Raw genomic sequence first — 113,982 nt, forward strand, 5'->3', positions numbered from 1 at the left:
TGCAACATTTACAACCTGATTAACTTACAAGTATATACTATTATACAGAGTGAGAGTTTAATACATTCAAAACCTGGATTTACATTCGTGCTGGCTGAACCAGCCTTAATAAACTTCTTTGAACGCTATATATTGTGAAAACCATGTTTTCTACAGCAGTAAATGTAAACCAGGATGTAGTGAAAGATGATTTCATGAAAAATGGGCAGAAATTTCTTTTTCTGTTTTCTTTCTTCCCCAGTATTATCAAAATTTACGATATAAAGTATGGAGTAATGGAACCTCATCTTTCACAGAGGTTGGGAGTGTTGTTCTTTATGGAGAATTATTTCCAGAAAGAGCACTTAACAGGACACAAGCATATTCTACGTGATGATAATGTAGAATTTAATTTAGGATTAGTTATAATGTGACTAAGGTAATTTGTCACCTAATTATCGGATGCATCTCGCCGAGAAAAACGATTTAAAAAAAAGAGGAACCGTTTTTAGGTTTTACCTTAAGGGATTATTCCGTAGCCACAAAATGAAAAATAAATATTTATCACTTACCAGTTACTGGTAATGATTAGTCTTTGACAGCTATCATAGAAAGAACCCTCAAAAAATCGCACGCGAAAAACGCTAGTTTTTTAAGGTACATGTATATGTATATCAGCCCTTTGTTTGGATGCATGAAAAGCTCTGATAATTCAACTAACGAAACGAACAGAGTTCACAATTTGATATGATATTTGATCCTAATCTCCACTGACCGACTCCATATTCTTTTTTTTTTTTTTTTTTTTATCACTCAGATATGGAACTAACAAGCAAACAAGTTGTTGTTTTTGTTTTAGGGTTTTAGGAACATCCGCGAGTAAGGCCATATTGCTCCCTGTATCATGTAAGTATATTGTCAGTAAATTGCGTGTTCCGCGGTCGATTTTCTGTGTGTTGGACGAAAACACCGAGTTTCCGGGAGAAAAAAACCACGCTACCCCCGCCTAAGACCGACTAACTCAGCCAACGTGGCTGAGTTAGTCGGTATGTAAAGCAAACAAGTGAATTTGCATCAGTAATACAGAGATGGCGATTTGTATCAACGAAATTCAGTTGAAATATCAATTTCAGGAATCTGGTAATATGTTACTTCCCCCCCTTTGACTCAATACACCTTTGCTGCTATTAATGAGCATTGCGTTGATTCCAGCTGCGAAGAAAGTTTTCTGTTGAGCCATCAGGAATGCATTCACTGCAGCAATGACGTCACTGTCGGTGAGAAAATGAATTCCAGCCAGGTATTTTTTTTTTTTTTTTAAGTAGATAATAGAGAAAAGTCCGATGGTACTACATCTGGTAAATATGAGTGATGTTCCAGGATTTCAAAGCCGCACTCAAGCAGTGAGTGATGTGAGCAGTCACTTTTCCTGATGGAGTTTTCCTCGGCGTTTGTCTTCGATATTTTCATGCAAACGCCTCACAAGGTCTGCGTAATATGCTCCTGTGGCCATTCTGAAGGTAATATACTAGCAACACTCCATCAGTATCCCAAAAAAAAAAAAAAACGATGCCTTGCCAACAGAAGGAATCGACTTGGCTTTTAGGAGGGGGAAGAGCTGTGTTTCCACTCTTTGGGTTTGTCCTTTGTTTCCGGCTGAAACAGATGGATCCACATGTCATACATGGTAACAAACCTTGCAAGGAAATTGCTTGATCCACTTGAAAACAATGCAAATATTCACTTGACAACTCTTGTGCGTTTTTAATCTATTGTCAGCAATTTTGAGACTATCGTGCTGACACCTTCTTCATAGCGACAATCTCTGTTTTTATGTGTTACACACGTTCAGATGATATGCCCAAGATGATAGCAATGTACCGAACTCCAGACCATGCGTACTATCAACAACTTATGGAGGGACGACCTTGCAGGTCTTCCACAGCATGAATCATCTTCCATGCTCTCCCTTCCTCCCTCGTTTAAATTCTACTGCTAACTTCTTAAGCAAGGTACAGGAAGGGTATCCTCCCCCAATGTTGCAACCATATCCTCATGAGTAGCTTTCGGCGTTATTCCCTTTCTCCAAATATTGGAGTGACTGATTTTGTCCATCATTCCTCAATCACACAACTAATATTTGAAAGGTTATATTTTAAGCACAGACATTTTAAATACCACAACTCTTTCACACTCAGGCCATGAACTTTTCAAATACTCATCGTAAAATAAGCTAGACTTTGGCTGAATAAAATTATAACAGTATTTTACAGGGGTTAATTTATCGTCCACTACACCAAAAAGTGATACGCAGCATAAACTCTAATCAAATACACATCAGTATGATAACAAATCAACGGCTCTTATTCATATATTATCTCTCGGAGAAAGATATCGCATGAGTGTTAAAAATATATTATCATCGTGTACACAAACAGGAAGAGGTACTTCCCCAGTGGTAAGTAGATAGTTCTGATATATAATTCTTACATTACGAAAGAAAAACGTTACTTTTATTATTTAGTAATAATAAATGTAGTCTGCAGTGTGGATAGACATGAACTCTGACACAAAGTCGCATCGCACGCAACATGGTCAGAGGAATTTATGAATTGCGAACAACGGGGCACACTTCGAGCATTGTTCATAAACTATATATCTGATAATAAATTCTATTTTCCCTTTCTCATTTTTAGGGCTACTTGATATTTTATTTTATTTCTTTATTTAACTCACTTTAGATATATAACATCCACTGTATGGCCACAATGGCTAGGAGGGTGAAGATTATATGTTATTTACAATTTATTGTTACAGTAGGTTCCAGGCATTAGCACACAATTTCAAATAAGTACCAGTTAGTAAGCCAATTTCATATTACTTCTTAATGGCCTCTTTATTGAAGAACATATAAGTTAATTAAGTATTATAATATTGTTGTTTTAATGTTGTTTTTATTGTTGTTTTATTCCTAGCTAATTTTCGTTTCCGAAGGTTGTAGAGTTACGATGGTAACTATACAACTTCAGAGCTTCTGTAATAAGACCTGGTGGAAGTCTGAAATTCGATCTTCTTATAGGTTTCTACCATTACCATATTTCTGTACTTCTAATTATTACAGGTTTTCATTTATTTGATACCTGCATCACTTAGGGAATACTTAGTTAAGTATTCATCACTTAGTGAATACTTAACTAAGTATTCACTAAGTGATGCAAGTATCAAGATTCACTAAGTATCAACTAAGTGATGCAAGAACCTTATACAGCATCGCTATCTGAGGGCAAACTTCTGCACATCTATCCTGCAACCATTGTTCCCCAACTTGAATTTATACCCTCTCATGTATGTAGTCTCTGCAAGAGGAAGGATTCCATTTACATTCGGCGTTAAAATGTAAAAATAAATTGATGGAAATAAATAAACACTAGCAAAAATCAAATTTAAATACTAAGAAAAATTACAGTTGCAATGAATATTACAAAGGACAACACAATTCTCTAAAATTAATTTTAAGTTTAACCTTGACAATATCGAGGTGAAAACTTAACAGCTCACACCAAAATTAACCTGGCGGTTTTGACATGAAAAATAAGATACAATACGAGTTTATCGAAAGTTAACTAAGACAGTTCAAAACAGCAGAAATTGAAAATAAATCAGCTTCTCACTGGAAGAAAAAAATCACTACAAATAGAAAGTTGATTTTCAGTAGAACTGATAAAAACCAATGTAGCTCATGACAAATTTTCAGTGCAAAAAATACACATGCACACGCCTGCAACCCAGTAACTACAGAGGCTCACATCTGGTGAGTATGGGCTTGGCACACCCAGGATCCTGAGCTGGATATCATCATTCTTCTCTTTCTTGGTGATTCCTTTCTACTTCTCTCACTGTCTCTCATGGTAATAGGGGATTTTTTTTTTTTTTTTTTTTTTGACCGGTGCAGCATAAGCCTCAGGCTTCATTGTACCATATGGCTAATAATAATAATAATAATAATAACTACATCCGAGAGCCAAATGTGATGTTCTGCAATATATATTTTTGATCATTATAATTCATATTTGTTGTTAATGTATATATAGAATATCCTATGTATTTTTTTATATATATATTTGTCTCCTTTGTACTGAATTTATGCCCCTAGCCTAGTGCTGTGATGGGCTTGCTGTAGTTGCAATAAATGAATATTTATTTATATATTATCTGAGTTGCCAACACAATGTTTGGTAATGCCATCTCTGATTTCTGGCTTTCCGGAGGTGGTCCAAAGCACCATTCAGCTTCAGTTCTTTCTCTTCATCCTTGGTATTCTTGGCTTGAAAAATAGATAGAGAATTACTTCTACAAACATTACACAGATCAGGAGCTCACATCCTTCTCTTTCTTGGTGATTCCCTTCTCTCACTCTCTCTCTCAGGGGTAGGTAACTCAGAATTTTTTTTTTTTTTTTTGGCTGGTGCAACAAAAAATGCTCCCTCAGGTCAGTAATCTGAACAAGAAGAAGAATCCCATTAGAATTGAGCCTGCTCAACCCATTCAAAGCCTTATACACCTCAATCAAATCACCTCGCAGGTACCTAGTCCACAGACGCTGCAATTTGCAGAACTTAAGCCTTTCTTGGTGAGAGGACCATTCGTTCTCCTCACCAATCTTATTGGCTTTCTCTGTATTCGCTCAAGCCAATCTACATCTTTCCTAAAATGATTCCTCCAGACCTGTATGTAGTAGTAGTAGTAGTAGTAGTAGTGGCATGTAATGCAAGAAAGCAAATGTATGAGCTTATGCAGCATCAGCCAAAAAAAAAAAAAAAAAAATGCCTGTCCAGTTCCACCTTAAATTTATTCAACCTATCAACTTCCACAACGACAGATGGAAGTTTGTTCCAGCAATTAACCACCCGCTGGCTAAAGGCAAATTTCCGCACATCTATTATACATCTATCTTTTCTTAATTTGAATTTATGCCCCCTTAGGTTCGTAATCTGAACAAGTGGAAGGATTCCATCAGAATTCAGCGTGCTCAACCCATTCAAGGCCTTATATACTTCAATCAGATCACCGCGCAGGTGCCTAGTCTCCAGCCACTGTAATTTGCAGAACTTAAGCCTCTCTTGGTAAGAGGATCCCTTCATTCCCCTCACCAATCTTGTTGCCCTTCTCTGTACACGCTCAAGTAAATCTACATCCTTCCTAAAATGAGGCCTCCAGACCTGTACGCAGTACTCAAGGCGTGGCCTAACCATTGCCTTATACAGAGGGATAATCACCTCCTTTTCCCTGCTAGCAAAATTCCTATATATCATTGACAAAACCCCATGACCTGCCCTGGCAACCTGTCTACATTGCTCAGAGAACTTCATATCTGACTGCACAATTACTCCCAGGTCTTTTTCATTTTCTACCACCTTAAATGTAGTACCACACAGTTGGTACGTTTCTCTGGGGTTACTTCTACCCATATGCAGTACTTTGCATTTGTCAAGGTTAAACTTCAGTTGCCACTTCTTAGCCCATCTGCCCAAATTATCTAGATCCTGTTGCAGTAGCACACTGCCATTACTGTCATTAACAACCCTGCCAACCTTTGTATCATCTTCAAACTTCGACATTAAGCCTGATATATACCTTCATCAATATCATTGATAAATATACAAAACAACAGTGGACCTAACACCGAACCCTGTGGGACTCCACTAATAACATTAGTCCAAGAAGAGCAGCACCCATTGATTACCACCCTCTGTCTTCTCCCACTTAACCATCCTTTTATCCATTGTAGCAACTTACCCTTAATACCATTCTGCTCCAATTTGTACAATAGTCTTCCATGCGCAACAGTGTCAAAAGCTTTCCTGAAATCCAAATATATGATATCAAAATTATTTTTTGCATCCAGTTGCTTTGTAACCACATCATAATATCCTATCAAATTTGTCAGACAAGACTTTCCCTTAACAAACCCATGCTGTGTCTGAATTATTGCTGCAGTCTTGTCTAGTTGATCCTGCAATGCATCTTTAACCAGCGACTCCATTATTTTACCCGGAACAGAAGTTAAACTAACTGGTCTGTAATTACTCATGTCACCCTTCGATCCCCCTTTGTGAATTGGGGATACATTTGCACATCTCCAGTCCGTGGGAACCTCCCCTGAGTCCAAGGATGCTCTCATAATTGTGGCTAAGGGTTTGCTTAGTTGCTTTGCCGCCTCCTTTAATATAACTGGATAGATCCCATCCACCCCAGGTGCCTTTCCTACGTTTAACTTCAACAGCCTCTCTTCCACTTTGCTCTCAGTTATTACAAAATCATTAAGTATCCTGCTACAATTTGATAACCTTCTGCCATTTTCAAACCTTAATAATTCCTCACGTGTGAATGTAGATGCAAAATACTCATTCAGTTTGTTTGCTAACTGAGCAGGATCATCAACAGTCGAACCATCGATGTCAAGTGGACCAATCAGATTCATCCCCTTCCTTTTAGAGTTTATATAAGTAAAGAAATCCTTGCTGTTTTTCTTAGCATCCCTTGCCAAGGACTTCTCGTAATCTGCCTTCGAATGCCGAACCCCCCTTGTGACCTGATTACAGATTAACTCACATCTGCCATAGGCAGATGTGAGTTAATCTGTAATCTGAGTCGCTTGATAATTTATATGCATCCCATGCATCATTCTGAGTCGCTTGATAATTTATATGCATCCCATGCATTTCTCCTCTCTGTCACGAGTCTCATTAGTTCATTTGACAACCATTTAGGCCTAAACCTTGAACAATATTTCTTAATAGGTATGAAACTTTTATTAGCTTCCACGATTAATTCCTTGAATGCTTCCCACTTAGAATTTACTGTTGGTAACATCGTCAGTTGATCCCACTGTACTACAGTTGATCCCACTGTACTTCAGTGGGATCAACTGTACTTCATTGAAGGATCTACTACATTCTGTGTAGATCCTTCAACTGTACTTCATTGAAGGATCTACTACATTCTGTGTAGATCCTTCAGTACTACACAGAATGTAGTACTGAAGACGTGGCCTGACCATCGCCTTATACATCTCATTTTCCTCACTAGCAAAATTCCTGTATATCATTGACAATACCTCACGACCTGCTCTGGCATCCTGTCTGCACTGCTCAGAAAACTTCATATCTGACTGCACAATTACTCCCAGGTCTTTTCCATTTTCTACCACCACCTGTGTAGTACCACACAGTTGGTACGTTTCTGTGGGGTTTATCCGTTCTTGCGTATCTTGGTACAACCTTCCTTCGTATCTATTGTATTTCCTGAATATTGCAATATAAGTAATTGAATTCTAATATCAACGAGTGAGTATCTTCTGTGTTCTCATCCTACAACTTATATGCACAATATTAAGAAGCATAAGTTTAAAAAATTTCGTGTTTGGGGTTTTTATAAAAAAAATACAGTAATTGTTTCTCATGACAGAGTGACCTGGCGCCTATAAATCCCGTCTTGTCAGGGCCATACAATTAAAAAAAAAAAACAGTAATAAAAAATCAAGTGTTATTTTGTTTATCGATTTTATCTTTGTTTAGTCTCTTAATTTTTATTTCATCCTTTCATGTGTTGCACACATTTCTTAAAAATTAATAAAGTTTTTATTTTAATAATTTTATGATAATTGTAGAATAACAACTCTTTTCTTATTAATATAGTATATATTTTCTTATTAGTATAGCACTCTCCCATCGTTAGAAAGAGGCGTTTTGGATAGATTTCTCCTATCGTGAATAATCCTTTCTTGATTAGAGCAATTTGGTCTAAGTCGCTGTTGTCACACAGTAGTAACTTCTCTGTGGCTGTTGTCCTAAACATCGTATCATCGCCATCATCATTTCCCACGTGTGCTTTTATTTAGCGCCACCTATATAAGACGCCACCTATATCTCCTGGATTTAGCGCCATTTCCACGACAACGTATCCAAGTAGATACTGCGCTTGCGCCTTAGCAAGTTTGATGATTACCATCCACACGTCAGTAGTTTTGGTTTTGATTTCGTGGGAGATCCGGAATGGGTGACTGTGCTCAAAATGGGCTTCAGTTACTATTGGTCTGTTTTTTTTGGTGTAGTTTTGTTGTGCGACTAATAGTATTTAAATTTAGTTGTTTATCGTAATATTATCTCTGGATGATGAAGATTTATAGAAACGATAAATGGAAATGTCCAATGGAAAATAAATTGTTTGTGAGTTCCTTTCTAATTTTCTTGATATTACTGTACTTACTTTCTTGGATTAAAATCGTTTAATGAGAAAGCTGCTAGTGGAGGCCGTGCTTTTCTGATAAAAGTGGTGGGGAGGGGAAAAATTTTACATTTTTTTTTACAAAACTGTAAAAAGTGGGTCATTAATTAACTTGACTTCCCTCTTTGAGTTACAGTACTTAGTAAGCTTTACAGCATTGTTATGTATATTTTAAATACAAATTCACAAGTGGTGGTATTTTCTTGAAATAATGATAAAGTATATATCCAGTAAAAATATCTTTAATTATACTTTGGAGCTTTCGAGGCTAAATGTGCCTCTTTTTAACCCCGGGGGCTCACATCTGGTGAGTATGGGCTTGGCAAACCCAGGGTCCTGAGCTGGATATCATCATTCTTCTCTTTCTTGGTGATTCCTTTATACTTCTCTCTCTCTCTCTCTCTCTCAGGGGGTAACTCGGGGAATTTTTTTTTTTTGGCTGGTGCAGCATAAGCCTCAGGCTTCCTTGTACCATATGGCTAATAATAATAATAATAATAATAATAATAAAAATAGAATGGAAACTTTAGAGGTAAAAGTTATTTTAATGGACACAGGAATTTTAACTTTTTATCTCTAAAGTTTCCATTCTATTAGTTGATAAAGAGGCATATTCAGCTTCGAAAGCTCCAAAGTATAATTAAAGATATTTTTACTGGATATATACGTTATATATCCAGTAAATACATTTGCTTTCTTGCATCACTTGCCACTTCTACTACTACTACTATATACGTTATCATTATTTCATATTACTATGGATTCCGGTACAACAGACCCATTTATCCTCATCATTTTCTTGGTTGGAGGAGGAGGAGGACTGAAATTTTTTCAGCTGCCTTGTTTCCATGCTCTTTGGCATAATATAACACCTTCAATTTGAAGCCAACAGTGTACAAGAAATCTGTTCTACTTTGTATCCATTCCAGCAGGACTACAAATTGATTAAAACTATGCATACTGCACAAAACCCAGAAACATGGAGGAGGTATTCTCTCTCTCTTCTCCCCCACTGGTGACTCATTGATTTATAGAAAAGGTTACTGATTCTGATTCTCAAAGGTCATGTGTTCAATAAAATGATTATTAAAAAGACTTGTCAACTGCTTAATATTGCATTTATAGATTTCAGTAGGAAGAACCCGGGCAGTGAGGGAAATTTTTAGTCTCTTATATATTGAAGGCAAGGCAGAGTTACGTGGTAATTCCCAATAATCCTTTCTAGAAGGAAGAAGGATTTTATTGTTTTTTTTTTTTTTAATGGTAGTAGTAGTAGTAGTGGCATGTGATGCAAGAAAGCAAGTGTATGCAGCATCAGCCAAAAAAAAAAAAAAACACACCATTCCCTACAAATGCCTGACCAGTTCCTCCTTAAATTTATTCAACCCATCAACTTCCACAACGACAGATGGAAGTTTGTTCCAGCAATTAACCACCCGCTGGCTAAAGGTAAATTTCCGCACATCTATTTTACATCTGTCTTTTCTTAATTTGAATTTATGCCCCCTTAGGTTCGTAATCTGAACAAGTGGAAGGATCCCATCAGAATTCAGCGTGCTCAACCCATTCAAGGCCTTATATACCTCAAATAGAAATAAAGGAACCATTCTTTATTTCCACAAAATGTAAGACCTCACTCAGATATTCTGAGTAATAATGAGGGGTATCAACAGTGTGTTACATATGTTGAAAGTGTGTTATATGCCACCTAGCGGCATATCCATATGCCACTATAATCACCATTCCCTCCCCCCTCACTACTGATGTTACACAAACAGTTCTTGCTAGCTGAATTAAGGAATTACTGTATATGCTAAGTGCTTGTAATAAAAATGTAAATTTTATTTATGTTCTCAAGCACCATACATATGTAAAATTATTTCTAAAAAGCAAAAAATATAAATATGAACTGTGGGTTACCTTCACGTTGAAGTCTGGTTTATAGTTTTTGGCAATAAAAGTGGAATTTAAACTTTGTTCATTTCTGCTTTTTAATGTTTTTTTTTTTTTCACATCACTGGATGTACTACTAACAGGAACTGTGTGTGGCAAACATGTCATAATGCCATAACATATTATGGTAAACATATTACCATAATATGTTTAGATCATAAGATGTAAGAAAAATTTCAGGCAAAAAAGTGAATCTTACGGTTAAACAAATACATAATTGATGTGAAGAAGTAATTATCTGGCTGTATGATTTCAATAAAAATACATTTGAGAAAAGGTATGTTGCAAAATAAAACTAAAAAGCAGTATATTATAGGAAGAAATAGTAATATGAAATATAATGGAACTAAATTGAAAATTTTTCAAAATAAAAATCCACAGCTTTTATCAATTTTTCTAGAGAAAGCATCTTTCACATCCAAATAATTGAGAGGTATATTAAATTAAAAAAACAAAAACAAAAGAACACTTACTTTGTACTGATTCAACACAAACTTATGTTCATCTGTCAATAAAAGCATTTAAATTTCATTGAAATAGCAGAAACTTTATAATCCTAACTATGTGAGAATAATAAAGATAAAATAATACAGTTCTACATAAATAGTAGCAGAATTTATTAAAAAAAATTATTAAAACTAAACTAACAAATGTATAAAATGATAAAACTTTTACTGGTAATAAATGATAATACTGGACAATTACATTTCAGCTATTTGCTCAATTTGTTTACCAAACAGTAAACTCAAATACTGGACAGCGTGGTTCAAAATTGGACCCCTGGCAACCCTAGTAATGATCAACATCATAATCAGAACTGTGGGAAAAGAAATACCCTTGTGTAAAAGAGAGTAGCAAAGGTCAATATTATGTGCACTGTTTATTGTGTAGGTGTAATATTGAAGCATCAAAGGGGAAAAAAAAATTATTTTTTTCCCCTTTGTTAAGGGGAAAAAACATGTTAAATTTTTATATATGTTAAAAAGTTATAACTGGAAAAACAAACTGTTTTTGTAATTGAGTTTATTCATTAGCAGTAAATATACTAAACATTCTAAGATACTGTTACATTAGCTTTTTTTTTTTTTTTTTTGAGCCTGGGTTTAGATTCAGTTATATTCTGCATGTTTTGCAATGTTGTTATATATCATTCAAGAAATCAAACAAAAAAAATGCATTAACCGTGTTCCAAGCCTACATTTAGCCCCCAACTTGAAAGTTTTCCCCCCTGAAGAAAACTAATAATTTCCATAATACTCAATTTACAAAATTGAAACTCTCAATATACATAAACAGAATATATTCTTTGATTTCCTACCTTTAGCATTCAGCAAAAATTGTTAAGTATCATAAACTGTTTTGCTATTTGAATCAAATAATCTTTCAAAATTCATTCCATCAAAGGGATGATAAGGTGACTGGACTCAATATATTGTTTAGTAGCGTTTATATAAATGAGTTAACAGTATACATGAGTTGTTTTGAATAAGTAAACAAATGAAAAACATCCTAAAACTTAAACAAGTGTAGGCTAAAAATTTAACTTGTTTTTTAGTATTCACTGTAGGTGAAGTTTAAACTATTTAGTTAAGCATTTTATGAGGGTTGGATTAACCATGATGACATTTAAAAAAATCTTAAAGGCACCTCATCTTTCATGACTTTAACTCATTTGGAGGGATGTGGTTTGGATCCTATTGGAGACTCAGGAATTATTAGTCATCTTCATTTGGCACCCCACTCTAGTTAGCTGATCTCATTTGGAAGGAGTAGGTCTTTTCTACTGGAGTTAGTCCAAAGTTTTCAGTTCACAAACATGCAGATTGGATCATAAACCATGCATACACAGATATATTGTGTAAGGATATTATGTCTCTTTATGCATACAGACAACCCATTCCCACAAGTGGTGATGCTCTGAAAAACCAAAAACAAAGAAAGGGAATCTATTTGGTTTCTTTAAGTCATACAAAGATCTGCTGTATGTTACTCACAGATCCGAACAAAAAGACTTGTCTTTTCTTGGAAGACTTTTGTGTTTCCAGTCCAGCCATATATTTTTCATTAGTAAATCCAAGGTAAATTTGAATTTGCATTTCCATGTGTTTATTACACTATTCAGTGTTCCAAGCCTGTCCAGTTTCTGTGGTGAAATATACTTTTAAAGGTCCTGACAGACCTTTAATGAGACCATTTCACCTTAGAAGGTTATGCCATAGAAATCATTTCAACTTAGAAAATTACAGCATAGAAAAGTACAAACTCAAATATTTGTATTAGTTGAAGGGAGAGATTGTTGTGTTTGGTGGCATAATGGCTACTATAGCCATATTGTGCTATGCAAAGTTTTTGGTACAATAATTTCTAGCTGAAAGTTATATATTAGAATTAACATTAGTAGAAGGCATATGATGCAAGAAAGCAAGCTTATATGGCATTACTCAAAAAAAAAAAAAAAAAACCACCTTCCCATTTTCTCCCATCTATTCCCTCCAAATGTTTGTCTAGTTCTGCGTTGAATTTATTTAAGCTGTCAGCTTCCATAAGGACATATGGAAGTTTGTTCCAGTAATCAATCAACCACCTTCTAGTTAAATGCAAATTTCCATACATCTACTCTATAACTGCCCTTCCTCAATTTCAATTTATGTCCCCTCAGGTGAAAAGAGGGAAGAATCCAATCAGCATTGAGCTTGCTCAAACCATTCAAGGCCTTATACACCTCAGTCAGATTGCCTCACAGGTACCTAGTCTCCAGACACTGCAATTTGCAGAACTTTAGCCTTTCTTTGTAAGAGCAACCATTTGTTCCATTCACCAATCTAGTTCCCCTCCTCGTTCCAGCAGTTCTACATCCTTCCTAAAATGAAGCCTCCAGACATGTATGCAGTACTCAAGGTATGGCCTGACCATACAAAGGTATAATCACCTCCTTATCCCTGCTAGAAAAATTCCTGTATATCATTGACAAGACACCATGAGCTACTCTTGCAGCCTGTCTGCACTGCTCAAAAAACTTCAGATCTGACTGCACAATTACCCCCAAGGTCTTTTTCATTCTCCACTACCATGAGCATAGTACCTCACAGTTGGTACGTTACACCTGGGTTACTCCTACCCATATACATCACTTTACATTTGTTAGTGTTAAACTTCAGTTGCCACCTCTCAGCCCTTCTGCTTAACCTTTCTAGATCCTGTTACAGTCATCATCATCATCATCAACCATTTTCAATCCACTGCAGGATGAAGGCCTCTCCAGCAACTTTCCAGTTCCTTCTGTTTTGAGCACTGGCCATCCATTTACTACCCAAAAACTCATGAATTTCATCTATCCATCTCAGCCTTTGTCTTCCAGGTTTTCTTCTAGCTCCTCTTGGGTACCATTCTGTTATTTTCTTAGTCCATCTGCCATCATGTCTTTGAGCTATGTGTCCTGCCCAAGACCATTTTAGGTCTTTAGTTTTGATAAGAATGTCCTTTACTTGAGTTTGCTGCCTAATCCATGTGTTTCTCTTCTTATCTAACAGTCTAATTCCCAATATAATTCGTTCCGTTCTTCGCTGTGTAGTTCTCAGCTTCTCTTCCATTCTTTTGGTTAATGCCCAAGTTTCACTTCCATAAGTCATGGTGGGGAGTATACATTGATTCATTATTTTACGTTTCAGACAAACTGGGATATTGCTCTTCAGTATGTGACTATATTTCCTGAATGCTATCCATCCAAAATTTATTGTTCTCTTGACTTCCAGCCATTTATCATTATTACAGCTAATAACTTGTCCCAGATAAGTATATGACTCCACCTTTTCAATTACTGCTCCTTCAATCATTATTTCCCTTTCCGTGGCATACTTGTTCATCATTACTTTTGTTTTAGCCATATTCATCTTTAGTCCAAAATCCTTATTAACTGTGCATAACTGATTAAAATTTTCCTCTAATTCTTTGGGATCGTGGCTTATAACCACAATGTCATCTGCAAATCGTAAATGGTTTAGGTACTCTCCTTTCACATTGACTCCTTTCTGTGACCAGTCTAATTTTCTGAAAGCTTCCTCAAGGGCAGCAGTAAACAGCTTCGGATATATTGTGTCTCCTTGTCGAACTCCTTTCTCGATTTTAAATTTGCTACTGTCTTTGTCTAGTCTAATAAAGGAGGTAGCACTCTCATATATTTTCTTCAAAAATCATAATATATGGGGTATCTATGCCTTCTCTTTCCAGTGCCCAAAACATTGCCTTATGCTGTATGGAGTCAAATGCCTTTTCACAGCCTTATAAAATGCACTGTTTGCTTGATGTTTGCAGAGCAATCGGGTACGGGACATGATACTGCCAAGGGGGATGTCTTTGTGTGTGCGCGATGCAAGGAGTGTATCGATATCAGGCAACAACTCGACGTTCTTGTGGGCCTATATGAGAGCTTGAAGGACAGGGTGGATGCCCTCGAAGGAACTAAATTGAGGGGCCCATCAAGCTCTCAGCTGCCCACATCAACGCCAGAGCTTGCACTTGGGCATCGCGTGACACAGAGACAACCCCCAAGGCAGAATGCGCTGGTCCCAAAGGAACTAGTAGTTGTTGGTGACTCTATTGTCAGGGAAACGGGGAACATGCTTTGTAAAAAAGATAGGTGGAACAGGACCAGGGTATGTCTGCCAGGGGCAAAGGTTGAGGACGTTGTAGAGCGAATATCATCTTTTAAGGGCACAAAAGGTGATATAGTTGTACACGTTGGCACTAATAATATTAAGAGTAGGAGACCAGCAGAATTACTTAACAAGTACAGGTCACTGTTGAACAAAAGCCGAGAATTAGGGTTGAATTTGAAAGTGTCTGCAATTCTGCCCAGACACGATAGGAGGGAGTATATGATGAGAGCCTTGTCTATCAATTCGGCCCTGGAAAGATTGTGCAAGGCTCAAGGGGTAGAATTTTTTTCAGCCTGGACTGTACTTGTTAACAGGAGAGATTGCTTCTACAGGGATGGGATACACTTAAATAGAAAGGGTGCAAGAATATTTGCTGATGCTATCGAGGCAGTGTTAGGTGGGTCGGAAAACTGCTAGCTTGGGGGGAGACAAAGACCAATAGATTGACAGTAGCCACTGGCAGAGGTGAAAGAGATTCTTGCACTGCTTCTATTAGAATGAGCAGAAGCCTGAAAAACAAGATGCATGGTATTTCAGAGACTGCTGGGAGCCATTGCGGTACAAGTAAACACATGGGTTGTGTTAGGGTAGCTAAGAATAGAAACAGGTGCAGGTATACTTGCGTGTACACCAATGCTAGGAGTTTAGTAAATAAATTTGATGAATTTGAGGTATTGCTCAAAACATCAAAGGCAGATATTGTTGGGATATCAGAGACGTGGTGTCACACAGATATAAGGGATGCAGAACTGCAATTTGGGGAGTACAACGTCTACAGAAAGGATAGACAGGATAGGAAGGGGGGAGGGGTTATGCTATTAGTTAAGAAACACATAAAAACTAAGGAAGTGAAGCCAGTCGACATCGCTGGACAGTGCAGTGTTGAGTCAGTTTGGTGTGACATAAGCATTGGGAGATCAAAATTGAGAGTAGGAGTGTGCTATAGGCCTAATGACTCTGATGAGTATAATAAGGAACTGTACAGGGAAATAGAGTGGGCCAGTAAATCAGAGAGTCTTATAATGGGAGATTTTAATTTCCCAGATATTGACTGGAATTTGGGGGCTGGTTACTCACACACTAGCAGGGCTTTTGTGGATTTATTGGATGATTGTTTTCTACATCAGCATGTTCGGGAGGCAACTAGAGGGAGTAATACTCTTGATTTGATTATCAGCAGTGATTCTTCATGCATTAAGAATCTGCAGATAAATGAACCACTAGGTGGCAGTGATCACAGTGTGCTGAAGTGGGATTTACTGAAAGAGGTAACTACCATTAGGGGTAAAGGGAAGGGTTATTGCTTCCGTAAAGGCGACTACGATGGACTGAGACAGTATTTAAATTCTATACAGTGGGACCAACTGATGATGTTACCAACAGCAAATTCAAAACGGGAAGCATTCAAAGAACTTATCTTGGAAGCTACTAGGCTTTACATACCAACTAAGAAATATTGTTCAAGGTTTAGGCCAAAATGGATGTCAGATGAACTAATGAGGCATATGGCAGAGAAGAAAAATGCATGGGATACTTACAAATTAACACATGACACAGAAGCCTATGATAGATACAAGTTGATATGCAACCGAGTTACAAAGGAGGTTAGGCAGGCGAAGGCAGATTACGAGAAATCCTTGGCAAGGGATGCAAAGAAAAACAGCAAAGAGTTCTTTACTTATGTAAACTCTAGAAGGAAGGGGATGAATCAGATTGGTCCACTTGATATTGATGGGTCAACTGTTGATGATCCTGCTCAGGTAGCTAACAAACTAAATGAATATTTTGCATCGACATTCACACATGAGGAGTTATTCAGCAAGGGGAATGCCAGAGGTGTATTCAACTCTAGCAGTAAGCTACAGAATCTTGAAATAACTGGGAGTAAAGTGGAGGAGAAACTGTTGAAGATAAACACAAGAAAGGCACCCGGGGTGGATGGGATCTATCCAGTTATATTAAAGGAGGCAGCAAAGGAAGTAAGCAAACCCTTAGCCATAATTATGAGAGCTTCCTTGGACTCAGGGGAGGTACCCATAGACTGGAAATGTGCAAATGTGACCCCAATTCACAAAGGAGGATCAAAGGCTGACACAAGTAATTATAGACCTGTGAGCTTAACTTCTGTTCCAGGAAAATTAATGGAGGCACTGGTTAAAGAAGCACTGCAGGATCATTTAGACAAGACTTCAGTTATAGCTCAGACACAGCATGGTTTTGTTAAGGGGAAGTCTTGCCTGACCAACTTGATTGGATACTATGATGCAGTCACAAAAGAACTGGATGCAGGGAATAACTTTGATATTATATACTTGGATCTTAGAAAGGCTTTTGATACTGTTGCACATGGAAGACTGCTACACAAATTGGAGCAGTGTGACATTGGAGGCAAATTGCTGCTATGGATAAAGGGGTGGTTGAGGGGGAGAAGACAGAGAGTGGTAATCAATGGACACTGCTCATCGTGGACTAATGTTATTAGTGGAGTCCCTCAGGGCTCAGTGTTGGGTCCATTATTGTTTTCTGTATTTATAAATGATATTGATGATGGTATATCAAGCTTAATGTCCAAGTTTGCAGATGATACAAAGGTTGGCAGGGTTGTCAAGGACACTACTGACACTATGCTGCTGCAACAGGATCTGGAAAGGTTGAGCAGATGGGCTGAGAGGTGGCAAATGAAGTTTAACATTGACAAATGTAAAGTACTACACATGGGAAACAGCAACCCCAGAGCAACGTATCAACTCTGTGGTACTACACTGACAGTGGTAGAGAATGAAAGGGACTTGGGGGTGATTGTGCAGGCAGATATGAAGTTCTCTGAGCAGTGCAGACGGGCTGCAAGAGTAGCTCATGGAGTATTGTCAATGATATACAGGAGTTTTTCCAGCAGGGATAAGGAGGTGATTATTCCATTGTATAAGGCAATGGTCAGGCCACACCTAGAGTACTGTATACAGGTCTGGAGGCCTCATTTCAAGAAGGACGTAGAGCTGCTGGAACGAGTACAGAGAAGGGCAACGAGATTAGTGAATGGAACAAAGGGGTGCTCTTACGAAGAAAGGCTTAAGTTTTGCAAATTACAGTGTCTGGAGACTAGGCACCAGCGAGGTGATCTGATAGAGGTGTATAAAGCCTTGAATGGTTTAAGCATGCTCAATGCTGATGGGATTCTTCCTCTAGCTCAGAAAAATCACCTGAGAGGGCATAAATTCAAATTGAGGAAAGACAGATGTAGGATAGACGTGCGGAAATTTGCCTTTAGCCAGCGGGTGGTTGGTTGGTGGAACAGATTGCCATCCCTTGTGGTGGAGGTTGATAGCCTAAATAAGTTTAAGGCTCAGCTGGACAGGTATTTTGAACGAACAGAGGGGTGAAGTGGAAGTGGGTTTTTTTTTTTTTTTTTTTCTCTTTTTTTTGGCTGATGCTGCATAAGCTTGCTTTCTTGCATCAAATGCCTCTACTAATGCTAATGCTAATAATCCACAAATGCCAAGCATAATGGTGTTTTATATTAATTTGCTTTCTCCATTAGCTGTGATATTACGTGAAGGTGATCCATAGATGAGAATCCTATCCTAAAGCCAGCTTGCTCTTTTGGTTGATTCTCATCAAGTATTCTTTCTAATCTGTTAGTAATGACCCTTGTGAACAACTTGTAGATGTGGCATAACGAGCTAATTGGTCTATAATTTACAATTTCTGATTTATCTCCTTTCATGTGCAACAAAACTATGATTGCATTATTCCACTGATCAGGCATCACACCTTTTTTAATGCAATTTGTGAAGAGCCTTGCCAGTTTTTGTGTTATGTCTCTTCCTTCCAATTTTACTGGTGATCCACTGGTGATATTCTGGCTTTTGTTACCCATTTATGGACAAATTCAATGGAAAAGTTCGGTGAAACACAAGCAGATGCTCTTGACATCTCAAAGGCTTTCGATCGTGTTTTGCATAAAGGTCTTCTAAAAAAGCTTCCATCTTATGGTTTGCTAACTTTCTCTTTGATCGCTCACTGAGGGTGATGATAAATGGCTCTCTGTCTTCTAACTTCTCCACTAATGCTGGTGTCTCAATTTCGTTCCCCCAATCTTTTCCTCTTGTATATTAATGACCTTGTTCCATTGACTGGAAATTCTATCCATAGTTTTGCCGATGATAGCACATTGCATTCCACTTTCAATTTTGAGAAACCCTGCCCTGCTAAATCAGCTTCAACTTCTCGAATATCCACTACCAATTCCTTAAATCTGATCTCCAGATAATTTTCCAGTGGGTCAAAGACAACATAGTTGATTTCAATCCTTTTAAAACTCAGTCTTGTCTTATAACTTGCAAAAATGATTCTTCTGCTCTTAACTTATCTTTGGTGACACTCCTATTTCTAGGCAAAATAATATATCTCTTTTGGGGGATTACCCTGACTTCTAATCTCTCTTGGAACAATCATATTACAAATATTGCTTCCTCTGCATCTAAAAAACTTCGTTTTCTCTTTTGCTCTCAACTTTACTTTTCTTCCAAACAGCTGTTCACTCTGTACAAATTGCAAATCCACTCTACCATGGAATATTTTTCCCACATCTGTGGTGGTGCCTCCAAAACTTCTCTCGTGCTTCTAGATTCCATTCAGAAGAGGGCAATTAGGTTAATTAATGACTCATGTCTAACAGTCTCTACACTCACTGTCTCATAGACGTATTGTTTCTGCTGCATGCCTTTTCTACAGATACTTCCATGGGCACTGTTCTTCTGAATTGGCTTCTATAATTCCCACTCTCTTTCAAAACAGTCCAAACCCATTCCTCCACCAGCCAACACCTATTTACTGTCCAACTTCAGACTCACAGAACCAACTTTTCATCTTCCTCGTTTATTCATTCAACTGCCGTTTTCTGGAACAGCCTTCCTTTATATGTATTTCCTGAAAATTACAGTCTACGAAAGTTCAAGTGTAATGTCAACAAATATCTTCTCTCGTCTTCTCAAACTCCAACCCAAGCACAGTACTAAGTACTATAGGTTCTAATACCTCTTGTGTTTGGGGTTTTCATAAAAAAAAAAATGTTGTTAGTGTCATTTACAATTGCCAAATTAGCCATTAACCTATTCATGAAGTATCAGTGAACCTATGTAAATCTTTATTAGTGTTTTTAAATAAAGTAAGTCTTTTTAATTTAAAAACGTCTTTCCCCAGATACTCCAGGGACCAGAGCAGTCAGAAGAATTCTGAAAGTAATGTAAGTACTGATGACCAGTTTTTGGACCATTTTATTTTATTACAATTGCCAAATTTTAAAAGATGCACAAAAAAATTCATTATCTCAATCTTCACTATGTTTTCTCTCATTTTTGACAGAAGCAACAGCAGCAATTTTATATTTAGATAGTTTAAAAATCAGTACAGATGTGCTTAGCATCATTATGATCCAGAAATTAGTGAAACAATCAAATAATAAATACAGTATATAAATGTTCAGGATAATTACAGTAAAAAAAAAAAAAATGACAATTTTTTTTGAAACATTGTAATATTTTTATAAAGACAGTTGTAGAACAGATGTGCAGAAATATGCCTTTAGTCAGCAGGTGGTTGATGTCTGAAACAGACTTCCATCTGCCTTTGTGGAAGTTGATAGCTTAAATAAATTCATGGAGTGAATGGATGAGTGAAATGGAAAGTATTTGTTTTTTTTTTTTTTTGGCTGATGCTGTATAAGCGTGCTTTCTTCCATCCTATGTCTCTAATAATACTAATGCACCTAGTTTTGTTTTTAAAACAGCTATTCCACTTTTAAAATCAACATATATGATTTGAAGAAGAAATATTGTTTAAATTTTTGGCTGTTAGCTTTATAGCATACAATTCCTTATTCTGGCAAAGACCTCTGCTAAACCTGTAGATGAGTAAAATTTTAAATTTTAAATCTATCTATATATATCCGATAATTCAAAATAAAATAAAACATAAGCCAGTAGTATGGCAAAAAATGTACAGCAAAAATTAACATAAAAATAACGTAAAATAAAATAATATTTATATATTTATTTTCTTATTTTATGTTAAACTTTTAAGCCATTATTTAAATATAAATCAGTGGTAGTAGTGGGTTGTTATGCTAAATAAGCAGTGCCTGTGCCGCCATCTATTCTTTTCTTTTCTTTTATATAAGCTGGCTAAACTTACATTATGTCAGTGGTGTGGCTCTGATCTAGAGTGCTGTCTGTTCTATAAATTATTTCTTGCTGCATAAGGACCACCACTGTGCAGATCCTCTACATTTGTGGATTGATCGGAGGAGGAACGGGTGGTTTGGTTCTTCAATCTTTTCGCCTTTGCGACGATTTGTATAGCGATTGAAATGCAGCGATTCCATGACCATTATTGGCCTCATGGTCCTCGGTCAATATGGGGCATAATGGTCGGTCAAAATATCAAAATAATTTGGATATTTTGTTTTTCTCTTAGTAGTTCTTTTAACCCCTTTTTGGTGATATTTCACATTTTTCGGAACTGGTACCTTCGAGGGGGGGGTACCGCTAATTTATTTATAATTGGCATTATTTTAAATTTTATATCGGTTTTATTAATTGGATTTAAAGTACTAAATTATATAGGGGACTATCGGCTACTGTTTATGTCTTATTACCTTTACTTCCCCCTTCCTGTTGGTTTATTTTATTTTACTTTATCTTTATGTTAATTTTCGCTCTACATTTTTTGCCATACTACTGGCTTATGGTTTATTTTATTTTGAATTATCGGATATATCTGGGCTTCATGTGGAGGATGTGCATTTTGCTGCCTCTAATGATAGCATATCTAATATTTATATATTTATATAAATAATATTTATTTTCTTATTTTAGGTTAAACTTTTAAGCCATTATTTAAATATATATATATATATATAAATAATGGCTTAAAAGTTATTTATATATAAATATTTGTGAAGGTTTAGAATATCCCTGCATAAGAGCCTTATAAAGATGTATAATGTTAATGTGAATGGAACAAAGGGGTGCTCTTACGAAGAAAGGCTTAAGTTTTGCAAATTACAGTGCCTGGAGACTAGGCACCAGCGAGGTGATCTGATAGAGGTGTATAAAGCCTTGAATGGTTTGAGCATGCTCAATGCTGATGGAATTCTTACTCTTGCTCAGAATAATCACCTGATAGGGCATAAATTCAAATTGAGGAAAGACAGATGTAGGTTAGATGTGCGGAAATTTGCCTTTAGCCAGCTGGTAGTGGTTGGTGGAACAGACTTCCATCCTTTGTCGTGGAAGTTGATAGCCTAAATAAATTTAAGGCTCAACTGGACAGGTATTTCAAACGAACAGAGGGGTGAAGTGGAAGTGGTTTTTTTTTTTTTTTTGGCTGATGCTGCATAAGCTTGCTTTCTTGCATCAAATGCTTCTACTAATGCTAATGCTAATTCTTGCAAGAGATTGCTGTCTGCTATTCACTAAACCTACTTTTTTATTGTTACACCCTGGCCTCCTTCCAGCTGTGAAGAGTTTTGCGCAATAGTATTGTTGAATTTCTCTTATTAATAATAAATCTATTAAAAAAAAATAATAACGATAACAAAGACTTGCATGGAACTCCAGAAAGCCGTGATCCTGAACACCTGTAGGATAATAAGGCAGTTCCTCGACCAACAGTAACCCTAATAATGATAGTAATTAGACACAACCAACCACCCCATGCGCTTGGTACCATTACCCATCACAGGGTAGAAAAAATACCATATAAAAGGAGAAAGTTTTCATATAATAATAATAAAAAGGGGCATGGGTAACCCAGTGGTTACAACACTGGCCCACCAATATCATGGACTGGGTTTGAATTCCACCAGGGGGGGGGGTCAAAGTTGCTTGGTTGGACCTACATCTCCCGAGGTCGAAGTGACGGCTGAGACAGAGAGTGGCGCCATCTGTTGTTACCACCATAACTGCTACCCACCACTGGATGCCAAAGCTAAAACAGGTCCATCTCCATAGCTGGATGAAGACAAGAAGTAGAAATATTGAACATACTGTATCGAGTGTGGCGCTGGGTAAAGGTCACTCAAAATTCGGGCCTTATGCAAAGGGTTTGGTTTGAAAAATCGAGGACAACCTCTCGAGCAGACGACAGTGGAGCGAGTGACTGTCCCTTGTGGCAACCACAACTGTAGGGTAAGCCACCCCATTCCAACCTACTGGAAGTGCTTCCTGTGCAACCTCTGACTACCCAGGAAGGAAGAAAGGAAGAAGCCATCGCATGAAGTGGAGCATCGAAATGAACACATTCATTGTGCGACCATACTACAAAGTAATGAAACTAGACATGACATTTCAGTTAGCATTAGTAGAGGCATACGATACAAGAAAGCAAGCTTATTCAGCATCAGCAAAAAAAAAAAAAAAAAACCACTCCTATTTCACCCCTCCATTTGTTCGAGATACCTGTCCAGCTGAGCGTTAAATTTATTTAGGCATCTATCTGCCAGAATTTTAAGTGTTGCCCAAGGTTTTATGTTAAGGCATCCCAATGCATAGGCTGGTGTTTATTATTTTGTTTCATTTGGTACAAGTTGGTCTGGAACATTCTAGTTCTAGTCAAAAAAAAAACACTTGTGTTCATTTGTTTCATTGCTCTTTGACCAGTTTAATATTTCTTAATTTTGAATTCATAAATATTGACCAAAAATGAAAAGATATTAACAAATTACTATATTTATACTATAGTTTGAAAGTAGTTTAAATTAGAATATGGTTGAATAGGTATAATTCATCATTGAAGCTGAATTCAGCATACATTTCAGCTAACTAATGATATGTGGCTTAGTAATGCATCCTTTGGCCACATATCAGTTAGCTAAAGTATATACTTAATTTTGCTGTAAGCACAAAGAAGCCAAATGAATCATACCTATTTGACCGTATTTTAATTTAGACCACTTTCAAACTAAATTATAACATAAAGTTTAATATCTTAGTTAGGTTTATGCTGTAATTTAATGCATAATACATATACACTGGTGTTCAAAGAAAGTGCATTACCCCTTAAAATTGTAATCGTCATCAAAATAACGTAAGTATATGGCAATATTTCTTACAGATTGCATTAGATAAGATTGACACACGTAGAAGATGACGTAATATTGCATCAGCCGTTACTTTCAGTTTCTATAAGCACGCTCTGCAAGAGTTGCCGCCATTCCTTGCTTGTGTCAGGATGGCAAGTTATGTGCAGTTGACGCCACGAAGAAAGAGTGCTATTGTTGCTTTATGTGAGGAAGGCTGTTGTTCCCGTCATATTGCTTATAGAGTGTCTTGTAATCAGTTGAAAGTGAGTAGTTTTCTTTCCAAACTCAAGAATACTGGTTCTGATGATAGGAAAAATAGAACCGGACAGAAATGAGTCTCTACACCAAAACAGGACCGTGTTTTGAAGCGCTTATGCCTTAAAAACCGTAAACCTTCTTCGTCTGAGCGGAAATGAGAATGGAAAGAACATATAGGAGTTGTAGCAAGTGCAGTAACAGTCGGAAGATGCCTCTTCAAAAATAGACTTGTAGCCTGTCATCGTAAGAAGACCCTCCTCACACAAAAAATGAAAAAGACCCAATTAATTTGGTGTAAGGAGCATGTCAAAATGGACCCCCAAGCAGTAGAAATTAGTTATTTTCTCTGATGAGAAGAAATTCAACCTGCATGGCTCTGATGGGAGATAAACGATTCGCCGTGGACATGGTGAAGAATACCATCCAGACTGTATGGTGTCTATAGTGAAATTCCCTACCAGCCGAATGATATGGGGGGTGCATTTCGTGTCGCAGAATAGGTCACTTGCAGTTTATAAAAGGTTTCGTAAATGCATGGCCCCTCGACGTGGGCACCTGTACGTGGTGAGGGGACCTCCCAGTGATGCTGCTGGACTTCCAGAATAGCATCACTGGGATCCAACGCCCACAGCCCAGGTTCCAGGCTTACATCAATGGAATCCGGTGTGTTTGCTGTGCGCTGCGACCCGTGGAAATTCGGAAAGGGGATCCTGGTGGTTGAGGAGCCCAGCTACAATACACCACTTTGGCCCCTGCTTCGACAAGACGGGTGGTCCTGGAAGGCCCGGCTAGGATCAATCGGCTAGTAGGCTCTCCTGCGAGGGTCAACTGTGTCAATGCCACAGTCCGAGGGACAGGATTCAGGCTGGCGGCGGTGCGGGTATAGGGTCTAGGTAGCCCTGGCGTTCCACTCCCGAGCGCATTTATTGCATGCCGGGTAGTGGGTGTCCCTTTGGGCTCCGTGGTGGGTGGGGAGCCCGGGCACTGAACAATATAAAAAACTCAATGAATCCTGATAAACTTATTTCTTCAGGGTCCCCAACCCGGTCCCTATCTGAAACCATAGACAACGATTCAGATAGCATTATTGCTAAAAAGAGGCAGCGAACGGAATTACCATCAGGGCCTGTCCCAAGGTTCTTAATTATGCATTCTACCAATGAAACACCGATTGGTAAAATGTCACCATTTTTTATTCAAAAAGGGTTAGACAGGTTAGCAGGTTCACCCAAATCAGTTAAGAGGCTTCGTTCTGGAGACCTTTTAATTGAAACTAAAAATGACAGGCAATCTGAACATCTACTCCGAACAACATCAATCGGAGGAATCCCTATAACAGTGACACCACACAGAACACTCAATTCATCGAGAGGTGTCATTTCGGAGTGGGACCTTCTCGATGTAATGGAGGAGGAAATCTGCTCCGAATTAAAACCACAGGGAGTCATCGCCATCAAGAGAATCACTGCACGAAGGAATGGAAAAATTGTTAAAATCATGAGCGTTATCCTGACTTTTAACTCTCCTAAACCTCTTGACAAGATTAAAGCTGGATACATCAATTGTTCAGTACATCCATACGTTCCGAACCCTTTACGGTGTTTTAAATGCCAGAAGTATGGACATTCTCAAATGGCCTGCCGTGGAGTCCTTGCATGCGCTCGATGCGGTGCAAAGGACCACGAAATAACAGCATGTTCAGCCGCAAAACCCACCTGTATTAACTGTGAGGGAGAACACCTGGCCTACTCACGAGCATGCCAGAGATGGAAAGAAGAAAAAGAGATTCAATGGCTGAAGGCAGAGCTAAACATATCATACCAGGAGGCAAGGAAATCGGTGAAACCCCTGAATATCAACAGACCTACCTATGCCCAGAAGGTAGCAGGGAGATGTTCCATCGGAACTCAGAAGGACATGGCCATTCCTCCAAAGGAGTCTTTCACTCCCATCGCGCGTTATCTCTTAAGTTCTCAAAAACCTGCACAGAAGGACCAATCAGCTGCCACTCCTATATCGGTACCTCCTAATGCTCCACAAGTAACAAAGGTAATTATGAAAGAAAAGAATAAGAAAGGGGAAGTCCCCCCTAGTACCCAAGAAAAGATGGATGTCAAGCAGAAGGAGGTACCCGAAGATTCAGTCTTGGAACTCTTTACGGAAGAAGAGATGGACACGGGACAGCGTCCATTCTTCCCCAAAAAAGATAAACCCAAGACTGATAAAAGTAAGCCCTCAGCACCTCGGAAGCCGCCTGATGGACCCACCAAGCCAAAATAATGGCTAAATTCCTACAATGGAATTGTCGTGGATTCCGGCGAAATATTGATGACATCAAGGCCCTCCTGCAAAAGCACGAGCCAGTTTGCTTTTGCTTGCAGGAGACATATCTAAAGGCAAATGATGATCCCACCATGCACAACATCACATTTTTTCGAAAGGATAGAATTGCAGATGGCTTTGTACATGGGGGAGTGGCTATCCTTGTGGGTAACCAGACCCCAGTGCAGCCCTTGCTAATTACAACTAGCATAGAAGCTGTTGCAATTCGCCTTACGGTGGGATTTTTATTAACCGTCTGCTCTATCTATTTGCCACCTGGGACTGACATCTCCCAGGAAGACCTTGATGATCTTCTAACGCAGTTGCCTCCCCCTTTCTTACTTCTCGGGGATTTTAATGGACATAACACCCTGTGAGGTAGTGCTAACATCAATGGAAGGGGACAAGTCATAGAGCATATGCTAAATGACAATGACCTTTCCTTCTAAATACTGGAACAAATACCTTCTTCCACATGCCTACCCATACTTTTTCTGCCATTGATCTCTCTATCTGCTCCCCTTCTCTACTCCCTTCACTCACTTGGGAAGTGGAGGAGAATCCATACGGAAGTGATCACTTCCCTGTGATAACCTCGTTACACAGTGGGAGACCATGTCTTCCCTTCAGGTTACCACGGTGGAAGATTGATCAGGCTGACTGGACTGCCTTCCAACATCAGGCAAATTTTGATCTTAGCACAATCAGTCAAGAGCCTATCAATGATGCAGTTAAGTACATCACAGAAAATATTGTCCAAGCAGCTGCGAATGCTGTTCCAAAAACATCTGCCCGGTTTCCACCATTTCCCAAATCTTGGTGGAATTCACAATGCACAGCAGCAAAAAAGGCTCAAAACAAAGCATGGGGGATATTCCACTGATATCCTACCACGACCAACCTTATAGCCTTTAAACGTGCACGAGCCAAAGCACGATATATCCGCCATCAGAGTCAAAAGGAATCGTGGATCCGTTTTACATCATCTATTAACCAGTCTACCAACTCTAAGGTAGTCTGGGATAAAATCCTGAAAATGAAGGGAAAATATACATCCCACCCTTCTTCAATCCTAGATTATAATGGATGCGCTATTGCAGATCCAACTGCAATAGCCAATTCTCTTGGGGAAACATTCTCTAACATCTCTGCAACATCTTCGTATTTCCCAGAGTTCCTGGTCCTGAAATATAAAATCAAAAAACAGGCACTTAACTTTAAATCTAAGAGCATTTATCCCTACAACAGGGATTTCACTATTCAGGAACTGAAAAGAGCCCTTGCTCTTTCCAAAGCAAGTGCCGTTGGAACAGATGGCATCCATTATGAAATGATTAAACATCTTTCACCAAAATCTATGGATTGTCTGCTCCTTCTGTATAACAGAATCTTTACTGAAGGGCAGTTTCCGGACTCCTGGCGAAAGGCAATCGTTCTTGCCTTTCCTAAGCCAGGAAAGGATCCAAAAGTCACCACCAATTATCGTCCTATTGCTCTGACTAGCTGTCTGTGCAAAATCCTGGAGAGAATGGTTAATTCTCGTTTAATATGGTATCTCGAATCAAATGACCTTCTCTCCAACATCCAGTGTGGCTTCCGAAGGAACCGGTCCACTTTGGACCATCTTATTAGATTGGAAGCATCCATCCAGGATGCTTTCCTAAAACGCGAACATTTGGTGTCGGTGTTCTTTGACATAGAGAAAGCGTATGACACAACTTGGAGATTTGGCATTTGAAAAGATTTACATAGCCTAGGCCTAAGAAGGCATCTCCCCTTTTTTATTCAAAACTTTTTAGCCAATCGATCGTTCCAAGTTCGTGTGGGATCCTCACTCACTCGCTCCTTTAGCCAAGAGGAGGGGGTACCACAAGGATCAGTATTAAATGTCACGCTTTTTGCCATCAAAATAAATTCCATCACAGAACAACTTCCTCCAACTGTAAACAGTGCCCTCTATGTTGATGACTTTAGCATTTTTTGTCAGTCGTGCAACATGAGGGTTATTGAAAGACAACTGCAGAAAGCCATTGATAGTCTGAATTCCTGGGCACTTGCAAATGACTTCAGGTTCTCGCCGGATAAGACCGTTTGCATACACTTTTGTTGCAAGCGTAATCTTCATCCTGAACCTGAATTAAGGCTCGGACAAAATGCTATTCCAGTAGCAGCGAACACAAAATTCTTGGGACTCGTATTCGATAAAAAACTGACCTTTTTGGATCATATTTGTCAACTCCGCACAAAGTGCACACATGGGCTTAATATTCTCCGCTCGCTCTCCTCTACATCTTGGGGAGCAGACCAATGGACCCTTCTTTGGCTTTACCGTGCACTTGTGCGATCCAAACTAGATTATGGGTCCCAGGTATATTCCTCAGCCAGAGACAGTGTCCTTCGATGGCTGGACCCCGTCCATCATCAGGCCCTACGTATTGCTACTGGAGCATATCGCACATCTCCTGTCCAGAGCTTATACGTCGAAGCAAACGAACCACCGTTATCGCTTCGACGTAAGCAGTTGTCTTTAAAGTATGCTTTAAAACTGAAATCCCTGCCAGACCATCCTACGTGGCCCTTCGCTTTTGAACCACGATGGGAAAATTTATATAATACCCGTAAGACTGCCAATCGTCCTTTTGGTATTCGTCTCCAAGAGCTACTCAAAGAACTTAATATCAAGGTAGACAAGGTTGCCCAAACACCAAAGCAACCATTTCCACCCTGGCATGCTCATGTCCCGGCATGTGACTTGTCTCTTAGAAATTGGGGAAAGTCGGACACTCCATCATCTGTCTACCTGCAGCTTCATTCAGCACACCGAACTGAATATCCCGACTTCGTGCCAGTCTACACAGACGGTTCGAAATCGGAATCATATGTGGGATCTGCTGCTGTCTTTATAGACAGCTCTACATTGGAGCAGATTCCCTCTGAATGCAGCATATTTACTGCAGAGCTGCACGCTATAGAGTTAGCCTTGGATCACATTAGTGAATGCCAATACAAACGGTTCATTTTATATTCAGACTCTCTCAGCATGTTACAGGCTTTAATATCTGTGAGATATAATCCTCATCCAGTTCTGTCTAGTATTCAGCAGAAGATTCACTTCCTCCATGGACGTGAATATGATATCCGCTTCTGCTGGATTCCCAGCCACATTGGGATTAGGGGAAATGATTTGGCTGACGCCGCAGCCAAATCAGCAATTCCCAATAATTACCACTGCCTGTCAGTCCCCTATACAGACTACAGGCAAATAATACATGAGAAGATTCACTCCCAATGGCAGGATTCATGGAATAGACAGACTGCGAATAAATTATATCATATAAAGCCTGTAATTGAACCGTGGCAGTCTAGTCTGCGCAGGAATCGTAAGGAGGAAGTTGTTCTTGCCCGGACCCGCATAGGACACAGTCATTTAACTCATTCGTTTCTGCTGAGGGCTGATGACCCTCCTATGTGTGTGTGTGTGTTCTGTGGCACAATCTTAACGATCAGACACCTTTTAATTGACTGTCCAGATTTTAGCAGCACCCGTTTTACTGCTTTTAATCATCTGACTGAGCCTTATACACTCAGTGAGATTTTATCCGACAATGACAATGTGTCTGCTATTTTTAGCTTTTTGAAAGCAATAAAGGTTAATCGTATTTAAATTTTATATGTTATTGTTATTTCTTTTATTGATTTAACTTTAGATATGGACATGATGGCCTAATTAATTAGGTTTTATATTTATATATTAATTTTTATATATACCTGGTCTTGGCACATTATAGCCTTAGTTGCTAATGCGCCAATAAAACCCAAATCAAATCAAAATCAAATCAAGTAAATGCCAATGGATACGTGGCTATATTGGAAGATAAATTTCTGCCAACCATTAGAGACCATTTCAACCTGCCAAGTAACTGCATCTTTCAGGACGACTCTGCTCCTTGTCATCAGGCGAAAAGTGTAAGTAGGCACTTCTGTACTTACTTTAACTTCATTTCTGCATTAGAGATTCAACAGTAATGTATTTACATTTGTTACAGGTGAAAAAATGGTTATAAAAACGGTCCATTACAACTCTTAGCTGCCCAGGAAACAGCCCGGACCTGAATCCTATAGAGAACTGTTGGCATTGTGTGGAATGTGCAGTTGCCAGAAAGAAACAAAAGACCCTTTGTGAACTCCAGGAAGCCATAATTCGTGTTTGGAACCATGAACTATCAGTTGATTATCTTCAGAAATTGATCTTGTCAATGCCTGGATGGTGTGCTGCTATCATCAGGTCCAGAGGTGGTTCAACTAAATATTAGTTTGCACCGGGTGAACTTTTCATTTTGTTTTCCATTTAAAATGATAAACCTGAAGCAAATTGAGGGCTTCTGATAACATTTCAGCCATAATTGTCATGTTTACCAAAACTATTGTATAAAGGTGGCAAATGCTCATTTTAGAATATTTTGAGAGGACCTATCAAATATTACTTAGCTTTGTCTTAACTATTAATAAATATCTTTTGTTTATATTTCTGTTTGTGATGTTATTCATTAATGTAATGATAAATCATGAAAAAGGGTTAGAAATGTGAAATTCCTAGGTGATGCACTTTCTTTGAACCAAATAGTTAAGCTTTGTCTTAACTATTAATAAATAACTTTTGTTTATATTTCTGTTTGTGATGTTATTCATTAATGTAATGATAAATCATGAAAAAAGGTTAGAAATGTGAAATTCCTAGGTGATGCACTTTCTTTGAACCCCAATGTAATGTTTAAATTCTGTGCAGTGGCATTAATGTTGCATTTTGCTAACTAAATAACATTATAATTAATACTATAGCAGGATTGCTGTTTGAATGCTAGCATATATATATATATTCCAAATTTAACATTGACAAATGTAAAGTACTACATGTGGGAAACAGTAACCTTAGATCAACGTATCAACTCTGTGGTACTACGCTGACAGTGGTAGAGAATGAAAAGGACCTGGGGGTAATTGTGCAGGCAGATATGAAGTTCTCTGAGCAGTGCAGACGAGCTGCAAGAGTAGCTCATGGTGTCTTGTCAATGATATACAGGAATTTTTCTAGCAGGGATAGGGATGTGATTATTCCCTTGTATAAGGCATTGGTCAGGCCACACCTTGAGTACTGTATACAGGCCTGGAGGCCTCATTTCAAGAAGGATGTAGAGCTGCTGGAACGAGTACAGAGAAGGGCAACAAGATTAGTGAATGGAACAAAGGGTTGCTCTTACGAAGAAAGGCTTAAGTTTTGCAAATTACAGTCTGGAGACTAGGCATCGGCGAGGTGATCTGATAGAGGTGTATAAGGCTTTGAATGGCTTGAGCATGCTCAATGTCGATGGGATTCTTCCTCTTGCTCAGAATAATCACCTGAGAGGGCATAAATTCAAATTGAGGAAGGACGGAAGTCGGATAGATGTGCGGAAATTTGCCTTTAGCCAGCGGACAGTTGGTTTGTGGAATAGACTTCCATCACTTGTTGTTGAAGTTGATAGCCTAAACAAATTTAAGGCTCAACTGGACAGGTATTTCGAATGAACGGAGGGGTGAAATGGGAGTAGTGATTGTGTTTTTTTTTTTTTTTTTTTTTTGGCTGATGCTGAATAAGCTTGCTTTCTTGCATCATATGCCTCTACTAATGCTAATGCTAATATAGAATAAAAATAATTAAATTCATATATGCAGGAATTTGTATAAAGCATAAAAGTCTTAATTTGTCTGGATTTTTGAATTCCTAAAATCCTGTGGGTATGTTTTTAATATGGTAATCGTAAATGAAATGCAAATGATGTTGAAGGCTATTATAATTGTGCTGAAGAAAATAAATTAATGCCAAAATGTTATTAATTTATTAAAAACTCAAAAATGTTCAGTAGCATATGAATCTTTAAAGACCACATCAAGAGGATTCATACACCTAATTAGTATAAGTTGCAGAGTTCAAAATGGAAAACTTTACAAGACAGATTATTATTAAAAATCTTATTTTCCATAATCAAGTATGTAAATTTATGATGAACTGGAATGCCATTCTAATGTGCTCTGGTTTTTCCTAGCCATGTTAGGTGTCCTGTGGCATACAAGAATGTATCACACATTTGTTCATTCATTCATGGTTAAGAGAGAAATTATTTTCATTAATTTGAAGTCTAATGGTTATTTTTATTTTCTGTAGGTATCACAATTTGTCTATGATTCTGTAATGATCATCTTTGAGAAAAGATTCGCTAAACTATTTCCTATGAATTCCAAAGTCCAGAAAGTCCGTTCAGAGTTCATGAAAAATGGTGTTCCCTGTGTACATTGTAAGGTATTGTTCAAATATCATGACATTAGGGTAAGTGTTAGAAAAGATTGTTAACAAATACAAAAAAAAAAAACATATCATCTCTTTTTTGGGCAGTAGTTAAATTGCAGTAGACAGTTCCTAAATTCTTCCTTTTGGCTAAACTCCATTATTTAGGTACCACTTGTCTCCACGCAGTAGGTGTGGTCGTAGAACAGAGTGATTGTATGGTCGAGTTCTGTGTTTGGGTGATTATTGTGAAGGCATTTTTTTTTCTGATTGTTTTGTGTCGTCGAGGAGGGGGTGCTTAGTTTAGGTAGGGTGTTTATCCCCCCATCCTGCTGTTTTAAAATCGGAAATTGAATTCCCAATTTATAAATAGCGGCAAGTGGGGGAGAAACCTTAGGTATAGCAACCTAGGAGGGTGGAGAAAGCAGATTGGCACATGCCAATCACTGCTTTGTTCCTGTCTGTTTGTCGAAATATGGACTAATACCCAAGATCTCGAGCTTAACCTTACTTTTTTTTATTATATTCTATCCTTAGAGTAAATTTCATTTTTTTTTTTTTTTAATTTTAAATTATTCATTTGAAATTTTTACGTTGTGAAAATAAAGAAATAAATTAAAGAATATGCTGTTAAATTCCACTCTCAAACAATGTAATTTTGATAAACTTAACCAGTTATGTTTGTTCATGTGCTGATTAAACCACTTAATGTGATACCAAAATTGTCAGTTTTAAAATCATTTAACACCCTCAATTTTTGTGAGAGTGAACCAAATGACAACATTTTTTTGCTATGACACATCAGATTCAGGACGTTGATGAAAGTTGATCTGTAATTCATGGCAAAGTTGATAGCACATTTCATTGTTTAAGTTTCAATCATGTCATATTAAAGGAGGCAGCAAAGAAAGTAAGCAAACTCTCATAATTATGAGAGCTTCCTTGGACTCATGGGAGGTACCCATGCACTGGAGATGTGCAAATGTGACCCCAATTCACAAAGGAGGATCAAAGGCTGACACAGGTTATTATAGACCTGTGAGTTTAACTTCTGTTCCCGGAAAATTAATGGAGGCACTGGTTAAAGGAGCACTGCAGGATCATCTAGACAAGACTCCAGTTATAGCTTGGACACAGCATGGTTTTGTTAAGGGGAAGTCTTGCCTGACCAATTTGATTGGATACTATGATGCAGTCACAAAAGAACTGGATGCAGGGAATAATCTTGATATTATATACTTGGAGCTTAGAAAGGCTTTTGATACTGTTGCACATGGAAGACTGCTGCACAAATTGGAGCAGTGTGGCATTGGAGGCAAATTGCTGGTATGGATAAAGGGGTGGTTGAGGGGGAGAAGACAGAGAGTGGTAATCAATGGACACTGCTCATCGTGGACTAATGTTATTAGTGGAGTCCCTCAGGGTTCAGTATTGGGTCCTTTATTGTTTTCTGTATTTATAAATGATATTGATGATGCTGTATCAAGCATAATGTCCAAGTTTGCAGACGATACTAAGGTTGGCAGGGTTGTCAAGGACACTACTGACACTATGCTGCTGCAACAGGATCTGGAAAGGTTGAGCAGATGGGCTGAGAGGTGGTAAATGAAGTTTAACATTGACAAATGTTAAGTACTACATATGGGAAACAGCAACCCCAGAGCAACGTATCAACTCTGTGGTACTACACTGACAGTGGTAGAGAATGAAAGGGACCTGGGGGGTGGTTGTGCAGGCAGATATGAAGTTCTCTGAGCAGTGCAGATGGGCTGCAAGAGTAGCTCATGGTGTATTGTCAATGATATATAGGAATTTTTCTAGCAGGTATAAGGAGGTGGTTATTCCCTTGTATAAGGCAATGGTCAGGCCACACCTAGGGTACTGTATACAGGTCTGGAGGCCTCATTTCAAGAAGGATGTAGAGCTGCTGGAACGAGTACAGAGAAGGGCAACAAGATTAGTGAATGGAACAAAGGGGTGCTCTTATGAAGAAAGGCTTAAGTTTTGCAAATTACAGTGTCTGGAGACTAGGCACCAGCGAGGTGATCTGATAGAGGTGTACAAAGCCTTGAATGGTTTGAGCATGGTCAATGCTGATGGGATTCTTCCTCTTGCTCAGAATAATCACCTGAGAGGGCATAAATTCAAATTGAGGAAAGACAGATGTAGGATAGATGTGCAGAAATTTGCCTTTAGCCAGCGGGTGGTTGGTAGGTGGAACAGATTTCCATCCCTTGTCGTGGAAGTTGATAGCCTAAATAAGTTTAAGGCTCAGCTGGACAGGTATTGCGAACGAACAGAGGGGTGAAGTGGAAGTGATTATTTTTTATTTAATTTATTTTACTTTATTTTTTTTTTTTGGCTGATGCTGCATAAGCTTGCTTTCTTGCATCAAATGCCTCTACTAATGCTAATGCTAATGCTAATTCATTATCCGTGAATGTAAAAATTCATGGATAATGAATTCTTAATGAAGTCTGCAAGCACAGCTCATGATGTCTTGCCAATGATATACAGGGAGAAGGAGGTGATTTTCTAGCAGGGATAAGGAGATTGCCAATTTATTAGCAACCTGAGCAGGATCAGCAACAGTTAAACCATCGACGTCAAGTGTACCAATATTATTCAGTCCCTTCCTGGTACTGTTAATATAAGTAAAGAAGTCTCTGCTGCTTTTCTTTGCTAGAGACTTCTGGTAATCTGCCTTAGTTTGCCTAATCTCATTTGTGACTTGACTGCAGACTAGTTTATACCTACCATAGGCTCCTTTATAACCTTGTAATTTATATGTATTCCATGCATTTTTCTCCTCAGCCAAAAGTCTCATCAGTTTATCTGACATCCATTTAGGTCTAATATGGTATGGTATGATATTTCTTAGTTGGAAAGAAAAACCTAATAACTTTTATGATTGTTTCCCTGAATGCTGCCAATTTAGAATTTGCTGTTGGTTATTTAGTGGAGTCCCCCAGGGTTTAGGTTTGGGTCTATTTTTGTTTTCTATATTTATTAATGAATAAATAGTTTAATGTCTAAGGTTGCAGACGATATGAAGGTTGGCTGGGTTTTTAATGACAGTATGCTACTGCAAGAGGATCTAGAAACGTTGAGCAGATGGCCTGAGAGGTGGCAACTGAAGTTTAACATTGACAAATGTGTGGTACTGTATATGGGTAGCAGTAACACCAGAGTATCATATCAACTTTGTGGTACTACATTCAAGGTTGTAGAGAATGAAAATGACCCGGGGATAATTGTGCAGTCAGATATGAAGTTTTCCGAGCAGTGCAGACGGGCTGCAAGCGTTGCTCATGGTGTCTTGCCAATGATATACAGGAATTTTTCTAGCAGGGATAAGGAGGTGATTAACCCTTGTATAAAGCAGTGGTCAGGCCACATCTTGAGTACTGTATACAGGTCTGGAGGCCTCATTTTAGGAAGGATGTAGAGCTGCTGGAACGAGTACAGAGAAGGGCAACAAGATTAATGAATGGAACAAAGGGTTGCTCTTAGGAAGAAAGCTTAAGATTTGCAAATTAGTGTCTGGTGACTAGGCAACTGCAAAGTGATATGATTGAGGTGTGTAAGGCCTTGAATGGCTTGAGCAAGCTCAGTGCTAATGGGATTCTGCCTCTTGCTCAGATTAATCACCTGAGGGGGCATAAATTCAAATTGAGTAAAGATAGTTGTAGAGTAGATGTGCAGAAGAGTGCCTTTAGCCAGCGTGTGATTGATTGCTGGAACAAACTTCCATCTGTTGTTGTAGAAATTGACAGCTTAAATAAATTCAAGGCAGAACTAGAGAAACATTTGGAGCAAATGGATGGGTGAAATAGGAAGGGTTTTTCTATTTTTTTTGGTTCACTGTTACTGTATACGCTTGCTTTCTTGCATCAGATGGTCCCAGTGAATAGTTTTTAAATTTTATTCAGTGGGACCATCTGATGATGTTACCAACAGCAAATTCTGCCCTTTACACTTGGCAGTAGTTATGTCTTTAAGACATAATCTTTAAGACTTTAATTCCACATCAGCACACTGTGATTATCAAGGATCTGTTACTTACAGGTTCTTAATGCATGAAGAATTGCTACTGATATCCAGTTCAAAAGTATTGCTTCCTCTTGTTGCTTCTCTAACATGCTGCTGTAGAAAACAGTCATCCACTCAATCCAGAAAAGTCTTGCTAGTGTGTCAGTGACCCATCCACAAGTTCCAGTCAATATCTGGAAAGTTAAAATCCCCCATTATAAGACATTCTGATTTACTGTCCCACTCTATTTATCTGTGTAGTTTTTGTTATTTTCATCCCAGTCATTAGGCCTATAACAACTCCTCATTTTTGTTTCCTAGCGCAGATATCACATCAAACTGACTCAACATGCTCTTAGTTAAGAAGAATAACTCCACTTCCCCCTCTCCTTTCTGTCCACATTGTAATCCCCCATATTCAAATTCTACATCCCTTATGTGTGAGTGATGTCACATCTCCAACATCCCTAGTGTCCGCATTTGATGACTGTATATATGCTCTTAGCATTAGTGTATATGCAAGTATACATGCATGTGTTCTTATTCTTAGTTACCCTAACAGAGCCCATGTGCTTATTTGTTCGTGATTACCCATGATCAGGGATTTCATCCCCTGCTCTTTATGCAGCAGGCTTGAAATCCCTGATGCTGTTGCATTGTCCAAAATAAGCGGAGCAAGAATCACTTTCATCTCTGGCTGTGTCTCTAGTTAATCTCTTAATCTGCCCAAGCTATCAGTTTTCCAACCTATCTAACACTGCATAGCATCAGCAAATATCTTTGCAACCCCTTCCATTTAAGTGTTTTCCATCTCTGTAAAAATAGTCTCTTGTTAACAAACACAGACCAAGCTGAGAAAAATTCTACTCCATGAGCCTTTCAGTCTCTCCAGAACCTAATTGAATTGACAAGGTTTACAACATGTACTCCCTCATATCATGGCTAGGGAGAATTGCAGACACTTTAAAATCTAATCTTAATTCACAACTTTTTTTCTCAAAATTGCCTTGTACTTATTAAGTAAGTTCTTATATTTCTTACTCTTAATATCAATGTGTACAACAGTATTTCACTCTCTTAAAAGATGCTATTAGCTCTACATCATCGACTTTTGGTCCTGGAAAACATTCCTATTCCAACTAACCTTTTTGCACAATATATTTCCCATTTCTCTGACAACACAGTCATTGATAGTAACTACTTCCTGTGGTACCAGCACATTCTGCATTGTGGGAATTGCCAAGAAAACTGATTTATGTATTAGTTTTATTTTGAGGACTGACCGAGGCTGCAGATCAAATATTTAAAGTTATAATCGTTGTTCAGGGTGATAAAACATTGAATTGCATTTGGTCAACCATCTAACAAACTCTCTCGTAATAAGTTTTCTATTTGATTTAGAAATTTAGTAATCATATTATGAGTACAAGGGATCCTCGTTATCCAAGGATAATTTGTTCCAGAAAATTCCACTTAAAACGGGGACCAATTTTCCTAATGTTTATTATTTAAATAAAACTAAATGCAACTAGGCATAATATTTGCAGAGTTTAAGATTCTGTATCTATATGATATCGGTGTAGATACACCTTTAAACACTTCAATTCATAGGGCTTTCACTTCCTGTGCTCATTACTTGGAAATAACTGGTCAGATCCATTTTTAATGTCTCATTTTTAATTGGTGTTACTCTAGATCCCTGTATATTGTAATGCACAATTATAACAAAATAATATTGTAACAAAAGTGCAGTGGAATAGAAAAACTTTTGTATTCTGTTTATATTCCCCAGGAACATGAAATGAAGTGTGACTTTGCCAAAGTAAGCTGTCCTCATTGTCACAATAAAATGAACCGAAAAACATTGGATGGACACACAAAAAATAGATGCCCTCGGGTACGCCTGGAATGTCCGTACTGTTTGGCTAAGTTTCATGAGAAATATTATGCGGTAAGTTTCAAGTAAAACTGTTCTTTACAATTAACAGATTAGCATTAGTAGAGGCATATGATGCAAGAAAGCAAGCTTATGCAGCATCAGCCAAGAAAAAAATAAATAAATAACACTTCCATTTCACATATCCATTTGTTCAAAATACCTGTCCAGCTGAGCCTTAAATTTATTTAAGCTATCAACTTCCACAACAAGGGATGGAAGTCTGTTCCACCAACAAACTACCCGCTGGCTAAAGGCAAATTTCCGCATATCTATCCTACATCTGTCTTTCCTCAATTTGAATTTATACCCTCTCAGGTGATTATTCTGAGCAAGAGAAAGAAACCCATCGGCATGAGCTTGCTCAAACCATTCAAGGCTTTATACACCTATATCAGATCAGCTCGCTGGTGCCTAGTCTCCAGACACTGTAATTTGTAAAACTTAAGCCTTTCTTCGTAAGAGCAACCCTTTGTTCCATTCACTAATCTTGTTGCCCTTCTCTCTACTCATTCCAGCAGCTCTACATCCTTCTTGAAATGAAGTCTCCAGACCTGTATACAGCTACCAGCTACTCAAGGTGTAGCCTGACCATTGCCTTATACAAGGGAATAATCATCTCCTTATCCCTGCTAGAAAAATTCCTGTATATCATTGACAAGACACCATGAGCTACTCTTGCAGCCCATCTGCACTGCTCAGAGAACTTCATATCTGCCCGCACAATTACCCCCAGGTCCTTTTCATTCTCTACCACTGTCAGTGTAGTACCACAGAGTTGATACGTTGCTCTGGGGTTGCTATTTCCTATATGTAGTACTTTACATTTGTCAATGTTAAACTTCATTTTTCACCTCTCAGCCCATTGGCTCAACCTTTCCAGATCCTGTTGCAGCAGCATAGCGTCAGTAGTGTCCTTAACAACCCTTCCAACCTTTGTGTCATCTGCAAACTTGAACATTAAACTTGATATACCATCATCAATATCATTTATGAATGCAGAAAACAATAATGGACCCAACACTGAACCCTGAGGGACTCCACTAACAACATTAGTCCACCATGAGCAGTGTCCATTGATTATCACTCTCTGCCTTCTCCCCCTCAACCATCGGCGCCTCCGTAGCCAGGTGGGAAGGAGCAGTAGTGCGTATCACATGCTTCTTGATTAGACCGGGGTTCGAGCCCGTCACCACCAAATACGGAAAATGCGGAAAGGTCAGGGAATGACCACTGCACATCCCGGAGCAATATGGCCTTAGTTGCTAATGCTCCTAAAAAAACAACAACAACGACAACCCCCTCAACCATCCCTTTATCCATATCAGCAATTTGCCTCCAGTGCCACACTGCTCCAATTTGTGCAGCAGTCTTCCGTGTGCAACAGTATCAAAAGCCTTTCTAAGATCCAAATATATAATATCAAAGTTATTCCCTGCATCCAGTTCCTTTGTGACTACAGCATATTATCCAATCAAATTGGTCAGGCTAGACTTTCCCTTAACAAAACCATGCTGTGTCCGAGCTGTAACTGAAGTCATGTCTAGATGATCCTGCAGTGCTTCTTTAACCAGTGCCTCCATTAATTTTCCTGGAACAGAAGTTAAACTCACAGGTCTATAATTAATTGTGTCAGCCTTTGATCCTCCTTTGTGAATTGGGGTCACATTTGCACATCTCCAGTCTATGGATACCTCCCCTGAGTCCAAAGAAGCTCTCATAATTATGGCTAAGGGTTTGCTTACTTCCTTTGCTGCCTCCTTTAATATAACTGGATAAATAGCATCCACCCCAGGTGCCTTTTTTATGTTTATCCCCAACAATTTCTCCTCCACTTTCCTCAGTTATTACAAAATCATCTAGCTCACTGCCAGAGTTGAATATACCTCTGGCATTCCCCTTTCTGAATAACTCCTCATGTGTGAATGTAGATGCAAAATACTCGTTTAGTTTGTTAGCCACCTGAGCAGGATCCTCAACTGTTGAACCATCAATATCCGGTGGACCAATCTGATTCATCCCTTTCCTTCTAGAGTTTACATAGATAAAGAACTATTTTCTGTTTTTCTTTGCATCCTTTGCCAAGGATATCTCATAATCTGCCTTTGCCTGCCTAATCTCCTTTGTGACTTGGTTACAGACCAGCTTATATCTGTCATAGGCTTCCATGTCACCCATTAATTTATATGTATCCCATGCATTTTTCTTCTCTGCCATATGTCTCATTAGTTCATCTGACATCCATTTAGGCCTAAACCTTGAACAATATTTCTAAGTTTCGTATGTAAAGCCTAGTGGCTTCCAAGATAAGTTCTTTGAATGCTTCCAATTTTGAATTTGCTGTTGGTAACATCATCAGTTGGTCCCACTGTATAGAATTTAAATGCTGTCTCAGACCATCATTGTCGCCTTTACGAAAGCAAAAAACCTTCCCTTAAGGTATGAGAGTATCGTAAAATAAAAATTAGATAGGCCTACAGCTGGGGACAAAAAGTTCAAACAATAAAATTTGGAAAATGTAGTGGGAGAATTAAACATAAGATGGTGTGATTGGCCATTTAGGACCCTAAAATTTAGGTACCATGCACAGTTATGATGTTCTTGCCATTGTGCATTACATTGTGCATGTACAATTATGATGTAATGCACAATGGCAAGAACACTGTGTGCATTGAGATGTTGGTTTGTAATTTTTTTTTTTTTTTTTTTTTATTTCATGAAAAAACTGGCATAGGTAAGGAAAGTGTCTGTGAAAACTGCAGCCAGTTCTAGTGGTATGCTGCTTTCCTCTTAAGCACCGTTGTCATTCGTGTTATTAATCGGCATGTGAATCAGTTGCTTTAACCATATTCTCATACGGTTTATGCCCATTTGCTAGTCAGTTTATTGCATGTTCCACCCAGTGGTGAGCTATAATGGGCTCGCTGGGCTCTCAAAAGCCGAGCCCATTGTTATTTTATTTTTTTATTTAATATGCAAGCCCATTGTTGAGACGATCATTTATTTTACAAATGAAATCCTGAATGCTATTATTGAGTATCCAGACCAAAAACTCGGTGGGCCTAGTGTGGCCCCATCCCCAGCATTTTAATGTTGCAATCAATCAATTATGTATTTTAAAATTGCTTCATTTTTGATTTATTTACAGTCTGACCTCTGTTTAACCAACTTCTTTATGGCAATTATTTTTTTAATTCCCCTTGGTAACAGTAAATTTCTCCTGTCTCTGTTTATTGGTCACAGTAGCTGAATATCTGTGTGATTCCGACATTTTGCACAGTGTTCAAAGAACTAGTGACAATAGCAATGTAGGAGTTGGGATTGAGGCAACTAAGTTTTATATAAACTTTACAAAGATGAAATGTTGGCAGATTTTGAAATGTCAAGGCTTTCACTGCATGTAGAAAAATGTTCTAAAATATAATGGCATATAATGGCATACAGGCAATAATTAAAAAAAAAAAAAAACTATGCATTATATCACCAATCCCCAAAAAACCAGTGTGAATTAAGAATGATTGCTAAAGAACTCGATGTGGAAACTATTAAGATCAGTCGTGTGTTTGGGCTACGATGAGCAGCTTGTAGCTTGCAGATGGCAATTGCAGTTTGGAATTATCCTGCTTTGTGCAAACATTTTGAATCAGAAGTTAAATATTCGGGATTATTAAATCGACTATCCCTGCAAAAACAGTCTGTCCTGTTAACAAGTACAGACCATGTTGAGAAAAATTCTATTCTGTGAGCCTTGCACACTCTCTCGAATTAATTGATAATGCTTGCAACATATACTGCCCCCTATCGAGTTTGAGCAAAATTACAGACACTTTTAAATTCAATCATAACTCGAAATTTTTCCAACACTGCCCCATACTTGTTGAGTATGTTGTCAGATCTTCCACTGTTAATATCATTAATGCCAATGTGTACAATAATTTCACCTTTTGTGCCCTTAAAAGATATCTTAATGTTATGTATTTAAACCTTTTTATTTTATCTGAAGTTCAGGTCCAACCTGTTTGTCTTTTCCTTAGGATCATAAATTGACTTGTGACAAGAGAAAAATTTATTGTCCACAATGCAATGATCAGGTCATTTTCAGAAACTTGGATGATCACATAGACAACAAATGTCTGAAGGATAATATGGCATGCCCTCACTGCAAATTAAAGTTTGAAAAGGAACACATTGAAGTAAGTTGAAATAAAATGCATTCAATCATGGCTTATTCTTACTTGCCTGTTTACTTAGATAGTATGAATCAGAGCTGTAATACTCAATATGTTCTACATTGATAATAATATTAGTAAAATAATAAGAGGAGTTTACCTCAATATAGTACGTAGAACACTTCTGTGTGATACCCTCCAGAAATTAAAACGAAAAAATCAACAACTTACCGGTACATTAAAGTAAAATTTAATTAAATAGTTAAATAATCGATTTAACACAATTCAAAATCAATTTAAAACAATTAAAAATCAAATCAACGCAATTAAAAGAATCTAACGAAAATATTCAAAACGATTTTCCTTCCTGAAGCTGACAACGCTTTTCGACCGTCTATTTTGAATTGTGTTCAATTGATTATTTAATTATTTATATTTTACTTTAATGTACCGGTAAGTTGTTGCTTTTTTTCGTTTTTTCCGTTTTAATTTCTGGAGGGTATCATACGGAAGTGTTCTACGTACTATATTGAGGTAAACTCCTCTTATTATTTTACTAATATTGCCTGTTTACTATAATTTTAATAGCAAGATGATAGAATTTCATCAGAAATCATTTGAAAAACATACTTGATATATAAACCATGAAAGTTGATATTGTTGAACTTAGCAACACTTATGTTGTATTGAAATAGAGAAACCAAAAGAATTAAATTAACAAAGTTGCACATTTTTTATTTTATTTATTTATTTTTTTTTTATAGAAACACCAAGCTCAGTGTGATGAAGCATTGGTAAGCTGTGTGCATTGCAGTGTTAAGATGAAGCGGAGATCATTGTTGGAACATGTGAGGAATAGATGTCCCATAGCGATTGTGGAAAAATGCCCACACTGTTCACAGAATTATAAAAAGAAGGACATCCATGTATGTTGAAATTCATTTGTTGTGTCCTTTTACATAGTGGTCTAAATAAAAGTATTGATTCTTTCCTCTTAATGTTATTATATAAAAATCCTTACATGCTTTTCCAATTAAAGAAAACTAATTGCAATTATTAAGAACTTGTGCACATGAAGAGCCAGTTTATGACAACGGTCTAAAAAATTTGATTTCTATTTTCAACAGAATCACCAACTGCTCTGCAGAAATACAGTTGTCATATGTCCAGGATGTCATGTTGAGATTAAAAAAATTAATTTAGATGCACATCAGATAGAATGTTACCGAAAAAGGCCCTCTGACATTGCTGTCATCAAAGATGACCTATGTGATGATGATACTATCCCCTTTAGGGATTGCCAGTCCCAGTTAGTAAGTTCTTAGTCTGCTCTATCATTTCTTGAATGTTATATTGTAATGATTGTGACTAGCTCTTTCATCACTGTTTATAAGCACAGAACTGTTTTCAAATTGCCTCACAATAAACACTCAGACTTTAATAATATATTAATATTTGTGCTGAAAAGCCAAAATTAACTTTCTTAAATTGAACTGAGAATATCAGACATTTTCTGATTACAAAACTTTATAGCACCTTGTATGCTAAAAAGCTTTGTAAATAAAGATAGTGTAATGTAAACTTAGCTGTATATTAATATTATATTCTGATGATGATAATAATTCTGTATGTTCAATATACAGAGTACTGTTTATACATAATACAGTGGATTCTGGTTATTTGGGCCACCGGTTAATTGGGGCAGCCATTTATTCAGGGCAAATCTTAAAGAACAGAACGAACCCAATTGAGAAAATATCCAGGGTTTACTTTGCTTAATTGGGACAACGTGCTGTTTACTTGGAGCAGGAGACTGCAGCACTCGAGTTACCCTACAATTGTCTCTGACCATAATACGTGGTTCGGTCGGATTTCTGGAGGTCACAACCATAAAACAATAAAAACAATTAGCAGTCCCCTGTTTATTGGGCTTTTTTGTTAGTGCTTCAATCATATAAAAAATTAATTTTCAGAATCTGCTCTTCATTCCTGTTTTTTAAGCTTTGTGACTGTTCTCAATTGCGAGCATCGTGTTACTTGCAATATGTGTGTGTGTGTGCGCCATGTTCTTTGTTATTGATTATTTATCTTTTCTACTGTTTTAAATTTTAACCCCTACCCAGAAATGTCAACTAGTTAGTATGTACATATTAGAGTATGTATTAATTAAGCTATGCACTTAAGCGTAAATTTGTTTTATTTTGCTAACCCGTGGAAAATATTCTTCCGATTTTCATGTATCATTTAATTTTTTAATTGGTAACATAATGAAGTCTAAATTTGTACTTAATACAGTATATCTTTACTTTTATAGCCTGTGGGTAATATTCCTCCTATTTTTTTTGCTAATTAGAATCGCTGTATAATAGAATTAAACTTTAATTCTAATTCACAAACATGATCAAAATGACTGCCGCTTACTACACTATATCGTAGTGAAAAAGCGTTAGGTTTTTGCCATTTTATTTACCTGATTGTTTTTATATTGAACTTTATAAGTAGCCATATAGTTCTAGATATGCTGGTTATTTTTATTTTTAATTTAGATAAGAGTTTTTGTAGATTACTACTAATATACGTAAAACTGTTGTTTCGTTCGAATCTTGCAGCCATTATTTTTGTATAGAGTGGTAGAGAATTCAAATTTTTTAATTGTGTTAACTAGGTAGCTATAATGTAAAATTATATAGCGTAATTCGCATCCCTGCATTTAGGATTCTATTAGATAGTGTAGTATTGACAATTATTTAATTAAATTTATTGATCTTATTAATTTAAAATATCATGCCTCAGACTAGAGCAGAAAAGCAACGGGCACATAGTGGCAGCAGTGATTTTTTGATTCTTGCACTTTGAAGCTCTACATCCTTCTTAAAATGAGGCCACCAGACCTGTATACTGTATTCAAGGTGTGGCCTGACCAATGCCTTATACAAGGGAATAATCACCTCCTTATCCCTGCTAGAAAAATTCTTGTATATTACTGACAAGACACCATGAGCTGCTCTTGCAGACAGTCTGCACTGTAAGAAAGATTCATATCTGCCTGCACAATTGCCCCTAGGTCCTTTTCACTCTACCATTGTAAGTGTAGTACTACACTGTTGATACATCACTCTGGGATTACTGCTTCCCATATGCAGTACTTTACATTTGTCAATGTTAAACTTCAGTTGCCACCTCTCAGCCCATCTTGCTCAACCTTTCCAGATCCTGTTGCAGCAGCATAGTGTCAGTAGTGTCCTTGACAACCCTGCCAACCTTCATATCATCTGCAAACTTGGATATTAAGCCCGACATAATAATATCATTAATAAATACAGAAAATTATTATCATTAATAAATACAGAAAACAACAGTGGACCCAACACTGAACCATGGGGGGCTCCACTAATAACATTAGTCCTCGAAGTGCAGTGTCTGTTGATTACAACTCTCTGTCTTCCACTAAACCATCCCTTTATCCATAGCAGCAATTTGCTTCCAATGCAGCACTGCTCCAATTTGTGACTTTGTTACAGATTTCCATGTGCAACAGCATCAAAAGCCTTTCTAAGATCCAAATATATGATATAATAATTATTCTTTGCATCCAGTTCCTTTGTGACCAAGTCATAGTATCCAATCAAATCGGTCAGACAAGCCTTCCCCTTAACAAACCCATGCTGCATCCGAGCTAAACTGAAGTCTTGTCTAGATGATCCTGCAGTGCTTCTTTAACCAGTGCCTCCATTAATTTCCCTGGAACAAAAGTTAAACTCACAGGTCTATAATTACTTGTGTCAGCCTTTGATCCTGCTTTGTGAATTGGGGTCACCTTTGCACATCTCCTGTCTGTGGGTACCTCCCCCTGAGTCCAAGGAAGCTCTTATAATTATGGCTAAGGGTTTGCTTACTTCCTTTGCTACCTCCTTTTAATATAACTGGATAGAGCCCATCCACCCCAGGTGTATTTCTTATGTTTATCTTCAACAATTTCTTCTCCACTTTGCTCTCAGTCATTTCGTTAGAAAATCATCTAGCTCAGTTCCAGAGTTTACTTCACCTCTGGCATTCCCCTCCCTGAATAACTCCTCATGTGTGAATGTAAATGCAACCACAGTTGATTGATTTTGCTGGATATCTTTTATGGACAGTTGTTGAACAGGTTGAAACTTACAATTATTACATAATATAGTAATAATTAACTATTTTGGGCCTCCAAGGCTGGCATAATATCATAGTAAGCTAACTGGCAACATCGAATTTAAAGCTAATTAGTTTTATCGCTATCAGTTTAAAACCTTAACCGCCATAAGACACCACATTTGTCTGTCACTTATTTTAAACATTAGGTCTCAAAAAAGGAATCTTGTGTTGGTTGGTTGAAAGTTTAGGACATTGATCCTTCTGTGATATCTGGCATATTGGTACATTTTGGCTCTGGAATTAATATAGTGGGATTTTGAAATCCTACACCCAGGATTCATCAAAATTTGGATGATTTATCTGTAGTAGTAGAGCTGAAAATTTATGGTTTCGTGATGCATCATTGGTTTTGGTAAGCTTATCACTGCTGCTCCTCTATAGGTGAATGTATGTATCAAGCTACATGGTCTTTATACTTCGTCTCAGTTCTAATCTCAGTAATGTCCATTTCCACATACAATCTGCCAAACCCCATGTACCGTTTCTGACAGTCTCAGTTATCATTTGATTCAAACACTGCTCATCTCAGTCTCCAAAATTATTCACTGTTTGATTCCTTTCACCTCCAAGATGGTACTTGTGGATATGTTCATTCCGATATTCCCTGTCAGAGACTTGGTAATTTGGAATCCCCTCTTTTTGATCTTCTCTAGATTAAAATCTATCTACCTCATTGTGTCAAATTCATCTGTTACCTCTACTGTTCTACCAACTCCACTAATCACTTGGAACTCTTTGACTTCCTCTCTTTGCAACTTGACTTTCCCCAGTCGCAACTTTCCTAACAGTGAGGTAATTTTCCTTGGTGATTTTAATGTTCACAACTCCAGCTGGCTTCCGTTTTCTAGTCACACCGACCCAGGTGGTCAAGGTGCTGAGGCTTTTGAAGTTAGTAATGACTTTGCGCAGATTGTTCATTTACCTACCAGAATACTGGACAAACCAAACCATACAGCCAACATGCTTGATCTTTTTCTCACAAACCACCCTTCTAAGTACATGGTCGAATTGAGTGGTACTTTAGTCCTCTCAGATCACAACTTGGTAATTGTCTCATCTTCAGTGGAGTCTTTATCGCATGGATATTCCCAACTTCATGTTGTTTGGCATTACAAGACTGCAAAATGGGATGACCTGCGAGATTTAGTTTCTTCTTTTCCTTGGTCAGATTATTGTATCAAAACTTCTGATGTCAATGTTTGCTCATATTGTGTCAGTGAAATTATTCTTGTAGGAATGGAATCCTTTATTCCACACTCCACTTTAAAATCTCATCCTTTATCTAAACCTTGGTTTTCCAATAAATGTGCTAAGGCTGTTCAAGAGAAGAATGGTGCATATTGTAATTGGATTGTTTCCAATTCTTCAGTTTCATTTTCTGCCTGCACCAAAGCTTGCAACAATTGTAAAGCAGTTATTAACCAGTCCAAACTAGATTTTGAACAGGCTAAGAGTAGAAAACTTGCTTCTTGCCCTAATAGCTGAGCATTCTGGTCTCTTGCCAATAGCTATTTTCCCACAACTTTTGCCCATCTCTACTCCACCTCTGTCAAAACTAGATAGTTCTATTGTCACTTTAGCCAAGGATAAAGCCGACCTGCTAGCATCCCATTTTTCTTCCAACCCATGTATTAATGATCTTGGTAAAACACCTTCCATCATTCCCAACATGCTCCATTCAGTGCTTCCTGTGGTCTTCCGTCAAAAGGATGTCAGGATTTTGACAAATCTTGATGCTAAGAAAGCTCCAGGTCCTGATGGTATTTCTCCACTTGTTTTCAAAACCTGTGCTCCTAAACTTACTCCTCTTTTTGCCGCGTTTTTTTCACTTTCTTATTCGAAAGGTGTTTTTCCTTCTGGTTTGAAATTTGTTCATATCCAGCCAGTTCCTGAAAAGGGTGACAAATCACTCCCATCTAGTTATCGTCCCATTGCAATTACTTCTACTCTTTCTAAAGTAATGGAGAAATCAATTAACCGCCAACTCTTAAACTACTTAGAAACCTTCCATCTGATCAACAATAACCATTATAGATACCATCAGTGGCAATTCACTGGTGATATTCTGGCTTATGTTACCCATTTATGGACAAATTGAATGGAAAAATTCAGTGAAACACAAGCAATTGCTCTTGACAGCTCAAAGGCTTTCAGTCGAGTTTGGCATAAAGGTCTTCTAAACATAAGCTTCCATCTTATGGTTTGCCAACTGTTTTATTAATTGGTTATCCAGTTTTCTCTCTGACCAGTCACTGAGGGTGATGGTAGATGGCTCTCTGTCTTCTAACTTCTCCACTAATGCTGATTTCCCCCGAGGTTCAGTTCTTTTCTCCTACTCTTGTACATTAATGACCTTCTTCCATTGAGGGGAAATCCTATCCATAGTTTTGCTGATGATAGCACATTGCATTCACTTTCCAGTTTGAGAGACCTCGCCCTGTTCAATCAGCTTCAACTTCTCAAATAACCACTACTAATTCCTTAAATGCCGATCTCCAGGTAATTCTCCAGTGTGGCAGAGACAACTTAGTTTTCAATTCTTCTAAAACTCAGTCCTATCTTATATCTCACAAAAAGGATTCTTCTGCTCCTATGCTTATCTTTGGTGGCACTCCAATTTCTAGGCAAGATGATATATCTCTTTTGGGGATTACGCTGATTTCTCTTGGCACAAGCACATTAAAAATATTGCTTCCTCTGCATCTAAAAAACTTGGTTTTCTCTTTTGCTCTCGGCGTTACTTTTCTTCCAAACAGCTGTTCACTCTGTACAAATCGTAAATCCGCCCTACCAGGGAATATTGTTCCCACATCTGGAGTGGTGCCTCCAAAACCTCTCTAGGGCTTCTAGATTCCATTCAGAAGAAGGCAGTTAGGTTAATTAATGACTCATCTCTAACAGGATCTCTCCACTATCTGTCTCATAGAAGTTCTGTTTCTGCTGCATGCCTTTTCTGCAGATACTTCCTTGGACACTGTTCTTCTGAGTTGACTTCTGTAATTCCCCCCCCCCCTCTCTCTCTCTCACTGGGATATTTGGCTGGTGCAGCATAAGCCTCAGGGCTTCCTTGCACCATATAGCTACTACTACTAATTTCATTAATGAAGACAATAAGCATGTGAAAAATTATTTATTCATGGTAACTTAATGGCATTTGGACAAACAAGCTTGTATGTTTTGAGAAACTTGAAGGAAATTGTGAAATTTTTCCAACAAAAAAAAAATAAGTAAATAATAATTACATACTTTCGTGACCACCGGTAAAAATCATAGGAAATACTTATACCACTATGCAAATATATACGTCAGATTAACCTCATTTGACTCAGGACCTGATTTATTCTTTGGTGAAAAAAGCTTCCAAATGCCTTTGAGAGATATCTTAAATAAAAAATCTCATATAAAACATCCATCCAAAAAATTAAATAAATAAAAATATGATAAATAATACATACTTGCATAGATAAAGGCAAAAATTCATTAAAAGATTTTTCATAATTTAATGTGGATGACTATTATTTGATTTCAGAAACATCAAGAACGTGGTGATATTTCCGCCTGCCATTCCATATCGCTAATACCTCACATTGAAAATATTAATGTTAATGAGCAGCCTTCAAAAGAGAGTTTATTGAAGACAAATGTGGAAAGTCACCTTGAAGTTGAATCTTCCAAGGGAGATATTCTGGTAAGCATTAAAATTCTCTGAAGAGAATATATAGCTATTACTTTATTGCTAATTTTTTCATTGATAAAAAAAAAAAAAAATTTAGCCCATTTGTAAAATATGAAATATCTTTAATCATCTTACCAAATAAATAAAACAACAAATCCTATGTTTTTCATACCATGATAGCATTAGCATTAGTATAGATATATGATGCAATAAAGCAAGCTTATACAGCATCAGTCAAAAAACCTTCCAATTTCACCCATCTCTTCACTCCAAAAGTTGGTCTAGTTCTGCTTTAAATTTATTTAAGCTGTTAACTTCCACAATGGAAGCTTGTTCCAGCAATCAACTACCCACTGGCTAAAGGTAAATTTCCGCACACCTCATACAAATCAATTAGATCACCTCACAGGTTCCTAGAGCTACCCTTTGTTACACTCACCTATCTCATTGCCCATCTCTGTACTTGTTCCAGCAGCTCTACATCCTTTCTAAAATGAGGCTTCCAGACCTGTTTGTAGTACCCAACATAATCACCTTATCCCTGCTTGAAAAATTCCTATATATCATTGACAAAACCTCATGAGCTACTCTTGCAGGCCTGCACTACTTAGAAAACTTCATATCTACCTGCACAATTACACCCAGGTCTTTTTCATTCTCCTGAGCGTAGTACTGCACAGTCGGTACGTTACTCTAGAGTTACCGCCACCCATATGTAGTACTTTGCATTTGTCAATGTTAAACTTCAGTTGCTACTTCTCAGCCCATCTCCTCAACTTTTCTAGATCCTGTTGCAATAGCATACTGTCATTATTATCATTAACAATCCTGCCAACCTTCATATCATCTACAAACTTGAACATTAACCCTCGTATACCTTCATCAATATCATTGATAAACACAGGAAACTACAATGGGCCCAACACTTAACCCTTGGGGACTTCACTAATAACATTAGTTCATGAAGAGCAGTGTCCATTGATTACCACTCTGTCTTTAGTATTAGCATTAGTAGAGGCATACGATGCAAGAAATCAAGCTTATGCATCAACAGCAAAAAAAAAAAAAAACCCCACTCCCATTTCACCCCACCGTTCATTCAAAATACCTGTCCAGTTGAGCCTTAAATTGATTTAGGCTATCAACTTCCACAACAAGGGATGGAAGTCTGTTCCACCAACCAACTACCCGCTGGGTAAAGGCAAATTTCCGCACGTCTATCCTACATCTGTCTTTCCTCAATTTGAATTTATGCCCTCTCGGGTGATTATTCTGAGCAAGAGGACAAATCCCATTGGCATTCAGCATGCTCAAACCATTCAAGGCTTTACAAACCTCGCTGGTGCCTGGTCTGCAGATACTGTAATTTGCAAAACTTAAACCTTTCTTCGTAAGAGCAACCCTTTGTTCCATTCACTAATTTTGTTGCCCTTCTTTGCACTCATTCTATCAGCTCTACATCTTTTTTGAAATGAGGCCTCCAGACTTGAATACAGTACTCAAGATGTGGCCTGACCATTGCGTTATACAAGGGAATATCGCAGTGGTCAGGCCATCAGGCCATTGCGTTATACAAGGGAATAATCACTTCCTTATCCCTGCTAGAAAAATTCCTGTATATCATTGACAAGATGCCATGAACTACTTTTACAGCCTGTCTGCACTGCTCAGAAACTTCGTGTCTGCCTGCACAATTACCCCCATGTCCTTTTCATTCTCTACCACTGTCAGTGTGGTACCACAGAGCTGATACCTTGCTCTGGGGTTGCTGTTTCCCATATGTAGTACTTTCAATTTGTCGATGTTAAACTTCATTTTCCACCTCAGCCCATCTGCTCAACCTTTCCAGATCCTGTTGCAGCAACATAACGTCAGTAGTGTCCTTAACAACCCTGCCAACCTTTGTATTGTCTACAAACTTGGACATTAACCTTGATATACCATCATTAATATCATTTATAAATAAAGAAAACAACAATGGACCCAACACTGAATCCTGAGGGACTCCACTAAATAACATTAGTCCATGATGAGCAGTGTCCATTGATTACCACTCTGGCTTCTCCTCCCTCAACCATCCCTTTATCCCTAGCAGCAAATTGCCTCCAATGCCACACTGCTCCAATTTGTGCAGAAGTCTCAAAAGTCTTTCTAAGATCCAAATATATCAAAGTTATTCCCTGCATCCAGTTCTTTTGTGACTGCATCATAATACCGAATCAAATTAGTCAGGCAAGACATGATCCTGCAGTGCTTCTTTAACCAGTGCCTCCATTAATATTCCTGGAACAGAAGTTAAACTCACAGGTCTATAATTACTTGTGTCAGCCTTTGATCCTCCTTTGTAAATTGGGGCCACATTTGCACATCTCCAGTCTATGGGTACCTCCCCTGAGTCCAAGGAAGCTCTCATAATTATGGCTAAGCATTTGCTTACTTCCTTTGCTGCCTCCTTTAATATAACTGGATAGATCCCATCCACCCTGGGTGCCTTTTCTATGTTTATCCTCAACAATTTCTCCTCCACTTTCCTCTCAGTTATTACAAAATCATCTAGCTCACCGCCAGAGTTTACTTCGCCTCTTGTGCAGGCAGATATGAAGTTTTCTGAGCAGTGCAGACGAGCTGCAAGAGTAACTTATGGTGTCTTGTCAATGATATACACGAATTTTTCCTAGCAGGGTAAGGAGGTGATTAATCCCTTGTATAAGGCAATCAGGCCACACCTTGAGTACTGTATACAGGTCTGGAGGCCTCATTTCAAGGAAGTAGAGCTGCTGGAATGAGTACAGAGAATGGCAGTAAGATTAGTGAATGAACAAAGGGTTATTCTTATGAAGAAAGGCTTAAGTTTTGCAAATTACAGTGGCTGGAGACTAGGCACCGGCGAGGTGATCTGATAGAGGTGTATAAAGCCTTGATTGGTGTGAGCATGCTCAGTGCTGATGGGATTCTTTCTCTCTCTCAGAATAATCACCTGAGAGGGCACAAATTCAAATTGAGGAAAGACAGATGTGCGGAAATTTGCCTTTAGCCACCGGGTAGTTGGTTGGTGGAACAGACTTCCATCCACTGTTGTGGAAGTTGATAGCCTAAATAAGTTAGGCGCCTCTGTAGCCAGGTGGGAAGGAGCAGCAGTGTGTAGCACACGCTTCTTGATTAGACCGAGGTTCGAGCCCGTCACCACCAAATACTGAGGATGCGGAAAGGTTAAGGAATGACCACTGCATATCCTGGAGCAATATGGCCTTAGTTGCTAATGCTCCTAAACACCAAACAACAACAACAACCTAAATAAGTTTAAAGCTCAGTTGGACAGGTATTTCGAACGAACAGAGGGGTGAAGTGGAAGTGGTTATTTTTTTTTTTTTTTTTTGGCTGATGCTGCATAAGCTTGCTTTCTTGCATCAAATGCCTCTGCTAATGCTAATGCTAAAACTAGACGCATTAGAGGAGATTTGATTGAGGTGTTTAAGGCTCTGAGAGGCATCAGTAAAATGAATGAGGACGAAATTTTCAAGATTATAAATGATGCTAGAACTAGAGGAGATAAATTCAAGTTACAGGGGCGAAATGTTTAGATTGGACTGAAGGAAGTTTTATTTTAGCCAGCGAGTTATAAATTACTGGAATAAGTTTATTTCATGGGTGGTAGATGCCGACAGTTTGGGGAAATTCAAAGGTCACCTGGATAGTACTTTAGGGTAAGGGAATTGCATAGGATGATAGGTTTAATTTCCTTTCTTTTTATTAATTATTATTATTTTTTTTTTTAATTTTTTTGGCTGGTGCAGCATAAGCCATAGGCTTTCTTGCACCATGCGGCATTACTAATACTAATGCTAATTTCCGGGTGGCACCATTTCTCCAGAAGCCCTATTATGCCCGCATTACTTGTTTTAACCAGCAGTTTGAATTCACTCATTTTATTGACAACACTTCTAACGTTACTATATAAACAATTAAGACTTACTGTTCTTGTATATTTAACTACCCTAACACAACCCTTGAAGTGTTTTAGGCTCTCTTCCCTGGCATTAGCTACTCGCTCACTTGAAACGTTTCTGCCCCTAGACCATCTAGATAATATGTCCAGTTGGGGTAACAGATAAGAACTCTTGAGGTATGTGGAAGAGTTACTTTGACCAATATTATCAGTTAAACACGTGTGTTACCCCCCTTCCTCCTAAGTAGCAGTTTAACTGAACTTTTAAGATATCCTCAATAATACTGGCAAAAACGTTTGCACCACCTTTTTTAAGTGTATCCCGTCTCTACCAAACAAATTCTTTCTACCTACAAGTGTCGTCCATGCTGATAGAAATTTCCCCCCTAAAGCCTTGCAGAGTCCTTCAAGTTTTGAGTTAATCTACAAGGCTTTTAACATATAATCCCTCCTATCGTGTCTGGGCAGAATTGCAGACACTTAGACATTGTGACCTTGCTCGTGGCATTTCCTTAGCATGGTCCTGTATTTTTCCTACAAATCGTCAGATTGTGTATGCTTAATGTCATTAGTCTCCACGTGAATAATAATATTCTTGTTAATCCCTCTTAAAATTTGACAATCTGTTGGTGACATCATTAATAGCTGCTCCCAGCAGTCATACCCTGGTTCTACTCCACCTATCCTTGTTACAAAAAATATTCCCTGTATCCCTGACAGTGGAGGCTCCTAATAAAACAATGCCCTTTTTAACTAGAGTAGTGTGCACTTGGTTTTTCTGTTTTGAGGCCCGAATCGGGTGTGCATCACTTGGTAGATTGCTGGAGTCTTGAGTCCCTCACGAGCTCCCAGATGCATTATTCCAGAGGGCAAGCACCCGTTTTTTCAGTGTACCAAATTGTAATTTAAGATCACTCCTTGCATCGATCAGAAAGAAAAGAATCCCAAGGTGAGCTATGATTAGTCACCAGGTCGACCTTGGAAAACATTCCGCAATGTATTAAATCATGACTCACCAGTAAATTGCCATCGGCTATTTCCATGTGAGTCACAATACCCTGTGATGTGTTTAAGCTACCGTTATATAATCTTGTAGCTACCGTTATAAATTTATCTAAATATCGATGAAAATTAACTTTAAAAAATTATATCTATAATGTTATACAAATCAAACTGTTACAGGAAAACCTATAACAATATAATCCAACAATATCTAAATAAATCAAATTTTTAAAAGCACTAATGAACAGTAATCCAATCCACTTAACTGAGCAGCCCTTTTGTTTTCCACCAGAATGACAATGATGACTGCAGTTCATTACGAATACACTGCCCTGCTTGTAAATCCGAAATCAGTTTAAAAGATGTGATTTATCACGTTCAGTGTGAGTGCCCTGAATCGTTCGAAGCCTGTCCTTGGTGTTTGCAAGTGATTAAACGAAAAGACCTTGATGTAAGTTTTTATGTCGAAGTAAAATTTGCCTAAGTTATTACTCCACTTTTCTAAGTCATTACTCCAGTTTATTATATGGTCCAACTAGTAAACAGAAGACACTGTAAATTGAAGTTAGGAGGTATTGGAAACCGTTTGTTGTATGTAATAATTAAATTTTCTTGAAAGTGAAGAGTCGATTAATTACAAAATATTGAAGCAGTAAACTTTAAAAGTTTTAAAATGCAATAACATCCTGTTTAGTATTCGTATTTTGTAGATAGCTAGTATTATCCCTTCGAGTTAGCTAAAATCCTGCATTAGGAAACTTACTCTTCAAATTTATAGTTTCATCTTCAGATATTAAATCCACATTGGCTGTAAATTGTGTATATTTTTCTTTTCCAAGCAGAATCACAAAGATGTCTGTTATTCAACGCGAATGAACTGTTCTAACTGCACAGCTGTACTCTCGTCTAAAGATTCTGTTGGTCACAGTCAAGATTACTACCCTCAGAAAGAACAGGTATATTCTGAAATAGAACAAGAGTCTCCTAACTCAGAACTGGGGTGTCCTGAAATAGAGCAAGTGTTTTCTAACTCAGAAAATGTGTGTCTTGAAACAGAAAATGAGCGTCCCGAAGCAGAAAATGGGTGTCCTGAAATAGAAAGTGGGTGTCCTGAAACAGGACAAATAAGACCTAATTCAGAAAACTGGAGTGCTGAAATGGAACAAGAGAATTGCCCTTGGTTCTCTCAAAGAACTGGACTGAAAGACACTGATGTAAGTTTCTGTATGATCTTATTCGTTAATAAAATCATACACGTTTAAATCATTCCCGTTAAAACATTATGGTAACCGATTGTGACACGTATCCATCAAAAAAAAAAAAAAGTTCAAGCGTTAACCGTTAATCAATGATTAAAAATCTGAATTTTTTTCTACATTCTTAAATACAGTTTTCCACGCTGTTGCTTGAAGAATGGAATGGTATCGAACAAGTTTCTTTCAGCTTACTTCTTTTCCTCTCCCACTAGTTGTAAAAACATCTACTATTTTAGATGTTTTGAAATGTGTATTTCTGTATTCATTGCATAAAGGCGATAACACTACTCTGATGTCCTTTCTAAATGGCCACTAATCTGCAAAAGGCAACACACTTAATTTCAAATTTTGTGAGCTGCAAACGGCACCAGATTTGTAATAAATAAAAAATAAAAAAAATCTGTTCAGCTAGAGATAAAGCCGACTTTTTCTGACTCTTCTGTTGAGGTTCTTGGTAAACACCTTGTTCCGTTTCCAATACACTACAATCATTATCTGCTTGGTCTTCTCGAAATGTGAAGAAAACTCCAGGTTTTGATAATATTCCTCCACTAGTTCTCAAAGCCTGTACTCCTGTTGTGTCACCTTTTTACAATCTTTAATTTCACTGATGTTTTCCTTGGCTTCGAACTTGTTCATAGCTAGCCAGGTCCTAAAAATAGTGCGATATCCTTTCCTTCCAAAATACTTCCCAGTTGCACTTACCGCTACTCCTTCCGAAGTAAGAAAGAATTCCATTAACCCCCAAAAACCGGAAACCTCCCATCTGATCAAAGATCGTCATTTATCCACTGGTTATAAATTGAAATTTGTTCCTGATCTATGGACAAATTACATGAAAACCTTTCATGACATTTGATTGTGTATTGAAAAAAAAAAAATTTTAAGCCACCCTCTGTAACACTTGTGAAAATGCTTTCTATAAATAAACTTCCAACCAAAAAAAAATTAAGAAAAAAGGAAGAAAAATCATATAATTTCATTAATGATGGCAGTAAGCATGTAAAACATTATTCATGATAACCTAGTAGCATAATGGCAATAGGGCTAAGAAGCTTTTGTTTTGAGAAACTTGAAGGATATTATGAAATTTGTCCAACCGGCATGTTTTCTTGCATCATTGCCACAGTAATACTAATAACCAAAACAATAAATGATAAATAATAATTGCATACTTCCGTGAGCAAAGGTAAAAATCAATGGAAATACATATCTCCGTGCAGTTAAGTGTATCAGATCAGACTCAATTTGACCCAGGACCTGATTTTATCTTTGATGATAAAAAAACTCCCAAATGCCTACATTTGAGAGATATAAAATCCAGCCAAAAAAATAAATACATAATAATAATAATAAAAATATGATAAATAATGATAATATACTTGCATTATAAAGGCAAAAATCCTTTAAACGATTTTTCATAATTTCATTTGGATGACTCTTGTTTGATTTCAGAAACATCAAGAACATGGTGATATTTCCTGCTGCCACACCATATCCCTAATATTAATGACATTACATAATTTTGACTTTCTCGCTTTAAATTGAAAATATATTGAAAATATCAATGCTAATGAGCAGCCTTCACAAGAGAGTTTATTGAAGACAGATGTGGAAAGTCACCTTGAAGGTGAATCTTTCAAGGAAGATATTGTGGTAAGCATTATAAATTTTCTTAAAAGAATTTATAATAGAATTTATAGCTTTTACTTTATTTCTAATTTCTTCATTTATAAAAAAAAATAAGCCATTTGTAAAATATGAAGTATCTATAACCAAATAAAACAACAAATTATATCCTATCATATCTTGATAGTGCATAGCAGCAGCTTAGTGAAGAAATTCACTTATTTGTTTTTAGAAACATAAAGCTCAGTGTGACATTTCGAACTGCCAAGACATATTCCCAGTTACTGAAGAAAAGAAAATTTCAACTAACAATTTGTTAGAGAGAGACTCAGAAAAAAGCCTTATAATTGAATCTTCCAAGGACGATATTTTGGTAAATACTTGATAAGTGAACTTAAATTTTCATAAAGGAGCAAGAAAATTTATTGCTGTCACTTTTATTACCTTATCTTTTTTTTTTTTTTTTAATAAAAATTTTCAACACCTTTTATATTATTTTTAAAAGGCTTATATAAATATAAACTTACAACTAAAAAAATTTAAAGCGAGAAAGTCAAAATTATGTAATGTCATTAATGAAGACTACCCATGTAAAAAAGAAAATAAATATAAAAACTGTAGCAGTATGATAAAATTTAGACAAAGATGCACCTCCCTTGTGTTTGTTTTCAGAACCATGGGGATATTAGCATTAGCATTAGTAGAGGCATTTGATGCAAGAAAGCAAGCTTATGCAGCATCAGCCAAAAAAAAAAAAAAAAAAAAAGTAACATAAATAAATAAAAATAACCACTTCCACTTCACCCCTCTGTTCGTTCGAAATACCTGTCCAGCTGAGCCTTAAACTTATTTAGGCTATCAACTTCCACGACAAGGGATGGAAGTCTGTTCCACCCACCAACCACCCGCTGGCTAAAGGCAAATTTCCGCACATCTATCCTACATCTGTCTTTCCTCAATTTGAATTTATGCCCTCTCAGGTGATTTTTCTGAGCTAGAGGAAGAATCCCATCAGCATTGAGCATGCTCAAACCATTCAAGGCTTTGTACACCTCTATCAGATCACCCCGCTGGTGCCTAGTTTCCAGACACTGTAATTTGCAAAACTTAAGCCTTTCTTCGTAAGAGAACCCCTTTGTCCCATTCACCAATCTAGTTGCCCTTCTCTGTACTCGTTCCAGCAGCTCTACATCCTTCCTGAAATGAGGCCTCCAGGCCTGTATACAGTACTCTAGGTGTGGCCTGACCATTGCCTTATACAAGGGAATAATCACCTCCTTATCCCTGCTAGAAAAATTCCTATATATCATTGACAATACACCATGAGCTACTCTTGCAGCTCGTCTGCACTGCTCAGAGAACTTCATATCTGCCTGCACCACCACCCCCAGGTCCCTTTCATTCTCTACCACTGTCAGTGTAGTACCACAGAGTTGATACGTTGCTCTGGGGTTGCTGTTTCCCATATGTAGTACTTTACATTTGTCAATGTTAAACTTCATTTGCCACCTCGAAGCCCATCTGCTCAACCTTTCCAAATCCTGTTGCAGCAGCATAGTGTCAGTAGTGTCCTTGACAACCCTGCCAACCTTCGTATCGTCTGCAAACTTGGACATTAAGCCTGATATACCATCATCAATATCATTTATAAATACAGAAAACAATAAAGGCCCCAATACTGAACCCTGAGGGACTCCACTAATAACATTAGTCCACGATGAGCAGTGTCCATTGATTACCACTCTCTGTCTTCTCCCCCTCAACCACCCCTTTATCCATAGCAGCAACTTGCCTCCAATGCCACACTGCTCCAATTTGTGCAGCAGTCTTCCATGTGCAACAGTATCAAAAGCCTTTCTAAGATCCAAGTATATAATATCAAAGTTATTCCCTGCATCCAGTTCTTTTGTGACTGCATCATAGTATCCAATCAAATTGGTCAGGCAAGACTTCCCCTTAACAAAACCATGCTGTGTCCTAGCTATAACTGAAGTCTTGTCTAGATGATCCTGCAGTGCTTCTTTCACCAGTGCCTCCATTAATTTTCCGGGAACAGAAGTTAAACTCACAGGTCTATAATTACTTGTGTCAGCCTTTGATCCCCCTTTGTGAATTGGGGTCACATTTGCACATCTCCAGTCAATGGGTACCTCCCCTGAGTCCAAGGAAGCTCTCATAATTATGGCTAAGGGTTTGCTTACCTCCTTTGCTGCCTCCTTTAATATAACTGGATAGATCCCATCCACCCCAGGTGCCTTTCTTGTGTTTATCTTCAACAATTTCTCCTCCACTTTGCTCTCAGTTATTACAAGATTCTCTAGCTTACTGCTAGAGTTGAATACACCTCTGGCATTCCCCTCGCTGAATAACTCCTCATGTGTGAATGTCGATGCAAAATATTCATTTAGTTTGTTAGCTACCCGAGCAGGGTCATCAACAGTTGACCCATCGATCTCAAGTGGACCAATCTGATTCATCCCCTTCCTTCTAGAGTTTACATAAGTAAAGAACTCTTTGCTGTTTTTCTTCGCATCCCTTGCCAAGGATCTCTCGTAATCTGCCTTCGCCTGCCTAACCTCCTTTGTAACTTGGTTACAGATCAACTTGTATCTATCATAGGCATCCGTGTCACGTGTTAATTTGTATGTATCCCATGCATTTTTCTTCTCTGCCATATGCCTCATTAGTTCATCTGACAACCATTTAGGCCTAAACCTTGAACAATATTTCTTAGTTGGTATGTAAAGCCTAGTAGCTTCCACGATAAGCTCTTTGAATGCCTCCCATTTTGAACATCGGAATGCTGATGGACAGAAAATTTCAACAGGAAGTTTATCCAAGAGAGACCCGCACAATCACTTTACAGATGAATCTTCCAAGGAGGATATTCTTGTAAGATCTTGAATTTTTCATATAAATTCTCTTAAAGGATTAATAGAACTTGAAGCACAGCCATTTCTATCAGTAATTTCTTTATTAGAAAGGGGAGTGGGAGTTACATTTTTCCTGTCTGTAATACTTGTGAGATATTTGCAAATTCCAACTAAAAATAAAATTAGTTGTAATAAATGATGAATCGCATAATTTAATAGTGGCACATGTCATATAAAGAAGTGTTCGCGATAGCTTATAACAGAAATCCGGGGGAAAAACATTCACTTGTTTTTTCCAGAAACTTGAAGAACAGTGTGGTATTTCTCACTCCTCGATCAACTCAATGGCTGATAAGCAGAAAATTCCAACAAAAAATTTATCAAAGAGAGGTATTCACATCCATCTTGCAAATGAATATTCCAAGGAGGATATTCCGGTAAGTTATTGATAACTGATCTTAAAACCTGTTAAAAGATTAACAACATATACAATTATCAATTTGGAACCTGTTTATTGAAAGAAATGTTCAAGTTCCAATATTCACTCAGATTCTGTTTCACATTAATAATCATGTATGATTATTAATGTGAGAATGAGTACAAAGAAGGGCAACAAGATTGGTGAGAGAACAAAGGGGTGCTCTTACCAAAAAAAAAGGCTTAAGTTCTGCAAATTGCAGAGCCTTGAGAGTAGGCACCTGTGAGGTGATATGATTGAGGTGTATAAGGCCCTCGATGGCTTGAGCAAGCCGAATGCTGATGGGATTCTTCCTCTTGCTCATATTAAGAACCTGAGGGGGCACCGATTCAAATTAAGGAAAGACAGTTATTATTAATATTAGCCATATGATGCAAGGAAGCCTGAGGCTTATGCTGCACCAGCCAAAAAAAAAATTTTCTGAATTACACTCAGAGAGAGAGAGAGAGAGAGAGAGAGAGAGAGAGAGAGAGAGAGAGAGAGAGAGAGAGAGAGAGAGAGAGTGTCAAAGTCAGAAGCAGAAGGGAATCACCAAGAAAGAGAAGAATGGTGATATCCAGCTCAGGACTCTGGGTGTGCCAAATCCATACTCAACAGATGTGAGCCGGCCCCTCAGTTCAGTTGTAGATTAGACGTGTGGAAATTTGCCTTTAGTCAGCGAGTAGTTGATTGGTGGAACAGACTTTCATCTTTTGTTGTGGAAGTTGATAGCCTAAATAAATTTAAGGCTGAGCTGGACAGGCATTTGGAATGAATGGAGGGGTGAAATGGGAGTTTTTTTTTTTTTTTTGGCTGATGCTTCATAAGCTTGCTTTCTTGCATCATATACCTCTACTAATGCTAATGATGCCCAGGGCCTATCTTACCTCTAGGCAATCAAGGCAACGGAACCCTGGGGACTCCATTAATAACATTAGTCCACGATGAGTAGTGTCCATTGATTACCACTCTCTGCCTTCTCCCACTCAACCATCCCTTTATCCATAGCAGCAACTTGCCTTTAATGCCATACTGCTCCAACTTGTACAGTAGTCTTCCATGTGCAACGGTATCAAAACCTTTCCTAAAATTGAAGTACGGTTCTGCCCCCATATACTCTGATTCAGTTACTCTTAGTTAACCATGGGAAAAAAACCAAAAAACTTAACACATGCTACTCGTGTGTCCAGTACGATGCTTCCCTTTACTTTTTACAATGTCACGCATGGTTGGTCACCAACATTATAATGGTTCTTTACAGATTTCACGGATGCACCGTTTTCAAAAACTTTTGAATAATTTCAAGTTTTTTTTTAATTGAAAGCACAACTCTTGCATTTGCCCATCATTATCATAATTTCTAAACAAAAAAAAAAAAAAAAAAAATTGTTACTATAAAAAAAAAAATTCCGACATCCCCGACATAAATAACAAAACAAAATTTGTCCTTTTGTGGTGTGATGGAAAACAACAATCAACATGACACACTAAATCAAACTAAACATTTTTCTCTCTCTCTCTCTCTTTTTTTTTTTTTTTATTTACGACTTTGCAAAATATCTGTTTTATACCTATTCTAGTTATTACTTAAAATTTATGATTTCAGTTTTTTCCCCATGTAAATCGAGAATCTGCTGTACTTTATTATTACCACATTTAACACTGGTGATGTCTTACCGTGTGTTTAATTTATCAATTAAACTTTATTATACATGTGTGTACAAGAAAATTGTGTTATATATGGGGTCAGCAGGTGTTCGCTTATATCTGTGGTTTCAGCCATCCACGGTATGTCTTGGAACATATCCCCCATAGATACGGGAGACTTATTGTATATGATATCAAAATTATTTTTTGCATCCAGTTCCTTTGTGACCACATCATAGTATCCAATCAGATTGGTCAGACAAGACTTCCCCTTAACAAACCCATGCTGTGTCTGAACTATTACTGTAATCTTGTCTACATGATCCTGTATCACCTCTTTAACCAGTGACTCCATTATTTTCTTCACAATAGAAGTTAAACTAACAGGTCTGTAAATAGCAGGTAGTTGGTTGGTGGAACAGAATTTCATCCTCTGTTGTAGAAGTTGATAGCCTAAATAAATTTAAAGCTGAGCCGGACAGCTTTTTTTGTAACGAACGGAGGGGTGAAATGGGAGCGGTTTTTTTTTGGCTGATACTGCATAAGCTTGCTTTCTTGCATCATATGCCTCTACTAATGCAAATGCTAATTACTTGTCATCTTTCGATCCTCCTTAGTGAATTAGGAATACATTTGCACATCTCCAGTACATGGGGACCTACCCCGCGCCCAAGGATGCCCTCATAATCATGGCTAAGGGCCTGCTTACTTCCTTTGCGGCCTCCTTTAATATAACTTGATAGATCCCAACCACTCCAGGTGTTTATCTTTAACTTCAACAATTTCTCCTCCACTTTGCTCTAGTTATTATAAAATCAATTAACTCTCTGTTACAGCTGGATAAACTTCTGGCCTTCACTTCCCTACAGACTGGTTGCTTTTCCTTGTATTGTGATTTCCTTGGCAGTTTAGTTGTCATGATATCACTATCTTACAAGTTGGACGAGGCTAGTGGGAGCAGGTGCCTCCGTAGCCAGGTGGGAAGGAGCAGCAGTGCGTAGCACACGCTTCTTGATTAGACCAGGGTTCGAGCCCGTCACTACCAAATACAGAGGGTGCGGAAAGGTCAGGGAACGACCACTGCATATCCCGGAGCAATATGGCCTTAGTTGCTAATGCTCCTAAAAACCAAATAACTAACTAACTAGCTAGTGGGAGCTGGACGTTTTCAAAGCCGCTAAGTGGATTTTCTTAGCAGCTTTTGATTTAAATTTAGTAGTATAGCATTATTTTGTGATTTTCTGATTAATCTGGTATATTTATTCTTTACTCGGCCTTGTAATTACATAAAAGTATCGGTAAGGGTATCATATCCATGTGTTACAAGTTGCAGCTCTGCCGAACGAGAAGTTTTTTAGCCATATTTAGCTGCTTTATTGACCAATCGATACATCAAATTATTTTATATAAGTAACTTATAGACCTAGTCAGGATCGTTAGTTTATTCTGAATTGAGACAGCGCGATTTGGAAGTTAATTAATACTTAAATTATAGTAATTATAGTAATTATAGACCTGTGAGTTTAACTTCTGTTCCAGGAAAATTAATGGAGGCACTGGTTAAAGAAGCACTGCAGGATCATTTAGACAAGACTTCAGTTATAGCTTGGACACAGCATGGTTTTGTTAAGGGGAAGTCTTGCCTGACCAATTTGATTGGATACTATGATGCAGTCACAAAAGACCTGGATGCAGGGAATAGCTTTGATATTATATACTTGGATCTTAGAAAGGCTTTTGATACTGTTGCACATGGAAGACTGCTACACAAATTGGAGTAGTGTGACATTGGAGGCAAATTGCTGCTATGGATAAAGGGGTGGTTGAGGGGGAGAAGACAGAGAGTGGTAATCAATGGACACTGCTCATCGTGGACTAATATTATTAGTGGAGTCCCTCAGGGCTCAGTGTTGGGTCCATTTTTGTTTTCTGTATTTATAAATGATATTGATGATGGTATATCAAGCTTAATGTCCAAGTTTGCAGACGCTACAAAGGTTGCAGGGTTGTCAAGGACACTACTGACACTATGCTGCTGCAACAGGATCTGGAAAGGTTGAGCAGATGGGCTGAGAGGTGGCGAATGAAGTTTAACATTGACAAATGTAAAGTACTACACATGGGAAACAGCAACCCCAGAGCAACGTATCAACTCTGTGGTACTACACTGACAGTGGTAGGGAATGAAAGGGACTTGGGGGTGGTTGTGCAGGCAGATATGAAGTTCTCTGAGCAGTGCAGACGGGCTGCAAGAGTAGCTCATGGAGTATTGTCAATGATATACAGGAATTTTTCCAGCAGGGATAAGGAGGTGATTATTCCCTTGTATAAGGCAATGGTCAGGCCACACCTAGAGTACTGTATACAGGTCTGGAGGCCTCATTTCAAGAAGGATGTAGAGCTGCTGGAACGAGTACAGAGAAGGGCAACAAGATTAGTGAATGGAACAAAGGGGTGCTCTTACGAAGAAAGGCTTAAGTTTTGCAAATTACAGTGTCTGGAGACTAGGCACCAGCGAGGTGATCTGATAGAGGTGTATAAAGCCTTGAATGGTTTGAGCATGCTCAATGCTGATGGGATTCTTCCTCTAGCACAGAATAATTACCTGAGAGGGCATAAATTCAAATTGAGGAAAGACAGATGTAGGATAGACGTGCGGAAATTTGCCTTTAGCCAGCGGGTGGTTGGTTGGTGGAACAGACTTCCATCCCTTGTAGTGGAGGTTGATAGCCTAAATAAGTTTAAGGCTCAGCTGGACAGGTATTTTGAACGAACAAAGGGGTGAAGTGGAAGTGGATTTTTTTTTTTTTTTTTTTGGCTGATGCTGCATAAGCTTGCTTTCTTGCATCAAATGCCTCTACTAATGCTAATGCTTAAGTGTCCGTAGATTTACTATTTGTAACTTTCGCAATTGTTATACGATACATTATATCCCGAACTAGTTAGTATAGTATATAATATAATATTGTCAATTAATCAGCAAAATCTACTAATTTTGTTAAACTTCGTTGTCAATTAAATTGTATTTTTAACTAAATACATATAACGAATTAGATTACAAACGAAACATAATTAATTAATACATAACTTGATACAGAAGTTATATAAACAGAACTTGTAGATAATATTTGATACTGAAAAATATATATAGCGTTATAACTGTGTTGGGATACATATTTAGGGTTATAATTTTGAACTGAAATTGAAATTTTATTGAAATTAAATCGAAATCATGACTCAGACCAGAGCAGCAAAGCAAAAGGCTCAAGCTAATAGGAGAACTTTGAGCTGCAGTTGCCCTATGAATCACAGCCTTTTAAAATGCACTGCTTGCATGATGTTTGTGGAGCAATCAAGTACGGGACATGATATTGCCATGGGGGATGCCTTTGTGTGTGTGCGATGCAAGGAGTGTAACGAAATCAGGCAACAACTCAGCATTGTTGTGAGCCTTTATGAGAGCTTGAAGGACAGGGTGGATGCCCTCGAAGGATCTAAAGTGAGCGGCCCATCAAGCTCTCAGCTGCCCACATCAACGCCAGAGCTTGGTCATCACGCAACACAGTGGCAACCTCCAAAGGAGAATGCGCCAGTCCCACAGGAACTAGTAGTTGTTGGTGACTCTATTGTCAGGGAAATGGGGAACATGCTTTGTAAGATAGGTGGAACAGAACCAGTGTATGTCTTCCAGAGGAAAAGGTTGATGACGTTGTAGAGCAGATATCATCTTTTAAGGGCACAAAAGATGATATAGTTGTACACGTTGGCACTAATGATATTAAGAGTACGAGACTGGCAGAATTACTAAATCAGTACAGGTCACTGTTGAAAACAAGCCGTGAATTAGGGGTGAATTTGAAAGTGTCTGCAATTCTGCCGAGACACTATAGGAGGGAGTTTACGATGAGAGCCATGTCGATCAATTCGGCCCTGGAAAGATTGTGCAAGGCTCAAGGGGTAGAATTTTTTTCACCCTGGTCTGTACTTGTTAACAGGAGAGACTGCTTCTGCAGGGATGGGATACACTTAAATAGAAAGGATGTAAGAATATTTGCTGATGCTATCGAGGCATTGCTAGGTGGGTCGGAAAACTGCTAACTTGGGGGATACAAGGACTAACAGATTAACAGTAGCCACTGGCAAAGGTGAAAGTGATTCTTGCACTACTTCTATTGGAATGAGCAGAAGCCTGGAAAACAAGATGCAGGATATTTCAGAGACTGCTGGGAGTCATTGCGGTACAAGTAAACACATGGGTTGTGTTAGGGTAGCTAAGAAAAAGGACAGGTGCATGTATACTTCTGTGTACACCAATGCTAGGAGTTTGGTAAATAAATTTGATAAATTTGAGGTATTGCTCAAAGCATCAAAAGCAGATATTGTTGGGATTTCAGAGACGGTGTCACACAGATATAAGGAATGCAGAACTGGAATTTGGGCAGTACAATGTCTGCAGAAAGGATAGACAGGATAGGAAGGGAGGAGGGGTTATGCTATTAGTTAAGAAACACATAAAATCCAAGAAGTGAAGCCGGTCGACATTGCTGGACAGTGTAGTTCCGTAAAGTCGAGTACAGTGGTCTCCGACAGTTTTTAAATTCTGTACAGTGGGATCAACTGACGATGTTACCAACAGTAAATTCTAAGTGGGAAGCATTCAAGGAATTAATCGTGGATGCTACTAAAAGTTTCATACCTATTAAGAAATATTGTTCAAGGTTTAGGCCTAAATGGTTGTCAAATGAACTGAGACTCATGACAGAGAGGAGAAATGCATGGGATGCATATAAATTATCAAGCGACTCAGAAGCCTATGGCAGATGTGAGTTAATCTGTAATCAGGTCACAAGGGGGGTTCGGCAGGCGAAGGCAGATTACGAGAAGTCCTTGGCAAGGGATGCTAAGAAAAACAGCAAGGATTTCTTTACTTATATAAACTCTAAAAGGAAGGGGATGAATCTGATTGGTCCACTTGACATCGATAGTTCGACTGTTGATGATCCTGCTCAGATAGCAAACAAACTGAATGAGTATTTTGCATCTACATTCACACGTGAGGAATTATTAAGGTTTGAAAATGGCAGAAGGTTATCAAATTGTCGCAGGATACTTAATGATTTTGTAATAACTGAGAGCAAAGTGGAAGAGAGGCTGTTGAAGTTAAACGTAGGAAAGGCACCTGGGGTGGATGGGATCTATCCAGTTATATTAAAGGAGGCGGCAAAGCAACTAAGGAAACCCTTAGCCATAATTATGAGAGCATCCTTGGACTCAGGGGGGGGTTCCCATGGACTGGGGATGTGCAAATGTGTCCCCAATTCACAAAGGAGGATTTAAGAGTGACACGAGTAATTACAGACCAGTTAGTTTAACTTCTGATCCAGGTAAAATAATGGAGTCGCTGGTTAAAGATGCATTGCAGGATCATCTAGACAAGACTGCAGCAATGATTCGGACACAGCATGGGTTTGCTAAGGGAAAGTCTTGTCTGACAAATTTGATAGGATATTATGATGTGGTTACAAAGGAACTGGATGCAAAAAATAATTTTGATATCATATATTTGGATTTCGGGAAGGCTTTTGATGCTGTTGCGCATGGAGGGCTATTGTACGGATTGGAGCAGAATGGTATTAAGGGTAAGTTGCTACAATGGATAAAAGGATGGTTAAGTGTGAAAAGTCAGAGGGTGGTAATCAATGGGTGCTGCTCTTCTTGGACTAATGTTATTAGTGGAGTCCCACAGGGTTCGGTGTTGGGGCCACTGTTGTTTTGTATATTTATGAATGATATTGATGAAGGTATATCGGGCTTGATGTCGGAGTTTGCGGATGATACAAAGGTTGGCAGGGTTGTTAATGACAGTGATGGCAGTGTGCTGCTGCAACAGGATCTAGATAGTTTGGGCAGATGGGCTGGGAAGTGGCAACTGAAGTTTAACCTTGACAAATGCAAAGTACTGCATGTGGGTGGAAGTAACCCCAGAGAAACGTACCAACTGTGTGGTACTACACTTAAGGTGGTGGAAAATGAAAAAGACCTGGGAGTGGTTGTGCAGTCAGATATGAAGTTTTCTGAGCAATGCAGACATGCTGCCAGGGCAGGTCATGGGGTTTTGTCAATTATATATAGGAGTTTTGCTGGCAGGGAAAAGGAGGCGATTATCCCTCTGTATAATGCAATGGTCGGGCCACGCCTTGAGTAGTGCGTACAGGTCTGGAGGCCTCATTTTAGGAAGGATGTACATTTACTTGAGCGTGTACAGAGAAGGGCAACAAGATTAGTGAGGGGAATGAAGAGATCCTCTTATCAAGAGAGGCTTAAGTTCTGCAAATTGCAGTGGCTGGAGACTAGGCACCTGCACGGTGGTCTGATTGAGGTGTGTAAGGCCTTGAATGGGTTCAGCACGCTGAATTCTGATGGGATCCTTACACTTGTTCAGATTACGAACCTAAGGGGGCATAAATTCAAATTAAGAAAGGACAGATGTAGAATAGATGTGCGGAAATTTGCCTTTAGCCAGCAGGTGGTTGATTACTGGAACGGGCTTCCATCTGTCGTTGTGGAAGTTGATGGGTTGAATGGGTTTATGGAGGAGCTGGACAGGCATTTGGAGGGAATGGTGTGATTTTTTTTTTTTTTTTTTTTGGCTGATGCTGAATAAGCTCATACATTTGCTTTCTTGCATCACATGCCACTAGTACTACTACTACTAATGACTCTGATGAGCATAATAAGAAACTGTACAGGGAAATAGAGTGGGCCAGTAAATCAGAGAGTCTTATAATGGGGGATTTTAATTTCCCAGATATTGACTGGAATTTGAGGTTGGTCACTCACACACTAGAAAGCTTTTGTGGATTTTTTGGATGGTTGTTTTCTACATCAGCATGTTCGGGAGGCAACTAGAGGGAGTAATACTCTTGATTTAATTATCAGTAGTGATTCTTCAAGCATTAAGAATCTGCAGGTAAATGAACCACTAGGTGGCAGTGATCATAGTGTGCTGAAGTGGGATTTACTCAAAGAGGTAACTACCATCAGGGGCAAAGGGAAGGGCTATTGCTTTCGTAAAGGCGACTACAATGGTCTGAGACAGTATTTAAATTTTATACAGTGAGACCAACTGATGATGTTACCAACAGCAAATTCAAAATGGGAAGCATTCAAAGAACTTATCTTGGAAGCTACTAGGCTTTAACTACCAACTAAGAAATATTGTTCAAGGTTTAGTCCTAAATGGATGTCAGATGAACACTAATGAGACACATAGGAGAGAAGAAAAATGCATGGGATACATATAAATTAACACATGACACAGAAGCCTATGATAGATATAAGCTGGTCTGTAACCAAGTCAGAAAGGAGGTTAGGCAGGCAAAGGCAGATCATGAGAAATCTTTGGCAAAGGATGCAAAGAAAATCAGCAGGGAGTTCTTTACTTAACTCTAGAAGGAAGGGGATGAATCAGTTTGGTCCACTTGATATCGATGGTTCAACTGTTGATGATCCTGCTCAGGTAGCTCACAAACTAAATGAATATTTTGCATCAACATTCACACATGAAGAGTTATTCAGCGAGGGGAATGCCAGAGGTGTATATAACTCTGGCAGTAAGCTAGATGATCTTGTAATAACTTAGAGTAAACTGGAGGAGAAATTGTTGAAGATAAACACAAGAAAGGTACCTGGAGTGGATGGGATCTATCCAGTTATATTAAAGGAGGCAGCAAAGATAGTAAGCAAATGCTTAGCCATAATTATGAGAGCTTCCTTGGACTTATGGAAGGTACCCATAGACTAGAGATGTGAAAATGTGACCCAATTCATAAAGGAGGATCAAAGGCTGACACAGGTAATTATAGACCTGTCAGTTTAACTTCTGTTTCAGGAAATTTAATCGAGGCACTGGTTAAAGAAGCACTGCAGGATCATCTAGAAAAGACTTCAGTTATAGCTTGGACACAGCATGGTTTTGTTAAGGGGAAGTCTTGCCTGACCAATTTGATTGGATACTTTGATGCAGTCACAAAAGAGCTGGATGCAGGGAATAACTTTAATATTATATACTTGGATCTTAGAAAGGCTTTTGATACTGTTGCACATGGAAGACTGCTGCACAAATTGGAGCAGTGTGGCATTGGAGGCAAATTGCTGCTATGAATAAAGGGGTGGTTGAGGGGGAGAAGAAAGAGAGTGGTAATCAATGGACACTGATCATCGTGGACTAATGTTATTAGTGGTGTCCCTCAGGGTTCAGTGTTGGGTACATTATTGTTTTCTCTATTTATAAATAATATTGATGATGGTATATCAAGCTTAATGTGCAACTTTGCAGACGATACAAAAGTTGGCAGGTTTGTTAAAGACTGCTGCTGCAACAGGGTCTGGAAAGGTTGAGCAGATGGGCTGAGAGGTGGCAAATGAAGTTTAACATTGACAAATGAAAATACTACATATGGGAAACAGCAACCCCAGAGCAACGTATGAACTCAGTGGTACTACACTGACAGTTGGAGAAAATGAAAAGTACCTGGGGGTAATTGTGCAGACAGACAGACACGAAATTTTCTGAGCAGTGCAGACGGCCTGCAAGAGTAGCTCATGGTGTCTTGTCAATGATATACAGGAATTTTTCTAGCAGGGATAAAGAGGTGATTATTCCCTTGTATAAGGCAATGGTCAGGCCACACCTTGAATACTGTATACAGGTCAGACTTCATTTCAAGAAGGATGTAGAGCTGCTGGAACAAGTACCGAGAAGGGCAACAAGATTAGTGACTGGAACAAAGGGTTGCTCTTACGAAGAAAGGCTTAAGTTTTACAAATTACAGTGTCTGGAGACTAGGCACCGGCGAGGTAATCCGATAGGGTGTATAAAGCCTTGAATGGTTTGAGCATGCTCAATGCTGATGGGATTCTTCCTCTTGCTGAGGATAATCACCTGAGAGGGCATAAATTCAAATTGAGGAAAGACAGATGTGCGGAAATTTGCCTTTAGCCAGCAGGTAGTTGGTTAGCGGAACAAACTTCCATCCCTTCTTGTGGAAGTTGATAGCCAAAATAAATTTAAGGCTCAGCTGGACAGGTATTTCGAACGAACAGAAGGGTGAAGTGGTTATTTTTTTTATTTTTTTGGCTGATGCTGCATATGCTTGCTTTCTTGCATTATATGCCTCTAGTAATGCTAATGCTAAAGAAATATTGTTCAAGATTTAGGCCTAAATCGATGTCAAATGAACTAATTAGACATGTGACACAGAAGAAAAATGCATATGATACATGTAAATTAACGTCACATAGAAGCCTTTGATAGATATAGGCTGGTCTGTATCCAAATTACAAAGGAGGTTATGCAGGCAAAGGCAGATTATGAGATATCTTTGGCAAAGGATGCAAAGAGAAACAGCAAAGAGTTCTTTACTTATGTAAACTCTAGAAGGAAGGGGATGAATCAGATTGGGCCACCTGATATCGATGGCTCAACCGTTGATGACCCTGCTTAGGTAGCTAACAAACGAAATGAATATTTTGCATCAACATTCACACATGAGGAGTTATTCAGAGAATGGAATGCAAGAGGTGTATTCAATTTTGCCAGTAAGCTAAATAATTTGTAATAACTGAGTATAAAGTGGAGGTGAAATTATTGAACATAAACACAAGAAAGGCACCTGGGGTGGATGGAATCTATCCAGTTATATTAAAGGAGGCGAGAAAGGAAGTAAGCAAACCCTTAGCCATAATTATGAGAGCTTCCCTGGACTCAGGGGAGGTACCCATGGACTGGAGATGCGCAAATGTGACCGAAATCCACAAAGGAGGATCAAAGGGAGACACAGGTAATTACAGACCTGTTAGTTTAACTTCCGTTCCAGGGAAATTAATGGGGGCACTGGTTAAAGAAGCATTTCAGGATCATCTGAACCAGACGTTATAGCTCAGACACAGCATGGGTTTGATAATGGGAAGTCTTGGCTGACTAATTTGATTCAATACTGTGATGTAGTCACAAAGGAAGTGGATGTAAAGAATAACTTTGATTTCATATATTTGGATCTTAGAAAAGCCTTTGATACTGTTGCACATGGAAGACTGCTGCACAAATTGGAGCAGTGTGGCATTGTAGGCAAATTGCTGTTATGGATAAAGGGATGATTGAGTGGGAAAACACAGAGAGTGGTAATGAATGGACACTGCTCTTCGTGGACTAATGTTATTAGTTGAGTCCCTCAGGGTTCAGTGTTGAGTCCATTGTTGTTTTCTGTATTTATAAATGATATTGATGATGGTATATCAGGCTTAATGTCCAAGTTTGCAGATGATACGAAGGTTGGCATTGTTGTTAATGACATTAATGACAGTACACTGCTGAGCAGATGGGCTGAGAGGTGGCAATTGAAGTTTAACATTGACAAATGTAAAGTACTACATATGGGAAACAGCAATCCCAGAGTAACGTATCAACTCTGTGGTACCATACTGACAGTGGTAGAGAATGAAAAGGACCTTGTGGGTTAATGTGCAGGCAGATATGAAATTTTCTGAGCAGTGCAGATAGTCTCCAAGAGAAGCTCATGTTGTTTTGTAAATGATATACGGGAAGTTTTCTAGCACGGATAAGGAGGTGATTATCCCCTTGTATATGGCAATGGTCAGACCCCACCTTTAGTACTGTATACAGTTCTGGAGGCCTCATTTTAAGAGGGATGTAGAGCTGTTAGAATGAGTACAGAGAAGGGCAACAAGATTAGTAAATGGAACAAAGGGTTGCTCTTACGAAGAAAAGTTTTAAGTTTTGCAAATTACAGTGTCCTGAGACTAGGCACTTGTGAGGTGATCTGATTGAGGTGTATAAAGCCTTGAATGGTTTGAGCATGCTCAATGCTGATGGGATTCTTCCTCTTGCGCAGAATAATCACCTGAGGGCATAAATTCAAATTGAGGAAAGACAGTTGTAGGATAGATATGCGGAAGTTTGCCTTTAGTCAGTGGGTGGTTTGATTGCTGGAACAAACTTCCATCTGTCGTTGTAGAAGTTGATAGCTTAAATAGATTCAAGGTAGAACTTGACAAACATTTGTAGTGAGTGGATGGGTGAAATAAGGGTTTTTTTTTTTTTTTTTTTTTGACTGATGCTAAATAAGCTTGCTTTCTTGCATCATGTGCCTTTGCTAATGCTAAAATGGAGACACTAGAATAGAAACAGACAATATTGAAAATAAGATGCAAAAGGTAGAATTTGTTTTCATGTTGATTATGTGGGATGAGATTTTGCAAAAGTTTCATAGAGCAAGTCAAGTTCTGCAAAGTGAAAACACAAACTTAAATAACATGTGCAGATCTGTTTGGGTCATTAGCTGACCAACTATGCTCTTTAAGAGATGACTTTTAAATATTTATAAAGCAAATACTACCAGACGTTGATTACAAGGCCATTCAAACTCACAGACATATCAGAAAGAAGATACCCAATGACGGAGATGCACCAGAAGTAGATCTGAATGCCAGAGATAAATTTCATATCATTATCATTATTAATAGCCATATGGTGCAAGGAAGCCTGAGGCTTATGCTGCACCAGCCAAAAAAAAAAAATTTTCATTATTATAACAGAGAGAGAGAGAGAGAGAGAGAGAAGTAGAAAGGAATCACCAAGAAAGAGAAGAATGATGATATCCAGCTCAGGAACCTGGGTGTGCCAAGCCCATACTCACCAGATGTGAGCCCCTGGGGTAAAATATCATCACCTTTTACCCAGTTATTATTATTGACAAATTAGAAACTGAGATGACAAGAAGAGGGGAAGTGTACAAAGAAATAGCAGACAGATTTTCCTTTCTAAATGATGTGCCAAATAATGTCACTTCATCTACTGAAACTGATAGGTACTCTCACTGCTCTCAAAAACTAATTGGTGCTTACCCAGAAGACTTGTACAATTGTACAATAATCTCTCTGATGAGCTTCAGCAGTTTCATGCATATGTGTGCTATAAGTTTTGTGCAACAAAAACTGTAAAAACCAGATTCAGTCATGCTAAACTTTGTAAAATCATTGTTGAAAACAAAATTGATGCCGACCGGGCTAGCCAGGTGGGTAAAGTGCCAGCCTGGCAATCCTAAAGTCGCAGGTTCAGATCAGTGTAAAACGCAAAAACTTTGGGAGGTGCATTATGGCCACAGAAGCCGATGCACCAACAACTAACAAAAAAAAAAAAAAAAAAATCGATTGTGTTTCCAACTGTAGATATTGCCTTGTGTATTTTTTTTTTTTTTTTTTTTTTTTTAACTTTAATGGTTACAAATTGCACAGCTGAATGTTAATTTTCTCAGCTAAAACACATTAAAAATTCCAAGAGAACAGCTATGCGGCAAGACAGATTGGATACCTTGTCTTTGCGAAGTATAGAAGTAGATTTGTTATGCCAAATTAGTTTTGAGGACTTAATCAAAGACTTTGCAATTAGCATTAGAATTAGCATTAGTAGAGGCATTTGATGCAAGAAAGCAAGCTTATGCAGCATCAACCAAAAAAAATAAATAAATAAAAATTAAAAAATAATAAATAAATAAAAAATAACCACTTCCACTTCACCCCTCTGTTCGTTCGAAATACCTGTCCAGCTGAGCCTTAAACTTATTTAGGCTATCAACTTCCACGACAAGGGATGGAAGTCTGTTCCATCAACCAACCACCCGCTGGCTAAAGGCAAATTTCCTCACGTCCATCCTACATCTGTCTTTTCTCAATTTGAATTTATGCCTTCTCAGGTGATTATTCTGAGCAAGAGGAAGAATCCCATCAGCATTGAGCATGCTCTAACCATTCAAGGCTTTATACACCTCTATCAGATCACCTCGCCGGTGCCTAGTCTCCAGACACTGTAATTTGCAAAACTTAAGCCTTTCTTCGTAAGAGCACCCCTTTGTTCCATTCACTAATCTTGTTGCCCTTCTCTGTACTCGTTCCAGCGTCTCTACATCCTTCTTGAAATGAGGCCTCCAGACCTGTATACAGTACTCTAGGTGTGGTCTGACCATTGCCTTATACAATGGAATAATCACCTCCTTATCCCTGCTAGAAAAATTCCTATATATCATCAACAATACACCATGAGCTACTCTTGCAGCCCATCTGCACTGCTCAGAAAACTTCATATCTGCCTGCACAACCACCCCCAGGTCCCTTTCATTCTCTACCACTGTCAGTGTAGTACCACAGAGTTGATACGTTGCTCTGGGGTTGCTGTTTCCCATATGTAGTACTTTACATTTGTCAATGTTAAACTTCATTTGCCACCTCTCAGCCCATCTGCTCAACTTTGCCAGATCCTGTTGCAGTAGCATAGTGTCAGTAGTGTCCTTGACAACCCTGCCAACCTTTTTTCTCTGGAATACTCATTGAAAAACACTGATAACAGGAATGATCTATGTATCAAGTTCAATGGGATTCTGCACATTAGAACTCTATTTATTAGTACCAAATTTGAAGGTAGTTTTGAAAAATTTGTTGATTTTAATGTATAAAAGTATATGTTAAGATCTCATGAAAACCGATTGTGTAAACCATCTGTAAAGATTAAATTAGATAAAATTGAGTACTAGAGATAAAATGAGAAAACTTGCAGTAAGCCAAATTGCTACTTCATCATTATTTTTAAATATTGCATTTCAATGAAATTAAAATAAGTGCAAAAGAAAATGTAAACCAAATCTTTTTTTTTTTTTTTTTTTCCATTTGCTTTCATTTCATTTCTTTAAATGAATTGAATGTATTTGAAGGATGTTATTTATTTTGATGATAATGATTTAGTTTTAATTTTTAGGAATTCAAAAATCTAGACATGAATGAGTTGAAAAGCAGGCTGACGAATGCTGAACACATCACTGAGGTACTATTTTTTAGAAAGCATGGTTGAATTTTTAGAATAATACATTTATCAAACTTTAATTCCTGCCTGTTATCTAAATAGAGTTGGCATCATCATATTTATAAAATTTACTTGTGTCTTTAATATGTTGCTAACTTTTGTGTTTTGAGACTTACTTTATAACTTTTCTTTATAAGGATTTACGGAAAGAAAATGAAGAACTGAAAGCTAAACTGAAATGTGGTGCAAACAAACTCAACGGTCTATTGTATGACATTTCCTCGTTTCTTTTGGTGAGTGAAAACATAATACAAACCTCTCTTTTTCTGTTGAGCCTAGAGTGATTGTTATGTGGCATCGAATATATAAAGCAGGTTTTCTCTTGAATATGGGATATGGACATTCACTGCTCTAACCATTAATATCTGGACACCTGCCTATCTACAAATAGCCTACATTTATAGCACAACTAATAATATGTGCTAAAATCTTTAGACTTTATGACAGCCTCTAACATGGTATCCAGTTTGATTGGATACCATGATATGGTCACAAAGGAACTGGATGCAAAAAATAATTTTAAAACAAATTGGAGCAATATGGTATTTATGGGCAGTTTGCTACAATGGAAAAAACGATGGTTGAGTGGAAGAGACAGAGTGGTAATCAATGGATACTGCTCTACGTGAACTAATGTTATTAGTGTTGTTCCTCAGCGTTCGGTGTTGGGCCATTGTTGTTTAGTGTATTTATCAATGATATTGATATGATCAAGCTTAATATCAAAGTTTTCAGATGATACAACAAAGGTTGGCATGATTGTTAATAACAGTAATGATGGTATGCTGCTGCTTCAACAGGATCTGGAAAAGTTGAGTAGATGGGGTGAGAAGTGGCAACTGAAGTTTAACATTGGCAAATGCAAAGTACTGCATATGGGTAGCAGTAACCTCAGAGAAATGGTGTTACACTCAGGGTAGTGGAGAATGAAAGAGGCCTGGGGGTAATTGTGCAGTCAGATATGAAGTTTTCTGAGCGGTGCAGACAGGCTGCTAGAGTAGATCATGGGTTCTTGTCAATGATATACAAGAATTTTGTAAGCAGGTATAAGGAGGTGATTATCCCCTTATATAAGGCAATGGTCAGTCCACACCTTGAGTACTGCACAGGTTTGAAAGCTTCATTTTAGGAAGGATGTAAAGTTACTAGAATGAGTACAGAGAAGGGCAACAAGACTGGTCAGGGGGACAAAGTTGTGCTCTTACTAAGAAAGGCTTAAGGTCAGCATATTGTAACTTCTGGAGACTAGGCACCTGTGAGGTGATCTGATTGAGGTGTATAAGGCCTTGAATGGATTGAGCAGGCTCAATGCTGATGAGATTCTTCCCCTTGCTCAGATTACAAACTTGAGGGGGCATAGATTCAAACTGAGGAAAGACAGTTGTAGAACAGATGTGTGGAAGTTTGCCTTTAGGTAGTTGTTTGCTGGAAGAAACTTCCATCTGTTGTTGTGGAAGTTGATAGCTTAAATAAATTCAAGGCAGAACTAGACAAGCATTTGGAATGAATGGATTAGTGAAATTTGAAGGGCTTTTTTTTTTTTTTTTTTGGCTGATGCTGTATACACTAGCTTTCTTGCATCATATTTCTATGCTAATGCTAACTATGGGCACTTTACTTTCCTTTATTCTCAAAAGTTTTTCTAATAAACTGTCATCTGTCTACTTTCTCTGTGATGCATATGTCAAGTAGTTAGCCTGACTCACACAGCCTCTTATTTGCATGAAGGGCCTTTGTGAATGAAACTGCTTACAAAACTGATGATGATGCAAGAAAACATGTGTACACATTTCCTTGCATCATTGCCACTATTAATACCATGGGCGGTTAAGGTTTCCCAGATAGTTGGCTTGGATTGGCTGGAGGGGGTGGTCAGAATTTGTAATTTCACTGTTGTAAAAACTGTACTACTTTTTATCTGTCTGTATGCTTGGATATTAAATAAACCTTTGGATTTTATTAGTGCATGGTCTTCTCAATGCCTGTGATAATTGTAGTTAAATGCAATTAATTGCAACAATTATTATGTGTACATTAATTTCAGTATAAGTAAATTTTAACACTTCTGCTGTTGTCATCCCTCAAAATCATTATACATTTTATTTATTCATTATAACTCCAACCTAGAGTCAGTGAATAGTTTTAACCAGGCAGCACAGTCATGCCACTGTTACAAATAGAAACAATCAGAATCTGACAATGACCCAACTTTGTTTTTGTTTCTCGAAAAAGCTTTTGACTTTTTATTTTTAATTTTTCTTTTGGTGGACTAATAATTCTTCTTTTCTTAATGAATTGCAGCGTTTATTGTATGGTTTTGTTTTGTTTTTAATTTTTAATAAAAAAATTAAATATTTAAAAAATACTGCATTTTTTCACATTATTAAAATGCATATTTTAAATACATACATATAAAAATAAATAAAATAAAATGGGGAGGGGGGAAGAAATCAGTCAGCTTGGACAAACCCCTGGAGAATCAGTGTTAACTATTGGTTTCCATTACTACTTGGCCTATGCTCACAGATGGTGGTGCAATTTATAACAATGAAGGCTTAGTTCTGAGGCTGGGGATCAGCTGAAATGAGGAATGCACAGGGTAGCATCAGTTATCACCACCTTCTTGCTGTTCATCTTATTCTGCTCATCATATATTAATACTGCTGAAAATGGGGGAAAAAAAAAAAGTTACACTCAAAATGTAAACATGAAACTGATAGGCACTTCCATATTCCAGTTTCAGAGAGCCATTAAGAGCATGAAATTTAAAATTGCATTTGTGTACATATTAGTATATTTTGTCAAACAAATAAAGGAATAAATACAGCAAGAAACCATTTTACATAAACACTAATAATAATCAAAACAAAATGCACATTTTGTACAACAGTTAGACATAAAACAAAGATGAAGTACTTTCCATAGGAGACACCTCATCACGCATTAGTCAATGCACCAAATTCAAAATACAGGAGTGTACAAAAATGGCATCATCGGTCCATTTTTTTTTCAAAGATATGACTATGAAAAAAAAAAAAAAAAGAATGGGGCTTTATTAAAGACTATATGTGTACCAGAGAAAAGTTTGGGATTTGGACGATCTGAAACAGCGTATCGTTGAAGCAGTTGGTCTAATAACGCCTCAGATGCTGGAAAACACTTGGCAAGAGCTCGAGTATCGTTTTGACATCTGTTGAGCTACAAAAAGTGCCCATATTGAACTTTACTAACCTTCATAAAAACACTCAGTTACTCAGTATAAAACAAAAAAATTATTTTAATACACCTTATAGATGCTGAGATATTGCAAAAAAATGTTTGCAATACTGTAAAAATCTGTGTATTTTTGGAACTGCTTTTGGAACCTCACTTACTGATTTTTGTCACCAGATTGGCATCTTTCTACAAGGTGTCATCATTTCCTATTGAAAATGAGACAAACAAAGAGAGCCCTGCTTATTTTATAAAACCTTTAGGTTTCAGATCTACCTTCATCCTTACATTTTGAAATCTTTTGCATGATAATGTTGTTTATTTTACTGATCGTGAGTAAAATCAACAACGTTATCATTATCAACTTATATCCAGTGGGTCATTGATTACTGGAACATTGCTTCTGTAGGTAATTGAGGCTGACAGTTTGAAGAAATTCAAAGGTCAACTGATAGTTACCTATATGAGGAGAGAAGTGCATAATTTGTTAATTCTTGTCTAATTTTTTTTTTTGCCAGTGCATCAAAGGATTTTGGCTTCTTTGCACATTTGGCTAGTACAAATACTGTACTAAATACTAAATCAGCATTGTAAGCCAATCTGCAAAAATTTATTGTATGTTCTTGTGCCAGTTTGCAAGTAATGGATTGCTTTCACACAAACAGCATTCACCAATGACCTTCCATTATTCCATACCACTTAATTAATTTAACATAGATACTTACTTTCTCTCTTCATTGCATGTCTCTTGTGTCTTTAACGTACCCTAAATAACTGCTTTAATGTCACAACTTAATCTTAAGGCTCTGACTGTTATTCTCTTTCTCCGTTATGTAATGTTTACATATGTGCATTTTCTTGTAAAACTAAATAATTTGTTTTTCCACAACAGTGTTCTGCCAAAAATAAGATCAAGATGTAAAATATTTTTGCATTCCATTTAAAAAAAAAATATATATAAATATATATATATATATATATATGAATTAATAGTCTTTATTTATATGAAATGGTAATAATGATATTTTTAAGTTTCTAATGAGAACTTTTTTGCTGCTTAATTTTTTGCAGTTACACTTATGATTTTCACCACTAGATATGTCTGATGCACCATAAAGTAAATTTGTATTCAAATTTAAAAAAAAAATACTTTTTTTTTTTCTTTTTTTTTTTTTACAGTATTAATTTTTTATGAGTGGCTACATAAATATATTTTCCCATTCTTATCTCAAGTGGCATGTTCGTCATTGTGGTCTATATAGTCTGTGTTTATATATTTTACCATAACATTTTGGAATAAAAGAAGTAGAATTAACATTTGTTGTTAATAATAAGAAAACAATTGAACTATGGGACATGGGATTTATAAAATTTTATCATTTCCAGAGACAAGAAATTCTCCTTAGTGATCCAAATGCAACCATTCTGTCACTGTCTCCAGAGAATCAAAAACTGTTCAAAACACAGCTTCGAGTTTTACTACATGTTTACCAGTGCCATCAGCTACAGAGATATTCAGACAAAGTCGTTTGGTGTTCCCTTCCGCTGTGCCAGAGGATGAGAAATGTACTCAGCCACGTAAGTTCCTGTCAAGCTGGGAATTCCTGTCCTATACCACACTATCTATCTTGCACAAAAATCATTGACCATTGGAACAGTTGTACTATCAATGACTGCCCACTGTGCACCATTTTGGAATCAAAACTGGAACACTTAACAACAAATCCACCCTTTGAGAAACTTCGCATGCATATTTAATTTATTCTGTAGAGGAAATATCCAGATGCTTCATAGTAATATAATATCCACTTTTTATGGACTGGTATCAAAGCAGTTAAGATAGGAAAGCTGAAATAAGATACCTTTATTATAATGTACATAGATGTCAAAATAAACTTTTATTTTTATTTATTAATTTTATTTATTTATTTTTGAAAAAAAAATTACATAATAGAGCACATAAGGTCCAATAATTGACACATTGAAATTATACAGGTGTCAGAATCCCACCTGACATTTGAGTTCAACTATCATTTCTGTTAATCTGGCAGCATTAGAATATGTATTTTGAAATATATCCAGTTTTATTAAGAAAGGCAGCAAGAGAGGTAAGGAGACCTTTAGCTATAATTTGAGAGCATTTTGGATTCAGAGGAGAGGCCTATGAAAGGAATGTGCAAATGTTTCTCCAATTCATAAAGGGAATCAAAGGGTGAAGTGAGTAATTAGAGACCTCTAAGCTTGAGACTTCTGTTCCTGGGTAAATAATGGTGTTACTGATTAAAAAGTAATGAAGCTCCACCTAGAGAGGAATGAAGTGATTCAGGCAGTTACCGCATGGATTTGTCAAATGGAAATCTGTTTGACTAATCTGATTGGATTCTATTATGCAATAACATAGGAACTGGATGGAAAAAATATTTTTGACACCATATATTTAGATTTCAATAAAAATTTTGATACTGTTCCACATAGAAGACTGCTATACAAATTATAACAGTATACATAGCATTAGGGCATTCCCAAACTTTTAAACATTTGAGTCCTTTAAAATGTTTTATAAATTTTGCATGTCCCTTCCCCCAAGTTCCAGAACAAGTGCAAATAAACAGACTTGATCTAGAATTTAGCTATATGAATGTGCACACTTTAAAAAATTAGTATATAGTGTACCCTTTTATTATGATATTAATCCATTCCAGAGACTCCATCATACTGTAATGCGAACGCAATTACATTTGGGGTTTTTTTTTGTTTTTTTTGTAATTCGTTGCAAGAATCAGAAGTTCAAATTTTCACTATATAACTTGGCTATTTATCTCTCTAAAAGGTGGAAATATATGGAAATTGATTAAAATTAATTATTGATTAAAACTAATATATTTATTAAATCACAACACAAAAAATCACTTCAACGAAAAAATATAAAAACAAAACATGCCACCAACGCATTTACAAACATTGCTATTGGCTGAGAGGAAGGACCAAATGGTATGGTTGGAGATAATCATAAGCCCATTGTAAAGTGAAATAAGTAGATGCCGGTTAATATGATCACTGGTTAGTAGAATCGGCCCTTTATAGAATCAAATTTAAAAAAAAAAACAATTCAAATCATTAAAATGCACTACACTTTAATCGTATCATATGTTCAGTTATAGGAATCAATTTTTTAAATGTCTTTGTGATATTTTCTAAAGCACATTTCTGGAGGTCATTACCATAAAACAATAAAAACAATTTGCAGTTTCCAGTTAATTGGGCTTTTCTGTTAGTGCAATCTATCACAAACAAGTAGTAAAATCGACCTTATTGCATTTGAGACAATACCAGTTGCTGTAATTCTGTGGGTTTTTATATTATTATGGTGAAATGTGTTTCCCCTTCACTGAAACCTTCAATCATAAAAAACATTTTGAGAATCTCTTCATTCCTATTTTTTAAGTAAACTTCATAAACTTGTTACCCCGTATCTTACTTGTGCATATCGTGTTAGTTGCAATTTATGCATGCAATATTCTTTGTTATTGATTATCATTTTTACTGTTTTAAATTTTACAACCCAAAAAAAATCAGTGAACATAAATATTAATTAGATCACATATTAATTAAGCTATGTATGTAAGCATAAATTGATTTTAATTTTGGTAAAGTAATAAAGTGTAAATTTGTGCTTTATATTTACTTTTATAGCGTGTGGATCAATGCTGCTGTTGTAAAATTAGCAGAACATATACTGTGTGCATACCAGGCTTATTAATCGAATTCCAGAGGATATACAGTGTATACGTGTGTGTGTGTGTGTGTGTGTGTGTGTGTGTGTGTGTGTGTGTGTGTGTGTGTGTGTGTGTGTGTGTGTGTGTGTGTGTGTGTGTATTAATCAATTTATAAGCAAGATTTATATAAAAATTTTATAGTATGAACCAAAGCTGTAATACTCAATACATTCTGCATTGATATCAATATTTGTAAAATAATAAGATAAGTTTATCTCAGTATAGTACGTAGAACACTTCCTTGTGATACTCTCCAGAAATTAAAACGAAAAAATCGAAAAATCTTACATTACAGTAACAAACTGTAATGTAAGATTTTTTGATTTTTTTTCGTTTTAATTTCTGGAGAGTATCATATGGAAGTGTTCTACGTACTACATTAGCATTAGTATAGGCATACGATGCAAGAAAGCAAGCTTATGCAGCATTAGACAAAAAAAAAAAAAAAAAAAAAAAAAATCGATCGCTGCCATTTCACTCCTCCGTTCATATTGAGGTAAACTTCTTGTTATTTTATAAATACAAATTTTATATACATTTTCACATATATACTATAGCCCCTGTGTACATGTATGTGTGTGTCCTACTATGATGGATGGCTCCTATATGATATGGTAAGCCCATCTCCTAGTACTACTGTGATAGCACAGATCCTCTGCAAAACGGGCCTAAAAATAGTGTCAGGCCACTTCACCGCCAGGGTGCAGCCAACAACTGGATCAACCATTCTCTGTGTGCTATATTGTGCAAATCCCCCCCCCACCAGAGGAAGTGCTATACTATAGGTGGTAGATGACTTTCATCAACCGGTGAAATACCACCACTTTGCTTATTGGAAGCTTGAAGTGGTGAAACCCATGTTTAGTCTCTAGAGCAAAGTTTCCGGCATCCCCCTCCGCCCATACTTCTCCTTCAACCCATGCACGGTACTAAGTACTATAGGTTTTGATACCTTTCGTGTTTGGGGTTTCATAAAAAAAAAAAAAAAAAAAAAGTAGGTGCCAGCTATCCCCTCTCTCCAAGGTTGCCCAAACCTGGTGCCAGCAAAAAAAAAAAAAAATGTTTCAACTAGGAACTTTTTCACTTGTTGAAACAAAAGCAATGTTATGCAGTTATTTACATGTAAATAGCAAATTCATATATACACTTAGAATAACATTAACTCTACTCAGTGTCCATCCAAAAAAACACTTAGAAAAGCATTAACAATTAGAATAACATTACTCAGTATCCATCCAAAAATGCAAATCTGCATTTGGTTGTTTTTTTTTTTTTTTTCCATGAAAACCCCAAACACGAGAGGTATTAGAACCTATAGTACTTGGTACCATGCTTGGGTTGGAGGTAATAGCAGAGATCAGTTGGATTTCCTGGAGTGAAAGATCAGTTTGCACTATGATCCAAGAACATCCTATGAAGATTGCTTTACAGCAAGCATTCAGCAAGCACTTCTGTTAACTTGTATCCTGCAATAGAGTTCTTGCCTCCTGTCTTCTTTTAAAGACTTTGCCTGAAAATTCCTGGAGAAAAGCAAAGATGTCCTGGCTCTAAACCAACAGGTAAATTATTCTCTGTTAGATTTGGTAACCTGTTTAGTAATTCCTGCCTGTCTGATTCATACAGTCCGCAGTTAACGATGACATGTTTCCAAGGTTCAACCTCACCGCATGAATGGTAGGGATCAGATTCTAATCCTCTTTCAAATAACTTGGCCATTAAGCCATGTCCAGTGATTAAATAACTCGTGGTCATGGTGGGAGCAAACCAAGATGTCACCCTCTTGTTCCTTGCAAAGCCTACAGCTGGAATGAACCCTCTTGTAATAGTTCCCAACTCACATCCCAATGTTGCTGCCAGCAATTCACTAGCTCACCCCAAATTCTCTGTTTTTCCTCCTTAATGTTTATTTGGATTAGAGGTGATATTCAGTATTTGTGACAGCCTTCCCTTCTTTAAGTTAAATACAATGCCTCAGAAGATAACATAAATGCCCTGCAGGGCATTTGTTGACACTATTCTGGGAGAACGTATAACTTTAAGCAACATTATACAATAGAACTTCGATTGTCTGTCACCCAATTTACATCAGTCTGTTAACTGTCACTTAACACCACTTATCCATAATGCATTGTGATATTGGCACTATGTATCACTCAGTCGTTTACAACTTACTGTATACAGTTATAATTTAACCTCTTTCATATTTTAATGATTTTTATTTAGTAAACTAATTTAAATGAGAGAAACATAAGCAAGTAGTGTTGGGATTATCACAAAAAGTTGAAATAATCATCTAAGAAAATGTGAAAGTGCTACAAATATAGCATCAGTTTATGGAATAGGAAGAACAACAGTAAATGGTATAAAGCATGATGCAGACAAAATTGAAAACACGTGTTGAAAATGGAAACCACTGATACTGTGATGTGAAAAGTCATAAAAGAATGAAGCTTGCTAAAAATGAACAGTTGGATACTGCAGTGTTTCCCTGGTTTGTTGAAAAGCGTAGCCAAGGAATTCCATTGTTGGGACCTATAATCGAAAAAGCTATTGAAATCAAAAAAACTAGGCCAAGATCCTTCATTCACTGCTGATATCGGATGGTTGGACAAATTTAAGTTTTGCCATGGTATTTGACAGTTACTGATCCAGGGCGAGAAGCTAAGTGCAGATAACTCAGCAATTTCTGTTTATTGTGAAAAACTACAGAAGGAAATAGCTGATAGAAGTTTGATTAAAGACCAAACATACAACTGCAATGAGACTGGCTGTAATTGGAAGGGACTATCTCAAAAGACACTGGCCTCAATGATAACATATGGCACTGGGATATAAGATGTAAAGGATAGCATACTATCATGGTACTTGCTAATATCAGCAGTAGTCGTGGATTAGATACCTTTACAGTATCGGTAAGAATATCTAATCCATGTGTTTGACAAGTTTCAAGCTCCCACGAATGTTACGTTTTTAATTACATTTAGCCATTTTATTGACTTAATTGTTAGATTAAATTATTTTCTATAAGTAGCTTATAGACCTAGTCAAGCTCCATGGTTTATTTTGAATTTAGATAGTGCGATTTTAAAAGTAATTAATACCTCGCAGCCCTAGATTTGCCATTCGTAACTTGCCACCATTGTTATACAATACAACGTATACACTGAACTAGATAGCGTAATGTTTAACGCAAAAACTAGATAACGTAAGGTTTAACGGAAAAATTAGATAGCAAGTATAGCAGTATCAATTAACCAGTAAAATTTACTAATCTTATTAAATTTCATTGTCATTTAAATTGTACTTTTTTAACTAAATAAATGTAACGACCTAGTTTTTACAAATGTAACATAAATTAATTATAGCATATAACTTGACAGGAGATAAGAAAGGCATATAACATAACTTGGAGAAAATATTCGATACTGGAATACATATTTATAGTGTTATAACCGCATTGAGATATAAGTTTGGGGTTATATTTTGTATTGGTATTTTATTTGAAATTGAATAGAAATCATGGCTCAGACCCAGAGCAGCAAAGCAAAAGGCTAAAACAATGGGAATGCTGTGGCTCAGGGGAGAACTGAGGGGGGCAGTTGCCCTCTGAATAACAGCCTTTTGAAGTGCACTGCTTGTTTGATGTTTGTGGAAAATCACAAACAGGACAAGATATTGCCAAGGGGAATGTCTTTGTGTGTGGGCGATGTAAGGGGTGTGAGGAAATCAGGCCAAAAAATCAGCATTGTTATGGGCCTATATGAGCTTGAAGGACAGGGTGGATGCCCCAAAAGGATGTAAATTGAGGGGCCCATCAAGCTCTCAGCTGCCCACATCAATACCAGAGCTTGCACTTGAACATCACCCAACACAGCAGCAACCCCCAAGGCAGAATGTGCTGGTCCCAAAGGAACTAGTCGCTGCCTCTATTGTTGGAGAAATGGGGAACATATTGTACAAAAAGGATAGGTGGAACAGGACCAGGGTATCTGCCAGGGGCAAGGGTTGATGACGCTGTGGAGCAGATATTATCTTTTAAGGGCACAAAGGGTGATATTGTACATGTTGGCACTAATGATATTAAGAGTAGGAGACCGGCAGAATTACTTAACAAGTACAGGTCAGTGCTGAAAAAAGCCATGACTTAGAGTTGAATTTGAAAGTGTGCAATTCTGCCCAGACACCATAAGTTGGAGTATATGATGAGAACCTTGTCGATCATTTCGTCCCTGGAGAGATTGTGCAAGGCTCAAGGGGTAGAATTTTTTTCAGCCTGATCTGTGCTTGTTAACAGGAGAGATCCCTTCTACAGGGATGAGATACACTTAAATATAAAGGGTGCAAGAATATTTGCTGATGTTATCGAGGCAGAATTAGGTGGGACAGGAAACTGCTAGCTTGGGGAGATACATCGACTAGATTAACAGCTGCAGGCAGAGATGAAAGAGATTCTTGCACTGCTTGTATTGAAATGAGCAGCAGCCTGGAAAGCAAGGCAATGGGGATTTCCAGGACTGCTGCGAGTCATAGTGGAACAAGTAAATACATGGGCTGTGTTAGGGTAACTGAGAGTAGAAACAGGTGCATGTATATTTGCATGTACATCAATGCTAGGAGTATAGTTAATAAATTTGATGAGCTTGAAGTGCTAGTCAAGACATCAAAGGTGGATATCGTTGGGATATCAGATAAGTGGTGTCACACAGACATAAGCAGTACAGAATTGGAATTTTTGTAGTACAAAGGGTACACGAAGGCAGGAGGGGTTATGCTGTTAGTTAAGAAACAAAATCTAAGGAAGTGTATCCAGTTGATGTTAGCGGGCAACGCAGTGTTGAGTCTGTTTGGTGTGACTAAGTACTGGGAAAGGAAAAATGAGAGTAGGTGTGTGTTATATGGGCCTAATGAATCTGATGAATAATTGTGGGCTAGAGTGGGCCAGTAAATCAGAGTGTCTTATAATGAAGGATTTTATCTCCCAGAGATCGACTGGAATTTGTGGGTTGGTCACTCACACTAGCAAGGCTTTTGGGGATTTATTTGATGATTGTTTTCTACAGCAGCATGTTCAGTAGGCAACTAGAGGGAATAATATTCTTGATCTAATTATCAGTAGTGATTTTTCATGCATTAAGAATCTGCAGATAAAGGAACTACTAGGTGGCAGTGATCAGTATGCTGAACTGGAATTTACTCAGTGGTAACTACCATCAAGTGTAAAGGGAAGGGTTTTTGCTTTCGTAAAGGTGACTATGGTAGTCTGCGACAGTATTTAAATTCCATACGGTGGGCCAACTGATGTTACCAACTGCAAATTCAAAATGAGAAGCATTCAAAGAATTAATCTTGGAAGCAACTAGGCTTTTCATACCAACTAAGAAATATTCTTCAAGATTTAGGCCTAAATGAATGTCAAATGAACAAATTACACATGACAGAGAATCAAAATGCACAGGATACATATAAATTAAAAGGTGACACAGAAGCCTACGATTAGCATTAGCATTAGTAGAGGCATTTGATGCAAGAAAGCAAGCTTATGCAGCATCAGCCAAAAAACAGAAACCATTTCCACTTCACCCCTCTGTTCATTCAAAATACCTGTCCAGCTGAGCCTTAAATTTATTTAGGCTATCAACTTCCACGACAAGGGATGGAAGTCTGTTCCACCAACCAACCAACCACCCGCTGCTGGCTAAAGGCAAATTTCCACACATCTATCCTACAGCTGTCTTTCCTCAATTTCAATTTATGCCCTCTCAGGTGATTATTCTGAGCGAGAGGAAGAATCCCATCAGCATGCATTGAGCATGCTCAAACCATTCAAGGCTTTATACACCTCTATCAGATCACCTCGCTGCTGCCTAGTCTCCAGACTCTGTAATTTGCAAAACTTAAGCCTTTCTTCGTAAGAGCACCCCTTTGTTACATTCACTAATCTTCTTGCCCTCCTCTCTGTACTCGTTCCAGCAGCTCTACATCCTTCTTGAAATGAGGCCTCCAGACCTGTATACAGTACTCTAGGTGTGGCCTGACTGTTGCCTTATACAAGGGAATAATCACCTCCTTATCCCTGCTAGATCCCCTATACAGACTACAGGCAAATAATACGTTCTAAACTATTCCCAATGGCAAGATTCTTGGCATGGACAGGCCACAAATAAATTACCTCACATCAAGCCTGTAATTATGCAATGGCAGTCCAGTCTACGCAGGGTCCGAAGAGAGGAAGTTGTTCTTGCTCGGCTCCGCATAGGTCATAGTCATCTAACCCATTCCTACTTGCTGAGGCCTGAGGACCTACCTATGTGCGAGATGTGCAATGTTATTTAAACCGTCCGTCATATTTTAATAGAATGTCCTGTTTTTATAGAAGCACGACGCTCGTATTTTGCCGCTTTTAATAATTTGACCGAGCCATTTACGCTCAGTCAGATTATAGGTGACAGACACAATATGTCTGACGTTTTTAACTTTTTACAATTTATTAATTTTTATACAAAGATATAAGTTTTATGCTTTTACTTTTATACCTTTTTAACATAATAATTAATTGTTTAACGTGGTAGCCTTGGCTACCAAAATGTTTAATAGCATTTTAAACCTGACTTGGCGCATTATGGCCTAAGCTGCCAATGCACCATTAAAAACCAAATCAAACCATACCAAATCCCTGCTAGAAAAATTCCTATATATCATTGACAATACACCATGAGCTACTCTTGCAGCCCATCTGCACTGCTCAGAGAACTTCATATCTGCCTGCACAACCACCCCCAGGTCCCTTTCATTCTCTACCACTGTCAGTGTAGTACCACAGGGTTGATACGTTGCTCTGGGGTTGCTGTTTCCCATGTGTAGTACTTTACATTTGTCAATGTTAAATTTCATTTGCCACCTCTCAGCCCATCTGCTCAACCTTTCCAGATCCTGTTGCAGCAGCATAGTGTCAGTAGTATCCTTGACAACCCTGCTTACCTTTGTATCGTCTGCAAACTTCGACATTAAGCTTGATATACCATCATCAATATCATTTATGAATACAGAAAACAATAATGGACCCAACACTGAGCCCTGAGGAACTCCACTAATAACATTAGTCCACGACGAGCAGTGTCCATTGATTGCCACTCTCTGTCTTCTCCCCCTCAGCCACCCCTTTATCCACAGCAGCAATTTGCCTCCAATGTCACAATGTTCCAATTTGTGCAGCAGTCTTCCATGTGCAACAGTATCAAAAGCCTTTCTAAGATCCAAGTATGTAATATCAAAGTTATTCCCTGCATCCAGTTCCTTTGTGACTGCATCATAGTATCCAATCAAATTGGTCAGGCAAGACTTCCCTTTAACAAAACCATGCTGTGTCCGAGCTATAACTGAAGTCTTGTCTAAATGATCCTGCAGTGCTTCTTTAAGTAGTGCCTCCATTACTTTTCCTGGAACAGAAGTTAAACTCACAGGTCTATAATTACTTGTGTCAGCCTTTGATCCTCCTTTGTGAATTGGGGTCACATTTGCACATCTCCAGTCTGTGGGTACCTCCCCTGAGTCCAAGGAAGCTCTCATTATTATGGCTAAGGGTTTGCTTGCTTGCTTCCTCTGCTGCCTCCTTTAATATAACTGGATAGATCCCATCCACCCCGGGTGCCTTTCTTGTGTTTATCTTCAACAATTTCTCGTCCACTTCACTCTGTTATTACAAGATTCTCTAACTTACTGCTAGAGTTGAATGCACCTCTGGCTTTCCCCTCGCTAAATAACTCCTCATGTGTGAATGTTGATGCGTTATTTAGCGAGGGGAAAGCCAGAGGTGTATTCAACTTGATAGATATAAGCTGGTCTGTAACAAAGTCACAAAGAAGGTTAGACAGGCAAAGGCAGATTATTAGAAATCTTTGGCAAAGGATGCAAAGAAAAACAGTAAAGAGTTCTTTATTTATGTAAACTCTAGAAGGAAGGAGATGAATCAGATTGGTCCACTTGATATCGATGGTTCCACTGTTGATGATCCTGCTCAGATAGCTAACAAACAAAATTCATATTTTGCATCTACATACAAACTAGTTATTTAGGAAGAGAAATGCCAGAGGTGTATTAAACTGGCAGTAAGCTAGATAATCTTGTAACAACTGAGAGTAAAGTGGCAGAGAAATTTTGATGATAAACATAAGAAAGGCACCTGGGGTGCATGGAATCTATCCAGTTATATTAAAGGAGGCACCAAAGGAAGTAAGGAAACCGTTAGCCATAATTATGAGAGCTTCCTTGGACTCATGTACCCATGGACTGGAAATGTGCAATTGTGACCGTATTAAGAGTAGTAACTCCCGATCCACAGAAATTAGTGGAGGCACTCATTAAAGAAGCATTGCAGGATCATCTAGACAAGACTTCATTTATAGCTCGGGCACATAATGGGTTTGTTAAGGGAAAGTCTTGTCTGACCAATTTGATTGGATACTATGATGTGGTCACAAAGGAACTTTTGATACTCTTCCACATTGGAGGAAAGAAACTTTTGATACTCTTCCGCAATTTGCCTCCAATGCCACAAATTGGAGCAGTGTGGCATTGGAGGCAAATTGCTGCTATAAATAAAGGGATGGTTGAGTGGGAGAAGACAGAGTGGTAATCAATGGACACTGCTCTTCGTGGACTAATACTATTAGTGGAGTCCCTCAGGGTTCAGTGTTGGGTCCATTATTGTTTTCTGCATTCATAAATGATATTGATGATGGTATATCAAGCTTAATGTTCAAGTTTGCAGATGATACAAAGGTTGGCAGGGTTGTTAAGGACACTACTGACACTATGTTGCTGCAACAGGATCTAGAAAAGTTGAGCAGATGGGCTGAGAGGTGGCAAATGAAGTTTAACTTTGACAAATGTAAAGTAATGCATATGGGAAGCAATAACCCCAGAGTAACGTATCAACTGTGTGATACTGCACTGATAGTGGTAGAGAATGAAAAGGACGTGGGGGCAATTGTGCAGGCAGCTATGAAGTTTTCTGAGCAGTGCAGATGGTCTGCAAGAGTAGCTCATGGTGTCAACAATATACAGGAATTTTTTCAGCAGTGATCAGGAGGTGATCATCCCCTGGTATAAGGTAATGGTCAGGTCACACCTTGAATATTCAGGTCTGGAGGACTCATTTTAAAAAGGATGTAGTGCTGCTGGAAGGAATGCAGGGAAGGGCAACAAGATTAGTGATTGGAACAAAAGGTTGACGAAGAAAGGTTTAAGTTTTGCAAATTACAGTGTGTGGAGACCAGGCACCTGCGAGGTAATCTGATCAAGGTGCATAAAGCCTTAATTGTTTGAGCATGCTTAATGCTAATCGGAACAATGTGTATTCGAGCCAAAAGGCTCCAGGGAAACAAAAGGAATTGACTGAGTTTTTTAGAAAATAAATTTAATTATGTAATATTGATTTCTTTCAAATTTCTTTAGTGACATTAGAACAATGTTCTATGTATGTAAAACTGTTTTCTTTAAAAAATTTTGACATTACTAGATCAATGTAAGTCGAAATATTAAAAATAGTTATGTATGTAGATATCTATACTACGATTTTTTGACGACCTGGTAAAAAATAAATAATTGAATATTAATTAAATTTCATTAGGTTATGTATTATGTAGTGAAATAAGTTATATGACCCGGTCTATTGTATATATAATGTTTCTAATGTGCATATTCTATTGGCCGTCTATTCGATTATCTATCATGGTCTTGGTCCCGGACCTCAATAGATAATTGAAGTTCTACTGTACATTGCAGGGGCAGAAGCTTAGCTTTAGTTGTAACCTTGCAACTGCAAACCAAATACGAAAAACAGCAATGAGTTTTGAAACTGATTTTGGCGGGCCCTCTAATCGGAGCCCTAGACAGACGTCTGTTAATCAAAGTTTAATAAATATTGAGCAAAATGCTGACGTTTTAAATTGATGACTTCAGCAATTCTTTGGTGGTTATCTGTTGCGTGGGCTTCAGTCATATCTGCATAGCATTGCACATTGTCTGATCTGTTGGTGATGAATGGAATATGGATGGCTGTGTAGAGCAAGCCAGAAAGTATACTTGTGGGACTTCTGTGGGATTTCAGTGATTCTAATGATCGTGGACTTACTGACTTTAAGGTGAATGATTCCATTGGACAGTAGAGATCTTAAGTATGTTTCCTTTGATTAGAATGATATGTTTATGAGTTGCATATGAATAAGGAGATGACTTATCAAATTCTGCATGAAGATTTTGCATAGGAGGGGTCTAAGGAAAATTTGTCTTAGATAAGCAGAAGCAATGAAGAGTTATTATGCGAAGATTTTCATCCTGACTCATCAAGACAATTCTGATTCACTTGACTGTTATCGCTGAAGGTGAGTGTTTTAGAACAACCCAAAAACAAAATGTTAGAGCATACAGTGGAGTTCAAAATCGTCACCAAGGCCACAAAACATTTGTTTACAGAGGTCCAGGATCAAGAGGATGCTGATCATGTTTTTCGACAAATGGGTTGATTCAAAAGGAATTTGTACCTGATGTGTGGGGAGTCAATGCTGTGTTCTACATTCAGCGCTTCAAAGACGAATCGCATTTCCTGAGCCAGGTTGCAATTTCGAGAGAAAGCTGGTTCTTGTTGCACGACAATGCCCCTCCTATTCAGCAGTTGTTGCGAAGGCATTTTTGCTGAAACAGTGTTATAGATCAACCATCCACCCTACTCTCGCGATTTAGCACCAGTGGACTTTTCTTCTTTCCTAGGATAAAACTGCCCTCAAAGGAAAGGGTATAAACTCTTATTAAAATGTAACTGTTGAACTGAATATCATTTCTTGGGATGCTAACTGTTCAGAAACTTTTAAGAATTGTTTAATAAATGCATTCAATTAGGCAGTGATTACTTTGAATGGCCTGATGTAGTCGAGTGGTCAGAAGTGCGAGTGTAGTAGCACATGCTCTCCGAGCAGTGGTGAGCTGTAAATATTTTAACAATGGGCTCACAGTCTGCACGGAGCACTCACTAGTAGTGTAATTAGAGTGGGTGATGCATTTTTCATGACTGGTATGATATCTCCAGTCAGCTGGTCATCATGCCCCCCCTTTACGATAATACCTGGATGTGATAGTCTCTCAAGTTCTAAGTTTTTAGAATTTGAGTAATATGACGTCACAATCATACTTCCTGAAGTAAGTATGATTGCAACAATACAAGTATTTGTCATATGACTGCAACAATCAATACAAATATTTGTCAACAATTTATTTTTTCGTCTCGCATTTTCGTAACATTCCATTGTTAGTTTCCCCGAACAGCTGCGTATGTCGCTTCAACTACAAGATCGGTATTTCAGTCGACGCTGTTTTCTAGACATTTAGATACGTTGCAATCGCAAGTATACATCTCTTATCTCTTACTTTAGTAAGAGATAAGAGATGTATACTTGCTTTAGTAAGAGATGTATACTTGCGATTAGTAAGAGATGTATATCCATTGTATCATAAATCCATTGTATCTTGTCTTCCAGAAATTATGAAAATTTGCGAATGATCAATAAAATACAGTATTTACAATACAAAAGCTATTTTATTTCGTAATCAATATACAAATCAAAATACCTAAAAGAAACCTAACAAAATACCTAAAAAATTTTTTTTTTGTTCATGATAAAATTTTATATTGCGAATAAAAAATAACACGAAATATTTCCCATATCACAAATAACAAAAACTATCACAAAACATTACAATATAAAAACAAATATTATCATAAAAAACACTTCTAGAAAAGGTACACAAAAATCACAGATTACATGAAAAAAATTATTATACGAATATTCAAGAAAAATTAATTCTGAAAATTGCCCTATGCAATTTACTTCTTTATATTTGTTGTCCATCTGCTTTGCTCAATAGCTGAGCGATGATTTTACGTAACGATGACAGATCAAATTGAAGCAATGGTTTTCCATTTAGATGTATGGTCATCATAATCTGCAACGTATTCAGTTGTCACAATATTATTCATTTATGCTGAAATCTCGCTCAGCTTCAGCTCTACTAATCGCAATGGTTTCAAAGATATTTCTGGCTTTCATAAGTGGAGAGGAAATTTCACTCGAGTTTAAAGATAAATTGTCTTCGACAAAATCTCTAAAATCATTAAATTTTTATTTCATATTTTATCAGAAAACTTAAATTTCTTATTCGTTTTTCACAGTCTTGCCACCGAGACGAAAGTTCTTTCATATTCCACGATTCCAGGTAGCATATGTTTAAAATTTCTTTCAATTCCTCATCGTCAATGGTACATTATTTTCTTTATTTAATTTAAAATTACTCTGTTGCATTAATAACTTATCCTTAATAACCTGTCACGAGGTAATTTTTAAAATGTGTTCGTACTTTCGATTCCTTCAAATTCTTCCAACTTCAACATGCTCTCAATTTTAGCTTCAGAATTTTTTAAATTAGCGATAGCATTGATAGTTAAAATAATTAATTTATTCGCTTTTACTATAGTGTTTCTGCGACTTTGTAAAGCTTCTGAAAGGTAAGAGAGCCCCTGCAGGATGTCGATCATTAGTGCTAAATCGTTAAGAAATTCCATATTGAAAAGTTGGTTTAATAATCCACAATATTTAACTTTCTGATTCAGTGTTTGCACAAACCGGGATAATCCCTCCAATCCTCAATTGCCGTCCGCAAGCTACAAATTTCCCATCGTGGTCCGAACGAATCCCGGAAAAAATGTGCCATTTTCTTTTTATTATTATAATTAGATTAATTAAGTAAAACTCCAGATCAGTGATTGACAAGTGCCATTCACTGCTTCCCCCCTCACTGTCCTCCTCCACTCCTCGACGTCATTACTGCCACTAGTTCTGAAACTGCAGAATATCGGAATCACTCGGATATTCAGCTACTGTGACCATGTAAACATAGGCAGGAAAAAGTTACTGAAACGCCTGGATCACTCACTTCTCCGAAAAACATGATTTCTTGTCAGAGTAAAGGGGAAACCACAACACAGGTTGACCAGTGGCTGGCTATTAACCGTGTCGGGAATCTTCTTAATCCTCTGACTGGCTATGGAAAGCATATTGACTAGCGCGACTTCTCGGAATGAGGTTCCATGGTTTTACAACCACCAGTAACGTTGTGGAACGGTAATCCCTTTCACCCTTAATTTGCGCTTTCTAATTAACTAAAGTCCAGCGGTGAGGACAATGCGCACAAAATTGCCTCTCATAATACGTCGTCGGAAATTATTTTAAATGTTTCCTTAAAAACCAAGGAAAATTAAAAAAAATTCGCTATGAAGAAGTTCTTTAAACAGGGGTTCGATGTAATTAACTCAAAAATGAAGCAATTTGAAAATATATAACTGGTCGATTGGGCGATTAAAATGCTGGGTATGGGTTCTCGCTGTCCTCACCGTAGTTCCGGCTCTGGATAATCGTTTCAACAATGGGCTCGCAAATTTTCAAAAAAAAAATAAATAACAATGGCCTCTCGCGAGCCCACTATAGCTCACCACTGTCTCCGAGTGGACCGGGGTTCGAGCCGAGACTGCTAAATATGATTAACGTTTGTGTTCACTGATTTATTGTAAATTCCACTGACCTGGTTCATCGTGCAGCGTATAAACAACATAAAAAATAAAACCATTTTTAAGCCTTCTTCAGCTTGTGTCCTTTTTTTTACTGCATCAATCCAGAAACTTCAGCACATCTGTCCTGCAACGCTCTTCAATATGATTTTATGCTCGTGTAGTCTGAGCTAGAACCATTTCAGTAAGCCAAGGCCTAAACTGTGAAATATCGCATGTGAAATAAACAATGAAAGAAGAAACAATCTTCCATAAATCTCACTCTTCAGAGTATTGCTGAGGTATTATGGTAGACAGACAGACAATTCATTTAACAGTTAAAAGAATTATAGTTAAAGCTTAAAGTGCTGTCTATTTACTCATAATTAATTTATAGCAAAGGCTTGATTTGTTCAGCACTTTCCTCCTAATCCATTTTTTCTTATTAAATTTCGAAAGAAGAAAGGCAGATCCATATTTTCTTATTAAAGTTCGAAAGAAGAAAAGAAAAAGAAAAATTTAGGAACATAATTCCGGTCTTAGATTTTCATTTACGTGAGATTTTAGGGACAACAACCGGAGGAAAAAGTGGTACACTCCTTCTTTCTCTGGGCACCGTTTATTAATAATGCAGTTAAACGTTCACTTACTTTTATTTTTACCATTACCTTTAGCATTAGCATTAGTAGAGGCATATGATGCAAGAAAGCAAGCTTATGCAGCATCAGCCAAAAAAAAAAAAAAAACTCCCATTTTACCCCTACATTCGTCCAAGGGGTGAAGTGGGAGTGGGTTTTTTTTTTTTTTTTTTTTTTTTTTTGCTGCTGCTGCATAAGCTTGCTTTCTTGCATCATATGCCTCTACTAATGGTAAAGGTAAAAATAAAAGTGAACATTTAACTGCATTATTAACAAACTGTGCCCAGAGGAACCTTCACTTTTATTTTTTTCTTTTACCTTTCTTCTTTTGAACTTCAATAAGAAAATACAGATTAGGAGGTGTGTGTTCATGTAAGCAGTGGTTCCTAGGTAATTCCTAGGCCCATCTCCACCTTGGATATCTGTGATGGAAGTAGCTTCTCTACGTAGCAGGCCTGAAAAAGAAAACAAGTATATTAAAATAAAACTTGGAAGTCTGAGTGTGTTCTGTTCTTTTTTTTTTTTATTTATTTTTTTTTTGGTAGTTGTTGGCGCATAGGCTTCTGTGGCCATAATGCACCTCCCAAGGTTTTTGCAGTACTTTGATCCAAGCCCGAGGCGGGAATAGAACCCGCGACCTTTGGGTTGCCCAGGCAAGCGCTTTACCCACCCAACTAGCCCGGTCGGCTGTTCTGTTGTGTGTCAGGCCACTGTCACCAGGGAGCAGCCAACATTTTGGTAACAGTGATAGTAGACCTGGGTCTACTATCACTAGTGCTTTCAGCACTCAAGATCCCACACCCTCTGGAGGTAGTGCAATACCAGAGGGTGCCAGCAAATCCCAGTCGCCCAAACCTGTGGGCCAGCAGTAAAAAAAATCCCAACCACTATTGATTGAATATTTCAATAAATCTTAGCTAACCTGAGAATTATTATAAACAAGTCTCTTTAAAACACAGCCAGTCACAGTCATAAAATGGAAAATTCAGGTCTCTTGAAAATTTTTAAAACAATAATGATCAATGAGGAGAGCCAGGTCGAGCACTGTTCACGCTTCCTGAACTTGCTCAAGCTGTTGCAAAACTTAATGGGAAGAAGTGTCCTGGAACCTATAAATCTTAGCTAACCTGAGAATTATTATAAACAATCAAGTCTCTTCAAAATCTTTAAAACACAGTTATAAAATAGAAAATTCAGGTCTTGTCAAAATTTTTAAAACATAGTAATGATCAATGAGGCGAGCCAGACCCACCAACACAATTAGCCAGGTCCAGCACTCAGACATCAAAGAGGATACTCAGGAGCAACTGGTACATATTAATCAACTTGCATCCCTCGCCAACGTAGATCCACACCACGAACCAGGTCCAAAAAATAATGGAGCGATGAACTGGTGTAAAAAGCCAGACCAAGGACATTGAACCTTGTCCAGCGATTCAGAATCAAGCTGCATGTGAAAGAGTAATTCCAGTCGTCAGCAAAATTGTATGAATGCACATCCAATGAGGCAAAGTGGGCCAGACCTAACACAATGAATCGAGTCCAGCAAACCTGTAGAGGTATGCTAAACAAATAGTAACAAAATTTTCTAAGATAAGTGTAGAAAGCCAGATCTAACACAATGAGCTAGGACTAGGAGCACTGTGCACGCTTCCTGAACTTGCTCAAGCTGTTGCAAAACTTAATGGGAAGAAGTGTCCTGGAATCTATTTGCTGTCCAGAACGTAACTTTCTCCATACCACCAGAAACATCTCTAGACCAGAATAACCCTACCTTCCTCCTGCTCTGAACTTCACAGCTAGGACAACACGCTCAGGTGGTAAGCGTTCTCTGCTCACTCACCACAAGAGGTGGAAAAGGTCCGGGTTTGAATTCTGTCGATGAGGCTAGGAACTTTTATGGGCTTTTTTTGCTACTTTATAGACTCAATAGCCATTACATAGCTGCAAACCTAGCTTCAATGACCCAACAACTACAACCACAGATTTCAAGTACTAGAGTACTATGGCAATAACCGTTGACTTTGAGGGAGCTTTCGATAGATATGATGGCCCAGCATCCTTAGGAGGCTCCGTGAGATCAACATCCCAACCAGCTTATATAAAATCATACCTAACCTACAGAAAGATTGCCGTTGCTGCAAAGTTTCAGCGCTTCACCAGACAAGTTTCACAGGGCTGCCCTCAGGGCTCTGTCCCAGGACCATTCTTCTGGTCCATTGTCCTGGATGAGTTTCTGGGGATGGACCTCGAGCAAGCCTCCTGTATGGCATTTGCTGATAACCTCATCTTGATAGTCCATGCTGAGACTAGGGCAAAGCTGGAATTCAGATCCAACCATGCAATCAGAAAACTATAGGACTGGGCTGCCTTATATCTCCTTTTTTCTGGAGAAAAGACCAAGTCAATCCTGTTGAAGGGAACCTTGCAGATTTCAAGACCAACAATCAAGATTCCAAACAGACCAATCAGGCTCTACTCTGAGATTAGATACCTCGGAATCTTGATAGACGCAAAGCTGACATTTTTTTCTCCACTTGCAGTACCTAGCTTCTAATCTTGATAGACGCAAAGCTGACATTTTTTTCTCCACTTGCAGTACCTAGCTTCTAAGATAAGAAGAAGTACACAGCCATAATAACACGCATCAGCCGGGTAGACTGGGGGCTTAATCGGAAGGCCTTCTCTCTCATCTACAGAGTTATCTTCCTTCCCATAGTTTGTTACGGGGTAGCTGTGTGGTGTCAGAGTTATCCTTCACAGAAATCGCAGAAAATTGGATTCTATCCAACGCTCTATGCTTTTAACCATCACAAGAGCTTGTTGCAGCGCAAGCACCCCAAGTCCTGGCTGGCTGGTTTACCCCTCCACCTTGAAGTCATCAAGAGCGGTCTACATCATAAACTCAGAAAAGGGATCCCTTGCACAGTCGCTGGCGTTGAGCTTGATATGGCAAATGACACGAAAAGTGATGGACAGCAGACAAACTGCGTGGCGCCTCCGTGGGCAGAAGCAGCAGTGTGTAGCACAAGCTTCTTGATTAGACCGGGGTTCAAGCCCGTGACCACCAAATACGGAGCAGGCGGAAAGGTCAGGGAATGACCACCGCATATCCCCGAAGTAATATGGCCTTAGTTGCTAATGCTCCTAAAAACCAAAGAACAACAACAATAACTGCATGAAATATGGCAAGATCACTGGGATTCTACAACAAAAGGTGCTGTTACCAAAAAATTTATTCCAACTGTATCACTGACACCCAAAGCCTCCTCCCTGGTTTGCTCCAGGTCTCCAAGTCACGTTCCTGCTTACAGGGCATCACCCATTTAGACATAAATTAACCGCGCTTGGAATTGAAGAAAACCCATTCTGTGTCTGTGGCCATGAAGAAAACCGGAAACATGTCATGTACCTCTGTCAGCAGTATGACGACTATCGGACAAGACTATTCGCGAAGATACAAGAAAATCCCCGAAATTCTGAGCACCTTTTTCTCATGGAAGAAAACTTTTATATAGCTCTCACTGAATTTGCTCAAGATGTATTCCAGAGAAGGCGTTCTACCCTCTTGAGGCACACATTACCAATTCCAGGACAACCAAACTGATGACACTAACTCTTTGCACCTTTCTTCTTTTTTTTTTTTTTTGCACCTGAATACCTTTGGGTTGGTCGAGTGCAGCTGAAATCTGGCTTGCCAGATGTGGTATGACAACATGGCGCTCTCCGTTGCAGACCTCCCTTGTTCTGAAAAGTGTGTTCTTCCCTGGCAATGGGTGGTCTCCCAATGCCAGGGGTGATTTCCACTTCTCCTTCTCACCTCTTTGCTCTGCTGGAGGATACCTTCCTTCCCCATCCTGCTCCTTGTTCCCACTTTGATTCCACTTCTCATACTATCTCCCCACTGAATCTCACTATTTTTTAAAATTTATTTATTATTTATTTATTATCTTTTTTATTTTATTTTTTTCTTGTATTTTATTATTTATTTAATTTATTTATTTTTTATTATTTTATTTTATTTTATTTTTTTTTTTAATTTATTTTTTTATTATATTATCTTTTTTATTATTTTTTCTTGCATTTTATTATTTTTTTTCTTGTATTTTATTATTTTTTATTTTTTTTTTTATTATTTTTTTGTTCACCGTCTGGAAGCTCAGGCTGTCCCTGACGGAGAGCAGCCAGAGTACTGTGGAAGCCTAGCTCACCTCCCAGTGGTGGTGGTGGTGGCAGGCAACATGGAGTCCCACTAGGGGCCCTGTGGCTTCACAACATTACAACAGGACATCACATCACAACATTACCCAACACAAAACTCTTCACATACATCACACTACACTTTTTCTGGCTTTTACAGAGTTCTGTATACATCACAAGAGTACGGATGGCACAGATGTGGGAAACCACAGGTGGCGCCTTACCCAAACACTATGCCACTATGACTTATAATGGGGTCACTCCTCTATTGACCCCATTTCTTCTGTCTTTCTCCCCTCAGTCTTCAGTCTTCTCTCCCTCTATATCTGTCCACCAGCGCATACCCCACAGGTCAAAATTTAATATCATCCAAATTAAGTTTGCCCACATTTCGGTCTTTCAATTCACGCAAAAGTTTTTTTTTTTTTTTAGGTTCTAGCCACTGAAATCTTAGGAAATTAGGTGTGCAGGACCTGCCAGAGTAAACTACAACTACTGGGTGTACCTGGTCTCCCTCCACGGGGCTAAGTGTGGTCAACGTTGGGCCTTAGCAGGGGTTTGGCGGCTAAATGGCCAGAAGAACAACGGTACACGACATCACACACCTCAAGATCCATATATATTTAACTCTCTGGCCTTTACAGTGAACTCTATCACACCACAATGCAAACTACGCGGAGATGGGGAAACCCTGGTGCCGTTTTACCCTAAACACTTTACACTTTACAGCCACAACCCAGTTCCTAACAAGGTTAAAGCAGCAGAAGTAAAGAACACCATAAAGACAGCTGCTTTGACCAACAGGGTCAGACTTGCACATATTGTTCCAGACGTCATATGTCAACAACCACTTGAAGTCCATTGTGCCATTAGTCAGCTTGACTCTCTGAAACATAATGTTCGACGTCTACAGAAAGGAGCATTGCCAAAGGACCCAACATCCCTACGAGAATTGGAGATATCAGTGGTGAATGGAAAACTACAGGGACTCCAGAATTTCCTTGTTTATGACAATGGACCTGAGTCGACAGAGTGAATTATAGTGTTTGCAACCAACCAGGCACTTGAACATTTCGCCTGCAGTACCAGATGGGACTTTCGGAACAGTTCCAAGGCTGTTCCAGCAATTATGCATTATCCCCGCCCCTCTTGAGTTATCTGCTGTAACGTGTGTATACGCCTTTCTGTCTGCAAAGTCTCACTCAACTTATGAACTACTCCTCCAGAAAACCTTGGATAAACATGATAATCTGGGATTCGATTCACATCCCACCACTGTGATGATCGATTTTCAACGTGCAATGATCATTGCTAGTCCTGGGCCCACATGTGTCATCTCATGGCAGTTTCTGCTATCTGACCCAAAGTACATTGAGAAAGGTGCAAAGTTTAGGACTGATCGCTTCATACAGGAGTGATTATCGAGTGAAACATTTTTGTGGAATGTTGGATGAACTGGCTTTTCTATCTATAGACTACGTGGCCAGTGAGATGGATTATCTGATGTTGAAGGATGGAAGGCCTAGTGGACTATTTCAGTAGCGCTTATGTGTTCGGCACTTGTTGTTGCATACACCCGCCGCCTCCGTAGCCAGGTGGGAAGGAGCAGCAGTGCGTAGCACACGCTTCTTGATTAGACCGAGGTTCGAGCCCGTCACCACCAAATACGGAGGATGCGGAAAGGTCAGGGAATGACCACCGCATATCCCGGAGCAATATGGCCTTAGTTGCTAATGCTCCTAAAAACCAAATAACAACAATAACAACAACAGCATACACCACCAGCTCTTCCTGATGGAATACTTCCAGTATGCACGAGAACGATTCGTTTCCACCAGAGTTATGGATTCCATCAATGGTTGCCTGATTCCATCAGGCAACCATTGATGATTTATTTTATTATTATTATTATTATGTCTAAGGTGGCACCTAGACTTCCGTCTATCTCCACCTGATAAACTGACTTTTTGCAGAACCTCTGCAAAACAGACCTGTATGTCAGGTCTCTTTGCCACCAGGGAGCAGCCGACACCTGGACAGCCACTCCCTGGTGGCAAAGAGACCCTAATGGCCACCCATAGTCACTTGGTGCTGGGCCTGGTCTTCTATTTTAAGTGCCTCATGCACAAAAGTCCCGCACCCACCGGAAGTAGTGCTATACCAGTGGGTGCCAGCAATCCCGCTCCCAGGCTGCCCACACCTGAGAGCCAGCTAAAAAAAAAAAAAAAAAAAGAAATAAATAAAATACATACACACACATAATACAAACAAACTAAAAGGGAAAAAAAAAAAAAAAACACAAATAATCAAAATGTATATAACCAAATCTTAATTAGTAATCATTAGATTTTTCCAATGTCTTCTCCGTTGAAAAACAGTTACACAGAACTCTTGCAGTGCTTGAAATTTATCCTGATTAGCAATAAGGTCACTTTCACAGCCTCTAACTAAATTACCGATCTTCACTTTTAGCCTTTCTCTATGTTCAACATACAAACTACAATCATATAATAAATGACTCCAAGTCTCAGGTTGACCGCAAGTGCATAAAGGAGAGCTGACCAGACCAAAGTAATGTAGTTTAAAATTTAATGAGCCATGGCCAGTTAAAATAAACGATGTTACCATAGAAGGAAAAAACCATTTGTTGTTACTATCATAAGTAAATTTAACTGTTGGAATAAACAATCTAGTCACCTCCCCAGTTGCACTAAGATCCCATCTCTGTTGCCACATACCAATCAACTCCGTTAGAACATTTTTCTTAGCTTTAGCTATCTCTATAGTGACATCAGATGTAATATTCATGAAACCACAATGCCTTTTTTTAAGTAATAACAAAGGGCCCGATACACAATGTACAGTTCTAGAGGCAAATTCCTGGCCAAAACCTGCATAGCATTCGTTGAGACTGTTCTGCACAAATTAGAAATAACATAAAGCATTGAGCGCTGAATCGATAACAATTTCTGTTTAAATTTAACGTTAGTAACTCTGAAGTACCACACTGATGCTCCGTACGCAACTATGGGTAAGAAGACTGCCTTGTAGTATAAATTTAAAACTTTCCTTTTCAACCCCCAATCTGACCGTGTTAATCGAATTATTGCTGCACTAAACTTTTTAATTTTTTCGTGTAAGTAATTTAAATGTGGGAAAAACGATAATCTATCATCAATTCTTATACCTAGATATTTCACCTCAGATACTAGGGGAATCTGCCTCCTATTAATTAAAGCTTTTGGCGGTCGCGCATAATTTAGTTTCCCTTTAAGAAGCATCATAACTGTTTTAGTTGTAGATATCAATAGTTTATGCAGACCAGCCCGACACTAGACTTTCTAATACCTGGGCCACTCTTATTTCAAGCACAGATCTGGATTTACCAGTAACACATAAACCCAAATCATCTGCATAAGCAATCTTATGCAGATTTTCAACTGATTGTTCTAGCCATAAATTAAGTACTAAGTTCCAAAAAAGTGGGCCCAATACAGACCCCTGAGGACACCCTCTCGAAAGATTCCTATTAAACTGTAGATGCTTAGCTTTCAGTATAATTTCCCTACAATACAAATAACTCTGTATCGTCCTATACAATAAGTCTGGACATTGCATACCCCTTAATGCAGACAGAATACTCTCATGCCACACCATGTCAAAAGCTCCAGTAAAATCTATAAAGATGGCTAACACATACTTATCCTCCGCCTGGTTGGTGAAATTCATGAGATCATTAATGGCATCCTCCGTAGAATTCCCTCTCTTGAAACCATACTGATAAGGCAGAGTCAAACCATTTTTATCCATGACTTGGTTCAATCTTAAAAATAACAATCTTTCAAAAACTTTGCCAAGATTGGCCAATAACGAAATTGGTCTATACCCTCTTGGGTCATTTGGTTTTTTACCCGGCTTAACTAACAGCTTGATCAAACCAACTTTCCAGATCCCAGGAAAGGTACCTTGAAGTAAGCATTTATTATACAAGTTTAACAAGATGTTAGGATAAAGCTCAATCATTTTAAGAACAGCGATATTCTCTACTAAATCGATTCCTGGGGTTTGGAAATGTTAATTTTCTTAGAAAGAGCTCTCAATTCCTCTAAAGTAAATAAGCTAATATCAACAGACCCAAGGTATGTTACATTAGAGTCCTTGGTGCCTTCTTGCTCTGTTGTCTCCCCCCCCTTCTTCCTCATGAGGAAACAACTCCGATGTTATTGCCTGCACTGTTGTAATCCAATCAGTTGTTTCCACACCACTGACGATTACGGTATTCATTATCTCTGCAGGTCTTACTTTATTCATACTTAGTTTATAAATTAATCCCCAAGGATCTGTATTGCCCACACTAGTAACTAGATTTCTCCAAGCCTTTAATTTACTCTCATAAATAGCCCTATAATAAATTTTCTTTTTATTCCTATAACATGCATGATAAAATTGAGCCTCATTCAGCCCCCACCGCCTATACCTCTGATATGCCTTCCTACATAAAAATACTTCTTTCCTTAACCTGGATAATTCCGCATTCCACCAATTAACAACTCGCCTCTTAACTCGTTGTCTTCTTGAGGCACAACTGAGGGCTCTAAGCAATGAAGACTGAACGAAAGCAGCATACTCACAAGCATTTAAAAAATTCAAATTAACCATATTGTCTCCCGAAAAATCTAAAGCCACTGACCGTGCAAAACTAGACCAGTTAATCTTCTTATAAGTAAATCTAGTTAATTCAAAATTATCAAAATCTACAGAAGTATTTAAATCAGCCAAATTAATATGAAAAACCAAAGATCTATGATCACTATTCGTATAGTCCGTTTTCACAAGCCAATGACAGATACATCTGGATAACCCCTGAGTAAGCAAAGTCAAATGAATATTCGACCTGCCATGAACATTATTAAAAGTATAAGGCTGACCTGATATATTGACTACACACAAATTATTCATTAAAATAAAGTCCTCCATTAAGCGACCTCTCTGATCAGTCATGCCGCTAAACCATAAGTTAGACTTTGCATTGGAATCCAATGCAATAATTAAATTACTACAACCAATTTCACTGAAAACAGTTTCCATATAATGGATAGAATTAACAATTTCGTGACTTGGAGGACAATAAAGAGATATTAAATTAAAAGTCAACCTAGGAGTACTAATGTTCACACATGTTGAGTTCTGACTACACAGCTCAGAGAGGACAGTTACCTGCAATAACTTATTAAAGACCACAATTGCTGTTTTAGGTTTCACATAAACTACACTTATAACTCTGGCATCAGCAGGAAAACCAACAATTTTATGTCCATGTGCAAAGGAACCAACATACGGCTCCTGCATACACAAAATGTCAACACTTTCTTGCACGGCCACCATTCTAATTTCATCAGTAACCGCACGACATCTTTGGGCATTGAGTTGAACCAACTTAAGCACACTACCTTCATCTTTATGTTGAAAACTACCATTCACGTTAAAAGTACTACAGTTATCCATCATAGGTACGCGTACTGGCGAACTCTAGGGCCTTTTTATACTCAGGACTACTACTCCTTAATGAGTGATCATAAGCTCTACCTCTGCGCTTGCAGTTCACACAACATGGTTCTTTATTTTTATTTGGGCAATCAACAAAAAGATGGCCACCCTGAGCACAATGACCACACGACACAGTCTTGTGTGTGCAGTGTTGTATAGAGTGCCCATACCCCAAACACTTAAAACATTTAGTCACAACTGTAAAACGCCTGAATTTGTGTGACGTATATCCAAAATACAACCTGTCATTACACATCAAATTTTGCAACATATGAGGAGCTACCCCAATCACCCAATTATTAAATCTTGCCTTGGAACTGTTACTAAATCTAAAAACAATGCCCTCTCTGACCTCTTGCTCCTCATATCCATAATCTTGAAGGTTTTTCTTATATAAATCCCTAATAATATCCTCCTGAGTTAGTTCCTTAGGTACATCATACACTAAGATGGTAGGGTTCTGTAACTTTACTTTATCCAGATTAATACCCTTTTGAAAAAAATACCTCTGCCTTACTGAGTTTATCGAAATCCTTATCTGTTTCAACTAAGACTCCTTTATTTCGTATAGCTCTTAGATTTCTAATTTTTATTTCTTGAAACCTTTCCTTTAATGTGTTAACAATAACCTCTTTGACTTCCTGACTTGATTTATACTGTTCTGAGGACTCCTCAGCCCTGAAAATAACCTTATTATTTAATCATGCCACTTTGCTCAGCTTCCTGTTATTATCCACCATACGGATATCATTTAATATTACCTGTTCACCTAATTGAGGCTGGCTGAATCCAGCCCTAACCTTGTCCGCATAAGTCCCCTTTTGTTCTGCAACATTAGATAGAAGAGGCTGCCTTCTTACAATGTCATCTAATAAACTGGCACGCACCTCCATCTCCTCTACCCTTGTTTTAAGACGTTCATTGTCAATGACTAATGCTGTTGATATAGTCTCCATGTCAATCCATACGTCAAGTAAGAAATTAGTTGCAGCTTTAGTCACTTTATTATTTTCACTAGTCATGTAGTCAATAACTTTTTTCTTCAACTTTGTTACAAGCTCAAAAATAGTAGACCCGTCAGGGTACCTCTGCCTTTGATCCTGTATGTTAGCAACAATTATTTCACTCTCACGAATATTTGTGCCTGTACTTCTTCTCCCCGATTCCGAATAAAAACTATCTACATCAGAAACCATATTATCAGGCTGAATATCCGGAAAATCAGTTATCTTACCATTTGACAAATCATTTGTGAAATCTGTTACGGCAACATCTTCTTCTAACTGCACCCCCTGTTCAACCATGCAGCCAACTTTAACTACGTTTTCCACACCACCTACCTGGATATGAGAATCAGCTTTAGTATTCACACTAACAGTACTCATTGCACCACTACTTAAAACACTACTTGCTTTAATATTTTTAACTTTAGACGATTTCTCAGAAACTTTCTTTACAGAATCAGTATTGTACAACGTGGGAACTCTGGAAGGAAGTGGGGGGAAAGCTCCAATCTTCTCTTCCTTCCCCCCTCCTTTACCAAGCTTCTTACTACGAATTCTGCCTTCCATTAACTATAATAGTCGGTTCAAAGCAACCGACTCGGGCGCCTCCGTAGCCAGGTGGGAAGGAGCAGCAGTGCGTAGCACATGCTTCTTGATTAGACCGGGGTTCGAGCCCGTCACCACCAAATACGGAGTATGCGGAAAGGTCAAGGAATGACCACCGCATATCCCGGAGCAATATGGCCTTAGTTGCTAATGCTCCTAAAAACCAAATAACGAACGAACGAACGCAACCGACTCTTATTAACTGAGACGCAACAATATTATTAACTGAAGATTAGTTAACTACGCCAAAAACTATAACGTCAATAAATAAATATATCAAGAATTAATGTTACAACACAAGAAAACAGTAGCAATCGAGCTAGCAACCAGACCAGTCTGCAGTCGCGGAGAACTTTTTTCTACCATTGATGAGGAGGACTGCACCAACAACCTATGCGAGAGTTGGAATTTTGCTTTCGATGAGGTTGTGGTGCATGACCACCTAGCCATCTGAAAGGCCATTGAACGTATTAAAAAGAATGGGGCTCTTGTGTCAACAGCCCTGATGAAGGATTCTCGTGGTGAGCCTCGAAGAAAACGAGTCAAACTTGCTACATATGAGTATCAACAGCGTTTAAAGAACCATGTCTGGACTATGTGTATATAATGAAATTGTTAATCTATGTAGATATAAGAAATAAACTATAAATTGCCACAATTTGGCCTTAATAGCCCTTGTGTCATTAAACTTAATATCAATAACAACTGGATTATGTGAATGAGGAAGATCGTGGAGGAATTTCTGAATGGCATAGGTCAGAGCTTCAGATGGAAGTAAAATGACCTTTAAATGTACCTTAATGTTTAATGAAATTTTTAGTATTGTGCTTTATTTGTTTGCTTTTGCATAGATACGGTATGATGTTCATTTTTAAGATTGTGTAAATAATTTTGTTCTCCTGTAAAACAGTGAATATAAACTTATAATGTAAGTGTTAATGTATGCTACAGTATAATATAATGCTTTTCTTATTGCAAACTTATGAATGTAATATTTTACATGTCAGAGAAGCGTTCATAAACTGAAAATAATAAGAAGAATAAATATGATTTAAAAATTTCGTATTATTATTTGTTCCAGGTTTTTTTTAAATTTTTTTTTTATCCCATAGGGGTTTTTTTTACTAGGGAGTTTTGTCCTACACTGCTCCTAAACATATAGTGTTAGGTACCATTAGTGTCTTGTCACTAATAGCAGACGTTTCAATAATTCGTAGAAATACAAAAATGAAGATATTGAAAAAAAGGAGAGTATATGGTTATTTTATTGCAAAATCAAAGATACAATATATTGTCAACAATTTCTAGAGTGATGGACGTTGCAGGTCCATATCTCTAAACGTGGCTATTTGCGCCCCTTACTGGAAAAAGAGAAATCTTATGTGTTCTGATTTATATGTTTCTAATTTCAGCGCATAAAAAGAAGCAAAATTATTGACAAAGTAACATTTTTAATTTATATGGTATTTGGACCATTTAAACTAACATTCTGACGCGTTTCAAAAATATGGCAAAAAGGAAATTTTAAGAAACTCTTTCTGTTAATAATTTAATACAAAGAATAATATAATTTTGATATTGGCATTACTATTAACAGAATAATACTAATTAACAAAATTAGTATTGGCAAATGATTCAGGAACGCCAACTTAGAAAGCATCAGCCAATTAAAAAGAAGAAAAGAAAAACTTTCTATCTTAATAATTTGTCAAATTCTTCCTTAAATTTATTGAAAATACATTTTTTGTCTTTTTTTTTTTTTTTTTTTTTAAGAAATCGTAAAATTTTGGTTTTGTATTTTTGTACAGGTCTTGCATTGTGTTGCTAGTTTCTCTTATAGCATATTCTCCTTGCTGGGCAAAAAACCCGAGTTTCCAGGGGTGGGAAGGAACCCTGCTACCCTCGCCTCAGAGCGACTAACTCAGCCGCGTTGTGAAAAAGACCCATAAAAATTACTCGCGTCATTGGTGGAATTCGTCATTGATAGAATTCGGACCCGGGCCTTTTCCACTCTTCGGGAAGTACGGAAGTACCCCCAAAGTACCTAACAATTGTAGACAATGTATTGATGCCTCATAGCCTTAGTTTCTTTAGGTATTATGTTGTTTATTATGTTACATGTATATTACTTTTAGCCGCAATATACACCTAACATATTAAACAACGCAAATACTTTTGAATATGCGCTCCGTGTCCCGAGGACGCCCCCCATTCCTAAATTTGCCTGCAAGTTAAACATACTTTCAGGCAACTTTTTTTTTATCAAACTGTAACTTCCACGCAGTTCTACCGCTATCCTTGATGAATGTAAGATGGTGAATTGGAGTGACAGTTGTGCCACGTGTTCTTGCAGACTGCCCCTAAATATGCATAAAAGAAAAAAGGAGGAATAAAGTGTCCATTGTGCAAATGTGCGTATGCTAGGTGTGTAGTGAGCGCATGTAGGGTATTTGTTGTTCTGGCAAAAGGAGAAACTTAACTGAAAACTCCCACCTGCCTTGTTGATGTCATGCCCCTGTTTTTCAGACATGACATCGGATTAGCTGACACCGGCTGCACTGGTCTGGCCAGTGTGGGACTACTAAGCAGAGAAGCACTTTCCAAAGTGCGATCTCCCCCCTCCCAATTAGGGCGCCCTGTCCATATGACTTTTCACTCATACGATCCCTGCTTTCTTCGCATTCCAAACCCTTCGCCTGGTGAATCCTGTCCCCACTAACTTTTTACTGCTGTTGACTGTGGAGACAGCCCCCCACATTCCCCTGGGGGGGCTGTCTCCACAGCTGTTCCCCTCTATACCGTTAACTTCATGCTTCCAAGTGGAAAGCCTTCCTAACGTCCACCTCTCTTATATTTGCCCCTTTTCTCCAATACTTAACTATCACCCCTGCATTCCTTTTCCAATATTTATTTCTTTTTCAACGGGCCCTCGCAGAGGCCAAACCTGGACGTCACCTGGCAAACCCAGGCGACGTTCAAGTTATTGTATAACATAAAACTATTTTATAGATTAGCCCGTTAATCTAGTCGAGGTTATTGCGCATTTAAATACGCATGCGCGTAACCCACTTGCGCCATTTTTTTGACAGAATGAACATTTCCACGTGTCAGCCAGGTTCCGTTCGTTACGAAGTTTACTGAAACGTTTCTTCATAGTCTGGACGCCATGTGACGCCCTCAGTTTTCCACATACAGTACTCTATTTCGATATAATATCGGTGTAAATACACAGTAGTTTACAAATACGTTTAACTACATACGTACTGTAAAGTCATCATTTGATTTTATCTCATATTGTGGCTACCTTCACAACGAAATACTGTACCAGGTATTGCACTACTTTGAATAAACAACGCTTCTCTAGTAGAGGAGACTACAGTACTGATAATTATTTATTCTCAGTGGGCACCACCTAGACGCATTTCGGAGCTTGTTGGCTCACTAAGTTTACTGAAACGTTTCTTCATAGCTTGGACGCCAGGTGGCGCCCTCAGTTTGTCACGTACTGCTATTTCAATTATATAATATCGGTGTAAATACACCATAGTTAACCCATATATTTGAGCTACGATTGTAGCGTAGAAGGCATCATTTTAAATGTATCTCATAATGTGGTTGCCTTCACAACAAGATAGCTACTATTGAATTACTTCAAATAAATAACGCTTCTCTAGTAGAGAAGGCTACCTACCTGGGTACCTACCCGCCCACTGATGACGAAGCCAAAAAGCTTCGAAACGATCGTCTGGGTGGTGGTACCGCTGAAAATAAATAACAGTAGCCTTCTCTACTAGAGAAGCGTT

General features: G+C 38.0%; 1 protein-coding gene across 1 annotated transcript; it reads left to right on the plus strand.

Annotated features, from left to right (window-relative positions):
- The first annotated feature begins 1,343 nt into the window (after nt 1-1,343).
- LOC150079992 (uncharacterized) lies at nt 1,344-77,589 on the plus strand. Its single transcript, XM_090383308.1, has 9 exons — nt 1,344-1,382; nt 32,738-32,899; nt 38,682-38,840; nt 42,860-43,018; nt 43,759-43,920; nt 44,122-44,307; nt 50,712-50,870; nt 56,649-57,020; nt 77,497-77,589. The coding sequence occupies exons 1-9, from the start codon at nt 1,344-1,346 to the stop codon at nt 77,587-77,589; spliced, it is 1,491 nt and encodes a 496-aa protein (XP_090239434.1).
- The last annotated feature ends 36,393 nt before the right edge of the window (nt 77,590-113,982 follow it).

The sequence above is a fragment of the Mastigoproctus giganteus genome, chromosome 10 (assembly GCF_048544385.1).
Source record: "Mastigoproctus giganteus isolate SK-2022 chromosome 10, ASM4854438v1, whole genome shotgun sequence".
Taxonomy (NCBI): domain Eukaryota; kingdom Metazoa; phylum Arthropoda; class Arachnida; order Uropygi; family Thelyphonidae; genus Mastigoproctus; species Mastigoproctus giganteus.

Bases quoted from the DNA above. Each gene is read 5' to 3' on its own strand.
- LOC150079992 (XM_090383308.1), top strand. From the start codon at position 1,344: ATGAGTGATGTTCCAGGATTTCAAAGCCGCACTCAAGCA. The intron at 38,841-42,859 runs GTAAGTTTCAAG...TCTTTTCCTTAG, and splicing joins TTCATGAGAAATATTATGCG to GATCATAAATTGACTTGTGA. The intron at 43,921-44,121 runs GTATGTTGAAAT...TATTTTCAACAG, and splicing joins ATAAAAAGAAGGACATCCAT to AATCACCAACTGCTCTGCAG.